This window comes from Aquarana catesbeiana, linkage group LG02, assembly GCF_042186555.1.
Source record: "Aquarana catesbeiana isolate 2022-GZ linkage group LG02, ASM4218655v1, whole genome shotgun sequence".
Taxonomy (NCBI): Eukaryota; Metazoa; Chordata; class Amphibia; order Anura; family Ranidae; genus Aquarana; species Aquarana catesbeiana.
Window position 1 is genome coordinate 181,259,109 of NC_133325.1, and position 144,179 is coordinate 181,403,287.

At 43.2% G+C, this 144,179-nt stretch overlaps 3 protein-coding genes across 10 annotated transcripts; 2 read left to right on the plus strand and 1 right to left on the minus strand.

Moving 5' to 3' along the window:
* The first annotated feature begins 36,525 nt into the window (after positions 1 to 36,525).
* On the plus strand, positions 36,526 to 97,226 carry IKZF4 (IKAROS family zinc finger 4). 8 transcript variants are annotated; one of them, XM_073613966.1, is made up of 8 exons: positions 36,526 to 36,899; positions 59,836 to 59,890; positions 69,587 to 69,688; positions 77,919 to 78,179; positions 86,394 to 86,561; positions 89,003 to 89,152; positions 91,506 to 91,634; positions 95,469 to 97,226. In XM_073613966.1, exons 1-8 carry the CDS (start codon positions 36,867 to 36,869, stop codon positions 96,170 to 96,172), a joined length of 1,602 nt encoding a protein of 533 aa, XP_073470067.1. In that variant the 5' UTR covers positions 36,526 to 36,866; the 3' UTR covers positions 96,173 to 97,226. The 8 variants fall into 8 exon arrangements, with proteins under 8 accessions (XP_073470067.1, XP_073470065.1, XP_073470068.1 ...); XM_073613964.1 differs by having other exon boundaries at positions 36,584 to 36,899; positions 86,358 to 86,561; XM_073613967.1 differs by having other exon boundaries at positions 36,595 to 36,899; positions 89,018 to 89,152.
* LOC141127473 (non-selective voltage-gated ion channel VDAC2-like) lies at positions 59,951 to 61,415 on the minus strand. The gene has a single exon (XM_073613972.1). The coding sequence runs from the start codon at positions 61,296 to 61,298 to the stop codon at positions 60,312 to 60,314; it is 987 nt and encodes a 328-aa protein (XP_073470073.1). The 5' UTR covers positions 61,299 to 61,415; the 3' UTR covers positions 59,951 to 60,311.
* Positions 97,227 to 127,929: 30,703 nt separating the features above from the next.
* Positions 127,930 to 133,778, plus strand: RPS26 (ribosomal protein S26). Its single transcript, XM_073613973.1, has 4 exons — positions 127,930 to 128,094; positions 131,308 to 131,485; positions 131,589 to 131,719; positions 133,700 to 133,778. Exons 1-4 carry the CDS (start codon positions 128,092 to 128,094, stop codon positions 133,733 to 133,735), a joined length of 348 nt encoding a protein of 115 aa, XP_073470074.1. The 5' UTR covers positions 127,930 to 128,091; the 3' UTR covers positions 133,736 to 133,778.
* Positions 133,779 to 144,179: the final 10,401 nt, after the last annotated feature.

A 144,179-nucleotide genomic window follows, 5' to 3' on the forward strand; every position in this document is an offset into this window, starting at 1 on the left:
GTATGGCAGAGTATTGTGGGGCATTGCACAGCATTGCAGGGCATTGCAGAGTAGTGAGGGATGGCTGAGCATGGATGGATGGATGGCAGTTGTCACTGTGCAGCGCTGTGGGCACTACAGATGCAGCCCACAGCGCTGCTACCATCCATCCATCCCCCTCTTCGCTCACAGTGTACCGATCAGTACACAGGAGGGGAGGAGAGGAACCGGCGTCATGAAATGACGCCGGTTTGTTTACATGTGATCGCTCCGTCATTTGACGGAGCGATCACATGGTAAACGGCCGCGATTAGCGGCCATTTACCGAGATCCATGATGCGCCGGGTCCTCTGGACCCGGCGGTCACGGATGCTCTCGAGTGCACGCGAGAGCGGAATTCTGGGAGGATGTCCCTGGATGCCCTCCCAGAGTTAAGCAACCGCCCTCTAGCCTTCATTTGGCTATGGGCCGGTTGTTAAGTGGTTAAATATATGTAAAACATTTGTTGAACATTGTTAATATTATGCTACTACTTTTCTGTTTTAAGTTCAAATGTAATCAGCTTTGTTTTTTTGTATATGGCTTCGTCATTCTATATGTTGCCTAATTTTGCTCAATAAAAACTTTTATTGTTAAAACAAAATATTTACACAAAACAGTGCTCTAGGGACACTTGGAATAAAGGGAGAATTATACTTTTGTTTCTAGCAAGTAATATCTTTGTCCATGTACATGTGTTGAGTAAGCTGTTAAAGAGAAATAGAGCTGTACTTCTGCTAATTCCAAGAAGTCTGTCCTTTATTCACAGAATGAGCTCATTTACACCTTGACGCAGGCTCCACCACTGGTGCATTTTTAATGTAACTGGGCTTAGTTGTAGTCCTCTATGTCTAGCCTTTTTGTTTTTACTAAAAGCTTGTAAAACACACCCTGATAAAGTCCAGAAAAATACAAGATTAGGCTCTCACAGATGTCAATGGGGTTTGGGCGCTATATTTGGGGTTCGCTGATGTCTGTTTGGTTTGGTGAATGTGCAGTGAGCTGAACTCTGCTCATCTCTTGTTGCTATAGTATAAACATTTTTTGCAAATCAAATCTGACAGGACACACCAATGACGTCTTGATCCAGCTATGTTTATTGGCTAAAAATTTAGAGAAAAGTGTCAGGCAGCGCTGTGCTACAAAGTGCTAAACCAAATCTTATATAATGTAAATGGTATACATAAAGTGCCAGTGTAAATATGGCTCTAAGTGCTAATACAATAATTGTGATATAATAATTTGGAAGTACACACTAATTCAACATGTATTTTATTTATTTCAGGTACATATAGCGCAGTCGATTTATGCAGCTTTTACATATATATTGTAGGTTCACATCAGTCCCTGCTTACAATCTAAGGTCCCTATCTCACATTCATACATACATACATACAATAAGGCTTACCTGTAGGTACTGTGAGTAGCTCCTAAACTTGCACAGCTTACAGTGCCGGACCTTCAGAGCCTGTGCCGTAAAAGGCGGCTCCCCCGTGCATGGGCGGAAGTGAAGTCATTGTGCCCCCAGCCACTCATGTAGCCAGAGGCCACAAACCCGGAAGGAAGACCGGGGGAAGATGTCAGCCTTCTCAGTGGTGACATTGCGGTGCTGGAGGGCTTTGTTCTAAAGTAAGTCTATCATAATGTGCTAGTACAGTGTCTTGAAAAAGTATTCGTACCCCTTGAAATTTCCCACATTTTGTCATGTTACAACCAAAAACGTAAATGTATTTTATTGGGATTTTATGTGATAGAACAACACAAAGTGGCACATAATTATGAAGTGGAAGAAAAAAATGATTAAAGGGTTTCAAAATTTTTTACAAATAAAAATGTGAAAAATTGATTTTTAAAACAGTTTACCTGTAAAATCCTTTTCTTGGAGAACATCACGGGACACAGAGCACCACAATAATGACTATGTGGGTTATACGCTTACCTTTAGGTGATTGGACACTGGCAACCAATAGTAAGATGGTTCCACTCATATAACCCCTCCTACACAGGAAGTGCCTCAGTTTTGTAGAAAGCAATGACGATCCCAGAAAAAGAGGGGAGGGACCTCTGTGTCTCGTGATGTACTCCAAGAAAAGGATTTTACAGGTAAGCTGTTTTAAAAATCCATTTTTCTTTATCGTACATCACGGGCCACAGAGCACCATAATAATGACTACGTGGGATGTCCTAAAGCAATGCATCTGAGGGGGGGAAACACATCATCCCTAGACCCAATGGATCTGAGATTATAAATCAGCCTGCAACACGCTGTGGCCAAAAACAGTCTCATTGTGAGATCTCACATCCACCTGGGAAAACCTGGTGAACGTATGAACTGAAGACCAAACGGCTGCTTTGCAAACCTGAGCCATAGACACCTGCTGGCGTACTGCCCATGATGCACTAACTCCTTTAGTGGAGTGTGCTTTTAAATCCCGGGGTGGAACCCTGCGCTTTAATCCATACGCCTGGACAATAGTCTGGCGAATCCACCTGGATATAGATGAACTTGTTGCCGGCTGTCCTCTTTTAGGAACCTCAGGCAAGACAAAAAGACAGTCAGTTTTCCGAAAGGGAGCTGACATTTCCAAGTAAACCTTTATCGCTCTCACTGTGAGTGAAGCGACCTTTCCTCCCTAGTTTTAGGGTTTGGAAAAAAGGAAGGTAAAATGATATCCTGATTCAAATGAAATTTGGAAACTACCTTTGGTAGAAAATCCGGATGAGGACGCATGACCACTCTGTCCTGATGAAGAACCATAAAAGGTTCTTTGCACGAAAGGGCGGACAATTCTGACACCCTTCTAGCTGATGTTATAGCCATTAGGAAAACTAATTTCCTGGTCAATGGGACAAAAGGGATATGCCTAATAGGTTCAAAGGGCTGACAGTACCAAATTTAGGTCCCAAGGACATAAAGGTGGTTTAAGCGGTGGCCTCAGGTGTGTTACTCCCTTGACAAAGGTTCACACCAAAGAATGGGATGCAATTGGTCTTTGGAAATAAACCGATAAGGCCGAAATCTGTCCCTTGATTGTCCCTAAAGCAAGCTGCAAGTCTACTCCTGTTTGGAGAAAGGCGAGCACCCTTGCAATCGTATACCTACGAGGGTTCCATTTCCTTTTCTCACACCAAGAAATGTATGACTTCCAGACTCTATAATAGATAGCTCTAGAAACTGACTTTCTAGCGTTTATCAAAGTGGACAAGACTGAACCCATAATACCACGGTCTTTCAATAGTCTGGTCTCAATAGCCAGGCCATCAAATTCAGCAACCGTAAAGAAGGATGGAATATGGGCCCTTGAGACAACAGGTCTGGGCGGCAAGGAAGAACCAATGGATCTCCTACTGCCAACTTCACAATCTCTGAGTACCATGATCTTCTGGGCCACGCTGGGGCCACTAAGATCACCGGCTTCCGTTCCTCCCGTATTCTGCGTAGTAAATGCGGCAGAATTTGGATCGGAGGGAAGGCATATATCAGAGAATACTGATCCCAAGGAACCACTAATGCATCTATCCCGACAGCAAGCGGATCCTTGGTCCCGGACACAAACCTCTCCAGTTTGGCATTGAATTTGGATGCCAGCAGATCCACATCTGGGGTCCCCCAGTATTGGCAGATCTGTAGAAAAACCTCGGGATGCAGGGACCATTCCCCTGGTAACAATTTCTGGTGACTCAGGAGATCCGCCTGCCAATTGTCCACCCCCGGGATAAACACTGCTGACAGAAACGGCACATGTTTTTCTGCCCAAGTTAGTATATGATTTACTTCTCTTTGGGCTGGCCGACTCCTAGTACCTCCCTCGTGGTTGATATACGCCACTACTATGGAGTTGTCGGACTGAACTCTGACCGGAAAACCCCGCAATCTGGACGTCCAGAATCGCAGGGCCAGACGGGCTGCCCGAATCTCCAGTAGATTGATGGGCAGAGTCTTTTCTGTCTGGGGCCATACTCTCTGGACAGACGCTTCCTCTGGGACTGCTCCCCAGCCGAGAAGACTGGCGTCCGTGGTCACCACTCTCCAGGCTACTGGTGGGAAAGACTTCCCTCTTTTAAGTTGCTGGTTTTTAACCACCAAGAGAGGGTTCCATAGAACCTGTGGAGATAGAACCATTGGTTGATCCAAGGTTCGAGCAGACTTGTCCCAGGCTTTCAGGATACTGTTCTGGAACACTGGAGTTGAACTGTGCATATGGCACTGCGCTGAAAGATGACACCATCTTGCCCAATAACCTCATGCACAGCCGAACAGAAGGTGTTGGTTCTTTTTTCACCTTCTGTACAAGTTCCACTATGGAGGCGACCTTTAAGGGTGGAAGAAATACTTTTTCTTGGGCAGTGTCCAAGACCAGACCCAGATACACCAAGGTTTGGGTCGGACAAAGAGCTGACTTGTCCAAATTTAGTACCCAACCTAGGCGTTGTAAGACCCGCACTGTACTTGACACGTTTAGAACTAGTGTAGGGCGAGAGCATTCACTTAGAAGTAGATCGTCCAGGTATCCTATTATGGAGACTCCTTGAGATCTTAAGGAAGCCAAAACTGGGGCCAGAACCTTTGTGAAGACCCTGGGGGCCGTGGCTAGACCGAAAGGCAGTGCCACAAACTGGAAATGACTGCCCTCTACAGCGAAACGTAAGAACCTTTGGTGTGGACCGAAGATCGGCACATGAAGGTACGCATCCTTGATATCTATGGATGCCAAATAGTCTCCCTTTCTCAGGGACCTTATTACTGAACGAACCGACTCCATGCGGAAAGATCGGACGTCTACAAAGAAGTTGAGAGCCTAGAGGTCCAAAATGGGCCTTACTTCTCCATTTGGTTTCGGCACAGTGAATAGGTTTGAGTAAAACCCCTTGAATCTTTCCTCGTGCGGGACCTTTACAATTACTCCCTGCATCAGCAGATGGTGTAAAGCTAGGAGTAGGCAACTTCTTTTCTCTGGATCCGCCATGACTATTGAGTGTAGAAAGTGGTTTGGGGGAACCTCCCGGAACTCTATTCTGTAAGCGTTCTTTACAGTGGAAATGACCCATCTGTCTTGAATCAGTTCTTCCCAGGCCTCCCCAAACAGCTGAAGCCTGCCCCCCACCCATGAGAGCGGGGGCGCTCCTTCAAGCTTCAACAGCCATGACCATCACCTTCAAGACACTGGCGTAAAAACTGAGGCACTTCCTGTGTAGGAGGGGTTATATGGGAGGAACCGTCTTACTATTGGTTGCCAGTGTCAAATCACCTAAAGGTAAGCGTATAACCCACATAGTCATTATTATGGTGCTCTGTGTCCCGTGATGTACGATAAAGAAAAGTGTTGCATGCATTTGTATTCAGCCCCCTTTACTCCAATACCCCTAACTAAAATCTAGTAGAACCAACTGCCTTCAAAAGTCACCTAATTAGTAAATAGAGTCCACCTGTGTGTAATTTTAATCTCAGTATAAATACAGCTGTTCTGTGAAGCCCTCAGAGGTTTGTTAGAGAACCTTAGTGAATAAACATCATCATGAAGGCCAAATAACACAACAGACAGGTCAGGTATAATGTTGTGGAGAGATTTAAAGCAGGGTTAGGTTATAAAAATATCACAAGTTTTGAACATCTCACAGAGCACTGTTCAATACATCATCCGAAAATGGAAAGATTATGGCAAAACTGCAAACCTACCAAGACATGGCCGTACACCTAACCTGACAGGCCAGACAAGGAAAGTGTTAATCAGAGAAGCAGCCAAGAGGCCCATAGTAACTCTGGAGGAGCTGCAGATCCACAGCTCAGGGGGGAGAATCTGTCAACAGGACAACTATTATATGTGCACTCCACAAATCTGGCCTTTATGGAAGAGTGGCAAAAAGAAAGCCATTTTTGAAAGAAAGCCATAAGAAGTCCCGTTTGCAGTTTGCGAGAAGCCATGTGGGGGATACAGCAAATGTGTAAGAAGATGCTCTGGTCAAATGAGACCAAAATTCATCTTTTTGGCCTAAAAGCAAAATGCTATGTGTGGCGGAAAACTAACACTGCACATCACCCTGAACACACCATCCCCACTGTGAAACATGGTGGTGGTAGAATCATGTTGTGGGGATGCTTTTCTTCAGCAGGGACAGGAAAGCTGGTCAGAGTTGTTGGGAAGATGGATGGAGCCATATACAGGGCAATCTTAGAAAAAATACCTGTTAGAGTCTGCAAAAGACTTGAGACTGGGACGGAGGTTCACCTTCCAGCAGGACAATGACCCTAAATATAAAAAAAAAAAAATATACAGCCAGAGCTACAATGGAATGGTTTAGATCAAAGCATATTCATGTGTTAGAATGGCCCTGTCAAAGTCCATACCTAAATCCAATTGAGAATCTGTGACAAGACTTGAAAAATTGCTGTTCACAGACACTCCCCATCCAATCTGACAGAGCTTGAGCTATTTTGCAAAGAAGAATGGGCAAAGCTGGTAGAGACATCCCCTAAAAGACTTACAGTGGTAATTTCAGCGAAAGGTGGTTCTACAAAGTATTGACTCGGGGGCTGAATACAAATGCACGCACCACTTTTCACATATTTATTTGTAAAAAATGTTAAAAACCATTTTCCTTCCACCTCAAAATTATGTGCCACTTTGTGTTGGTCTATCACATAAAATCCCAATAAAATATATTTTACGTTTTTGATTGTAACATGACAAAATGTAGAAAAGGGTTATGAATACTTTTTCAAGGCACTGTACTAGGGCCAATTTAGACAAGATCCAATTAACCTACCAGCATGTTTTTGGATTGTGGGAGGAAACCAGAATACCCAGAGGAAACCCACGCAGACACAGGGAGAACATGCAAACTCCAGGCAGGTAGTGTGCAACATATAACAATTAAAGTGCAATAATGACACAATCAATTCATATATCATGAGTTCACAAACATCTATGTGCAACAACAAGCAAACTCCAATAAAGTGTCCGTATGACTGTTAAATCATGTAAAAAAAACTGTGCAACAAAAGAAACTCCAATAAAGTGTCCATGTACTGTATAGAGTACAGCACCAACTCTTCACCACCTCTGATAACTGAATACATGTGATCTGGAGTGCCCCTTTAATTCACCAGATTATGTTGACCTTTAATAAAAATAAGAAATCTATATGCACTTGAGATACAGTCTCTAAGGCCCTTTTCACATGACATGCCCGCTCGGATCTGCCTGTCCGTTTTTCAGGCAGATCCCAACGGGCCATCCATTGACTTCTATTGGGAGACGGATGTCAGCGGAGATGTGTCCGCTGACGCCCGTCTGCCATCCGATCCCCTAAAAACAGACATATGGTGATACGTTCGCCATCCGATCCACTAAAAACAGACATATGGCGATATGTTCGCCGTCTGTCTTATCGGATCTGATGAGATCTGATGAAAACGGACATGCTGTCCGTTTTTGTCCGATCTCTCCATAGGAATCAGCGGCGCTGTGACAGGTCCCTCCCCGCTCAGTTGGCCCTTTCATTCGCCGGCTTAGTGGAGATCAACGGAGCAATCTCCTGCTGAGCTGGCGGACTCCGCTACACGGATCCGCCTCATGTGAATGAGGCCTAACTCTCTTTCCACCTCTGGAAAGGCCATCTCTTTGGGTTCACCACACCATTTTCTCCAATAAAGCACCACAGGAGTGAACATCCATGACCGCAAACCATCCTCATGTATAATCAAGCATGGAAGACACAGACCAAGGACACGTTATCGTTTACCACTTTATTAAAAATTACTCACACATAAATAACCACACCTGGAATGACCAGCTGACTAAGTAATACAGGAAGACGCCGCTGCTCTGCTAACCCTAGAGCCAGCGTGTGTTCCACTGAGCAGAAGTGACATCACAAGCCAGAGGTCCCATCCTTATGCATTTCATCACATCAAGGCATCTTCAGGAAGTTGGACTTGACAGCACACACTACAGCCTCCATCCTAAAATCACACATGAACATGTTTTACCCATAGCAGGGCTTAAAGTGGATGTAAACTCTCACATATACCCAGTGAAGTGACCAGCCTCATAAGATACACAGGGATAAAACAAATCTCCCTACATAAGTTTTACATGTATATCTGCTGTCTTCAGCTTTATATATTCTTTAGAATGTGCGTATACTGTTAGGAGATTTTCTCTTCCTGTTCAACACTTCAGTGAAGTCTGGGCATACAGCCAAGACAGCTGATTGGAGGAAAGGCACACACCCCCTGTCCTCATAGGTAGAGACTTTCAGAGCTGATCGTTGAATAGTTCAGGGCTCTGCTAATCTATTTATAGCATCCACCCCAACACAAAATTTAGACTGCTTTCAATCATATGTGACTGAGAACTTGTCAGGAATTATCAGGCTGGTAACAGAAGGAAGAAGCAGGAGGAAGCTACGGGACATAGTACAGACTATAATTGGATAACAGGAGGCACACACATCACACAGTACGGCTTGAACCTTGAGGTACCAGCCCCTTTTGAGCTTTAAGCCTGCCTTTCTCTACTTTGTTTGGACAGCCTTGTTACCTTGATAGACACATGCTGGTTTACATCACCAGCATATGTGTCTTTTCAGCTGTGTGTTGGCCATTTTTCCCTGGGTATATTTATATATCCTTTTGCTTACCAGCAAACTACAACGTTAAACCTCTGCGGTTGATGATTATATGATCTATGTGCCCCCGAAGAAGCGTATTCTTACGCACAACATGTAGAGCGAATATTTTGTATTTGGATTCACACTCTGACTCAAACTATTCCATGTTTACATCCTCACTTGGTTACCATCAATGGAACTTCAACCACTGTACCATTGGGTGTATCAATATAAGTGTATACTTTGGAAGTGTTGTCAGAATTTGTTTTTGGGTCATTTAATAACAGTTTCATAAATTTTATATATATCTATGTATAAATAATTATTTTTTAATATTCTTCTACAAATAAAAAAACCTTAATTACTTTTATATGGTCTACCCATGTGCCTTTAAAGTCCACTCTCCTAGTCTTCAGTCTCTATACATCCATTATTGGGATGTTGGCAAACTTATTTGTGTATCCACAGTGTCACCCTGTGAGGATGCACGTTAAATCCATAATCTTTCTCAAAAGCTTTACTGCTCCTACCAAGTCCCTACTCGTGTCACCTGACTGCTCCTACCAAGTCCTTACATGAGTCACCTGACTGCTCCTACCAAGTCCCTACTCGTGTCACTTGACTGCTCCTACCAAGTCCCTACACGAGTCACCGGACTGCTCCTACCAAGTCCCTACTCGTGTCACCTGACTGCTCATACCAAATCCCTACACGAATCTCCTGACTGCTCCCACCAAGTCCCTACTCTTATTACTTGACTGTTCCCCCAAGTCCCTACACGAGTCACCTGACTGCTCCCACCAAGTCCCTACACAAGTCACCTGACTGCTCATACCAAGTCCCTACACGAGCAACCTGACTGCTCCCACCTAGTCCCTACACGTGTCACCTGACTGCTCCCACCAAGTCCCTACTTGTGTCACCTGACTGCTCCTACCAAGTCCCTACATGAGTCACCTGACTGCTCCTACTAAGTCCCTACACGAGTCACCTGACTGCTCCTACTAAGTCTCTACTCGTGTCACCTGTTGGGAAATGGCCCAAAACAGTTGATTCTTCCCAGGGTGGCCAGCAGCCTTGGGAGAATGGTAAGTCTGGAGCACGGCAGTACGGAGACTCTCTGGGACAAAGCAGCGGTCACAAAGTTTCTCAAGAGGAGCATGGAGCTGAGCAGCAAGAATTTTGTCACCCAAAGGAGAAGTGAGACTGGTGCGAACCGTAGCCAGAATACGATCAGGAGGAATCGCAGGAACCGGAACCAACTCCAAATTGGAAGTGGAGGAAAATTGTTGTGACAAGGAATCAGCCCTTACATTCTTAGTACCGGGTAAGAATGAGACAATGTAATTGAAACTTGACAAGAAAAGAGCCCATCGCGCCCTTCTAGGAGAGAGGCACTTAGCCTCAGACAAGAATGTCAGATTTTAATGGTCAGTAAGAATGAGAACTGGCACAGTGGTACCTTCGAGGAGATGTCTCTATTCTTTCAGGGCTAAAATGATCGCCAACAGCTCTCTGTCACCAATCTCGTAATTGCACTCCGCAGGTGACAATTTCTTGGAAAAGTAGCAATAAGGATGCAAAGCGCTCTGATGTAGGACATTGAGACAGAAGGGCGCCAACACCAGTCTCAGAAGCATCAACTTCAAGGATAAAAGGTAACGTAGGATCAGGATGTGCCAACACAGGAGCAGAAACAAAGGCAGCCTTGAGACTCAAAGGCCTTAACGGACTCCAGAGACCAACTCTGTGGGTTACCGTCCTTTCTGGTCATATCAGTCAGGGGCTTGACCAGAGATGAGAAGTTACGAATAAACTTTCGATAATAGTTGGCAAAGCCTAGTAAATGCTGCAGAGAACATAAACCCATGGGTCGGGGCCACTGTAGACCTGCTGAAAGTTTCTCTGGGTCCATCGAAAAATCAGCAGTGGAAATGACATAATCCAGGAATTTAACCTGTTCACGATGGAACTCGCACTTCTCCAATTTACAATAGAGATTGTTCTCTCTTAGTTTCTGAAGTACACGACAGACATCTCTGTGGTGGCTCTCCAGGGACTTGGAAAATATGAGGATATCATCGAGATAAACAACCACACATAACTGCAACAAATCTCGGAGGACATCATTAATGAATTCCTGGAAAACTGCCAGGGCGTTACAAAGGCCAAAAGGCATTACGAGGTACTCATAATGGCCTGTTCTGGTATTAAACACAGTTTTCCACTCGTCGCCCTCCTTAATCCTCACGAGATTGTAAACTATTGAGACCCCTATAATCAATACAAGGTCTCAGTTCACCAATCTTCTTCTTCAGAAAGAAGAAACCAGCAGAGAAGGAAGGGCTGAGCCCAGCCCTGACACACGGGTAGGGACTTGGTGGGAGCAGTCAGGTGACATGAGTAGGGACTTGGTGGGAGCAGTCAGGTGACATGAGTAGGGACTTGGTAGGAGCAGTCAGGTGACTTGTGTAGGGACTTGGTGGGAGCAGTCAGGTGACACGGGTAGGGGCTTCGGTAGGAGCAGTCAGGTGACACATGTAGGGACTTGGTGGGAGCAGTCAGGTGACACGAGTATGGATTTGGTAGGAGCAGTAGGTGACATGAGTAGGGACTTGGTAAGAGCAGTCAGGTGACACGAGTAGGGACTTGGTAGGAGCAGTCAGGTGACTCGTGTAAGGGCTTGGTGGGAGCAGTCAGGTGACACATGTAGGGACTTGGTGGGAGCAGTCAGGTGACATGAGTAGGGACTTGGTGGGATCAGTCATGTGACATGAGCAGGGACTTGGTGGGAGCAGTCAGGTGACTCGTGTAGGAGCTTGGTGGGAACAGTCAGGTGACACAAGTAGGGACTTGGTGGGAGCAGTCAGGTGACACAAGTAGGGACTTGGTGGGAGCAGTCAGGTGACACGAGTAGGGATTTGGTAGGAGCAGTCAGGTGACATAAGTAGGGACTTGGTGGGATCAGTCATGTGACATGAGTATGGACTTGGTAGGAGCAGTCAGGTGACACGAGTAGGGACTTGGTAGGAGCAGTCAGGTGACTCGTGTAGAAAATATTTTACAGCGCACACATACAAGAATGACATTTCCTGCAGGGCTAGTTAAAAACACCTGAACATATTCAAAAAATACGGGGGTTTGGTCACACTATATGGTCATATAGTGCTAAGCCCACTTACTGCGACAAAGTACCCCAACTTAGTGGGTCCTACACTAGTAATAGAATGGAAGATCCTTTGTCTCAACCATGGGAGCTAAACTCCTCTATGTGGGAGAACTGAAGGGGATACATCCTAAACACTGGTGGCCACTAATAAGAGGTAATGAGCAGGGGGAGGGGTGCTCCAGCCAAAAAACCTGGTCAGGGCCTATTACAATATACAAGAACATATTTGGGGGGCACACCATACAATGCCTCACATGACTGGGATCAGTCATGTGACACAAGCAGGGACTTGGTAGGAGCAGTCAGGTGACTCGTGTAGGGGCTTGGTGGGAGCAGTCAGGTGACACGTGTAGTGACTTGGTGGGAGCAGTCAGGTGACACGAGTAGGGATTTGGTAGGAGCAGTAGGTGACATGGGTAGGGCCTTGGTGGGATCAGTCATGTGACATGAGCGGGGACTTGGTAGGAGCAGTCAGGTGACTCGTGTAGGGGCTTGGTGGGAGCAGTCAGGTGACGTGTGTAGGGACTTGGTGGGAGCAGTCAGGTGACACGAGTAGGGATTTGGTAGGAGCAGTAGGTGACATGAGTAGGGACTTGGTGGGATCAGTCATGTGACACGAGTACGGACTTGGTAGGAGCAGTCAGGTGACATGAGTAGGGACTTCGTGGGAGCAGTCAGGTGACATGAATAGGGACTTGGTAGGAGCAGTCAGGTGACTCGTGTAGAGACTTGGTGGGTGCAGTCAGGTGACATGAATAGGGACTTGGTGGGAGCAGTCAGGTGACACGTGTAGGGACTTGGTAGGAGCAGTCAGGTGACTCGTGTAGAGACTTGGTGGGAGCAGTCAGGTGACATGAGTAGGGACTTGGTGGGAGCAGTCAGGTAACATGAGTTGGGACTTGGTGGGAGCAGTCAGGTGACACGAGTAGGGACTTGGTAGGAGCAGTCAGGTGACTCATGTAGGGACTTGGTAGGAGCAGTCAGGTGACATGAGTAGGGACTTCATGGGAGCAGTCAGGTGACACGAGTAGGGACTTGGTAGGAGCAGTCAGGTGACACGAGTATGGATTTGGTAGGAGCAGTAGGTGACATGAGTGGGGACTTGGTAGGAGCAGTCAGGTGACACAAGTAGGGACTTGGTGGGATCGGTCATGTGACACAAGCAGGGACTTGGTAGGAGCAGTCAGGTGACTCGCGTAGGGGCTTGGTGGGAACAGTCAGGTGACACGTTCTTAGTTTCTGAAGCACACGACAGACATCTCTGTGGTGGCTCTCCAGGGACTTGGAAAATATGAGGATATCATCGAGATAAACCACCACACATAACTGCAACAAATCTCGGAGGACATCGTTAATGAATTCCTGGAAAACTGCCGGGGTGTTACATAGGCCAAAAGGCATTACGAGGTACTCATAATGGCCTGTTCTGGTATTAAACACAGTTTTCCACTCGTCACCCTCCTTAATCCTCACGAGATTGCATGCCCCTCTCAAATCAAGCTTTGTGAAAACCGTTGCTCCCTTGAGGCGGTCAAATAAATCCGTAATCAATGGAATCGGATAGGCATTCTTAATCGAGAAACGATTGAGACCCCTATAATCAATACAAGGTCTCAGTTTACCAATCTTCTTCTTCAGAAAGAATAAACCAGCAGAGAAGGAAGGGCTGAGCCCAGCCCTGACACACGGGTAGGGACTTGGTGGGAGCAGTCAGGTGACATGAGTAGGGACTTGGTTGGAGCAGTCAGGTGACATGAGTAGGGACTTGGTTGAAGCAGTCAGGTGACTCAAGTAGGGACTTGGTGGGAGCAGTCAGGTGACACGGGTAGGGACTTGGTAGGAGCAGTCAGGTGACACGGGTAGGGACTTGGTGGGAGCAGTCAGGTGACACGAGTGGGGACTTGGTAGGAGCAGTCAGGTGACACAAGTAGGGACTTGGTGGGATCAGTCATGTGACACAAGCAGGGACTTGGTAGGAGCAGTCAGGTGACTCGCGTAGGGGCTTGGTGGGAGCAGTCAGGTGACACGTTCTTAGTTTCTGAAGCACACGACAGACATCTCTGTGGTGGCTCTCCAGGGACTTGGAAAATATGAGGATATCATCGAGATAAACCACCACACATAACTGCAACAAATCTCGGAGGACATCGTTAATGAATTCCTGGAAAACTGCCGGGGCGTTACATAGGCCAAAAGGCATTACGAGGTACTCATAATGGCCTGTTCTGGTATTAAACACAGTTTTCCACTCGTCACCCTCCTTAATCCTCACGAGATTGCATGCCCCTCAAATCAAGCTTTGTGAAAACCGTTGCTCCCTTGAGGCGGTCAAATAAATCCGTAATCAATGGAATCGGATAGGCATTCTTAATCGTGAAACGATTGAGACCCCTATAATCAATACAAGGTCTCAGTTTACCAATCTTCTTCTTCAGAAAGAATAAACCAGCAGAGAAGGAAGGGCTGAGCCCAGCCCTGACACACGGGTAGGGACTTGGTGTGAGCAGTCAGGTGACATGAGTAGGGACTTGGTTGGAGCAGTCAGGTGACATGAGTAGGGACTTGGTTGAAGCAGTCAGGTGACACGGGTAGGGACTTGGTAGGAGCAGTCAGGTGACACGGGTAGGGACTTGGTGGGAGCAGTCAGGTGACACGAGTTGGGACTTGGTGGGAGCAGTCAGGTGACACGAGTTGGGACTTGGTGGGAGCAGTCAGGTGACACGAGTAGGGACTTGGTAGGATCAGTCAGTTGACACGAGTAGGGACTTGGTAGGAGCAGTCAGTTGACACGAGTAGGGACTTGGTAGGAGCAGTCAGGTGACACGAGTAGGGACTTGGTAGGAGCAGTCAGGTGACACGAGTAGGGACTTGGTAGGAGCAGTCAGGTGACACGAGTAGGGACTTCGTGGGAGCAGTCAGGTGACAGGAGTAGGGACTTGGTAGGAGCAGTCAGGTGACTCGTGTAGAGACTTGGTGGGAGCAGTTAGGTGAAATGAGTAGGGACTTGGTTGGAGCAGTCAGGTAACTCATGTAGGGACTTGGTAGGAGCAGTTAGGTGACTCATGTAGGGACTTGGTAGGAGCAGTCAGGTGACTCGTGTAGGGACATGGTAGGAGCAGTCAGGTGACACGAGTAGGGACTTCGTGGGAGCAGTCAGGTGACAGGAGTAGGGACTTGGTAGGAGCAGTCAGGTGACTCGTGTAGAGACTTGGTGGGAGCAGTCAGGTGAAATGAGTAGGGACTTGGTTTTAGCAGTCAGGTAACTCATGTAGGGACTTGGTAGGAGCAGTTATGTGACTCATGTAGGGACTTGGTAGGAGCAGTCAGGTGACTCGTGTAGGGACATGGTAGGAGCAGTCAGGTGACACGTGTAGGGACTTGGTGCGAGCAGTCAGGTGACTCATGTAGGGACTTGGTAGGAGCAGTCAGGTGACACGAGTAGGGACTTGGTGGGAGCAGTCAGGTGACTCGTGTAGGGACTTGGTGGGAGCAGTCAGGTGACTTGTGTAGGGACTTGGTAGAAGCAGTCAGGTGACCCGTGTAGGGACTTGGTGGGAGCAGTCAGGTGACTCGTGTAGGGACTTGGTAGGAGCAGTCAGGTGACACGAGTAGGGACTTGGTGGGAGCAGTCAGGTGACTAGTGTAGGGACTTGGTGGGAGCAGTCAGGTGGCACGGAGGGGGGGGGGAATGAAACATTGATCTAATTAAAGAACTAACCCACCCAATAGATGGCATCCTTTTAAAGAGCCTCAGGAGAAACCTTTTGGACAATTTCATGTTCCCAACTTTGTGGGAACAGTTTGGGGATGGCCCCTTCCTGTTCAACATGACTGCGCACCAGTGCACAAAGCAAGGTCCATAAAGACACAGGTGATCGAGTTTGAGGTGGAGGAACCTGACTGGCCTGCACTGAGTCCTGACCTAAACCTGATAGAACACCTTTGGGATGAATTGGAGCAGAGACTATGAGCCATGCCTTCTCGTCCAACATTAGTGCCTGACCTTCACAAATTTGCTTGTTTCAAACTTTCCCATAGACACACTCCTAAACCTTGTGGACAGCCTTCCCAGAAGAGCTGAAGCTGTTATAGCTGCAAAGGGTGGGCCAACTCAATATTGAACCCTATGGACCAAGACTGGGATGTCATTAAAGGTCATGTAAAGGCAGGCGTCCCAATACTTTTGACAATATAGTGTATGTGCAAAACGCTTAGGACTTTTTTGCTTCTTTTTATTCATTTGGAAAGGTAAGACATACAAAACAGAGCCTCTGTAAATTCCCCGACTCAAAAGTACAAAACTACCAGTAACAGTGCAGTTAGAAAAGAGAGAACAGTCAACCTAGAAAATCGTCTGCTCGGGACCACCAAAAAGGAGTTAGACAGCAACTGAAATGGCAAAGTAATAGTCAGTCTAGGTTCACACTAGTGTGAGCCGTGCGTCCCTCATTTACTTGGGCACAGCAGCCCATTTATTCGAATGGGCTGCTGTGCCATGTGAACCACACACAAAAAAGTGCATGCACCTTTTTAAAAATGCGGCCACAGGGAAACCGCATGGTCTTTTTGACCATGCAATTTCCCTGCAGTTCCCGCACCCGTGATCGCGCTGTGGGCTGAGATGTGTGGGGGTGCCATTCAGAATAAATGGCAGCCCCACGCTTCTCCCAAGAGCAGTGCAATTTGGCTGTGGGTGGTTGCAGGTGTCAATGTGATTCCCACAACCAGAACATACAGTGCGGGCTACTGTGCACCCAGCCTTATAATCCTCTAGGTCAGTGGTTCTCAACCTGGGGGTCGGGACCCCCTCGGGGGTCGAATCACTTTTTTCCAGGGGTCACCGAATCCTGGGCTGTTCCTGAAGCTTGCACCACTCTCCCCGACTCTTCACGGCCGCCCAGCTGGGCTGTTCCTGGAGCCCGTGGTCGCCCACCCAGCCTCTTGGCAGCCACCCATGCAGTTCACGGCATGGCTGGGGGCCAGAGACTAGAAGTCAGCTGACTGGTGAAGAATGTGAAGTAAGAGGGGCTGGAGGAGACCCTATCTTCTGATTTCGGCATAGGTGTCACTGCTGCGAGACACCACAAAGTCGGAGACACAGTGAGTAACACTACCTGTGATTATAGTTGCCATTAAAAGTCCCCACTACAGTTCTCAGATCAGCAGATGACCTTGATCAAGAGCACCTAAGTTGGATGATCAGAACTCCCCCGAGCACTGCCACTCATCCCACCCCCCACCAGCACTGCCACTCATCCCAATTCCCCACCAGCAATGCCACTCATCCCAACTCCACACCAGCATTGCCACTCATCCCAACTCCCCACCAGCACTGCCACTCATCCCAACTCCCCACCAGCACTGCCACTCATCCCAACTCCCCACCAGCACTGCCACTCATCCCAACTCCACACCAGCAATGCCACTCATCCCAACTCCACACCAGCACTGCCACTCATCCCAACTCCACACCAGCACTGCCACTCATCCCAACTCCACACCAGCACTGCCACTCATCCCAACTCCCCACCAGCACTGCCACTCATCCCAACTCTCCACCAGCACTGCCACTCATCCCAACTCCACACCAGCAATGCCACTCATCCCAACTCCACACCAGCATTGCCACTCATCCTAACTCCTCACCAGCACTGCCACTCATCCCAACTCCCCACCAGCACTGCCACTCATCCCAACTCCACACCAGCAATGCCACTCATCCCAACTCCACACCAGCATTGCCACTCATCCTAACTCCCCACCAGCACTGCCACTTATCCCAACTCCCCACCAGCACTGCCACTCATCCCAACTCTCCACCAGCACTGCCACTCATCCCAACTGCCCACCAGCACTGCTACTCATCCCAACTCCCCCCACCACGGAGTATGAGAAGGAATAAAAATAGAGAATACATGGAAGGGAGCGGAAAAGAGGGTGAGGAACAAAGAAAAAGGGAGAGAAAGAATCAGATAAAGAACAAGAAAGATGGCTAGAGTGAGAGATGGGGGGAGGGAGGAATTAGGATAGTGACAGATAAAACGGAAAGAAAGAGAACAAAGAGAGAGTGGTACATCCTAAAATGTATCATAAGGGGTTTTAATACTGTACGAGTGGTAGGGAATCAGGGAGCTCTAAATATCCGTGGGTTAGGGGCGCAAATTACTTGTCTTGCCTTGGGTGCTGACAATCCATGCTACGAAAATAATTTTACTGTTAGGGGTCCCCACAACTTGGGAAATTTTATCCAGGGGTCATGGCACTAGTAAGGTTGAGAACCACTGCTCTAGGTTTTTGACATTTTTTTAAAGCGGTAGAAAACCGCTGGGCAGTGGCGGCTGCTCATGCAGAGCACACAGGCGCCACCCCCCCCCCCCATACAAGCGTCCAGCCCCCTAATCTACATGTGGGGCACCAGATGCATGGATTTCAATGGGGTTTGTTTGTTTTTTTAATCACATAATTAGAGCCTGAGGCTCTAATTGGCTTCAAAAATAGGGTGGGCTCGAGGCGCAGGGCACTGCACCATGAGCCCACCTACTTGTGTGACAATTAGGGTTGCCACCTCATCCCTTTAAACCTGAACACATATTAATTACACAGGTTCTGTGGCTGAATAAGGTGGTAATTAAACTCACTTGGTGCCTTATCTGCATTTAATTAGCCTCAGAAACTGTGTAATTCAAAGGTGTTCGGCTTTAAAGGGATGAGGTGGCAACCCTAGTGACAATAGCGATTAATATTCACTATTGTCTTCCTGATTCTCCTCCCGGCCAGTCAGAAACCAGTTCCTGAGACCCGATTGGCCAGGGAGTCTTAGAACTTCTGGCCAATCGGGTCTCATTCAGGACCCACTTCCCGTTTGGCCTGAAGGAGAAGCGATGGCCCCGGAGCTACAGCCTGGATCCATGTCCGCCTCCCTCCTAAGACTATGGTGAAAACAACCTGCGCTAATGAGCAATGTGTGATAAAAGAATATATATATAAAAAAGTGCAGCTGCAAAAAAAACTCCAAATATCTATGAAGTGACAAACATATAAATTAAAACTAAATTGCGCTAGCAAAAGAAAAACAACAAACTTATTCTATAGTGAATTAGGAGTGCTTAAAAAACACAATATATATAAACAATAAGTGCATAAAGTGTTTATACAAAAGTGGAGAAATTATGTTAAAAAATCAGTGATCATAAATAAAAAAAAAGCCACTCATAATCCGTCCATAATAATATGAATCATTTTGACCAGAAAGTCCACTTCATGTATTTCGTCCCCATACACTAAGGATACTTCAAATCAGATGTGCATTGATAGCGATGGAGGAAATAATAGATGTACGCTTACCCCAAAAGATGGACCTCCCCTGTGGCAAGGTCTTATTAGCTTGCAGATTTCGCCCTCTGCAGGGACCAGCTGTTAGTCTCCTGGTCTTGGCAGCATGTACCGCCGACTTCCGTATGGTCGGGATGGTCCAACTGTCCCAATCTCGAAGGGGGAACTCAGAAATGGAAAAATCCACATACAGGAAAAAACGGCATAAGGAGAAAAACTCCAATAGTGTGATAACGTTTGAAATGTTTATTGGTTAAAACAAACCACAAGTGAACATAAAAATCCAGATTTAAAATTCTATTAAAAAAGCCGGCATAATCAAAGGCAGAACGCCCGTGCAAATAGACTTTCCAGAACACGTGATGGCTAGCACTGCGAGGCCACGCCCTACATGTTTCGTCATACGTGACGTCTACGGGGGCACGGGCGACGCAATGAACCATCACCATATATATCTCTAAGCAATTGTAACCACGCCCTCGTCTCCGCCCATGTCTATCATTCGACAGGGCATATGTAGAGATTCGACGGGGCACCATTCGAAACCGCCCACAGGGCGGGACATACATGAATGGTGAAAGAGCAAAACAGGAAGTCTTAACCACACCTCGTTTTGGCGCCCGCCCGGCATATTCATAGGCATGCGCGAGGATAAGCCAAGCCTCGATCTGGCTAACAGTGGAAAGCATTCCTATAGAGGTAGACTAATTAGAAACCGGAAGGGATGCCGCGTGTACCCCAGATGAATTCTACGGGTAGACGCCCGTGATATACATGAAACTTCCGGTCCTAAATTATAAAAATCGTTAATGTTACACATAAAATTAAGAATTAAAAATTAAAAATTAAAAAAGCCGCTACAACAGTATATGACATATATGTAGCAGCTATTCCAAAAGTTTTTTTCCTTATTTTTAAAAAACCCCTTAAGTTTTGACTTGTTTAGATATTTATCCCAATATACTGTATATTTTAAAGGAAAACAGTACTCTATGAATATTGAAAAAGGGTGCAAATCTTAATTAATTATATGAGGGCAAAAACACTCAAAGATAAGTGGAAATGGAGCCACTATATATCCTGTCCTCTACCCATACAAACATGATTCAAAGGTAGATTTTTTAAAAAAAACTAGTAGCCAGAACAAGACTGGGCCCATCCCTTTACAATTTCCAAGGTACAAAGACAAAAAATTTTTTTTTAAAAAACAAATTCTTTTAAAAAAAGGCAAAAAGATAAACAATAAATCCTGAAAATATACAATAAAATAATTCCAATGTCTATGAATCCATCCTGGAGGGGGGAGGGGAGGGGGGGGGGTTTAGGGGTTTCCGATTTAACTTCTAGGAATAACAGCTAGGACCAGGGGACTATGTGACTTTGTGTAAACCATTATGTTATGCGTTATCTATAAACGCATTGATCTCAATGTCAACATTGAGCCCTCTTGGTTTAAGACACCCCATCTTAAATATCCACCCCATTTCTAACTTGGATATAGCTCTTCTCTTAGGCCCCCCCCTCCAAGGGACATTCAACCTGTCAATACCCACAAATTGTGTACCTCCAGGGTCTTTATCATGTACATTCAGGTAATGTTTGGATACTGGATGTCCTATGAATCCTCTCCTGATGTTGCTAATGTGTTCGTTTAACCTGACCTGAAGGGGACGGACAGTGCGTCCCACGTACTGAAACCCGCATGGACAGGTCAAAAGATACACTACGTGGGTAGTGGAACACGTGATAAAAGATTTTATTGAGAAGATTTGTGAGGTGCTAGTCGCATGGAAATGTGTTACCTTCCGGTCTTTGATAGCATTAACCGTACAAACCGCACATTTCCTGCATCTATAATATCCCACAAGATTTTGGAAAAACAATGGTCTTTTTATTGGAGGATCACATACACTAGGAGCTACTGATGCTCTGATTGACGGTAATCCTTTAAAGACCACCTGGGGTCTCTCCGGAAGTAGGGGGCCCAATATGTTATCATTTTTGACTATATGCCAATATTTGTGTATCAATTTCCTTATAATGAAGTGTTGATGGGAATAGTTAGTTACAAAAGGGCAAGTAAAATCCTTCTTTGGGGTATTCCTTATCCCCATATGATCTTTCAATAGGGATTCCCTGTCTAGTCTTTCAACCTCCTCTACTCGCTCTTTTAAAAAAGACGCATCATAGCCCTTTTCTAGAAAACGCTCCGTAAGGACTTGGGACTGAGTCCTAAAGTCATCAATAGAGGAACAGTTCCGTCTAATTCTTACATACTGGCTTTTCGGGACTGAGTCAAGCCAAGCCTTATGATGACAACTGTCTCGCGATATAAAAGCATTGCGATCTGTAGATTTAAAATATGTGGAAGTCACTATTACATCTCCTTCACCTCTTATTTCAAGGTCCAAAAAATTAATCGAACTTTGACTAGATTCGTAGTTAAAATGGATCCCTCTATCGTTCTCATTTAGACTTCCCATGAATTGACATAGGGAATCATGGGTACCATTCCATAGGAGGAGGACGTCATCGATGTATCTTGCCCACATGACCAACTCTGGTCTACGTGGGGCATAGATGACGTCCTCCTCCCATTTACCCATGAATAAATTAGCCAAACTGGGGGCAAATTTTGCCCCCATGGCTACTCCCCTTTTCTGTAGAAAGAAAGTATTCCTATGCCAAAAAAAATTATGGGTTGTAGTATACTCCAACAGATCCATAATAAATTTCTTTTGTTTTCTTGGTAATGTCACGTCTTTGTACAAATAATATTTGACTGAGGATATACCCCAAGCATGGGGGATCGCCGTATACAAAGACGTGACATCCGCCGTGACAAACCAATAACCACTTTTATATCCGCAATCCTTTAGTAGGTTAATGGCATGCCTACTGTCCTTGATATAAGCGGGCAAAGAACGAACCAAGGGCTGTAAGAAGTTGTCAATATATTTACCAGCCCTTGAGGTGATCGAATCAATACCGCTGATAATTGGGCGGCCAGGTGGATGAACAGGGTCCTTGTGGACCTTTGGGAGATAATATATGATAGGTATCCGTGAAGATACAGGAACCAAAAAGGATTTTTCTTTTTTGTTTATAACGCCCAATCTAAAGCCATTCTCAACAATACTTTCAAGTTCCCTCTTATATTTATTCCTAGGGTCTGATCTTAAGGGGACATAAGTGGTGGTATCTCCTACAATTCTATCCAGCTCCTGGAGGTAGTCATTCTTACTCAGGACAACTATACCCCCCCCCTTGTCCGCTGGTCTCACCACTAGGTCCTTTCTTTTACAAAGTTGGTCTAAACCTGATTCCAAATTCTTGCTCATTTTAATATTTTTGCTTTTTATGCCCTCCAAATCCTTTATGAGGAGATCCCTAAAAACCTTGATAGAGGCTGGTAGGCCGCCTGGCGGATTAAATAATGAGGCATTTGCCAAGCCTGAATGTTTGACATTTGTAGGATTATAATTCAAAGTGTTAATGGGATTGGTCAACAGGTATCGCTTAATATTCAGTCTCCTAGTATACTTATGTATATCCATATATGTCTGGAATTTATTAAGCGGTTTCGGGGGTGCAAATTTAAGTCCCTTGTCTAAAATGGCAGTTTCGTCGGGGGTCAAGGGGATGCCACTAAGATTAAAGATGCCTTGTCCGGTTATACCCGTTTTCTTTTTGCTCCTAATCTTCCTCCCCCCTCTGACTCCTCTCTTTCTTCTATTGGTCGTTGGAAGTTTTGTTCTCCCCTGGGAAAACCCCAATGTTGAGGTTGTGAGTACTCCTCCCGATGAGCCCGTCGGGGGGTATACTCATCCCTTTGTGTATCCCTTTGTGAATGGGAAGGAAGCTGATGCCAGGGTGGTCGGTCATATCCCCTATCCCTCCTTGGAGTATAATATCCTTGATTAGACCCTCTCTGGTCATCATTGTCCCCACCATAATACTCATCCAATGGTTGGAAACGATTATGTGTGGGTATAGGATATCTTGGGGACCGACTATCTATATGAGGCCTATTATGATGGTCGTATTGATTATCGTACCGAGCATCATAGTATCCTCCTGTTTGTACCTGGTGATATTGGTTCCCTTCCTTATATTGTCTCCTAAATTTTTGATTTTTTATTTTCTTTCTGGGGGCCTGGGTGGGAACTCTCGCATTCCGAGCTGGAGATTGTACATAAGGACCAGGGTTAGGTCTATCTGGAGAGCGGTAGGACACCCTCCTAGGTGGTTTAGGGTATTGTTTTTGTGATGGTAAGGGTCTACCCGATTCCCTCGTCTGCCTATCTTGACCAGAAGCTTCGGGAGCTGAGACTTCCATATGACTGTTAGTCTCAGTTTCCTCTGCAGCGATTTTTATCTGCCATTGGAAAACAGAACCATTCTGATAATCAGAAAAATCCCTATTAAATTTTTTTCTTTTTTTGTTCTTCTGTTCTATTTCCTCCTTCTCCAAAATTTTTCTTAAGTTAGAGGATCGTTCTTTATACTCTTCACTTGAAACAAAAGGGGATAATTTCTCTTTAATAAGTTTGATCTCAGCATCTAGTCTATTCAACTTAGCTCTCTTCCTAGGAATTAAGAATTCTAAGAATTTTCCTCCTGCTTCATTGAAATATCTGTACCAATCCTGAAGGTCCAATTCTCCCTTCTGGGGGCTGACCTCCCATCTCAAACTCCTTGGGACCATTGATACAGAAACATAATGCTCTAGGAAAAATATGTCCCATTGAGTGTGTACCTCGGAGATCATGAGATTCTTGAGTCTCATGAATAATCCACCGAGGTCACTCTCAGGTTCACAATTTCCTTCAAACACACCCTCCCTCACAATGGTGTGCTTGGAGCGATAATCAAATACATCCATATTAATCAGATGAAATAAAATCTACTTATGATTATTATGAATACCAAAGAAAAGCTCAGCTGCAGGTGGGTAGATATTAATTATAACTAAGACTATGGTGAAAACAACCTGCGCTAATGAGCAATGTGTGATAAAAGAATATATATATAAAAAAGTGCAGCTGCAAAAAAAACTCCAAATATCTATGAAGTGACAAACATATAAATTAAAACTAAATTGCGCTAGCAAAAGAAAAACAACAAACTTATTCTATAGTGAATTAGGAGTGCTTAAAAAACACAATATATATAAACAATAAGTGCATAAAGTGTTTATACAAAAGTGGAGAAATTATGTTAAAAAATCAGTGATCATAAATAAAAAAAAAAGCCACTCATAATCCGTCCATAATAATATGAATCATTTTGACCAGAAAGTCCACTTCATGTATTTCGTCCCCATACACTAAGGATACTTCAAATCAGATGTGCATTGATAGCGATGGAGGAAATAATAGATGTACGCTTACCCCAAAAGATGGACCTCCCCTGTGGCAAGGTCTTATTAGCTTGCAGATTTCGCCCTCTGCAGGGACCAGCTGTTAGTCTCCTGGTCTTGGCAGCATGTACCGCCGACTTCCGTATGGTCGGGATGGTCCAACTGTCCCAATCTCGAAGGGGGAACTCAGAAATGGAAAAATCCACATACAGGAAAAAACGGCATAAGGAGAAAAACTCCAATAGTGTGATAACGTTTGAAATGTTTATTGGTTAAAACAAACCACAAGTGAACATAAAAATCCAGATTTAAAATTCTATTAAAAAAGCCGGCATAATCAAAGGCAGAACGCCCGTGCAAATAGACTTTCCAGAACACGTGATGGCTAGCACTGCGAGGCCACGCCCTACATGTTTCGTCATACGTGACGTCTACGGGGGCACGGGCGACGCAATGAACCATCACCATATATATCTCTAAGCAATTGTAACCACGCCCTCGTCTCCGCCCATGTCTATCATTCGACAGGGCATATGTAGAGATTCGACGGGGCACCATTCGAAACCGCCCACAGGGCGGGACATACATGAATGGTGAAAGAGCAAAACAGGAAGTCTTAACCACACCTCGTTTTGGCGCCCGCCCGGCATATTCATAGGCATGCGCGAGGATAAGCCAAGCCTCGATCTGGCTAACAGTGGAAAGCATTCCTATAGAGGTAGACTAATTAGAAACCGGAAGGGATGCCGCGTGTACCCCAGATGAATTCTACGGGTAGACGCCCGTGATATACATGAAACTTCCGGTCCTAAATTATAAAAATCGTTAATGTTACACATAAAATTAAGAATTAAAAATTAAAAATTAAAAAAGCCGCTACAACAGTATATGACATATATGTAGCAGCTATTCCAAAAGTTTTTTTCCTTATTTTTAAAAAACCCCTTAAGTTTTGACTTGTTTAGATATTTATCCCAATATACTGTATATTTTAAAGGAAAACAGTACTCTATGAATATTGAAAAAGGGTGCAAATCTTAATTAATTATATGAGGGCAAAAACACTCAAAGATAAGTGGAAATGGAGCCACTATATATCCTGTCCTCTACCCATACAAACATGATTCAAAGGTAGATTTTTTAAAAAAAACTAGTAGCCAGAACAAGACTGGGCCCATCCCTTTACAATTTCCAAGGTACAAAGACAAAAAATTTTTTTTTAAAAAACAAATTCTTTTAAAAAAAGGCAAAAAGATAAACAATAAATCCTGAAAATATACAATAAAATAATTCCAATGTCTATGAATCCATCCTGGAGGGGGGAGGGGAGGGGGGGGGGTTTAGGGGTTTCCGATTTAACTTCTAGGAATAACAGCTAGGACCAGGGGACTATGTGACTTTGTGTAAACCATTATGTTATGCGTTATCTATAAACGCATTGATCTCAATGTCAACATTGAGCCCTCTTGGTTTAAGACACCCCATCTTAAATATCCACCCCATTTCTAACTTGGATATAGCTCTTCTCTTAGGCCCCCCCCTCCAAGGGACATTCAACCTGTCAATACCCACAAATTGTGTACCTCCAGGGTCTTTATCATGTACATTCAGGTAATGTTTGGATACTGGATGTCCTATGAATCCTCTCCTGATGTTGCTAATGTGTTCGTTTAACCTGACCTGAAGGGGACGGACAGTGCGTCCCACGTACTGAAACCCGCATGGACAGGTCAAAAGATACACTACGTGGGTAGTGGAACACGTGATAAAAGATTTTATTGAGAAGATTTGTGAGGTGCTAGTCGCATGGAAATGTGTTACCTTCCGGTCTTTGATAGCATTAACCGTACAAACCGCACATTTCCTGCATCTATAATATCCCACAAGATTTTGGAAAAACAATGGTCTTTTTATTGGAGGATCACATACACTAGGAGCTACTGATGCTCTGATTGACGGTAATCCTTTAAAGACCACCTGGGGTCTCTCCGGAAGTAGGGGGCCCAATATGTTATCATTTTTGACTATATGCCAATATTTGTGTATCAATTTCCTTATAATGAAGTGTTGATGGGAATAGTTAGTTACAAAAGGGCAAGTAAAATCCTTCTTTGGGGTATTCCTTATCCCCATATGATCTTTCAATAGGGATTCCCTGTCTAGTCTTTCAACCTCCTCTACTCGCTCTTTTAAAAAAGACGCATCATAGCCCTTTTCTAGAAAACGCTCCGTAAGGACTTGGGACTGAGTCCTAAAGTCATCAATAGAGGAACAGTTCCGTCTAATTCTTACATACTGGCTTTTCGGGACTGAGTCAAGCCAAGCCTTATGATGACAACTGTCTCGCGATATAAAAGCATTGCGATCTGTAGATTTAAAATATGTGGAAGTCACTATTACATCTCCTTCACCTCTTATTTCAAGGTCCAAAAAATTAATCGAACTTTGACTAGATTCGTAGTTAAAATGGATCCCTCTATCGTTCTCATTTAGACTTCCCATGAATTGACATAGGGAATCATGGGTACCATTCCATAGGAGGAGGACGTCATCGATGTATCTTGCCCACATGACCAACTCTGGTCTACGTGGGGCATAGATGACGTCCTCCTCCCATTTACCCATGAATAAATTAGCCAAACTGGGGGCAAATTTTGCCCCCATGGCTACTCCCCTTTTCTGTAGAAAGAAAGTATTCCTATGCCAAAAAAAATTATGGGTTGTAGTATACTCCAACAGATCCATAATAAATTTCTTTTGTTTTCTTGGTAATGTCACGTCTTTGTACAAATAATATTTGACTGAGGATATACCCCAAGCATGGGGGATCGCCGTATACAAAGACGTGACATCCGCCGTGACAAACCAATAACCACTTTTATATCCGCAATCCTTTAGTAGGTTAATGGCATGCCTACTGTCCTTGATATAAGCGGGCAAAGAACGAACCAAGGGCTGTAAGAAGTTGTCAATATATTTACCAGCCCTTGAGGTGATCGAATCAATACCGCTGATAATTGGGCGGCCAGGTGGATGAACAGGGTCCTTGTGGACCTTTGGGAGATAATATATGATAGGTATCCGTGAAGATACAGGAACCAAAAAGGATTTTTCTTTTTTGTTTATAACGCCCAATCTAAAGCCATTCTCAACAATACTTTCAAGTTCCCTCTTATATTTATTCCTAGGGTCTGATCTTAAGGGGACATAAGTGGTGGTCCCCTTCAGGTCAGGTTAAACGAACACATTAGCAACATCAGGAGAGGATTCATAGGACATCCAGTATCCAAACATTACCTGAATGTACATGATAAAGACCCTGGAGGTACACAATTTGTGGGTATTGACAGGTTGAATGTCCCTTGGAGGGGGGGGCCTAAGAGAAGAGCTATATCCAAGTTAGAAATGGGGTGGATATTTAAGATGGGGTGTCTTAAACCAAGAGGGCTCAATGTTGACATTGAGATCAATGCGTTTATAGATAACGCATAACATAATGGTTTACACAAAGTCACATAGTCCCCTGGTCCTAGCTGTTATTCCTAGAAGTTAAATCGGAAACCCCTAAACCCCCCCCCCTCCCCTCCCCCCTCCAGGATGGATTCATAGACATTGGAATTATTTTATTGTATATTTTCAGGATTTATTGTTTATCTTTTTGCCTTTTTTTAAAAGAATTTGTTTTTTAAAAAAAAATTTTTTGTCTTTGTACCTTGGAAATTGTAAAGGGATGGGCCCAGTCTTGTTCTGGCTACTAGTTTTTTTTAAAAAATCTACCTTTGAATCATGTTTGTATGGGTAGAGGACAGGATATATAGTGGCTCCATTTCCACTTATCTTTGAGTGTTTTTGCCCTCATATAATTAATTAAGATTTGCACCCTTTTTCAATATTCATAGAGTACTGTTTTCCTTTAAAATATACAGTATATTGGGATAAATATCTAAACAAGTCAAAACTTAAGGGGTTTTTTAAAAATAAGGAAAAAAACTTTTGGAATAGCTGCTACATATATGTCATATACTGTTGTAGCGGCTTTTTTAATTTTTAATTTTTAATTCTTAATTTTATGTGTAACATTAACGATTTTTATAATTTAGGACCGGAAGTTTCATGTATATCACGGGCGTCTACCCGTAGAATTCATCTGGGGTACACGCGGCATCCCTTCCGGTTTCTAATTAGTCTACCTCTATAGGAATGCTTTCCACTGTTAGCCAGATCGAGGCTTGGCTTATCCTCGCGCATGCCTATGAATATGCCGGGCGGGCGCCAAAACGAGGTGTGGTTAAGACTTCCTGTTTTGCTCTTTCACCATTCATGTATGTCCCGCCCTGTGGGCGGTTTCGAATGGTGCCCCGTCGAATCTCTACATATGCCCTGTCGAATGATAGACATGGGCGGAGACGAGGGCGTGGTTACAATTGCTTAGAGATATATATGGTGATGGTTCATTGCGTCGCCCGTGCCCCCGTAGACGTCACGTATGACGAAACATGTAGGGCGTGGCCTCGCAGTGCTAGCCATCACGTGTTCTGGAAAGTCTATTTGCACGGGCGTTCTGCCTTTGATTATGCCGGCTTTTTTAATAGAATTTTAAATCTGGATTTTTATGTTCACTTGTGGTTTGTTTTAACCAATAAACATTTCAAACGTTATCACACTATTGGAGTTTTTCTCCTTATGCCGTTTTTTCCTGTATGTGGATTTTTCCATTTCTGAGTTCCCCCTTCGAGATTGGGACAGTTGGACCATCCCGACCATACGGAAGTCGGCGGTACATGCTGCCAAGACCAGGAGACTAACAGCTGGTCCCTGCAGAGGGCGAAATCTGCAAGCTAATAAGACCTTGCCACAGGGGAGGTCCATCTTTTGGGGTAAGCGTACATCTATTATTTCCTCCATCGCTATCAATGCACATCTGATTTGAAGTATCCTTAGTGTATGGGGACGAAATACATGAAGTGGACTTTCTGGTCAAAATGATTCATATTATTATGGACGGATTATGAGTGGCTTTTTTTTTTATTTATGATCACTGATTTTTTAACATAATTTCTCCACTTTTGTATAAACACTTTATGCACTTATTGTTTATATATATTGTGTTTTTTAAGCACTCCTAATTCACTATAGAATAAGTTTGTTGTTTTTCTTTTGCTAGCGCAATTTAGTTTTAATTTATATGTTTGTCACTTCATAGATATTTGGAGTTTTTTTTGCAGCTGCACTTTTTTATATATATATTCTTTTATCACACATTGCTCATTAGCGCAGGTTGTTTTCACCATAGTCTTAGTTATAATTAATATCTACCCACCTGCAGCTGAGCTTTTCTTTGGTATTCATAATAATCATAAGTAGATTTTATTTCATCTGATTAATATGGATGTATTTGATTATCGCTCCAAGCACACCATTGTGAGGGAGGGTGTGTTTGAAGGAAATTGTGAACCTGAGAGTGACCTCGGTGGATTATTCATGAGACTCAAGAATCTCATGATCTCCGAGGTACACACTCAATGGGACATATTTTTCCTAGAGCATTATGTTTCTGTATCAATGGTCCCAAGGAGTTTGAGATGGGAGGTCAGCCCCCAGAAGGGAGAATTGGACCTTCAGGATTGGTACAGATATTTCAATGAAGCAGGAGGAAAATTCTTAGAATTCTTAATTCCTAGGAAGAGAGCTAAGTTGAATAGACTAGATGCTGAGATCAAACTTATTAAAGAGAAATTATCCCCTTTTGTTTCAAGTGAAGAGTATAAAGAACGATCCTCTAACTTAAGAAAAATTTTGGAGAAGGAGGAAATAGAACAGAAGAACAAAAAAAGAAAAAAATTTAATAGGGATTTTTCTGATTATCAGAATGGTTCTGTTTTCCAATGGCAGATAAAAATCGCTGCAGAGGAAACTGAGACTAACAGTCATATGGAAGTCTCAGCTCCCGAAGCTTCTGGTCAAGATAGGCAGACGAGGGAATCGGGTAGACCCTTACCATCACAAAAACAATACCCTAAACCACCTAGGAGGGTGTCCTACCGCTCTCCAGATAGACCTAACCCTGGTCCTTATGTACAATCTCCAGCTCGGAATGCGAGAGTTCCCACCCAGGCCCCCAGAAAGAAAATAAAAAATCAAAAATTTAGGAGACAATATAAGGAAGGGAACCAATATCACCAGGTACAAACAGGAGGATACTATGATGCTCGGTACGATAATCAATACGACCATCATAATAGGCCTCATATAGATAGTCGGTCCCCAAGATATCCTATACCCACACATAATCGTTTCCAACCATTGGATGAGTATTATGGTGGGGACAATGATGACCAGAGAGGGTCTAATCAAGGATATTATACTCCAAGGAGGGATAGGGGATATGACCGACCACCCTGGCATCAGCTTCCTTCCCATTCACAAAGGGATACACAAAGGGATGAGTATACCCCCCGACGGGCTCATCGGGAGGAGTACTCACAACCTCAACATTGGGGTTTTCCCAGGGGAGAACAAAACTTCCAACGACCAATAGAAGAAAGAGAGGAGTCAGAGGGGGGAGGAAGATTAGGAGCAAAAAGAAAACGGGTATAACCGGACAAGGCATCTTTAATCTTAGTGGCATCCCCTTGACCCCCGACGAAACTGCCATTTTAGACAAGGGACTTAAATTTGCACCCCCGAAACCGCTTAATAAATTCCAGACATATATGGATATACATAAGTATACTAGGAGACTGAATATTAAGCGATACCTGTTGACCAATCCCATTAACACTTTGAATTATAATCCTACAAATGTCAAACATTCAGGCTTGGCAAATGCCTCATTATTTAATCCGCCAGGCGGCCTACCAGCCTCTATCAAGGTTTTTAGGGATCTCCTCATAAAGGATTTGGAGGGCATAAAAAGCAAAAATATTAAAATGAGCAAGAATTTGGAATCAGGTTTAGACCAACTTTGTAAAAGAAAGGACCTAGTGGTGAGACCAGCGGACAAGGGGGGGGGTATAGTTGTCCTGAGTAAGAATGACTACCTCCAGGAGCTGGATAGAATTGTAGGAGATACCACCACTTATGTCCCCTTAAGATCAGACCCTAGGAATAAATATAAGAGGGAACTTGAAAGTATTGTTGAGAATGGCTTTAGATTGGGCGTTATAAACAAAAAAGAAAAATCCTTTTTGGTTCCTGTATCTTCACGGATACCTATCATATATTATCTCCCAAAGGTCCACAAGGACCCTGTTCATCCACCTGGCCGCCCAATTATCAGCGGTATTGATTCGATCACCTCAAGGGCTGGTAAATATATTGACAACTTCTTACAGCCCTTGGTTCGTTCTTTGCCCGCTTATATCAAGGACAGTAGGCATGCCATTAACCTACTAAAGGATTGCGGATATAAAAGTGGTTATTGGTTTGTCACGGCGGATGTCACGTCTTTGTATACGGCGATCCCCCATGCTTGGGGTATATCCTCAGTCAAATATTATTTGTACAAAGACGTGACATTACCAAGAAAACAAAAGAAATTTATTATGGATCTGTTGGAGTATACTACAACCCATAATTTTTTTTGGCATAGGAATACTTTCTTTCTACAGAAAAGGGGAGTAGCCATGGGGGCAAAATTTGCCCCCAGTTTGGCTAATTTATTCATGGGTAAATGGGAGGAGGACGTCATCTATGCCCCACGTAGACCAGAGTTGGTCATGTGGGCAAGATACATCGATGACGTCCTCCTCCTATGGAATGGTACCCATGATTCCCTATGTCAATTCATGGGAAGTCTAAATGAGAACGATAGAGGGATCCATTTTAACTACGAATCTAGTCAAAGTTCGATTAATTTTTTGGACCTTGAAATAAGAGGTGAAGGAGATGTAATAGTGACTTCCACATATTTTAAATCTACAGATCGCAATGCTTTTATATCGCGAGACAGTTGTCATCATAAGGCTTGGCTTGACTCAGTCCCGAAAAGCCAGTATGTAAGAATTAGACGGAACTGTTCCTCTATTGATGACTTTAGGACTCAGTCCCAAGTCCTTACGGAGCGTTTTCTAGAAAAGGGCTATGATGCGTCTTTTTTAAAAGAGCGAGTAGAGGAGGTTGAAAGACTAGACAGGGAATCCCTATTGAAAGATCATATGGGGATAAGGAATACCCCAAAGAAGGATTTTACTTGCCCTTTTGTAACTAACTATTCCCATCAACACTTCATTATAAGGAAATTGATACACAAATATTGGCATATAGTCAAAAATGATAACATATTGGGCCCCCTACTTCCGGAGAGACCCCAGGTGGTCTTTAAAGGATTACCGTCAATCAGAGCATCAGTAGCTCCTAGTGTATGTGATCCTCCAATAAAAAGACCATTGTTTTTCCAAAATCTTGTGGGATATTATAGATGCAGGAAATGTGCGGTTTGTACGGTTAATGCTATCAAAGACCGGAAGGTAACACATTTCCATGCGACTAGCACCTCACAAATCTTCTCAATAAAATCTTTTATCACGTGTTCCACTACCCACGTAGTGTATCTTTTGACCTGTCCATGCGGGTTTCAGTACGTGGGACGCACTGTCCGTCCCCTTCAGGTCAGGTTAAACGAACACATTAGCAACATCAGGAGAGGATTCATAGGACATCCAGTATCCAAACATTACCTGAATGTACATGATAAAGACCCTGGAGGTACACAATTTGTGGGTATTGACAGGTTGAATGTCCCTTGGAGGGGGGGGCCTAAGAGAAGAGCTATATCCAAGTTAGAAATGGGGTGGATATTTAAGATGGGGTGTCTTAAACCAAGAGGGCTCAATGTTGACATTGAGATCAATGCGTTTATAGATAACGCATAACATAATGGTTTACACAAAGTCACATAGTCCCCTGGTCCTAGCTGTTATTCCTAGAAGTTAAATCGGAAACCCCTAAACCCCCCCCCCTCCCCTCCCCCCTCCAGGATGGATTCATAGACATTGGAATTATTTTATTGTATATTTTCAGGATTTATTGTTTATCTTTTTGCCTTTTTTTAAAAGAATTTGTTTTTTAAAAAAAAATTTTTTGTCTTTGTACCTTGGAAATTGTAAAGGGATGGGCCCAGTCTTGTTCTGGCTACTAGTTTTTTTTAAAAAATCTACCTTTGAATCATGTTTGTATGGGTAGAGGACAGGATATATAGTGGCTCCATTTCCACTTATCTTTGAGTGTTTTTGCCCTCATATAATTAATTAAGATTTGCACCCTTTTTCAATATTCATAGAGTACTGTTTTCCTTTAAAATATACAGTATATTGGGATAAATATCTAAACAAGTCAAAACTTAAGGGGTTTTTTAAAAATAAGGAAAAAAACTTTTGGAATAGCTGCTACATATATGTCATATACTGTTGTAGCGGCTTTTTTAATTTTTAATTTTTAATTCTTAATTTTATGTGTAACATTAACGATTTTTATAATTTAGGACCGGAAGTTTCATGTATATCACGGGCGTCTACCCGTAGAATTCATCTGGGGTACACGCGGCATCCCTTCCGGTTTCTAATTAGTCTACCTCTATAGGAATGCTTTCCACTGTTAGCCAGATCGAGGCTTGGCTTATCCTCGCGCATGCCTATGAATATGCCGGGCGGGCGCCAAAACGAGGTGTGGTTAAGACTTCCTGTTTTGCTCTTTCACCATTCATGTATGTCCCGCCCTGTGGGCGGTTTCGAATGGTGCCCCGTCGAATCTCTACATATGCCCTGTCGAATGATAGACATGGGCGGAGACGAGGGCGTGGTTACAATTGCTTAGAGATATATATGGTGATGGTTCATTGCGTCGCCCGTGCCCCCGTAGACGTCACGTATGACGAAACATGTAGGGCGTGGCCTCGCAGTGCTAGCCATCACGTGTTCTGGAAAGTCTATTTGCACGGGCGTTCTGCCTTTGATTATGCCGGCTTTTTTAATAGAATTTTAAATCTGGATTTTTATGTTCACTTGTGGTTTGTTTTAACCAATAAACATTTCAAACGTTATCACACTATTGGAGTTTTTCTCCTTATGCCGTTTTTTCCTGTATGTGGATTTTTCCATTTCTGAGTTCCCCCTTCGAGATTGGGACAGTTGGACCATCCCGACCATACGGAAGTCGGCGGTACATGCTGCCAAGACCAGGAGACTAACAGCTGGTCCCTGCAGAGGGCGAAATCTGCAAGCTAATAAGACCTTGCCACAGGGGAGGTCCATCTTTTGGGGTAAGCGTACATCTATTATTTCCTCCATCGCTATCAATGCACATCTGATTTGAAGTATCCTTAGTGTATGGGGACGAAATACATGAAGTGGACTTTCTGGTCAAAATGATTCATATTATTATGGACGGATTATGAGTGGCTTTTTTTTTATTTATGATCACTGATTTTTTAACATAATTTCTCCACTTTTGTATAAACGCCTCCCTCCTAAGGATGAGCTCAGGTGTGTTCGCCCGCCAGGAAGCTGACACTCCGCAGCGTGACATTTCTCAATCTGTACAGCCGTGGATCAGGAAATGTCTCACAGCCTGTGATTAGCGCTGTGCAGTGTACGCTTCCTGGGGCACGTGGAGTTGCGAACACGCCTGAGCTCATCCTTACTCCTAAGGTAAGGAGGCCTCTGATCGCTGCCTCATTCCAGTCCATCTCCCGTAGAGGAGGGAGGGGGTTGGCCGTTCCTTCAGAGTGCATGCGCCGATGATGTCACTGGCTGCATGTACAGTAACATCTCCTAAATGGCACACGTTTAGGAAATATATTGTGTACCTATAGGTAAGCCTTATGATGTTTACCTATATGTACAAGTCGAAGATTGAAGTTTACAACCACTTTAACCACTTCTGGACCGCCCACCGTCGTTATACGTCTGTAATTTTAAGGAGGAAAATCATTGTTTTGGCAGCAGCTAGCTATCATAACCCCGGTATCTTCTTCTTCAGTGGGCGGTCTGCTTCAAGATAAAAGTGGTGTCTGTGGCGGATTCGCTGCGAAATCACTTTTGCGGTGGTGGTGGTGGGGGGGGGCGCATCGGCAGCGATGGGTTCCGTTCCCTAGCCTGACATGGAGACGAGTGAGGGGAAGATGGCCCCCACCTGTCTCCATATCATTGCAGGGTGGAAGCGACGTCAAAAGGGCCATTTTTTGGGGATTTTTTTAAAATGACAATTTATTTATTTTTCTTATAGCATTTTAGTGTAAATATGAGATCTGAGGTCTTTTTGACACCAGATTTCATATTTAAGAGGACCTGTCATGCTTTTTTTCTATTACATGGGATGTTTACATCCCTTGTAATAGGAATAAAAGTGGCACAATTTTTTTTTAAAGACCAGGGTAAAAATAAAAAACAAAATAATGAAGAAAAAAATGTAAAATGTTTAAACGTGTCCCATCCCAACGAGCTTGTATGCAGAAGCGAACGCATACTTGACTAGCGCCCGCATATGAAAGTGGTGGTCAAGCCACACATGTGAGGTATCGCCGCGATCGGTAGAGTGAGAGCAATAATTCTAGCCCTAGACCTCCTCTGTAATGCAAAACATGCAAGCTGTAGAATTTTTTAAACATCCTATGGAGATTTTTAAGGGTAAAAGTTTGTCGCCATTCCACGAGCGGGCGCAATTTTGAAGTGTGACGTGTTGGGTATCAATTTACTCAGCGTAACATTATCTTTCACAATATAACAAAAATTGGGCTAGCTTTACTGTTGTATTATTTTTTAATTCAAAAAGTGTATTTTTTTTTCAAAAAAAGTGCGCTTGTAAGACCGCCGTGCAAATACGGTGTGACAGAAAGTATTGCAACGACCGCCATTTTATTCTCTAGGGGGTTTGAAAAAAAATGTATAATGTTTGGGGGTTCTAAGTCATTTTCTAGTAGAAGAAACCTGTTTTTAACACCAAATCTCAGAAAGAGGCTTGGTCCTCAAGTGGTTAAGCTGCCTTTTCCCCTCCCCTGAAGCAAAGGTGTCCCTATGAGGGGGGGGGAACCACACACCCCATTTGCATGAGATCTTAGAACTCTTACACAAAAGCAAAGGCGTATTTTACGGTGTCTATCGTCCACCAGAAGCGGAGATAACCGAGAGTAGACGGCTATGTACAAAGCAGCGCAGTCCACGATTGAAAAGACTGTTCTCTTCTCAGCGGCTCATTCGATCAGTTCTGCCTTCGGCTACACTTGTCTGGGAAGGCTTCTGCTAGGACCTGCGCTCGGCACTCCTCTATCCGTACTGTCGCCTGGCAGCTGCCCCGGAAGTTGTCGCCGGGGCCGGTTCAGCTCCGGTAAAGTCTCCGCCGGACAGAGTCGGCTGGCGGGAGAGTAGCCCGGGGTGGATGAGGCTCCGGGCGAGGGAGCTGCAGCAGCAGGTGAGAGCCGTTAGTACCGGACATCCCTTCTCCCCGGGGGGGGTGACACGTTCTGTGACCGCCCCCTGCCTGTCATCTGTGTACCTGGCTGGAGGGGAGCCGTCCTATCCCCGGTGTGCTGTGATATCCCGGCCGGGGGAGGAGGAAGGAGCTGTGCTCTGTGTATTATGTGTCCTCATATGACTCCTCCACTGTCTGCACACACACACACGTGACCAGCACCATCCGCAATGTGTACACTGCTCTGTCACCTATGTACATCCGGGCTCTGCTCTCATACTGCTCCTCTATAGTCTCACTTTTCCTGCTGCATTTTACATCATTTACATAAATCTAGCAGGATCAATAACCCTAATTCAGATACCTGTCAGAGGGTGTAAAGCTGGAGACCCCGAAAGAGTTACTGCTGACCAGGCCTTTTCTGGAACTTTTTGTTAACCACTTCAGCCCCCGGAAGGATTTGCCCCTTTCCTGACCAGGCCACTGTTTGCAGTACGGCACTGCGTCACTTTGACAATTGCGCGGTCGTGAGGCGCTGTACTTAAACAAAACTGATGTCCTTTTTTAGCCCCACAAATAGAGCTTTCTTTTGGTGGTATTTGATCACCTCTGCGTTTTTTATTTTTTGCGCTATAAACAAAAAAAAAAGAACGACTATTTCGAAAAAAAGAAAACAATTTTTTTTTTACTTTTTTCTATAATAAATATCCCCCCAAAATTTTTTTTTCATCAGTTTGGGCCAACATGTATTCTGCTAAATATTTTTGGTAAAAAAAAAAAAAAAATCTCAATAAGCGTATATTGATTGGTTTGCACAAAAGTTATAGCGTCTACAAAATAAGGGATAAATTTATGGCATTTTTAGCGTTATTTTTTTTTCTTTTACTAGTAATGGCAGCGATCAGCAATTTTTTTTTAGCGGAACTGTAACATTGCGGCGGACACATCGGACACTTTTTTTGGGACCATTGACATTATTACAGTGATCAGAGCTAAAAATAACCACTGATTACTGTATAAATGTCACTGGCAGGGAAGGGGTTAACACTAGGCGGTGATCAAGGGGTTAAGTGTTTCTAACTGTGGGGGGATGGGACTGACTGGGAGTAGAGAGAGATCGCTGTTCCTGATCGCAAGGAACAGACAAACTCTCTGTACTCCCCTGTCAGAACTGGGATCTGCTTGGTTTAGGTTGGCAGATCCTTGTTCTGACTCTGTGTGGAGCGATCGCGGGTGGCCGGCGGACAGAGCGGGCCATACACTGTGGCTGTGCGCGCTTGCTATAGCTATTACACGGAGCAACGTACCAGTACGGCGATTCACGCAATATACTGCGACAGTGCGGCTCTATCTGCGGCGGCTGGTCAGCAAGTGGTTAATGAATTTTAATGTGAAAAAACGGCATAGATAACCCAATTTTTTTGTAAAATATAAAAGATGACGTTATGCCGAGTAAATAGATACCTAACATGTCATGCTTTAAAATTGTGCATGCTCATGGAATGGTGACAAACTACGGTACTTAAAAAATCTCCATAGGCAACACTTTAAAGCGGAGTTCCAGAATTTTTTTCGTTTATTAAAAGTCAGCACAAAAAGTGTAGCTGCTGACTTAATAAACAGATATTCACCTGTCCCACGGTCCAACGATGCGGCCGCACAGAGCCTCGCTCCTCTCCCCCCTCCTCTCTGTGGCGCCTCCATTGAAACTGTGGGAACCTGGCCGCGACAGCTTGCGGCTTCACAGCCAAGGCATGCACTGTGCATGCGTGAGCCGTGCTGCGCTCTGCAAATAGAAGGCAATCTTCTGGGACCTGTGACGTGTCCCAGAAGATTGGCGAGAGGGAGGGGCTGCCTAGGGGGAGAGGAGGAGTCGCCTAGTTGACCTGTAGTCAAAAGTGGGACAAGTCACTACTAGTCACCCCCCCCCCCCCCCCCCCAAAAAAAAAATGACATGCCAAATGTGGCATGTAAGGGGGCAAGGAGTCCTTAAAGTGGAAGTTCCACTTTTGGGTGGAACTCCGCTTTAAACATTTTTACAGGTTACCTGTTTAGAGTTACAGAGGAGATCTAGTGCTAGAATTATTTCTCTCACGATCACGGCGATAATTCACATCTGTGGTTTGAACACCGTTTACATATGTGTGCATGACTTATGTATGCGTTCGCTTCTGCGCACAAGTGAAGAGGGATGGGGTGCTTTAATTTTTATTTGTTGTAATAGAAATAAGGGATGACAAGTCCTCTTTACCGCTCGTGGGACCACTTTTATCTGAAAGAGAATCGCCTATAGTTAAAAAAAAAAAAATACTGGAGGTTATGGAAGCTAGCTAGATGAAACAAATCCTCTTTCATAAGTTGTACCTGTTTATCTGAATCTTCTTTACATTTGTTCAAAGTCCAGAATTTTATAAAGCTTGTCTGAGCCATCAGAAAAAATGGGGCAGGGAGCTGAAGTTACTCTGCTGAGCTCAGTGAGGAGAGCTTTGACAGCTGATTGGAGGGAAAAGCGCCCCCCCCCCCCCCCCCCCCTTCACACAGCACACAGGAATAAAGCTGATGCTGTCAATCAGCTGGAGCTCCCTCCCCTGTCACTATTTTTCTCTTGGTGTCAGGAAAACTTGTCAGAAGTGATTTCAAAGGGAATTTGGAGGAGGTTGAGAGCGATACATACCTGAATAGATTTTCATTTTTAACCCGGAGTTTAGTGTCACTTTAAGTCCCAGTTCACACTGGTGCGCTGTGCGATATCGCATTTGACTTGCACCACACTGCAGTGCAAATCACATGCGATGTCCGTGCAATGCGATTTCAGCCATACAGATAGTATGGCTGAATTCACATTGCATTCGGACCAAACTCGCACGGGACCCTTTTTTTTTGGTCTGCACCAGAATCGAATTGCATGAGTGTTCCCACCTATGCGATCCGATTCATGTCCAAACTGATAGTTCGCACTGCGATATGCAAACTGATTTGTGGGTGTCATTAATTTTTCTATTTTTTTTATAAATTCTTTATTTTTACACATGAAATCCGTATTACAATTATATCATAGGATAATAAACATGTTTTACTGTTTCACATAATTATTGTCATTATCTTGGAAAATAATTCAGCAATCCTCATATATAAACTATACCAGAATAACACCGCTTTCTCCTTTTTTCTTTCCAAGAAAAAAAAAAAATTCTCTCCCATCATAGTCCAAAATCCACCCCTCTCCGTTATCCGGCATACACCCCACTACCACATATCAGTAGGTCCTCTATAATTGGTCACCTGTGAAGGTCCGTTCGCTATATTGTAAATAGGGAGTCCGGATCTTCTGCTCTTTCAGTGTCATAGTCAAATCTTCCATTTGTTGGATTTCTGTTATCCTTGCCATCCAGTGAGACCTGGTTGGTGGGAAACTATTTTTCCACAGCGCTGGAATACACGCTTTTGCTGCAATAAGCAGATGTTTTAACAGTGAGTTTTTGTATTTTTCATTTGACAGTGGGGTGTCATGTAACAAAAAAGCCGCCGGATTTTCCCTAAGAGACACACCTGTAATCGTTTTCACCGTTTCCTCGACCATCTTCCAAAATTCCTTCAACCTTGGGCACTCCCAAAAAATATGTATCAGGGTGCCCTCATATTCCTGACACCTCCAGCATACATTCGATATTTGAGGGTATATCCGATGTAATGCTGCCGGGGTTCTATAACATCTTGTGAGGATTTTTTAACCCCCTCTTGATACCTATTCGCCAGAGAGGCCTTATGGGCAAATAGTAGGATCCTATCCTTTTGAGCCTGTGAGAACAAAATCCACAGGTCTCTTTCCCATAATTGTAGGAAATGCAATTCCTGTGGGGCCTCCAATTCAATCATCAAGGCATAAAAATGAGACAATGAATGCCTCAAAGGTTCCCCTTTCAAACATAGTTGTTCCAACACAGAGGGCTCACGTATTGTGGTGACATTTCTACATTGAGATCTAATGTACACACTGAGCTGTATCTGATGAAAAAACTCTAGATCTGCTGAGAAATTGCATTCAATCTCTCTTTTAGTCATCACCCGACTCTCCACTGAGAAATGTATAAGCCTACTACATCCTCATCGTAATAGGGCATTGAAATAGGGGTCTGTCAGTCCTGGCTGAAAATTCAGGGAACCCAAGACTGGAATCCTGGGGCTCAGATCTAACAAAATGGTTATGGCTTTGAATTTTTTTTTTTTTAATAATTCGTAGGGTGGTGCCCATCATTGGGTGTCTCTTCACAGACCCTGGAATATCCATCTCTGGAAGCCATGCCAGCCCCTCCAGGGGTAGAGGGGTTGTTGCTTGTTCCATATGGATCCATGGTTTCCTTAAGGGCATACACCACTCGTGCCAGATGCGAAGCCTCATGATATTTAACTGGATCCAGAACTCCTGCCCCACATCTCTTCTTGGGGAGCTATAAATTACGTAATCTCTCTGGCTTTCCGGTCCAAATAAATCTCAAAAACTCTGATCTAAGATCTCTCAGGAAGCTTGTGGGAATTTTAATGGGTAGTGTCTGAAGTAAGTACAGAAGTCTTGGTATAACATAATTTTTTATAATATTGATCCTACCGAACCATGTGAAGAACTCCCTGTTCCACCTTTGAAAGTCCAATTTAAACTGCAGCGCCATTGGAGCAAAATTAAGTTTGAATACCCTATTTAGTTTTATTCGGTATCTTTGTGCCTAGGTAACATATATAGGAATCTGTCCATTTTAAATGCATACTGAGAGGCTATCTGGTGCTGGAGGGCTGTACCCATTTCCACCCCCATTGCTTCCGATTTATCGTAATTCACCTTGAAATTTGATAGTGCACCAAATGCCTGCATCCCATGCATCAAGGATGGAAGCGATATTAATGGAGAGGTAATGAAAAATATCAAATCATCCGCATACGCAGCAAGTTTGTGTTCCCCTCTTTTAGTTGGCATCCCTCTAATATCCCTGTTGGCATGGATAGCTCTTAGAAGAGGTTCCAGCGTAAGGATAAAGATGATGGGCGATAACGGACAGCCCTGACGTGTCCCATTTCCTATGGGAAAAGAATCTGACATTCTATCATTAATCTTAACACGAGCCGTCAGAGCCGAGTATAGGTTTGCAAGCCAACTTTGCATCCCTGCCCCAGTCCTAAATGTTGCAACATGGCTTTCAAGAATGTCCAGTCAACCCTATCAAATGCTATCTCTGCATCTGCGAATATCAGCACTAGGGGTATATGATGGGTTTGAGAAAGATGTATAGCACTCAACACCCGTTGAGTATTTTCTCTGCCCTCTCTAGCAGGTGTAAAACCCACTTGGTCTGGATCTATCAACATGGAGATGTGGCTGAGTAACCTAGTGGCAAGAATTTTCGTAAAGATTTTCAAATCTACATTTACCAGAGATATTGGACGATAGCTGGAGCATAGGGATGCGTCTTTCCCCTCTTTGGGGGTGACTGTTACATGAGCCAACAGTGTCTCCGCTGGTATTATTAGTCCCTCCCGTAGTGAGGTAAAGGCAGCGACAAATCTCTGTGATAATTTGTCTGAAAATGTCTTTTAATAAGACAAAGTGTAGCCATCCGGCCCAGAAGCCCTGCCCGGTTTTAATGATTTGATCGCCGCCCAAAACTCTTCCACTGTAAGTGGGAGATCCAGTTCTTTAATTATATCTTCCGATAGTTTCGGCATTCCTGAGGCTTGGAAATATCCCCTAGCCCCCTCCAGTCTACTCTCTGTTGGCTCAAAGAGATGTTGCCCCTTCAATTGGTATAGATTCGTGTAATAATCCCTTAAGGCCTGTGCTATCTTTTGTGATGAACCGACTAGCGTATCACCTTGCGTTTTAATATTGGAAATATAATTTCGTGCTCTGGTCTCTCTCTAAGAGCATCGGCTAACATTCTACTTGGTTTGTTTCCAAACTCGTAAAATGTTCGCCTACATCTAGTTAATTTGGCCTTAGCTTTATCCATGAGCAATGAGTTCAACTCCTCACGTAGTCGCGAAAGTTTCTCCTCCGTCTGTTGTACTTAGGATTTCCTATGCGCAGTCTCCCAAACCCGGATGTCTCTGAGTAGCAAATCTATTTGAGCTGTCCGAACCTGTTTCCTATGCGCCCCCAGTGATATTAGGGTGCCTCTAATGACACATTTATGTGTTTATTAACTTTCTATTGACACTCCCAGCAGTTCGCATAGTGCGGTCGATATGCAGGGTTTCCGCATCGCACTAGCAGAGGTTCGATTTGTAAACCCCCCACCCCCCCCCCCCTTTTTTTTTTTTTTTTTTTTTTTTTTTTTTTTTTTTTTCTGTTTACGTAGAATCAGAAATTCATTTACAAATAAACTTTTATTAGGCTCCGTTCACATCTAGGCGTTTTTGCTCGTTTTTATGTTGTAAGCCTCAGCTCTAAAAACACCCAACAAGACAAATCCCATTCATTTTAATGGCCCCTGTTCACATCTGAGCATTCTGTCGCCTAAAGCAAAACACCCGTCACTCAAAAGTACATACGTTTCTTTTTATGGCAGATTACAGGAATTCTACTGCTTTTACATTGGTGTCCTTTAAAATTCAAAACGCCTGTGAAAAAACACCTGTTAGGCTGCATTTACGCCTGAGCGTATCGTTTTCAGGCAGAAAGTCACACGATTTTTGCCGCGATTTTGTACAGGTCAAAAGGTCACCAATGTAAACAGCAGAAAAAAACGCCTGTAATCTGCTAAAAAAGAAGCCATAAATAGCAACGCCTAGATATGAACGGAGCCTTATAGGGGCCTACTCATGTCAGAAATGGCCCGTTTGGTATTCTAAGGCTCGGTTCACATTATGAATCGGACAGCATGTTCCTGTTCAATTCACATGCAATTTGAACCCATTAATGAATGGGCTCAAATTGCATCGCACCAAAAGTAGTACATGCACTACTTTTGAAAACCCACTACTATCGGATCACATAGTACATTTATATCATACAATCCAGTGCAGGCAAACAGACTGCGTTTGGACCTGTATTTGTAGTGTCATTAACTTAACTTAACCTTGACACCCGTCGCAGATTGCAACTGCAGTGCATTTTGAACGCATTGCGGGAAACACACACAGATCGTGAGTTTTTTGCACCACATTGTGTGGACCTAGCCTAAATAGTTTGCTTTCAGACTCTGTGTTGGGGCCCAATCACACTTGCTGTTCGTGTGTGTGTATGTGTGTTACATTAATGTTTGTTACGTCATGTGTGAACATGCATTGCATTAAGACATTTTGAATGAGCAGTTGGATATTAAAGTAATAGTACCGCGCCAATCTTTGGAAGCAGCTAACACTACAATCAGACAAATTGTGCAAAAAAACATAAGAAAATAAAGTGTAGCGCTACAATAAATGAAAAAAAGCAAACAGGGAATGATGCCCCTGAAAAAACTACAGGAACGTGGTTAAAATGTGACAGAATCGCACTATGCGATAAAGTAAAAACTGAAATCACATTTACCTGGTGAGGAATGTGACCTCATACACCACTGTGGGAGTGCAATAATAATGATGATCAACCATGTATGCGAACACTGAATTGACAAACTATAAAATAGTAAATGCCTGAGAAGACATATCCCCAAAAAAATAATTCACTATTGATGTGGCAAAAACACTTATTCACTTAAAAAGGACAACAAATGTGCACATAGGTATTAGTAGCCTCAACGGCAACAATTCAACATAAAAGGAAGACGGTATTCATGGTGCCAAAAAGAAAGTTCATGAAATGTAGGTAGTGACAGTCCCAAAATCTTATCATGAATTCCTTAAACTGCCCAATAGAGTGAGGAGATGATCCAAGTGATATTCTTCCCAATGGTGATTATAAACAATGTAAAGAATGGGGTACTCTTACCAGCACTGGTGGACTCACAGGCCATGAGCGGTGAGTCAAAACAGCTTAAACTGTCATGCGATGGGTGACAGTATGGACCTGGTCTGCAGAGCTGAGGTAGTTCTCATAGGGTGGAACCCAGATATCCGTCCAGACCTAGGGTGGATTCCAGATGTCCTTCTAGATCGATAGTTCAATCTTCCGACTCAGCAGTGTAAACAAGCCATAACCATAAAAAGGAGAAAAAAAAGGAAGCCTCCACATAGTGTATGTAAATCTAAAGTTTGATTGGAATTTATTGAAAAATAGGCTCATCCAAAAATCAATAAAAACATGGCACAAATAGAATCGATTCCAAAAATATTAAAAATAGCGTGGTATACAAATGACTGGGTACAGCAAAGAGAATCGATTCTATTTGTGCCATGTTTTTATTGATTTTTGGATGAGCCTATTTTTCAATAAATTCCAATCAAACTTTAGATTTACATACACTATGTGGAGGCTTCCTTTTTTTTCTCCTTTTTTATGGTTATGGCTTGTTTACACTGCTGAGTCGGAAGATTGAACTATCGATCTAGAAGGACATCTGGAATCCACCCTAGGTCTGGACGGATATCTGGGTTCCACCCTATGAGAACTACCTCAGCTCTGCAGACCAGGTCCATACTGTCACCCATCGCATGACAGTTTAAGCTGTTTTGACTCACCGCTCATGGCCTGTGAGTCCACCAGTGCTGGTAAGAGTACCCCATTCTTTACATTGTTTATAATCACCATTGGGAAGAATATCACTTGGATAATCTCCTCACTCTATAGGGCAGTTTAAGGAATTCATGATAAGATTTTGGGACTGTCACTACCTACATTTCATGAACTTTCTTTTTGGCACCATGAATACCGTCTTCCTTTTATGTTGAATTGTTGCCGTTGAGGCTATTAATACCTATGTGCACATTTGTTGTCCTTTTTAGGTGAATAAGTGTTTTTGCCACATCAATAGTGAATTATTTTTTGGGGGATATGTCTTCTCAGGCATTTACTATTTTATAGTTTGTCAATTCAGTGTTCGCATACATGGTTGATCATCATTATTATTGCACTCTCACAGTGGTGTATGAGGTCACATTCCTCACCTGGTAAATGTGATTTCAGTTTTTACTTTATCGCATAGTGCGATTCTGTCACATTTTAACCACGTTCCTGTAGTTTTTTCAGGGGCATCATTCCCTGTTTGCTTTTTTTTTCATTTATTGTAGCGCTACACTTTATTTTCTTATATTTTGAATGAGCAGCCAATGTGCAAGAACTGACAAAAAAAAAAAAGTAAATGCAATATTGTTTTTCTCCACGCAGCTCTTCAAGCTGCATGGTAACGGCATTACTGTAGCTCAAAAGTGTGATTTGGCCTAATTTACGGTCTGTTACAGAGGAGGGGTTGGGAGGTGCCATGTGTCACTCTTCTGATTACTCACTGTGCATTAAATCTTAGCGTTAGCTATTGAGCACTGTAAACAAAGTTAGGCCTCATGCACACAGAGCTTTAAAAATGCTGCTTTTACAGGTTTTGAGCCTTTTTTTTTTTTTTTCCAGCCTGTCACCCTACGCTCACACCTATGCGTTTTTTAGTGCGTTTTACAGTTTGCAGAAACACACTACAGTCCATTTAACATGGTTTGCTACGGTACTAGATCAGATCTATGTGTTTTGTAGCCGGTGCGTTTTTGGAAAGGGTCAGGGACTGTTTTTTTTTCCCGCAATTTGCGGCTAATAGATTTTAATGGAGCTGCACCAGAAACACAAGTGGTGGGTTTGTGATGCGATTTTTTTTTTTTTTTTTTTTTACCACTGTATATAGGTGGTTGTTAAGCAGGGGGCCGGGAAGCCGGCCTCCACATCCTGAGCAACCGATGAGTCATCAGCTGGTAGACTAAGGCCTCGTACACACAATACGAAAATCAGAATGGAAAATTCGTAAGATGAGCTGTCTGCTGATTTTCGGATCGTTTGTACGGTGCTTTCGACAGCCGATTTTACTTTTTCTTCAGACAAAAGCTGGATGTGCAAGACTATAAAAGTTTTTGTCTGATGTGAACACAACGTCTGATTTTCGGATGGTCAGTACAGAAATCCGTCACACAAAAGTCAAAAGTAGAAGTAGTAGTTGAAATGTAGAATTAACATTCGTGACGCGCCAATTGATGAAATGTCGAAATGCAGCGCACATTGTCATCTTCTTTAACCACTTCAGCCCCGGACCATTATGCTGCCTAAGGACCAGATGACTTTTTCCAATTTGGCACTGCGTCGCTTTAACTGCTAATTGCGCGGTCATGCAATGCTGTACCCAAACGAAATTTGCGTCCTTTTCTTCCCACAAATAGAGCTTTCTTTTGATGGTATTTGATCACCTCTGCCATTTTTATTGTTTGCGCTATAAACGGAAAAAGACCGAAAATTTGGGGGAAAAAATGATATTTTCTACTGTTTGTTATAAAAAAAAATCCAATAAACTCAATTTTAGTCATACATTTAGGCCAAAATGTATTCGGCCACATGTCTTTGGCCACATGTCTTTGGTAAAAAAAAAACTCAATAAGCGTATATTGGTTTGCGCAAAAGTTATAGCGTCTACAAACTAGGGTACATTTTCTGGAATTTACACAGCTTTTAGTTTATGACTGCCTATGTAATTTCTTGAGGTGCTAAAATGGCAGGGCAGTACAACCCCCCCCCCCCCAAATGACCCCATTTTGGAAAGTAGACACCCCAAGGAAATTGCTGAGAGGCATGTTGAACCCATTGAATATTTTTTTTTTTTTTTTATGTCCCAAGTGATTGAATAATGACAAAAAAAAAAAAATATTTACAAAAAGTTGTCACTAAATGATATATTGCTCACACAGGCCATGGGCCTATGTGGAATTGCACCCCAAAATACATTCAGCTGCTTCTCCTGAGTACAGGGATACCACATGTGTGGGACTTTTTGGGAGCCTAGCCATGTACGGGGCCCCGAAAACCAATCACCGCCTTGAGGATTTCTAAGGGCGTAAATTTTTGATTTCACTCCTCACTACCTATCACAGTTTTGAAGGCCATAAAATGCCCAGATGGCACAAACCCCCCCCAAATGACCCCATTTTGGAAAGTAGACACCCCAAGCTATTTGCTGAGAGGCATGTCGAGTCCATGGAATATTTTATATTTTGACACAAGTTGCGGGAAAGTGACAAATTTTTTTTTTTTTTTTTTTTGCACAAAGTTGTCACTAAATGATATATTGCTCACACAGGCCATGGGCATATGTGGAATTGCACCCCAAAATACATTTAGCTGCTTCTCCTGAGTATGGGGATACCACATGTGTGGGACTTTTTGGGAGCCTAGCTGCGTACGGGGCCCTGAAATCCAATCACCGCTTTGAGGATTTCTAAGGGTGTAAATTTTTGATTTCACTCTTCACTGCCTATCACAGTTTTGGAGGCCATGGAATGCCCAGGTGGCACAAACCCCCCCCCCAAATGACCCAATTTTGGAAAGTAGACACCCCAAGCTATTTGCTGAGAGGCATGGTGAGTATTTTGCAGCTCTCATTTGTTTTTGAAAATGAAGAAAGACAAGAAAAAACATTTTTTTTTTTTTTTTTTTTTTTTCTTTTTCAATTTTCAAAACTTTTTGTGACAAAAAGTGAGGTCTGCAAAATACTCACTATACCTCTCAGCAAATAGCTTGGGGTGTCTACTTTCCAAAATAGGGTCATTTGGGGGGGTTTTGTGCCACCTGGGCATTCCACGGCCTCCGAAACTGTGATAGGCAGTGAAGAGTGAAATCAAAAATTTACGCCCTTAGAAAGCCTGAAGGCGGTGATTGGTTTTCGGGGTCCCGTACGCGGATAGGCTCCCAAAAAGTCTCACACGTGGTATCCCCGTACTCAGGAGAAGCAACAGAATGTATTTTGGGGTGTAATTTCACATATTCCCATGGCATGTTTGAGCAATATATCATTTAGTGACAACTTTGTGCAAAAAAAAAAAAAATTGTCTCTTTCCCGCAACTTGTGTCACAATATAAAATATTCCATGGACTCGACATGACTCTCAGCAAATAGCTTGGGGTGTCTACTTTCCAAAATGGGGTCATTTGGGGGGGTTTTGAACTGTCCTGGCATTTTATGCACAACATTTAGAAGCTTATGTCACACATCACCCACTCTTCTAACTACTTGAAGACAAAGCCCTTTCTGACACTTTTTTTGTTTACATGAAAAAATTATTTTTTTTGCAAGAAAATTACTTTAAACTCCCAAACATTATATATTTTTTTTAAAGCAAATGCCCTACAGAATAAAATGGTGGGTGTTTCATTTTTTTTTTTTTTTTCCACACAGTATTTGCGCAGCGATTTTTCAAACGTATTTTTTGGGGAAAAAACACACTTTTTTAAATTTTAATGCACTAAAACACACTATATTGCCCAAATGTTTGATAAAATAAAAAAAGATGATCTTAGGCCGAATACATGGATACCAAACATGACATGCTTTAAAATTGCGCACAAACGTGCAGTGGCGACAAACTAAATACATTTTTAAAAGCCTTTAAAAGCCTTTACTGGTTACCACTTTAAATTTACAGAGGAGGTCTACTGCTAAAATTTCTGCCCTCGATCTGATGTTCGCGGTGACACCTCACATGCATGGTGCAATTGCTGTTTACATTTGACGCCAGACCGACGCTTGCGTTCGCCTTTGCGCGAGAGCAGGGGGGGACAGGGGTGCTTTTTTTTTTTTTTTTCTTTATTATTTTTTTGCTTTTTTATCTTATTTTTAAACTGTTTCTTTCATTTTTTTTTTTTTTTTTTTTTTAATCGTTTTTATTGTTATGTCAGGGAATGTAACTATCCCCTATGATAGCAATAGGTAGTGACAGGTACTCTTTTTTGAAAAAATTGGGGTCTATTAGACCCTAGATCTCTCCTCTGCCCTCAAAGCATCTGACCACACCAAGATCGGTGTGATAAAATGCTTTCCCAGTTTCCCAATGGCGCTGTTTACATCCGGCGAAATCTAAGTCATGAAATGCTCGTAGCTTGCGGTTTCTTAGGCCATAGAGATGTTTGGAGCCACTCTGGTCTCTGGTCAGCTCTATGGTCAGCTGGCTGAATCACCGGCTGCATTCTCAGGTTCCCTGTTGAGACAGGAGAGCCAGAGAAAAACATGGAAGACGGTGGGGGGGGGGCATTCCCTCCCACTGCTTGTAAAAGCAGTCTAGAGACTAATTAGCCACTAGGATTGCTTTTACATGAAAGCTGACCGCTGGCTGAAAAGAATGATACCAAGATGATACCTAAACCTGCAGGCATCATTCTGATATAACCACTCAAAGTCGTGAATGGCGTACCTGAAGACAAAAAAATGGTTAACAATGAAACACAGTAAACGGTAAAGTATAAAAAATTGCATACCTGAAAAGCAAACATGATAAAACATAATAACAATAAAACATTGCAGAATAGAGTACAGTAAAAAAGAGCAGAACAATAGAGAGAGAATAGAGAGAGAGAGAACAATAAAACGACAACTTTATATATATATATATATATATATATATATATATATATATATATATATATATATATATATATATATAATTTATTTATTTTTTTTTTTTTTTTGTAACTAACTTTTATAACTGTAACCGGTTCCAGGTTCGGGTCTCTCAAAATGCGATGGCATCTTGGGAGACCCTGTGAAAGTGTGCCTAGTCTGTGCAATGCTGTACGCTATGCTAATACTCAACTAGTGAATGGTAGCGTTCAAAACATTCACCAATGCAAAGACCAGGATTGTCAGGACAGGAGGGACAATAATAGAGGGTGTCACGCCTATATCTGCGCTTTCTACAGACACAACATCTTTTTTGGGGGGGTTCGCTGGGTAGGGGTACTCGGGAGGACATAAAGAAAATGCCTCTCATGCAGCCGACTGCATTTGGTTGGGGATGTGAATGGGGGAAGTACGGGTGCTGCAGAAGTGGTGGGTTCCCAATTAGGATTGGCAAATGCAGCAGGAAGGGCACTATGGGCACAACGGGCCTGTGTTTGTCTTCTTCTTGGTGGCAGCGGGACACTACTTGTGCTTGCCACCTCACCAGCTTGAACTGCACTTACGGGACTCGCCAGGTCACCAAGTGTTACTGCAGTGCTGGTTTGACTATGACCGGGCTGTACTAGGCCGCTGGTGCTTGCCAGTTCACCAAAACGCTACCAAAAAAACTGTTAGCGATCGCAGGGATCAGGCCTGACTCTGCGAACGCTGCAGTTATGCGTTTATTGTTTTGTAAGTGATAGTGATCGATCGATACTGCACTTGGGTGGGCTGGGCTGGGCCGGGTGGAGGGGCAAAACGCAGGTGCTAGCAGGTATCTGGGCTGATCCCGCTAACACTGCGTTTTTGGGAACCCTAAACTGCTGGGGACGCTAGTATAGATCTGATCGGATCAGATATTGATCCGTTCAGATACTATACCACTAAAGGAGGCGTATGCTGCGTGCGTGGGTGTTAGCGGTACTGGCGCTAACCTGACGCTGCCTTGGGATGGTGCTTGCCAGTTCACCAAAATACTACCAAAAAAACTGTTAGCAATCGCAGGGATCAGGCCTGACTCTGCGAACGCTGCAGTTATGCGTTTATTGTTTTGTAAGTGATAGTGATCGATCGATACTGCACTTGGGTGGGCTGGGCTGGGCCGGGTGGAGGGGCAAAACGCAGGTGCTAGCAGGTATCTGGGCTGATCCCGCTAACACTGCGTTTTTGGGAACCCTAAACTGCTGGGGACGCTAGTATAGATCTGATCGGATCAGATATTGATGCGTTCAGATACTATACCACTAAGGGAGGTGTATGCTGCGTGCGTGGGTGTTAGCAGTACTGGCGCTAATCTGACGCTGCCTGGGGCGACGCATATCACCGCCGGGCGATCAGGGGGCTAAACCTTTATTCGGTAATAAACGGCGGGTGCCCTGACACTATAAAAAATAAACGAACTAACCAGCGTCACCCGTAACGGTTATACGGTGATCAGTGGTGAAAGGGTTAACTAGGGGGCAATCAAGGGGTTAAAACATTTATTAGGTAGTATATGGGGGTCCCTGTCGCTATATAACGCTGACAGCGAACCTAAATATTTACCTCCCTAACTAGCGTCACCAGTGACACTAATACAGCGATCAGAAAAATGATCGCTTAGCGACACTGGTGACGGGGGGTGATCAAGGGGTTAAAACTTTATTAGGGGGGGTTAGTGGGGTACCCTAGACCTAAAGGGGGCTAACAGTAACTGTCCTACCACACTAACTGTCACAAACTGACACCATGCAGTAATCAGAAAAAAAAAAAAATGCTTGGTGTCACTGTGACGGGGGGGAGGGGTGATCGGGGGGTAAAGGGGGGTGTTTTGTGTGCCTGGCATGTTCTACTGTGTGTGTAGTGTGTTTTCACTCACATTACAGTCTTCTCTCCTCGGCGCCGGAACGGAAAATACCGAGCCGAGGAGAGATGACATAATTTCCTTTGCTGCTGTTTAGCATACAGCAGCATAGGAATGATCTGATTGGCCGGCGGCGATCGCGAGGGGGGGGCCACGAACGGATGGTCTCCCCCCTCATCTCCGATCGCCGCTGGACAAAAGGGGACCGCCTCGGGCACCGGGCGTCCGATCGGACCCCCCCGCCCGCGGGAGGCAGATCACGTACATATACGTGATTCTGCCTGCCCGTGCCACCTTGCCGACGTACATCGGCGTGAGGCGATCCTTAAGTGGTTAATGGGATAATAATGAAGCTGCTTTGCATGTAGTTATGCCAGATGTATTTTAAAAGGCATTTGTTTTGTACGATCTGAAAATTACGAATCAATGCTCATCAAACTTCTACTAACATGAAATTAGCAGAAGGGGCCCAAAGGGTGGCACTTGAGAAATGAACTTCCTCTTTATACTCTCATAGTACGTCATAACATTCGTGTTTGTCAAATGACAGTTTGTGGTTAGTTAGTATGTTAGACAACATCCTGCACATGCCCTTTTGACAAAAATCAGACACTCAGTCGTCCAACAATCAGACCGTGTGAGGCCTAAGACCCCATACACACTATCAGATTTTCTTCAGATTTACCAAAACCATGTGCAAGGGCCTGCCTGATTGCATACAAATTGAAACTCTTAGGCTGGGTTCACACCTTTGCAAATTGGATGCGGCTTACACCGCATCCAATTTGCATGACATTTTAAAATACGTTCATTTGAATGAGGCTGTTTCACATATGTGCGTTGCACTCCGAATTGCTCAAAAAAGTGTGCGTTTTCTGGGCATTGTGATGCGAATTGCAGGCACATTATCTCCTATGGGAATGCATCTGATTCGCAGATGCATTCCATTGTAAACAGGATAGAATCCTGACCTGATCCTGATCAAAAACTGATGTGAAACACTGAACAACTACTTTGTCAATTAGCTGTGAAAACAGAGCTTCAATTTGCACCGCACATGTGTGAACCCAGCCTCAAGCCTTGTACACATGGTCAGATTATTGGACAAATTTTCGTCAGTTTTTTTGTTGGATGCTCGTCTCAAATCAAAAGTGAAGAGGGGACTAACCATCAGAAAATTTTCGTACGACAGAATTCAACATCAGAAGTGACGTAAGGTGTTGAATTGTTTTTTATGTGTTCTTTCATTTCTGAGCATGCGTAGTTTTGCTCTTCAGATTTTTTTTTTTCTTTTTTTGGCAGAAAACCGTACTAATGAAAAGAAAATCGGACATTGTGGTCAAATCAGACAAAAATTTTGGAGCCTGCACATCCAGTTTTTGTCTGCCGAAAATTCGTAATCGGCTGTCAAAAGCAGCATACTAACGATCAAAAAATTGGCAGAACGTTCATCAGACGAAATTTTAACTACAACGTTTCTGACCGTGTGTACGGGCCTTTTAAGGTTTGACTTCATATTATATGGTTTTGGTAAATCTGAAGACAAAAATCTGCAGAAAATCTAATGGTGTGTAGGGGGCTTTGGCACTTCTCCTTAACCGCTTGCCGACCACCGCACACAAATATACGTCAGCTGAATGGCACAGGCAGGCAAATGGGCATACAGGTACGTCCCTTTAAATTTGCCGCCTATCGGGCGTGCTCGTGCTCGCGGGTCCCGGTAACTCAATGCTCGCCGGCTGCCCATGATTGCGGTGTGGAGAGGTAGGATGGGGAAATATAAACAAGGCATTTCCCCATGTTGCCTAGTGACATGACAGGGATCTACTGCTCCCTGTCATTGGGAGCAGTGATCGCTATCATGTCAGTCGTAGCCCATCCCCCCCCACAGTTAGAACACCTCCCTAGGACACACTTAACCCCTTGATTGGCCCCTAGTGTTTTACCCCTTCCCTGTCAGTGTCATTTACACAGTAATCGGTGCATTTTTATAGCCCTGATCGCTGTATAAATGGCAATGGTCCCAAAATAGTGTCAAAAGTGTCCGATCTGTCCGCCATAATGTCGCAGTCACGATAAAAATCGCAGATTGCCGCTATTACTAATAATAAAAAAAAAAAAAAAATTATAATAAAAATGCCATAAAACTATCCCCTATTTTGTAGACCCTATAACTTTTGCGAAAACCAATCAATATACGCTTATTGCAAATTTTTTTTTTTTTTTTACCAAAAATAATAAGAATACATATCGGCCTAAACTGAGGGAAAAAATAGTTTTTTTAGATTTTTTTTTTTTTTTTTTTGGGGGGGGGGGGGGGGTATTTATTATAGCTAAAAGTAAAAAATATTGCTTTATTTTCAAAATTGTCGCTCCTTCTTTTTTTTTTTTTTTTTTTTTTTTTTTGTTTATAGGGCAAAAAATAAAAACCGCAGAGGTGATCAAATACCACCAAAAGAAAGCTCTATTTGTGGGAAAAAAAGGACGTCAATTTTGTTTGGGTACAGCGTCGCACGACTGTGCAATTGTCAGCTAAAGCGACGCAGTGCCGTATAGCACAAAATGCTCTGGTCAGGAAGGGGGTAAAATCTTCTGTGGCTGAAGTGGTTAAACAATGTCCTATCAAATGTGTCAACTGAAGTGAAATTAGGTGAACGTGTGCACACTTCACTTGAGTGAAGCTTAAAGTGGTTGTAAACCCTTTTGTTTGTCTTTTATCTATAGGTAAGCTTAGAATAAGGCTTATCTATAGGTAGTGGAAATATCTCCCAAATGTGCGCCGTTTAGGAGATATTTCACTTGTAGTGCGCCGATGTCATCATCAGCACATGCGCTAGGAAGAAACGGACCACCCTGCCGTTTCTTCCCCCAGCGTGTGCCGTGACTAATGGCTCCCACGCACATGCGCGGGAGGGACGTCACGCAACTTCGGCCAGTCACAGAGCCGGAGTCCGCGGCCCCGGAAGGATGAGGGGCGAAGATGGACGTTGGCTGCACAGGGGCCAGTGCGGGCTTCATTTGCAGGTAAGTGTCATATAATGGGCTAGTATGCGATGCTTACTAGCCCAATGTGCTTTAATTTGCAGGCCTTGCGGGGAGCAAAAGAGGAAGTAATACCCATCGCGGTTTACTTCCTCTTTAAGCTGGCCATACACCATACATTTTTTTTCTTATTCAATTTTCTTTAGATTTACTTTTTAACTATGTAGTAGAAAGGGCCTGCCTGATTGCATACAAATTGAAAGTGTTCAGGTTTGACCTCCTATTATATAGTTTTGGTAAATCTACAGGAAATTTGTACAAGAGAATTGTATAATCCAGCTTTGTACAGGGAAATGTAACGCGCTAGGTTCACACATATGCAAATTGGATGCGTTTTGAACCACATCCAATTTGCATGACATGCGAAAGAACATTGCTTTCTATTGTGCCTGTTCACATATGTGCGGTGCAGCCGGAGTGCGGATTCAGTGTGACTTGAAAAAGAGTCCTGTCAGTTTTCTTAGCAGTGCAGTCCGGCTCCGGTGTGAATTCAGTCTTGTTGCCTTCTATGGTACCTCTTCCAAACCATACATGGCATTCAGTTGTGAACAGGATAAAATCCTGACCTGATCCTGATCAAAAACTGGCCTAAAACGCTGAACAACTACGTTGTCAGTTAGCTGTGAAAATGGAGCTTCAGTGCACACCGCGCATGTGAACCCAGCCTAAAAGCAAACAGCTTCAGAAGGTTTTCAGGTGATCACAGGTGCTTTTGCTAAAATGGGTCCCATGGGTTTCTAGCGAACAATAATGAGCGCTGTAGATAAAAGGAATATAAACAGATCCTGAAATCTCTAGGTATTTGTAGCCTGCTGAAATATCGGTTTCGTATCGGCACCAAAAAAACAATATTGGTTGATCCCTAGTTTTCAATGTAAAGGTGTGAATAAAGCTTTGAAAACGACAGACCTGCCTTTCAGTGTGTAAATATGCCTTTAAAGTGGATGTAAACCCAATGTCATCCTTTCTAAACTACTGCCATAGGGGTTATCTATAAGGATATACATGCCTCCTGCATGTATCTTTACCTGTCAAATATCTCCCCTCTGTCTGTTATTAGACCCGAAAAACTGCATATTCTGTGGGTGGGTCTGTTGTCTGGAGCTCGGTGGGTGGAGTCGTGATGTCAGTAGACTCCCCGCCCACCTCTACACTCCCCTTGTCAATATGCATTTTCTCCTGTGTATTTCTAACACTGAACTTCTGCTATGATCTCTAACATCCAGTGAAAAGACAAGAAAGTAACCACATGACTTCAGCATGCCAAATCATGCTGAGGTGTGAAACAGCCAATCCTTGCAGAGCTGCTGAAGAAAGGAGTGGGGGAGGGAATTAAAAAATCATGCCTGTGTCTTAGCCTCGGTTCACACTGGGACGACTTGTCAGGCGACCTAGGTAGGAAGTAGCGTCCCGTTCAGTACAATGGAACCGTTCTAATCGGAGCGACGCAAGTCGCTCCGACTTAGAAAAAGGTTCCTGTACGACTTTGGGGGTGACTTGCATAGACTTCTATACAGAAGTCATTTTGCAAGTCGCCCTGGCAGTCATGTGCAGGTCGCCTTGGTGAGGCGACCTGCAAGTCGTGCCGCCTCTGGTGTGAACCGAGGCTTAGGCTAATGCATGAGATATGTAAATCGCCTGTCACTCACAGCAAGGGGGAGGATTTGACAAAGTTTTTCTCTGTTTGTCAAGATTTATCTCACTGAACAATAAAAGAGAATTGCTCAGAGATGGATTAACTCTGTGTGGCAAGACTGGGCTCAAATGATAGGAAATCTTATACTCTACAGTCTGATATAAAAAAAAAAAAAAAAGAAATTTTCGGGTTTACATCCACTTTAAAGGCTCATTCACACATTAAAATGTGTGCTGGTGTACATTATGTAGGGTTAGGTGATGAGCGGTGTAGTGCTCTGTAATAACTGTTTACTTTTTTCTTCTAACCTTATTGAAGTATAAGGCCTCTTTCACACGGACGATCCGTATGTCCATTTTTCATCCTTCCGTTTTCGGATGAAAAACGGACATACATTCATCCCTATGGAGCGTCGGATGTCAGCGGTGACATGTCCGCTGACATCCGACCCGCTCCGATCCGAAAAGTGTAACGGAGGAAAAACCTACTTTTCCATCCGTTATCGGATCAGGTGACGGCGGACACTACGGTCCGTCATCATCCGATCCCCCCATAGGGGAGAGTGGCGCTCTGACAGGTCCGCCGCTGCACAGCGTGCAGCGATGAACCTGTCATCTTCCTGCTCAGCGGGGATCGGCGGAGCGATCCCCGCTGAGCAAGCGGGTGTTCACGGGGCGGATCATGACTGATCTGCCCCGTGTGAAAGAGCCCTAACAGAATAAAACTTCATTCAACATTATGCACCACAGGATGTTGTGGTAACCTTGTATGTTTTATGCAACGCACCTCAACACAGCCTTATGATGTGTGCAGGGCACTTGAAAAACATTCATTTTCTATGTGACCAGGTGTTCAGCCTGTATTGATCTGCATAGCTCAACTGATATGGTGTTACTGAGCCCTTACAAGTACATTCCAGGGTTTATGTTTACACGTCTTGGTAAATGACGGGATAATGGGATCGATCATGTGATATGTCCCAATTTCAGGCTGCCTCTGACAGTGATAATTTTCATAACAAAGCACATTTCTATCAGGTTTCATTTGGTTTTCCTCTAAACTTGAGGTTGTTGGTAAGCGCAACCTTGGTATTGGCCTCTACCCAAGGCAAATATTGTTCTAACCTATGTTGCATTATCCTGTTTTTATGGTTTAAGACTGAATGTTCTTACAGAGCGAATACATAAGCTTTTGTTTGAAAAGGCAAAGAGCACAGTACCCCTTGCAGTAGTAAATAGCAACCAGGCAGAAAACCTCCTTCAGCCATTTGCCCTAAAGTACTGAAAGTTTTAAAGTGAACCTGTGGTCAGGCTATGAACATTCAAAGTTCACAGTAAAAGTTCTCTGTAAGGCTCGGTTCACGCTGGTGCGATGCGGGAACCCTTCAAATCCACTGCAGGTTCCTGCATCACACCCGACTCGCACAGCAGTTCATACTGCCATATGCAAACTGCCGGGAGTGTCAATTCATTGTTAATGACACCCCCATTTCAGCTCGCATATCGCACTGCAAACTGACAGTTTGGACATGAATCGGATCGCATAGGTGTGAACACACATATGATATGATATGATTCTGGTGTGGACCAAAAAAAGGGTCCTGTGCAAGTTTGGTTCGAATGTGATGCAAATTCAGCCATACTATCTGTATGGCTGAAATCGCATTGCACGAACATCGCATGCGATTTGCAGTGCGGTGCGAATCTCATGCAATCTCACACCACGCACTGATGTGAACCGGCACTATATTTATATGTCATATTGAGGTTTGTGTATTAACCGTTTGCTAGCTGCCTGTTCCCACTAGCACTGTTGATTTGTTGCAATTCTAAGTACCGTATTTATCGGCGTATAACATGCACAGGCATATAACACGCACCCTAATTTTAAGAGGAATGTTTCAGGAAAAAAACTTAAATTTTAAATAATGGACTTCGAAGCAAAATAAGGGTCAGTGCCCATTAATACAGCCTGATCAGTGCCCATCTGCAGCCTCACCATTGCCCATCAATGAAGCCTGATCAGTGCCCATTTGCAGCCCCACCATTGCTCATCTGCAGCCTTGCCATTGCCCATTTGCAGCCTCACCAATGCCTGTTAATGTAGCCAGCGTGGATGTAGACAGAGCCAGATCTCCTGTGTATTTGGCTCAGCTCGGCACTCTGCTCACAATCCGGGACATGTGACATGGTGGGAGCTGTCTACGTGGCGGGACTGGGCGTGACTGCGAGCCGAGTACAGAGGAGACCCTGGCTCTGTCTAATCTGGCGTAGCTCATTCCCTCCTTCCCCTCCGAGACAGCACTATGTCGGCGTATAACACGCTGCCACGATTTTCCGGGGGGAAAAAGTATGTGTTATACGCCGATTTAAATACGGTATATGTAAATACTTGCAAGGCCATAGCCTGATCACGTTTTAAAGAAAAACTCCTGAAAAGGTTAAACAAAATAACAAAAAATTTCAGATTTGTAAGAGCGGAGGGGCAAAGAACTAGAATTATAGAAAGTAGGTGGGAAGGGTGAAGGTCCACTTTAAACTTTTAAAGCTGAAGTATATTAAAGAAAAAAAATAATAATTCTACAACTTTAATCACATCAATTACTTGTTATGATGTACGTCCCACATTGTGCAAGCATCTGGAGTGAAATACATGGACTGCCATTCCTAATCTTCCTCGTATGCTAGTTGCTAGGCTGTTATGCTGATCCAGTGACTTTATTACTTTGTAAAGTGTCTGTAAAAGTTTTGAATTCACTGGCTGCATACTTGTTCTGGGTTACTGACTAAGTTATATTCTTTTTTTTCTGCCAACTCTATTAAGTAAACTTGATTTATTTTGACTTTAAACATCTTCCTGATCACATTTCAGAGAACCCAGTCTAATATGGAAATTGAGGACTACAATGGCCGCTCTTATATGTCTGGTATGTATATTTTCAGTGTCATAATACATTTTTCTTTAGGCCTGGTTCACATTAGTGCAATTTCTTTTTTTTTTCACATGTAAGTTTTTTTATTCATGATTCTTACAGTATGGGATATCAAAAATCCTCACAAAATAAAGGTGATTTACTGAAAACTGCTGTCCCTCTGGGTGATCTTATCTACGGCTCCGATACTGCTGAGAACTTTGCTTTATCAAATGTTAAAAAGGAGCATAAAAACAAAACATGCATACACATGTACAATTTTGTGTTTCCCTTAAATCAGAGGTCACCATGATGGGAAGCACTACAAAAATAGTTAAATACACATTTGAAAAACGTGTAAGGGGGAGTGCTTCTTGATCTGTAGGATCCCATAGAGGAGGGTTACCAGGGAAATGTAACTAGGCTCATCCAGATATCAACTGCTACCTTGAAATAGCTCCTGTCCTATGTCAGAAATGGATTGGGGACAAACAGAGGGAGGCAAAATATAAGAGTTGCTGGTTATGGTACTGAAAACAAAGATGTAGGTAAGGCCGATTTCCTGGATATCCCTTGGCATTGCTTGCAGGCAGTAGAAAGAAGGTGCCCAAGCCTCTAGATCCAGACCCAAGCCAAGTTTGTGGCCACCAGCATTAATGTTCTCTGGCCTGAGGGTCTGGGTGTAGCCTACACCAATAAGACTGGCATTGTTCACCTTTGCAGAGATGGATGCATTAGAATCCAGCTGATATTTGGTAGCAACGCCAAAGCGGGTGCTATTGTTGCCAGCTGTCCAGGCCAGGTTAACTGCTGTCTCCAGTTTGTCACTGACTTTCTGGTAGATAGAACTAGCAAATTCTGATCCATCATTGACATTAGTATGGAGCTGGAAGTCCCCGGTCTTGTAACCAACTGCAAAGTTATTCTTGGTCAGCTTGGATTTGGCACTGTCAAAGGTCATCTGATAACCGGCTAGCCAACCTTCATAACCTACCACCCCTGAGTCATGAATGGCAGGACCAGCAAAATCGAAGTCCACATCACAACCCAGGTTTACAAACTCGCATTTGTAAGCAGCCTTAACCTTCCTACTCTTCTTCCCTGTGTTTGGTGAAAAGGTTGTGTCAAATGTTAGCTTAAGGCCTTTTGCAATCTGGTCTTCAATGGTAATTTCAGTCCCCAAGGTGTTGTCAGTGTTCCATTTCTCTGTGAAAGTCAGGCCATATTCTCCCCATTTGTATTTGGTCTCTAAGCTGCCGTTTACTTTACCAGAATCTGTGTTTGAGGAGCCTGATGTAGTGAATTTCACTCCACTTTCAGACTTAGTCTTGATATCAAGTTTTACCAGCCCAAAACCATATCCTTTGTTGAAAATATCTCTAGCAGATTTGCCAAGGTCAGCATAAGAAGGAGGAACGGCCATCTTGACTGTGCAGAGCTGTGTGCGGCCTTGCCGGTGCGTGCAGCTGGAGGGCGAAGTGAAGGAGACCCAGAGACTGTCACTACCCAGCTCCGCCCACACGACCCACCCAGACCCGCCTCCTGCTGCCTGTACAGTGCCTGTACGGAGGAGAGCGGCTTCCAGACACCACACTATGTTGTATGACACTCATATCACATGTGTGTCCCGCTCAGAGCTGGTTGGGACCGACGGTGACATTTTAGAGAAGTTTTTCAATAGCCGCTGCTATATTTTCAAGCTGGCAGAATTTGACGCGGTCTCTCTCCGGGCTGAGGGTCCTTCATAGGGCGGGAGAGCGGCTGGCGCAAGCGCTTGTAATAGTGCACATTAGTGCAATTTCAAATTCAACTTGAGTAGCACAGAATCGCATGACAATGGTAATGCCATTGTTTTCAAGGGTGCCCAGTTCACATCAATGCTGCACTGTGCGGCATGGTTTTGGAAAAGGGTCATGTTACACTTTAGTGTGATTCCAGTGTCATTTTGGCCCCATAGAATATGCAACCTAAATCCAAAACGCAACACAGTTGGATCAAATCGCAGCTGCAGTAGTGTGAACTTAGTCTAAGTAAATTCTAATAATAAAGTAGGACTAGGTCACTCCTCCTTTTAATTTGAGATTGATATGACTGAGTTCTGATTGGGACTCTAAAACAAAGTTAATACTGCAGCTGCAGGAACAGATTCACAGGACTCAATCACTGTGTTTTAAAATGTCCGTTCAGTGAAAATTTATTATTACATGTTATTTTATACATAGATAAGAAAGGGGTGGTGTGAGATGTTATTAAAAACTAACAAATAGAAATATGTTATTAAAAGCTAACAAATAGAAATATATTATTAAAAACTAGTGAATAGAACAATTGCAAAAGTAAAACCTTGAGAAGGGAGGGGGGAGTAGAGAGCGTTTAGTAGGAGAAGTGTCTGTGTGTTAGGTGAAGGTTACAGAACACATTTCAACAGTGAAAACAAAATGTGCTTAAATGAACAGTACAGTGAATGTCCATGTCATTTCCCCCCTTTTGTTTATTTGACACCATTCTTCTTCGCGTTACATTCAGCCGATTGCTGGTAACGCCTGTTACATTGGCGCAGAGAGACGGCGTCCTGTTCAGCTCTCTCCTAGCTTTCTCACAATAATGGGTTCATCAGGGCTGGTGGTACATTTGTTGGTACAGCGGGTAGTCACACAGAGGCATAGCCTGATGAGGAAGTAAATAACAAATATGAGAAATAGAAACATCACAATGTAAGCGCCTAGTTTCTGTAACCATGTTGCTATGCCATATAAAAAATTACCAAAACCTCCTAAACCCTGAAAGGGGTTCCATCCATCTTTAGCAATATCAGAGCAGAATCTAGTACAAGCTCCGTTACTTTGTCTAGCAGCAAAATGCAGGCTGCTATGGCTTGCATACAACTGGGGGAGCCTTTGATGACAGGGTCTAATGAGGCTGATACATACCTCACAGGCCTCTGTTTGTCTCCATGTAGCTGGGTGAGTACACCTGCAGCAAATCCATTGACTTAATGACAGAACAACGAGAAGGTTTTAGTATAGTCAGGAAGTCCAATGGCGGGAGCTTCAGACAAAATTTTTTCATCTGCAATTCATTGTCCCATGTGAGTTTGAAAGGGTTTCTAGTGGTAGCCTCATATAGAGGAGCCATAAGTTCTGCTGCATTTGGAATCCAGTCCCTACAATATCCCACTAACCCCAGGAAGGGACGTAGTTGCCGTACATTTCTTGGCTTTTCAAAGTTTTGTAGAGTTTTAACTCGATCTGGGGTTAGGTGATGGATTCCATGTGAAATGCAGTGACCCAGGAAGATCACGTTCTCTTGGCAGTATTGTAGCTTATCTTTGCTAACTTTGTTGTTACTGTTATAGAGAAACATGAGAAGACTTACTGTTTCTCTGCTACAAAATGTCCTTTGTATCAGAACAAATAAGCAAATCGTCTATGTACTGAAGCAAAACTGTGTTTGGGTGTGAGGGGGACCATTGGTCCAATACTTGCTTTAACGCAGTATTATATTCAGAGGGGCTACTCACACAGCCTTGGGGCAATCTTGTCCATGCTAACTTTTGGGCATCATGGGTAAATGAAAAAAGGTGCCAGCAATCTGGGTGCAGGTGCACCGAAAAGAAAGCATTTGCAAGATCAGTCACTGTAAAGCAGGTGCTGGAGGCAGGTATTCCACTTAGTAAAGTGCGGGGGTTGGGCACGATCGGGGTATCTGCCTCTATTATATTGTTAATGGCTCTCAAATCATGCACCATGCGGTATGTCACCTGCCCACTCTTCTTGTCTGCCTTCTTTGCAATTGGGAACAGGGGTGTATTGACTTGGGACTTAATTGGTACAACAACCCGTGCTGCTTTCAGTTGAGTGATTTGATCCTTTATCCCCTCAGTCTGAGCAATACTCAGTGAGAGATGGGAGATGGGCTCCTGGTTTAATTTTTATCATGACTGGGGTGCAATCCAGCAGACCTACATCATATTTTCTGGTGGCCCATAATTCAGTGGGAATCACTTTCAATTCTGGTGGAAATGGCAGAGTGGAGTCCTGGATTAAAAATACTCCAGACAGAATTTAAAACTTCTCCTGACAGACTACTGACCACTTGGACTCCTGTGGGAGTGTAGTCTATGTTTGCTAAAATTTGGTTCAAACTGTGAGCTCCCAAAAGATTGGTAGGAACTGTGTCTGAAACTAAAACTTTAGTGACAATTTCTGTTTGCTGTCCTAGCCTGAGTTTAAGTGGCTTGGACTCAACCAAATCAGTAGAGGTCCCGGTTAGGCCAACACCAGAGATAACATTTGTAGATAATAATCCTGGAGGTAAGTTCTCTATATTAAAAACACTTCGGCTTGCACCAGTATCGATTAAACAGGTTAATTCTGTTTCTCCTCCAGGATAGGGGAGTTCTTGTAAAAATACTTTTACTCTGGCCTCGGGACCATTGTCTCCCCTATTTAACATGATTGATACTGGCATGCCATTTTCCTGATCCACTGCTTTTTGCAGAGAACTGGGATCAGCATGAGGTGCCTCTAAGCTCTTTTCCAGTCTACGGTCAGGAAGCTGGCAGAATTTGGCTATGTGTCCTTCCCCATCACAATTGTAGCATATAATTGGTCCCCGATTGCCATGATTTCTGAAATTGCCTTTGCCTCTTCCTCTTCCTCTCTGCTTCCCCATGTACATAACCTTGGGTTTGCTGTCTTTTTGGTTAATCCTGTTTTCTATGGATAACAGGATAGGCAGGACGTCTCAAATAGACATATTGCCTGCCTCAGGCCTTGCTGTGAACAACTTTTCTTTCAAGCGGGGTACTAAACTATCAAGAAACCTTTGTTTCACCAGTTGTGTAGATGGACTTGCAGTTTCTCCCGCCTTCTCTTCCTCTATTTTAATGCCTGCTTCCTCAGCCATATCGCTTAACCGCCTCCAATAAGCCCCTGCTGCTTCCTCCTTTCCCTTGCTTAGCATTCATAAATTCAGCATGTCTGGTTTGTCCATATATTTGGGACAATTTTTCCTTCAATTTCTCACAAACCTCCCGTCCACTAACCATCTTACCTAGATTTTTGACTTCTACACCACATTCTTTAAGTATATAGCCAGACATGTTGCTTCCCACTGCTTTAATAAGAAGCTGATGAATGTCAGTAGCAGAAGCCTCATATGCTTCCCGTGCAGCGCTAAGTTTGTTTGCAAACCCAATTGGATTCTTTCTAGGATCTCCCAATCCCTCTAATATGGCTCTCATATCTTGGGGACTAAAAGATACATGCCATTTAATTTGAGACTTGCTGTCAACAGCATTACCTTCAAAAACGAATTGGGTTCTGACAGGATAAACTGCAACAGATTGCTCTGTGCCAGGGGCAGAAGGGCTGGCATCTCCCTTCCTTCTCTCTTCATCTTGCTGCCACAATTTGGAAATTATGGTTTGCTTTGGAAGTTCAGACTCTATCTCTCTTTCTCTGGCCAAAGCCTTAATTTCAGAGAGAGATCTAGTTTGCATATGTGCCTTTTGATTTATGCCAATCATCTGTTTCTAGGATACGAGCCAAAATCCTCTTTGTAGGTTGATATGGGGCTGTTAAACCTCTGCTCTCTACTATATTGCATAGCTCATCTTTTGTGTGTTCCATGTTATCTAATTCTTTTGCTTTTATGCATGGACCCCTTAAAGCCAAACTGACAGCCACATAAGGTGGGGGGTCCTCCTCTACAGAGTCTTCTGGCCAAACGTAGTAAATTTGGGCAGTACTTTTATTAAACATCTCAGTCAAGCCAGTTTGATTTGCTACTTTAGCTTCTGTCTCCCATGTGCAAGCTATTCTCCACGTTCCTTCACTGCACAGTAGTGGGCCATAATCGTGCAGAAAAGTTTGCCATACTTTTAAATCAAAAGTCCCTTCAGATTGTAAAAGTTTAGCCGTTCCCTTTGTCCATTCTGCCCATTTATCTAGGGGCTCAGTATAGGCAGAACCGTACCTTCGGTTCATATATTCTCTAGCGCTCATCTTGCGCTGGGCATTTTCTGAAGGCCTCTCTCCCTTCATTACCTTAATTAATTTAATGCCCATAATGACTGTCCAGTCCTCTCTACTTGTGCCTATACCCTCTTGCCTCTAAAACAAATAGTACAGCAAATCTGCAGATTTACAAGAATAGTCTCCACTTATCTGTGTGGATAGAAGGGGTTTATGACAATAGACAAAACACTCATTAAGAGACCCTCCTCGTCTCTTCTCTTCTCTGAGTTTTATCTGACCCTACCATGCGCCTCTGACCCAGGTCGCCCACAAGGAGTCAACGCAGGGAACTGCAGAGGATTTTCCCTATCCACACACAGTCCAACCCGTGAAGGGGGACACAAACACATTCACACACACACACGTTACCCAACCAGAATGGTCCGAGAGTGGTCTGGTTTCCTTGAGAACCGACAGATAGGATACATAGGAAAAGGCAGAATTATAGCAAGCTTAAGGGAAGCTTACCTAGCCGGCATTTGAGGTCTGCGTTTCCCATTGATCCCGATCGAAGCGCGGTTCCTTCTGGAGACTCTGCCAACCTCCTGGCTGGCTCGCCAAGCTGATATGACTGATTTCTGATTGAGACTCTAAAACAAAGTTAATATTGCAGCTGCAGGAACATATTTACAGGTTTCAATCACTGTTTAAAATGTCTGTTCAGTGAAAATGTATTATTACATGTTATTTTATACATAGATAAGAAAGGGGTGGTGTGAGATGTTATTAAAAACTAACAAATAGAAATATGTTATTAAAAGCTAACAAATAGAAATATATTATTAAAAACTAGCGAATAGAACAATTGCAAAAGTAAAACCTTGAGAAGGGAGGGGGGAGTAGAGAGCATTTAGTAGGAGAAGTGTCTGTGTGTTAGGTGAAGGTTACAGAACACATTTCAATGTGAGAACAAAATGGAGTCTCTTGTGCTTAAATGAACAGTACAGTGAATGCCCATGTCAAGATATATATTATTAACCCTTTATTATATTTCAGACGAATGGAAAAAATGCAGAAACCTTTTGGGCGTGTAATTGTTTAGTGTGTTATGGTGTCAATCAAAATGAATAACACTGTAGTGCACTGTTCTTTTTACACACACAGATCCGGTTCTCGGTGTGTCATGAGTGATCGCATCGCATTGGCTCGGGGCGCGAGCAGCGGGCACGCGCATGCCCCTAGTGGCCACAGGGTGAAGAGACGTAACATAACGTTGTTTCGCCCAGCCGTGCCAACCAAGGAAGCTGCCATCTTAGTCTGTTTTTGATTTGCAACTGCCATGGTGCTGCACATGTGATCAGTTATGACACCAGCTATTAGATGGCTTGACAGCACAAGCAAATGTAGCAATCCCAGCATGCCGGGGAAAGTACCTGTTTTTTGAAACTGGAAAATTGATGGGCTTAGTTCCGCTTTAAAGAGAACCTGTCACCTGAACTTTATTATAGGAGGATTGTCTACCCTGTTGTGATAGCAACAAAGTTAATTTTAGAAAGTAAAAAGTAAAAAAAAACTAAACATTTAATGAGTAAAAAATACATTTGTATAGAAAAAACTATTGTGGTACACGTATGGGATATCGTTGCACACACCGGAGTAAGATCAAAAAGTCTATGACCCACATTCACTGTTGACCCTAAATGAATGCCATGTAAAGGCTTTTAAAGCATCTTCTATAACGGGGCTCGACAAATCCCAGATGCCAGGTCACCATGGCAACTAGAAATTGTGTCCTGGTGCCTGGGCTTTTGTCAGCCCATTCACTGTTGCTGAGATGCACAATTCGTGTCACCCGACGCCCAGGACATGCAGTTCTGGGCACCAGGCAGGTATTTTTTTTCTTCTATATTAAGCCCTGCATGCTCCCCTCACATAATATTGCTGGCTCTGGTTGCCCATCTGCGGGCCTGGGACCGGCATAGCAGACGCCGCAGGGTATAGGAGAGGGAGTTCGCTCTCTTCCCCATCTTGTTCCTGACCCTGAAGCAATATGTATGACATCACTTTTGGGTCCCCATTGACAGTTTCCTGGCAATCTACATTCCATTCAGTGGTGCATAGGGAAGACATGCGTGTTCTTTTAGACCCTGCAAGTCTCATTAAAGAGAACCTGTCACCAAATAATCATCACATAGGGAACTTTTTTTTGTAAAGAAAACAAAAGTGAAGTAAAAAAAAAAAAGTTTAAATTTTTTTTTTTTTTTTTTTTTTGAGGCCCCTCACCTCCCCATATACACACGTACAAATGTAAATACATGTGTTGGGGAGCCTATGCATGAAAATGTTGATTGCGATAAACATGTTGCGTATCGACGTGCACAAGCTGGCTCCTAGATTCAAAGCAAATTTGTTGAGCCCTGTTATTTAGACAGTTTTGAATACCGTTGTTTTTCACTGTTTTAGCCTAGGTTCACACTGACAGCGGGAATGAAATTGTGCGAGTTCAGCTGAACTCACATGATTTCATTCCCACATGTTAGTTCCGATTTCAGGAGCGATTTCAGAGATATCTGCAGTTTTCTGCACAGATGTCAATAGAAATCGCCAAAAGCAGTACAGAAACTACTTGTGGAAACCAATGCGGCACCGCACCAATTAGGATGGTGCCATTGCCGGCAATTAGCAAACATGTCAAATCGCATGCCAAATTGCACCAATGTGAACCAGGGCTTACATGGCGTAGATCACCGCGGAGCCTGCGGTGATCTATGCCCAGCAGTGGGAGCAAATACCTGGATTATACAGGTATATGCCCCCCTCCCCCCCCCTCCCGCGAAAGGTGCCAAATGTGACACCGGAGGGGGGGAGGAATCCGATCAGCGGAAGTTCAATTTTTGGGTGAAACTCCGCTTTAAGTGCAAAAAAAAAAATTCCCACAAATTCTGAGCTGATAACTTACTGACATTACTGCCAGTGCTGCACTCCTATGAGTGCTGTTTCCATTTTTCTCTGTGAATTACAGAATACCTCCCCCTCATATGTTGAGGAGAGGGAGAAGTCTTCTATAATCCTAACACACATTCTGTCCAAGGGTGACAACGCTGCTCCTTAATAGATGAAGTATAGTGGGGGAGCGTTGTTGCCCTCGGACAGGTTTTATAATACTAGCAGGATCGTCAGGTGAAAATGAGGAAAAAATAAATCTGGGGGGAAAAAAAGCAAAACAAATGCAACCACCAAAGCCCCTTTCACACGGGCGGACCGTATGTCCGTTTTTCATCCATCTGTTTTTGGATGAAAAACGGACATACATGTATCCCTATGGGATAGCGGATGTCAGCTGCTGACGTCCCATGATATCCGATGACATCAGTCTCCGCTATGCTCCGTTTCTGATGACGGAGGAAAACCCTACTTTTCCATCCGTTTGCAGTTCGGATGAAAATGGACTCTACAGTCCGTCATCATCCGATCCCCCATAGAGGTGAGCAGCGCTCTGACAGGTCGGTCCCTGTACAGTGTGCAGAGACAGACCTGTCATCTGCCTGCTCAGCCGGGATCCACAGAGCGATCTCCCACTGAGCAATGCGGAGCCCGTACACGGACACATCCGTGTGAAAGGGCCCTAAATCTAATGACTGTAAACTGCGATATATTACATTTTTATGCTTGAGTTTAGGTACATTTCAAGCCAGCAACTAGTTTTTTCCCATTTACCCATCTTAATGCAACATTTTCCTTAAAACTGCAGCTGGAGATTCATCTCTGGAAAAGGATTTCTCAGAAGCATTGATTGGACCCAATGTGAGCACACCAAACAGCCGACACTCATCCCCAAGTCGTTCACTAAGTGGTAAGTGTACTATTGTACCAGGTAAATTGCTGTTCTAGCTTTGGACCCAGGTGTCAAAAAAAGAAAATTTGCTGTTTAAAAGTCCTTATTCTGCCTGTCCTCTGAACTGAAAGGACAAATAGAAGGATATCCTTCCAATAGTTGACATCTGTCTCCTGGCTTATATGAAGTCATCACCTTGGACTTTCTTTTTTTTTTTTTTTTGTATAATATACCAAGCACAGTCATAAAGATGAGTATCTCTTGGGCTCTTGGATTCCAAAAGGTGGTGAGAATCCATCATTAACAAATGGCCAAGTTACAAATTGAAAAACAAAAAACTTGTATGCATAGCCCAGTTAAAGCAAAGTTTTGCAAAGCAAAGAGACCGTTTTGAATTGCTTGAGAGTAATATGACTTGTGTTACTGACCAGCTCACAAGGAGAAAAAATAAGAAAAGAAAGCTAATTCAGCCTCCACATCTAATGATTGGTAAGCTGCAATATATTACATTTTTGGTTTTGGTTTACTACCGCTTTAAACCTATTTTGGAAGCGCTGAATTTAATTTTGAAATGCAGGAAGCAGAGAGATGGATAAAGTTACATTGGACAGGTTTCTAGAAGTGCACTTTTAACTGCCTTTCTACTAATCTATGGGATGTGTTTACACAGACCTCGCGCTAAAGTGTTTCTAATACAAAGGACAAACATTTTATATTTTGCAGCTCACCAGTCCTCAGAGGTGGTGGCTGCATTAGTTTACTTTTTTTTTTCTTCACCTAGTGATTCTGCCAGTAACACACTATATAACCTTTCTCTAGGACTGAATGTTTTTGGATTACAGACCACTTCCCCCTCTCCTAATCTTCATAAAATGTGCTGGATTTGTGGCACGAAATGTTTTTGCACTTATGGAACAGACATAACAAAACGCTTTCAATGGTATATATTTACCAGACCAATAGGAAGGAAATAAGATATTGTATGGGTTTACATACACTGTAAGGTAAAACTTCCTAATATGAGCACAGTTTTATAAAACTCCTCCGACCTTACCTGGCCAACTACTTTCATCAACCTAATGGTCAGCAATAGTGGAACTATTCTAGTTCAGCCAGCAAGGGACTAATGCAGTAGGAGCAGCTGCTTTGTTAATAATCCTGATGCTGGCGACTTGCCACCAGCAAAAGAATCACTAGGGTCACATGGTGCTAATTCATTCTCTCCATGAAGAAAACATGTAAAATAAAAGATTGGTTGTGTTTTTTGGTGGGGGAGGTGTTTAAAGCGGGGTTCCACTCAAATTTTTAACTTCATCTTACCCCCTTCAGTTAATTGCATAGATGTTCAAATGCTGCACGAGAATTTTTTTTATCGCTGTAATTACCTTTATATTGTACTTTATTGTGGCACTTCCTGTCTCTCCTCCCATGGGAGTAGGCGTGTTTATTGCCTTTCCCTGGTGCCGCACTGTCTCCTGGGAGCTTAGTGTCAGGCTTCCCAAGATTCAGTGCGGAAACAATGATCATGTGCGTGAACAAGCTGTGAATGAACAGCATTCACTGCATCCAGGAAATCAATGCTTGTGGGCTTCACATGCCCACAAGCAAGATGGAAACAGCCAGCATCACATTTTTTTAAGTTATTCTTTAGTACGAAAACAGACAGAGGCGGAAATATTACACCCAAACTGTGAGTATTATTTTGGGATTAGCAAAGTGTCTCGATGACCTAAAAAAAAAAAAAAAAAAAAAAAAAAAAAAAAAGATTGGTCTCCGGACTCCCGCTTTAAAGAGATTTAGGTACAATTGGTCTTCCAATCGACCTTCCTATCCCTGACCCTGCCTCTCCCCCACCTATTGTTCTCATCCCCCCGACCTCTCTTCTTTCTGCTGCTTAAAGCAGAACTCTGGGATCTGCAAAAAATCCCCTATTAGTACACCCCCCACACAAAACACTAAACAGTTATTACATTTGTGAAATTCCTTACCATTGAAGAGAAAAGTCAAATTGAATTTTCAGGAAGTTCTCTCTGTAGTTCAAAAAATGCAGCCTGTATTCTGCCAAGGAGGAGCTGTTAGAACAGTGATTGCATCATATCCTCTCCACCCTCTTTACGCTATCATCAAACTACATTTCCCTTCATGCTTTCCAAATTGCAATGAATGTGGGAGGGTAGACTAGGCCTGTACATGTGAACAAGCCCACTTCAACATAAATCGCACCCCTCATTCTGCAGCCAGCCCCACCATTCAGTAACACACAGCAGGATAAATAGGTTACAGCCTTATAAATGCAAAGCATGTTTGTGCTCTCCCTCTCCAGCCACAGCAGGAGATAAACATATTGCCCTACTTGCTTTATGTAATCATTACTGAACTGTAGACACATCCTATAATTATATATTATACACACTGTACTCTGCTGTAATTCAGTATTAGAAATATTGCTTCTCATGTGCTGTAGCTTTGAAATTTTTCTAACCACAATTAGTGCTTGTATGGTGTATGAGAACATCCCTAGCCTCAATACAGAAAGAAAGAGCCGGGCCATGCTGCTTTACATCAGCATGTGTCACATGTAAATTGAGGAAAAAACAAAAAGGTGCAAGCGCTAACTTACTAATCAGTAACACAATAAAAGCAGAACCCTCTAATGTATGGAAATCTCAAACGTCAATATTACCACAATACCAGTCTCTGTGATATGTAACGTCATATATACAGTATCTCACAAAAGTGAGTACACATCTCACATTTTTGTAACTAGTTTATTATATCTTTTCATGTGACAACACTGAAGAAATGACACTTTGCTACAATGTAAAGTAGTGAGTGTTCAGCTTGTATAACAGTGTACATTTGCTGCCCCCTCAAATTGACTCCGCACACAGCCATTAATGTCTAAACCGCTGGCAACAAAAGTTGGTACACCCTAAGTTTCAATATTTTGTGTGGCCACCATTATTTTCCAGCACTGTCTTTAACCACTTTAATGCCCGCCTATAGTCAAATGACGGCCGCAGATGGGATCTCCCATCCTGGGCGGCCTTCATATGACGTCCTGGGCCGCTGCGTTGCTCGGGACCCAGTGCGTGTGCCCGGCGGACGCGATGTCCGCCTGGCACCCGCAATTGCCCGTTAACCGAGCAGGACCGTGGATCTGTGTGTGTAAACACACAGATCCACATCCTGTCAGGTGAGAGGAGACCAATCTGTGTCCCAGTACAGAGGAACACCGATCATTCTCCTCCCCTTGTGAGTCCCCTCCCCCTACAGTTAGAATCACTCCCCTAGGAAACACATTTAACCCCTTGTGTCCCCCTAGTGGTTAACCCCTTCCCTGCCTGTCACATTTATACAGTAATCAATGCAATTTCCCAAAAATGTGTCAAAAGTGTCCGATGTGTCCGCCATAATGTCGCAGTCACGAAAAAAATCGTAGATCGCCGCTATTGCTAGTAAAAAAAATAAATAAATAAAAAAATTTTTAAATGCCATAAATCTATCCCGTATTTTGTAGACGCTATAACTTTTGCTCAAACCAATCAATATACGCTTATTGCGTTTTTTTGTTTTTTTTTTTTTTTTACCAAAAATATGTAGAAGAATACGTATTGGCCTAAACTGAAGAAAAAATTTGTTTTTAAAAAAAAAATTGGGATATTTATTATAGCAAAAAGTAAAAAATATTGTGGGTTTTTTTTTTTTTTTTTTTTTTTTTCAAAATTGTCGCTCTTCTTTTGTTTATAGAGCAAAAAATAAAAACCGCATAGATGATCAAATACCACCAAAATAAAGCTCTATTTGTGGGGAAAAAAGGACGTCAATTTTGTTTTGGGTACAACGTCACATGACCGCGCAATTGTCGTTTAAAATGCGACAGCGCTGAAAACTAAACATTGGTCTGGGAAGGTAGGGGGTGAAAATGCCCTGTATTGAAGTGTTTGTTAACCCAAAAAAAAATAAAAAATATGGATCCTGCTCCATTAATGCATTTTATGCAGCACAGTGCTTGTGCTGTGTAATTTGGACCCCTGTAACACTTAAAAAAAACCTGGCTGATCCTGCCAGATTCTTTCCTTCCCTCTGAAAACAGACCACGATAATCATGGCTGCTGAGCCCCTGACATTGTGGTCTGTTTGTGTACCTCCGTCATCCGCAGCCCTGCTCTCCTGTGTCTGTCTCCTCTGTCCCCCCTCCTCCCCCCTCCCCTCTTTGCGTGCAGTGCCGCCCCATCCCCCTCCTTCTGCAGGAATATACATTATATTTTAATACTATCCGGTTTGTTTACAAATACTGTGCCCCGCTGTCTGTGTTTTATTAAAAAAAAAAAAATCCTCCTTTTACTGTATCTCACGGCGGCTCCCTTTGGTCACGTGACCAGCCATGTCTCCTCTCTCCTCCTCTCATCCTGCTGACATCAGCGGGTAAACCTCGGGCCCGCCCCCTACTTCTGCAAGACGGCCAGAGAGAAGACATGGCTGGTGACATGAGAGCCACCGTGAAATACGGTAAAGGAGGATTTTTTAAAATTAAATACAGAGACAGGGGGGCACAGTATTAGGAAACAAAATGGATAGTATTAAAATGTGAAAGTGGGTTAACAACCACTTTAACCCTCTTGGGCACGGAGATCACCAGAGCTTCACAGGTCACCACTGGAGTCCCCTTCCACTCCTCCATGATGACATCACAGAGCTGGTGGATGTTAGAGACCTTGCGCTCCTCCACCTTCCGTTTTTGAGGATGCCCCACAGATGCTCAATAGGGTTTAGGTCTGGAGACATGCTTGGCCAGTCCATCACCTTTACCCTCAGCTTCTTTAGCAAGGCAGTGGTCATCTTGGAAGTGTGTTTGGGATCAATATGTTGGCATACTGCCCTGCGGCCCAATCTCCGAAAGGATGGGATCATGCTCTGCTTCAGTATGTCACAGTACATGTTGGCATTCATGGTTCCCTCAATGAACTGTAGCTCCCCAGTGCCGACAACACTCATGCAGCCCCAGACTATAACACTCCCATCACCGTGCTTGACTGTACTCCTCACCTGGTTGCTGCCACACATACACTTGACACCATCTCAGCCAAATACGTTTATCTTGGTCTCATCAGACTACAGGACATGGTTCCAGTAATCCATGTCCTTAGTCTGCTTGCCCTTAGTCTGCTTGTCTTCAGCAAACTGTTTGTGGGCCTTCTTGTACATCATCTTTAGAAGAGTCTTCCTTCTGAGACGACAGCCATGCAGACCAATTTGATGCTGTGTGCGGCGTATGGTCTGAACACTGACAGGCTGACCCCCCACCTCCCCTTCAACCTCTGCAGCAATGCTGGCAGCTCTCATACATCTATTTCCCAAAGACAACCTCTGGATATGACGCTGAGTACGTGCACTCAACTACTTTGGTCGCTCATGGCGAGGCCTGTTCTGAGTGGAACCTGTCCTGGTAAACCGCTGTATGGTCTTGGCCACGTGCTGCAACTCTGTTTTAGGGTCTTGGCAATCTTCTTATAGCCTAGGCCATCTTTATTTTTTTTTTTTTTTTTCAGATCCTCAGAGAGTTTTTTGCCATGAGGTGCCATGTTGAACTTCCAGTGACCAGTATGAGAGAGTGTGAGCAATCACACCAAATTTAACACACCAGCTCCCCATTCACACCTGAAACCTTGTAACACTAACGAATCACATGACACCGGGGAGGGAAAATGGCTAATTGGGCCCAATTTGGACATTTTCACTTAGGGGTGTACTCACTTTTGTTGCCAGCGATTTTAGACATTATTGGCTGTGTGTTGAGTTATTTTGAGGGGACAGCAAATTTACACTGTTATACAAGCTGTACACTCACTACTTTACATTGTAGCAAAGTAATTTCTTCAGTGTTGTCACATGAAAAGATATAATAAAATATTTACAAAAATGTAAGGGGTGTACTCACTTTTGTGAGATAATGTAAGGTTGCGAGCACTGAACTTATTCTCTCTGGAGAAGAGACGCTTGAGAGGGGATATGATTTAATTTACAAATACCGGACTGGTGACCCCACAATAGGGATAAAACTTTTTCGCAGAAGAGAGTTTACCAAGACTCGTGGCCACTCATTAAAATTAGAAGAAAAGAGGTTTAACCTTAAACTACTTAGAGGGTTCTTTACTGTAAGAGCGGCAAGGATGTGGAATTCCCTTCCACAGGCGGTGGTCTCAGCGGGGAGCATTGATAGCTTCAAGAAACTATTAGATAAGCACCTGAATGACCACAACATACAGGTATATACAATGCAATACTGACACATAATCACACACATAGGTTGGACTTGATGGACTTGTGTCTTTTTTCAACCTCACCTACTATGTAACTATGTAACATCACACTGAAAATAAGACAAAAAATGACTGCAAACTTTGCAGGGAAGGTGGAAACTCCTCCTACAGATATTAGGCAGTGGAGAGTGTCAGTAAAGCAGTGGACGGTGTCCGCTGCTTATCAGTGCAGCCTATCAGTGTCCATATGTGTAGCCTCATCAGTGCTGCCTTATCAGTGCGGTCTTATCAGTGCCCATTAGTGCGGTCTCACCAGTGCAGCTTATCAGTGCCCATTAGTGCGATCTCGCCAGTGCAGCTTATTAGTGCGGTCTCACCAGTGCAGCTTATCAGTGCCTATTAGTGCGGCCTCACCAGTGCTGCGTATCAGTGCCCATCAGTGCGGCCTCGCCAGTGCAGCTTATCGGTGCGGCCTCGCCAGTGCAGCTTATCGGTGCGGCCTCGCCAGTGCAGCTTATCGGTGCCCATCAGTGCGGTCTCACCAGTGCAGCTTATCGGTGCCCATCAGTGCGGTCTCACCAGTGCCAACCAGTGCAGCTTATCAGTGCATATTAGTGCGGTCTCACCAGTGCAGCTTATCAGTGCAGAGCAGGGATAGTTACCAGAGATCATTCGCATGACAGAGCGGAGATCTCAGGCTGCGACAGGTGTTGTATGTGAAAACACCTCTCGCCGTAACGTTTTGCTTCCCGGACCAGCATTGTGATAGACAGCGCACTGTTCCAATGCCAGTACGGGAGGCGGGACATTACGGTGATCGGCATCTCGCATACAACAAATGTCAGCCTGAGATCTCCTCTCTGTCATGCTGATGATCTCTGGTAACTATTCCTCCTCTGCACTGGAGAGAGATGGGGGGGAGGGACACGGAATGGGGGCAATGTTAGCAGGGAGAAGGAGGAGGGAGCGGAGTACCCCACCTCTATGGGCAGGACAGACTGGGGGCTGTGAGGCCCACTACAGTGAGCAGGGCGGAAATAGAAATCCCTGCTCAGCTTGAGAAAACTACTGGTTAGCAGTGACAGGACTGCTGGCTGAGGGTACAGGAGGAATAGCAGCTAGCGGTCTTAAAAACAGGAAGTCACCAGGCAATAACTGTTTTTCAGCAAAATCAGCAGGCTATTGCAGAGGAACTACAGAACTACTGTTCGGTACCAAGACGCATGCTCTGGCTCACTCTGTGCCTTACGCTCGCAGCGTGTGAGTTTTCTTTGTTCAGGTCTTCAACCGCTTGGTTTACGAACCGCTTGGTTGTGATGAGTGTGACCGGTAGTGACACACTAGATTATTCCTGATAGCGTTAAACTTCAAAGGCATTAAACACGTGATTGTGATTTTGATTTTCTCGTTTTTGTATAATTCTTATTGGTATTGCATCACAGAGACTGGAATTTGATAATATGTACGAGACATCTATTAGTCTTCTCCACCATCTATGTAACTTATAAATGGCTCTTCCTGTCATTTTACATGACCTTGTTCAGTGACCGTCTTACAATGAAGCTATGTTACGTGAGAAGCTGAACCTCAATGAAAAATTTAAGAAAAAAAACAAAAAAATAAAGAGATTAGGATCATGGGACCTAAATTGTTAAGATATGGTTAAAGAAAGGCATCAAAAGGCACTTGTTTTTTTTTTTGTTGTTTTTTTTTCACCAGCATCTCCAAGTTTGCAATTTTCCTTTTTCCTCTGTAGGTTTGCAGATTTGTTTAATTTTTTTCTCCTTTCACTTAAGTTGCTGCACACATCTCTATAATCTTCAGACGCTCAGCATTTCTGTATGAGCACCAGGATTTATTGGTTGTACTGTACATACACTATTTAAAGACAAAGAATTATTGCATTTTGAAAAGTTTCAAATTAATAGGTTTTGTTTGCTGTCTCTATTATTATTTAGTGATATTCTGACTGATTTACCCTCCAGCAAATTCCATTAAAGTGGAAATGTATAGTGATGAAGAATCTGGTCGTCTTCTAAATCACGAAGACCGCTTGAGTGAGAAGGAAGACGGTGTTATGCCCGATGACTCGCTGGTCGAGCCGTTGGGGTATTGCGATGGTCCAGGACAAGACCCTCATTCGCCAGGAGGCATTCGCCTCCCCAATGGCAAACTGAAGTGTGACATATGCGGCATGGTCTGCATTGGTCCTAATGTACTGATGGTGCACAAGAGGAGTCATACAGGTAAGTCAAAAAACACAGAGGTACAGCAGCTTGACGCTTTCCTTCTACCTTTCATAGATAATCTATGCCACGTTCACAATTGTATGTCCGACATGAGCTAAACTTTTGCCAGCAATTGTTAATTTAGTAGATTTTGAAATTTGTAAGTAAGATAAGATTAATAAAGTAAAAAAAGAAAATGTTGTCCCCAGCACGCTTACCAGCCAGTCAGCATAAAAACCCCCAAAAATTACACTAAGGTCCGGTTCACACCAGAACGCGGTGTGGGAAAGTCTTGTTCCAGGAGCAATTCCCTCACCACAGGTGAACGTGCTGCCATTGCGATCTGCATGCGGATGCCAATGTATTGGTAACCCCAAAGGCAGATCATGAATGCAGTACATTTGCGGGCACCAAACCCTTGGTACTGCAGTACCATACAGTTTGGTGCAGTGCGTTTTGAAAAAGTAGTGCTTGCACTACTTTTTTCAACAGTCCAGTGTGTCTTGCAGCTCATTCAAATAAATGGGCAATCAAAACGTCCCACATGTGCCCACAACACTTGCAAATAAATATCTACGCTGCACTGCCACATCAAGGTCCCTCTGTATATTTTCTAGTTTGTATTCAAATGCAGTTTTATAGCTTATGAAGGAAAGAACAACGTCTTATGTTCATGTTCAAATGCCTTTTTATAAAGCTCACTATGAGCTCCTGTGTACATTTCATCATTCTTAGATCAGTTACCATTAAAAACTAGTCTATTTGCTCTGTATAATTTGCCATATCATGCAGTCCTGATCCTTGTCCAATGGTCCACACAGAGTTTTAGCTGGAGTTTTTGTAGCGTCCCTGCTGCTAACTCTGGCAAGGAACATTATCCTAAATAAATAGTATTAGGTCACATTAAATAGTAAGGTCACATCATGTACATATAATGTATATCAAGTACATCAATTAGTGTGGTCATATCCATCTACATAATTTAAAGTGCATGTATAGCTTTTTTTTTTTTTTTTTTTTTTTGGAAAGAGTAAGGGTTTAAACATGTTTGAGGTTATTTTTGATGCCTGGATCCTATTAGAGAGATTTCCCTTTTATTTCCTGTCCTGTAGACCCAGTAGGAAGTGAGGGTAAATCTCCACCCACTGAGGGAAATTCCTCAATTGTCACCAAAAAAGGTGTATTGGAAGCTGATTGGTTTCTATGCAGAAGTGAGCCTGATTTTGCACACTCAAGCTTTAGTAAATAGACCCTTTAGTAAAAACTGTACTTTTTGTCTTGGTAAATCTCCCCAGTAGGGATAAAAAAAAAATTATATTCTTTTCCTACACTATTTAAGAAAAAAAAATGTTTTTGCTACACATACACTTGAAATTATCCTTCAATGCAGTATTTCTTTGTGACAAAGCTTTAAAGCAGAACTAAACCCATCAATTTAACAGTTTCCCAAAATAATTAAATTCAAGGCATGCTGTGAATGATAACTGTCACATTTGCCTATGCTCTTAATTGAACTGCCAAGCCATCAAATTGCTGGTGCCCTAACTGATGACATTTGCAACAGCGGATCAAACGCGGACTAAGATGGCTGTAAAGAATATAGGGAGGGCTTAATTCTGCTTTAGGTCTGCAAATGTCATAGAACTTAGAAATTTGCATCTGTAGATAGAATATGCAAATTTAATTTTGATAGCATCTAATCTAAAATGCCTTTTTGTGTAGCAAAGCGAAATTTACAGTTAACCTTTTGCTAAACAATTAGGGCAGGCATGTCAAACTGGGGTTCCTTTTTTTGGTTTTTTGGTTTTGTTTTTTTGGGCTGTGTACAGCCCATCAGATAGTTTAGGAGTTTAAATTTAATCAGACCCAAGCCTTCTTCAGTTGATAAAAAAATATATACTGCTTTACATAACTAACATCAGGACATTTTTATAGCCACTTTCCCTAGGATAAATTGTAATAAAGTTATGTACAGTGGACATTAAAAAGTCAGCACACACCTGTTAAAATGTCAGGTTCCTGTGATGTTAAAAAAAAAAGAGACAAAGATAAGTCATTTCACAACTTTTTCCACCTTTTTATTGTTACCTATAAACTGTACAACTCAGTTAAACAAAAAATGTAAGTCTTTTAGGTGGAGGGAAGTTGAAATAAAATAATATGTTTGCATAAGTTTGTACACCCTTTAAACCAATACGTTGTTGAAGCACCTTTTGATTTTATTGCAGCACTCAGTCTATCAGCATGGCACATCTTAACTTGGCAACATTTGCCCACTCTTCTTTGCAAAACAACTCCAAATCTATGAGATTGCGAGGGCATCTCCTGTGCACAGCCCTCTTCAGATCACCCCACAGATTTTCAGTCGGATTCAGGTCTGGGCTCTGGCTGGCCCATTTGAAAACTTTAATCTTCTGGTGAAGCCATTCCTTTGTTGATTCGTATGTATGCTATGGGTCTTGTCTTGCTGAAAGATGAAGTTCTTTTTCATGTTCAGCTTTCTAGCAGAAGCCTGAAGGTTTTGTGCCAATATTGACTGGTGTAGCGCTGGTAGATTTTCAATCTACCGCATTTAGGTAAATTTAGTAGACTGTGTGTTAGCAAGGTTAAAAGTTTGCCTTTGTTCCAGCTTGGCTGACGTTGTGTGTACTTCCATGCTGACCGGTGGGTGTCGCTGTTACCATTAGTCAGTGTTGGAAGGGCAACGTGTCAAAGTGAATAGATGCTCCTCTGTCTCGGAGATAAGCTCGGTAGAGGTGGTCCTCCGAGTTGCATTCTGGGAAGAGGGTATTTATGGGACAGACGCCATGTTCTAGGGTCGTTTTACAGCCACCTGCTGGCCCTCCTGGCCGACAGGTATGCGTTAAGGAGCTACCTCGTGGTCCTCCGATCGGGAGGCCCACGATGCTACGGCGCAGGGGTGGGTCCAGAGGCTTGTCTGGGGCCTACCACCGCGGCCGAGGAATGGTCCTGAGCTGTCGGTCCTGTGTGACGAAGCTGGACAGCCGAGGAGATCCCAGGGGAGGACCCATCTTGGAGAGATCACGCAGCGTTCTGGTCTGAAGAGGGGCCTGGTGGTCAGGGGGCCTGGTGGTCAGGACGTATCCGAAAGAAGTAATTATACAGCATAGTGTCGCCGGTTCGGCTTAAAGGTTCAGGCACTGTGACTGACTGACTGTTCACTGCAAAAGTTTTGATACATCCTGTGGCAGAGGATTGTGCAAATTTACCCCCCCTAATTAAGTCTGTGGCAGAGACTTTAGATTCGAGCTGCGTACTGGCTGCTAGACCGGTGAGAGAGGCCTATCCAGACGAGCAAAGAGTGTGTCCCATGAGGGGAACGCATTCCACATAATTATCTTAATTCTACCGGGACATTTGTTGCTGAGATTTTGTAAGAAGATATTTGAGTTTCTCCTGAGCGTTTCCTTTTCCGCTTCTTTCCTGCTACTTCCTTAAGTTTGACTGTTTAATAAAGCATTGAAAACGTACTCCAGTGTTGGTGCGTGTGTCGTCCAGCAGTAAGCTCAACGGAACCCCTAGACCCGGTGCCAGTGAAACACAAGGAAGCAAAGTGAAGGTAACAGACCCGCTTAAACCAGCAGCTCCACCGAGAGTTAGTGCTACACTGGTATTTGGAACTGTTCATAATTCCCTCTACCTTGACTAAGGCCCCTGTTCCAGCTGAAGAAAAACAGCCCCAAAGCATGATGCTACCACCACCATGCTTCATGGTGGGTATGGTGTTCTTTTGGTGATGTGCAGCGTTGTTTTTGCACCATACATATATCTTTTGAAATTATGGCCGAAAAGGTGAGGTGAGTCCTGGTCCAATTGAAGGCTTCCCGGCAGGGTGAGAATGTGGGGGTGATGCAGGATCTGAGCTCTCCCCCCCATGCTCTGATTGACGGACGTTTGTATTCATCGTCCGCCGACGTGAGCTTCACTCTGCCGGCGGCATCCCTTGATCACCTCCGGATGAGCCGCGGCGAGGTGCGCATGTGCGAGTTACTTTGGCGTGTGCACGGCGCCGCGACATCTCGCGGTTTGCGGCGGAGTTGACGGCAGCTGCCGGGGTTTTTTTTTTTTTTTTTTTTTTTTTCTCGCCTACAGGGATGCCGGGGGAGCCACATGTGGGCTGCTTACTCTGGTGGGGGAGGAGATCAGCACCTGTGCCTACTCAATTAATTGCCTACTTTAGGCATATATCCATGATCGGCTGCCTGTGAGTCTTATTATGACTCCACGCAGACCGTAATGGATGGCACTGCACAAATCCTTTTTTTTTTGGCTCCAGCCTTTTACCTTTTTTGCTCCATTGCAATTTGGTTCATACAAGTCAAACTCTACTACATCAGCCACACTGTGGCACAAGGTAAATTATTATACTATACATATACCCTTACCACTCTAATATTACAACACTACACTCATACTCCTATTCCTATAATCAGTTTAGATCTTCCACACATGTTTTTGATTGTTTCATTTGGTTTTATTCATTCACACACTCTCCTTTTGATTTGTTTTTCACTTTTATTCCACCATGTGTTGGCTGACACTACACACTCATTTCATTCACCTGGACATGGCACTGTAGTCAGCATTGTGCTGGCCATCCATTTAATTTTACTTTATCACTCAAAGGGTTTTTCATATTCCTTGTACCACATATCACTTCCCACTCACCTGTGTTTACACACCACACCACTCAAACAACCCTATAACTATACAACCATTTCTTTTATGGTTGTGCCACTTTCTATATAATTAATTATAATCATGAAACCTTAGGACACCAGATCAATATATATTGATCACTAGGATTGCAGTTAGCCCATACACTTCATACTTTTGCCAATGTGCTGAGAATCATTTTGACTGATTGGGTATTTGTCGCAGGTGCTGACTTCTCCTTCCCCTGGAGGGCGTCTATGTGGCTCCTTGTAAGCCCCTTGGGCTGGACTCATGCGCTCTGGGGAGACAGGGGCGAATATGGGGGCCCCCCGGATCCATTTACGGCTTTTACTGGCCAAAGGATTATTCCCTCTACTTTTCAGCGGTAAATATACTACCACTTTTAACCTTACAATGAGATTTATGATGACATGTTCTTAAATTTTGAAGATATTCAATGTATTTTATAGAACCAACTATCCCCCTGATGATGACCGTACACAGGTCGAAACGCGTCGGGGATTTATACCGTCAACAGCCCGGAAATGTATGACTGTATATAATTTTGTGTAAAGATGTGTCGACTTTATATTGTGGAATATGTATTGTACTACTTGGCCAGTGCTCTATGTTGTAATGCCAATTGAATTATAGCATTACAATTGTTCATGGTTCAATAAAAGCACTTACTGGTTATACATTTTTTTATTATTTCTGAATATCAAGATTTTGCTGTCTAAAGCCCCACCGGGGAAACTGTCCATTTTTTACTATGGCCGAAAAGTTCAACCTTGGTTTCATCAGACCAGAACACATTTTCCCACATGCTTTTGGGAGGCTTCAGATGTGTTTTTGCAAAATTTAGCCAGACTTGGATGTTTTTCTTCGTAATTAAAGGCTTTCGTCTTGCCACTCTACCCCATAGCCCAGTCATATGAAGAATACGGAAGATTGTTGTCACATGTACCACACAGCCAGTACTTGCCAGATATTCCTGCAGCTTCTTTAATGTTGCTGTAGGCCTCTTGGTGGCCTCCCTGACCAGTTTTCTGTTTCTCCTTTCATCAATTTTGGAGGGACATCCAGTTCTTGATAATGTCACTGTTGTGCCATATTTTCTCCACTTGATGATGACTGTCTTCACTGTGTTCCATGGTATATTTAATGCCTTGGAAATTCTTTTGTACCCTTCTCCTTACTAAACTTTTAACAATGAGATCTCCCTGATGCTTTGGAAGCTCTCTGCAGACCATTGCTTTTGCTGTAGGATGCGATTAAGAAAATGTCAGGAAAGACCTACTAGAACAGCTGAACTTTATTTGGAGTTAATCAGAGGCACTTTAACCACTTGCCGACCACCCGCTGCAGATGTACTGCGGCAATGTGCCTGGGCTGCTCAAACCACTGTACCGGTACAGCAATTCATGCACCAGCTTTTGAACTCAATGTCCGCAGGCCACCTGCAATCGTTCCCTGCAGAGACAGAACGGGGATCTGCCAACGATAACAAGTTCTGTTAGGGGATGACACTTCTGTCAGGGGATGCTAAGCAGGAAGACTGATCTGTGTGTTCCCAAGTCACACAGTCCCCCATACAGTTAGAAAACACAAACTGGGAACACATTTAACCCCTTGATCGCCCCTGATGTTAACCCCTTCCCTGCCAGTGTCATTAGTACAATAACGGTGCATATTTTTAGCACTGATAACTGTAATAATGTCACTGGTTCCCAAAAAAGTGTCAAATGTCAGTTAGGTAATGTCGCAGTCCTACAAAAAAAAAAAATCACTGATTTCCGACATTACTAGTAAAAAAGAAAGAAATAAAAATGCCATAAATCTATCCCCTATTTTGTAGATGCTATAACTTTTGCGCAGACCAATCAATATACGCTTATTGGGAATTTTTTAATACCAAAAATATGTAGAAGTATACATATTGGCCTAAACTGATGAAAAAATAAAAACTGCAGAAGAAATTTTGTTTGGGTACAGCGTCGCACGACCGCACATCTGTCAGTTAAAGTAACGCAGTGCTGTATCGCAAAAAATGGCCTGGTCATTAAGGGGGTAAATCCTTCTGGAGCTGAAGTGATTAAATGATTTTCCGGTGTGTACTGACTCCTATTTAACATGAGTTTGAATGTGATTGCCTCATTTTGAACACCGCTACATCCCCAGTTATGAGGGTGTGCACACTTATGCAACCACATTATTTTTTTTTACCCCCCCCCCCCCCAAAAAAGATTTCAGTTTGTTTTTCAACTGAGTTATACAGTTTATTGGTCACATTAAGCCCAGGTTCACACTGACAGCAGGAATGAAATTCAGCTGAACTCGCACAATTTCATTCCTGCATGTCAGTCCCGACTTTAGGGGCGATTTCAGAGACATCTGTGCGGATTTCTGCACAGATGTCTATTGAAATCGCACCCCGAAGTCGCCAAAAGTAGTACAGAAACTACTTTTGGGAATCGGTGCCAATTTGCCATGCGATTTTGACATGTCAAATAACATGCCAAATCGCTGCAGTGTGAACCAGGGATAAAGGTGAAAAAAGTTCTGAAATTATTTATTTTTGTCTCATTCTTTTTTTTACATTACAGTAACCTGACATTTTAACAGGGGTGTGTAGACTTTTTATATCCACTGTATGTTACTATAATATTAAAGCATTATTAAGCCCAAAAGCAAACGTGAATTATATTGCATCTTACCAGATCCTATATGTGATGGCTGCATTCTTTTTATTTTTTAGGCTTTATTTCTTCTTTTCATCTGGTGATCTGGCCAGTACGCCTCTTGTTTTTCAAAAGAACAAGCTCTTCTGCAGGGATCTCTTAGTTACAGGGATGAGACAAACCATTTACCTCTGACAGGGATGCTTACAATGATCAACTTTTATTTATTTGTGTAAAACCTTTATCCCAAAATGAACAAAACTGTTGCTGTAACTGTTTGTGTAACTGCAGTGTGAGCTGGAGTTTGGTTTAAATGTTTTAGTCTATTTCAATCTACTAGTACATCTAACAGTACCCTCCCCCCAGACTGACAATGAGGCTGTCCAAATGTGCCTGCTGTGCTCCTTTTTATCCAGAGTGGGAGCATTATAATACAGGTGTGTTACTGACCAGATCACCTGGGGGAAAAAAACTTAAAGGGAAAAAAAAAAAAAACTAATGTGGCCACCACATCCAATGATTGGTGCCCTGCAAAATATTAAATAAGTGTAGGCATACAGAGGGTCCTTGAATAATTCCACTCAGTTCATTCTTGCTGTTTTGAGCTTGACATGGCAGCTTTAGGGAGTTATTTTCCCATAAAAAACAAGCAGAGCTGTTGGTAGGCACTACCATGGCTCTGTAATAAATAATTATTTCCCAAATAGTTGGATGCTATTTATGGTTCATTTTGTAGGCTAAGATTTCCAATAGATAAGAGGAAATAAGAACTTGTTACTTATCTCCATTATAAATAGCATAAGTCTGAGATTCTAACCAGCTTGCTGTTGTGTTGCAGCACTCAGCGAGGACTTTATGTTTGATGCTGTTTCAGGTGAGCGGCCTTTCCACTGTAACCAGTGTGGTGCCTCATTCACCCAGAAGGGGAACCTCTTAAGGCACATTAAGCTGCACTCGGGTGAGAAGCCTTTCAAGTGCCCATTCTGTAACTACGCTTGCCGTCGGCGAGATGCTTTAACGGGGCACCTGCGCACCCACGCTGGTGAGTGTCTGACATGAATGTTCTTTTTTTTTTTTTTTTTTCCATTCTTACAGTTGTTTTTGTTGGCGTTTACTGGTATTTCACTGTGATGGCTTAATATCTGAAAAACCTACCTGCTAACCTCAGATCATGTCATACATTTATAAGTTATATGTTAAGGGTGTATGACAAAACCTTAAAGGGGTTGTAAACCTTCGTGTTTTTTTCACCTTTAATGCATCCTATGCATTAAGGTAAAAAAACACCTGGCAGTGACCGGCCCCCCAACCCCCCGTTTTACTTACCTGAGCCCTGGAACTTGACCCGGCGGGGATGCGCTGTCTCTTTGCTCGGGCTCTTGATTGTTATCAGCGCAGCCATTGGCTCCCGCTGCTGTCAATCAAATCAAATGACGCAGGGGGCGGGGCCGAGTCATAGCCGCCGAATGCTGGACTCGGGAGTGTGCCCGCAAGGTAACCCCCTCAGGAGAGCGCTTCTCCTAGGGGGTTATGCAATGTGGGGAGGAGCCGCGAGAGCCACCGGGGGACCCCAGAAGATGAGGTTCGGGGCCACTCTGTGCAAAACGAGCTGCACAGTGGGAAAAAAAAATAACCCTTACAATCACTTTAAATGGTAAGCATATTCTGGCAGGAGACGACCAATAACACAGAAATGTTCTTTGTTTGTAGGTATGCATGATGAATTTTATCTAGGTTTAGGCATGTATATTGTAGTCATTTTATTTCAAAGGTTAATTTCATTTATTCACAGGAATGTATTACTAGTTTGCAGATGGTCCGTCACAGCTGCTGTAATTGAATGTGTAAATGATAAAATGCCCAATGCCAAAGTATATTTCGGAAAACATTCACCAACGGCAGGAGAGCTTCTTACTAACCTCTATCTTCACTACCACAATTACAAAGACCCACTCAACCTATATACCAGATCACCCAATATTTTGCCAGTGAGCGCTCTGCTTTTCAGTTTTAGATTTTTTTCTTCCCCTTTTGAGATGATCAAATACTATATCAATCCATAGTTATCCTTCTCTCATGCTCTCTCGTGCGTTCTTTTAAAGTGATTCTAAAGGAAAGAATTATAAATAAAAAAATTAGTAACATTTAATGTTGTACTTTCCTGCTCTGTGTAGTGGTTTTGAACAGGGCAGCCCCAATCCTCTTCTTTTTGGGTCCCCTGCCTGTGGTTCTGGCTCCTCCCTCCTGCCAAGTGCCCCCAATAGCAAGCGTCTGCACTCAAGCAGGCTCGCTCCCAAGCAGTGATGTGTGTGTGCATTGACAAACAGCACGCGGCTCGGCCCCGCCTCCTCTTTGGCTTACTGGCTGTGATTGACAATAGTAGGAGCCAATGGCTTCTGCAGCTATGTTGGCCAATGAGGAAAAAGACCCAGGAGAGCCGCTGCTCTCGTGTACATCGCTGGATCAAGATGGGGCTCAGATAAGTATAAGAGGGGGGTGCTGCAACCAGAATTTTTTATTTATTTAATATTTTTTTCCCTAATGCATCGAATGCATTAAAGTGATATTAAAGTCTTGTTTTTTGTGTTTAAAAATAACAAATATGTCATACCTGCTCTGTGCAATGGTACAGAGCAGCCCAGATCGTCCTCTGCTTGGGTGCCTTGCCGGCACTCCTGGCCCCTCCCTCCTGCCAAGTTCCTCCACCCCCACAGCAAGCAGCTTGCTTTGAGAGCACCCGAGACAGGCCACTGCTCTGTGTCCATTCAGACATGGGGCCATGGCTCACACCCACCCCCTCTCTCTATCATTTGCTCACTGCCCAATGGCGCCCGCTGCTGTCTCAGCGAATGAGGAGGGAGAGTCCCAGACAGCGAAGACTCTCGTGCAACATTGCTGGATCGAGATGGGGCTCAGGTAAGTATGAAGGGGGCTGCTGCACACAGAAGGTTTTCTATCTTAATACATAGAATGCATTAAGATAAAAAAAACTTTCTGCCTTTAGAACCACTGTAAGGTAAAAACCTTGAGCCTTTAGAACCACTTTAATACAGACTAAGCTAATCAGTTTACAAAGGCCAAGTCTAACTGAAGGTAATGTTTTAGGTAGATTCTGGTTTGTGGAGCCATTCTTGTTCTGCACACCGCCCAGATTACTGCCAAGCCTAAAAATATATTGTACATTCATGTACTACATTCTTTTTGGTGTAGAAAAGCAATATATTTTCATCAGCTAGAAATGGCAAAGCAGGTAAGTGAAAGTTACAACATAAGAAATGAGTCAAAGTTTGCTATTTGCCTCATTTTGTCTGGGTTTTTCATAAAGCTAGCATCACTGAATAATAAGCTTTCATGTTTTGATCCAATTAGGCACAGAATTAATGACCGTATTCTATTTTCCCGGTGTATTGTGATCTCCCCGTATCTATGTGAAGTCTTTAGGACACATATCTATGGGCAGGCCCTGTTTTTCATTTTTTCCAGTCTCCTCCCCCACAGTCGGCAAGCCTTACAAGTGCAACTACTGCGGTCGCAGCTATAAACAGCAGAACACACTGGAGGAACACAAGGAGCGCTGTCATAACTACTTGCAGAGTCTCAGCAATGAAGGCCAACACCTCTCTTCACATACAGGTGAATAGAACCCTCTGTAGAAGGGGACTGACTGAGGCTCCTGTGAATCCCCTTCTTCTATAGTGGTTGTTGTGTGTTTGGTATTTTTAACTTCCTAAAAATTACAAATGTTTGCAAAGTTATATTTTTAAAGTGCCTCTACAGGACCAATCACCAGAAGAAGGTTATTTTAGAACTTTTCTGCTTATATTTATTTGTGTGTGGTCCTGTTATGAAGGCCAAAAGGTTTATTTGTTCAGACATTAAAGTAGGCATAGAAGATACAGTCATACAAGCGATGTTACAGTTCCAGACTATTATTTCCTTGAAGCAGAGTTCCACCCAAAAATGGAACTTCCGCTTATCTCTGCCATTGTCAGGCTGACTTTGACAGCAGCGGCAGCCAATCAGGAGATGGTGTGTGTGTTTTTTTTTTTTTTTGGATGTAACAGACCATTAGCTCTCGGTACACTTAGTGGAAATGTGAGTTCAAATGCCAATTGGAGTAATTCTCTTTATGATCACTATTTTATTGAATATGCAGGGATTAGGAACCATACTAAAAGTGGGGGCTGATGTTAAGTGCTGTTGTAACACACAAGCTCTTGTGATCCTATATGTTAACCCACCAACAGTCTGGTTATTGCTAAAAGCGCTATGGCTATAGAACATAATGCATAACCAGCTATATAATGTTTCATTTTCAGGCAGCAGGTGGTGAAACAGTGGCAGGTGTTGGATATAGATGGCTGTAATCTTTACTCAACTGTGATTTGGTGCCATTGTGGACATTGCCAGTTCTTTCATAGAAATGTAGGAAGAGGAAGTGAGATATGTAAACACACCAGACTGACATACCTACCATAGAAAAATATTTGAGAGTTGTGAACTAAGGCAGGCCATAGATAATGCGATTTTTCTTTCCTGCAACCTGTGGTTGCAAGAAAGAAAATCGCATTAACAGAGCTATTGTGTTCTCGGGGGGCTGTCCCTTCTGGGAGAACACAGTGATTATTGCTAGCGGCTATAATAACATGTAAAAATCCGACATGCTGCTTGTACCCAAGTCAATCCAATCAGTTTGCCCATAGATGGTTCGAATCTCGGCCGGTCCCTACTGAACCGGTCTAGATTCGAGCCATCTATGGCTTGCTCAAGTGAGGAAATGTGATTAGTGTGTAAGTCTACACTAGTGGCACAAATATCCTAGGCCACGTATGTCCTGTTTGAATGACTACATTTATGTTTTCCGGCAGCACAGTTTGTCTTTCCACCTATTACCATGGAGGAGGGAAAAGAAATTTCTCAGCAATAGGGACCCGGTTAGCTTATAAAATGGATAAGGGATTATCTTCCCCCTACCCCACCAGGAACTTTCTTTAATCTTCTCTTTCCAAGACAAATGCAAATAAATAAAAATACCAGCACTTGGGTATTCTTAGTAATTTTTTTTTTTTTTTTAATGTTTTTTTTATTTGTTCCACAAATAGTAGAAATACGTCACACACGTCAGTTAAGAATATGTGATTGTATAATGCCATGTTACGGGCAGGCAGCTATCCTAAGAGTGTGCAGTAGCCTGGCATTGCACCTGCGATCTGCTGATCGTAGATGTGATGCTCTGCGGGCTCCCTAGGACAAAAAAATAAACAACTGCACATTTTTTTTTTTTTTTTTTTACCTGCAACAAAATGTGCATTTTTTTTTTTCCGAAAGGTGAACTTGACCTTTAAATACAAGGGATTATTTGGAAAATGTATACATGTACACATGCAAAGGAATGCATGTGCATGCAAACACCTTTTATAAAGCGTTTTTTAAAAAGTGTTAAGTATTTCAATAAAATTAAGAAACCCTGGTCTCTACTTCTGGTAGCTGTTTTTGAAAAGGGTTGCACCTTTCATCAGGTTAGAGTAGTCAAAACACTGGTGAAAAAAGATGACTGGTTGCTGTAGGTAGTGGATTTTTTTTTTTTGCAGCGAATCTAAGGCTGGGTTCACACTGAAGCACGGAGCGGCTCACAGCAGGGGTATCGTGTCCGATTTCAGTCCAAATTTTTGGCTGAATTGAGACCTGAAATGGACCGCAAGACGCAAAGGACTCCTGTGCAATTCGCACTGTTGTTGCTCCAGAGATGTGCGAACCGGCTCCATAGAGAGCCGGTCACAATCTCCTGACATGCGAATTAGATTCGGTAAAAACGCATCCAATTTGCAATAGTGTAAACCCAGCCTAAATGTGCTAAATTTAGAGCACTGTTTTACAAATGTTAGATTGAGTTTACAGAAACTATCTAATAAATAAAGCTGGGTTTAGACACAACCTATCACATAGCACCAATATTTGGCCCAATCTCTTCTCTCCTTTGCTTCAGGTGAGGAGACACGAGACCTGGATCTGGGACCAGATGCCCTGATGCATCCCTCTGACCCGCCGTCTTTTATGGACCGGCTGGCAAGCGGCCTTACAAAGCGCAAGCGTTCCACACCTCAGAAATTTATGGGTAAGAGCACATGCTCCTGTGTGCTGGAGGTGGATGGTGCTTGTGATGTTGATCGTGTCTGACTCAGTGATGCCATTAGTGGCATTTATTATGCATTAGACCAGCATACCAGAATGAACACTTGTTCTCTGTTCCATGGGTATGCCGTTATTTGAAGGGTTTTTTTTAATTAATTTAGGGAAATTCACTTCTTTTTCATTATCTTGAATGTGTACCGAATTTTTCCACTTTGACTTGGTAAAACATTTCCTCATTCTTTATAAAGCTAAACTTATGAAGCAATTATTTGTTTTTGATTGAAGTTAGTATGACAGTTTCCAGTTGAACAACATGTAAATGGTATACAAATCTTTAAACAAGTGAACACATACTGTAGGTTTTTATCTAGTTTAAGTGCACTTTTTTTTTTCCATTTATACCAGACAGGCCCAGTTGTTATCGGCACCAATATTTTTGCTTTGCAATACATTTGAAAAAAGGCTATTTGGTCTGTTTTGTGGATTGGTTGTACCTTAGCAATACAAGTCCCCATCAAGGGACTATAAGGATATGTATAGCACTGCTAGGAACAAAGAAGGAGGAATTTCCCCGGGGTGGGGTTTTTAGGCAGCACAGTAATGAATTGAATCAATAATGTATGAAAAATTGGACATATTTATTTGTACAAAAGTGACATGACATGGAAGTTAAAACAATGAGCTCCAGTGGGAAGTACTTTAAAATTGTGATTCAGCTAAACATATATTTGCAGACATATATTCATAACAAAAAAATTGATATCATGAACATTAAACCTGACGCGTTTCAACCCATACACTAAGGGTCTTCTTCAGAGGGTCAGTCTGCTGGAAAATATATATAAGATTGGTATACAAATAAGAATCCCATTATATATAATAAAATTAAAATTAACATACAATACACGGATATAGTATAATTACCCAACAATGTATGTCCAGCAGGAAAAGAAAGAAGCCTCCCACATGGAGATCCCTTAAAGTTATCTTTTCCTCTTCCCCAGAGAGGAGTCCCAGGCACCTCTACCGCCGCAGCAACCCAGACCGGGGCAGCAAACCAGTGATGTAACTTACGAGAGGTCACACTCTCACGCACCGCCTGCCAGGCCAAAAATCCGGCTGAATAGTAAACCACACCTGTGATGAAGTTAAAGAGACAAACTAAATAAACGCCCATTATGTATGAAACAAATTAATTAATAAGTGGACAAAACGGCCACTAGGGGACTAAAGTCTCCAAATGTGTCATATGTGTAAGTAAAAAAAGGCCTCAAAGCTGTATTTATATACCAAATTGTAAAGACCAATTAAAGGGAATAATTCATAAAAAATATAGGTAGTATTGCCACTCAATTTATATCATGTGTCAAAATAATGGTGAGATAATGAGGGAAAAGAGGGGGGGTGAGAAGGACTGGAAAAATGATGAGTGTAGCATGAATATTGTAAAAGTGAGAGAAGTCATGCAGTGAATATGTGTTGGGTGAAAGAGTTGGTGACATGCGTGAAAGGATGTGTAGAGAGAACCACAGGTGAACAAAAAAGGTTGAAGACTGCCAAAAATAGAACCAAGAGTGAAAAGAAAAAGAAAAACTGTGAGTTCAAACATTACCTTAGGACAGGGATCCTCAAACTACGGCCCTCCAGCTGTTACGGAACTACACATCCCATGAGGCATTGTAAAACACTGACATGACTAGGCATGATGGGAATTGTAGTTCCTGAACAACTGGAGGGCTGTAGTTTGAAGACCTCTGCCTTAGGAGGTATTAGGTAGCGCATGTGACTGCACCATATTGCCCCATATGAATAGACTATTACTTGTAACCCAACCCGGAATTGGTCGCAAGCTATGTCAGACTCAGCGGATCAATATCCAATCCGAGTCGACCAGTCTGAAATAAAATAGATATAAGAAAAATAATAAAGATATCACTGTAGGTAGATAAATAAAGATCAATGTAAAAGTAATTAATTTCAACATAGACCATAGCTATACTGGGCAAAAATGGTGCAAAGACACATCACTAAGAAATATACTTACAGTGTAAAGACTGCATGTGCTTCTAATCCACCAAACCGGGAAAGACTGAGAGTGTGTGGTTACTACTACCCATATATATATCACTTACTGGGGGGCGTGTGTGCCTCATCATATATCCCTCTAGAGGAACCGCCATACAACTTAAAATTAAATTCCACCTTGTTCCCAGGATTAAATGAGGCTATTTTGTTCGCCCCATTCCTAAAGGGCTTTGTCTCTGGAAAAACCCAGTAACACACGCCCCCAGTAAGTGATATATATATGGGTAGTAGTAACCACACACTCTGTCTTTCCCTGTTTGGTGGATTAGAAGCACATGCAGTCTTTACACTGTAAGTATATTTCTTAGCGATGTGTTTTTGCACCATTTTTGCCCAGTATAGCTATGGTCTATGTTGAAATTAATTACTTTTACATTGATCTTTATTTATCTACCTACAGTGATATCTTTATTATTTTTCTTTATATCTATTTTATTTCAGACTGGTCGACTCGGATTGGGTATTGATCCGCTGAGTCTGACATAGCTTGCGGCCAATTCCGGGTTGGGTTCCAAGTAATAGTCTATTCATATGGGGCAATATGGTGCAGTCACATGCGCTACTTAATACCTCCTAAGGTAATGTTTGGACTCACAGTTTTTCTTTTTCTTTTCGCTCTTGGTTCTATTTTTGGCACTCTTCAACCTTTTTTGTTCACCTGTGGTTCTCTCTACACATCCTTTCACGCATGTCACCAACTCTTTCACTCAACACATATTCACTGCATGACTTCTCTCACTTTTACAATATTCATGCTACGCTCATCATTTTTCCACTCCTTCTCACCCCCCCTCTTTTCCCTTATTATCTCACCATTATTTTGACACATGGTATAAATTGAGTGGCAATACTACCTATATTTTTTATGAATTATTCCCTTTAATTAGTCTTTACAATTTGGTATATAAATACAGCTTTGAGGCCTTTTTTTACTTACACATATGACACATTTGGAGACTTTAGTCCCTAGTGGCTGTTTTGTCCACTTATTAATTTGTTTCATACATAATGGGCGTTTATTTAGTTTGTCTCTTTAACTTCATCACAGGTGTGGTTTGCTTTTCGGCCGCCTTTTTGGCCTGGCAGGCGGTGCGTGAGAGTGTGACCTCTCGTAAGTTACATCACTGGTTTGCTGCCCCGATCTGGGTTGCTGTGGCGGTAGAGGTGCCTGGGACTCCTCTCTGGGGAAGAGGAAAAGATAAGTTTTTTAAGGGATCTCCATGTGGGAAGCTTCTTTCTTTTCCTGCTGGACATACATTGTTGGGTAATTATACTATATCTGTGTATTGTATGTTAATTTTAATTTTATTATATATAATGGGATTCTTATTTGTATACCAATCTTGTATATATTTTCCAGCAGACTGACCCTCTGAAGAAGACCCTTAGTGTATGGGTTGAAACGCGTCAGGTTTAATGTTCATGATATCAATTTTTTGTTATGAATATATGTCTGCAAATGTATGTTTAGCTGAATCACAATTTTAAAGTACTTCCCACTGGAGCCCATTGTTTTAACTTCCATGTCATGTCACTTTTGTACAAATAAGTATGTCCAATTTTTCATACATTATTGACTCAATTCGTTACTGTGCTGCCTAAAAACCCCACCCCGGGGAAATTCCTCCTTCTTTGTTCCTATTTCACAGGGGTGAGTAGCAATTTTTTTCTTCTCTCTTAGTGTATAGCACTGCTGGGTACATTTTACTTAAAGTTTTGCCATCTGTTTTAGGGGAGAAACCAATGCGGCTTAGCCTGGCTGATCTTCCTTATGAAATGAACTCCAGTTTTGAGAAGGATATGGAAATGGTCCCACATCATCCTCTTGACCCCACTTACGGGAATGCTTTAGCCTTTGTTGGAGGTCCTATGCGCTTACCTCCCACAAACTGCATCTCAGAGATCACCCCAGTTATTAGTTCAGTTTACACCCAGCTCCAGCCTATGTCAGGGAGGCCAGAGATGCCTGGAAATCGGGAAGCAGCAGAAGGCCATGAAGACATACCGGATGGAACACAAAGTCATTATAGAGGAAGGACTGAGCAAGGAGCTTCACCTACCAATGGATGCCAGGACTCTGCAACAGACACAGAAAGCAACCATGAGGAGAGGGGCTCTCAGGCCACCAGTAGCAGGCAAAGTCCTGCTTATGCCAAAGAGGACCAGAAACTCCCTGAATCAGGAGTGATAAATCCATCACGCTCTGGACCTGGCACAGCCAAAGAAACCCTGCGAGTTCTGGGAGAGGATGGCGAGCCTGTTAAGGTATTCAAGTGTGAACACTGTCGGGTGCTCTTCCTAGATCATGTCATGTTCACTATACACATGGGTTGTCATGGCTTCAGAGACCCTTTTGAGTGCAATATTTGTGGCTATCACAGCCAGGACCGGTACGAATTCTCATCGCACATTGTGAGAGGGGAGCATAAAGTTTAACAGTGGGGACAGGGGTGCTGTGAGGCAGCTGCCCTCACCCCTGCAAAAAATAAAAGCAACGAGGCTCAGTTACAGCGGGTGGTCAACTCCGTTTTTGACCAGGTGCCCTCAAAATACAGTTCCCTTGAAATGGTTTTTATCTTTGATTTTATAATCTGCGGACTAGTGAAACACGGACCCTGTAAGCACTTTTTATTTTTGTTTTTCTTTGCATCATATACTTTGGCTCTACTGTATTTTTTGTCGTGTTTGTTTTTGTTTTGTTTTTTTTACTACAAAGGAAAGCATATGTGATTTGCATTGAGATTAATATGCTGACCACATGGTAGGTATTGTGGTTTAAAACATTAAATGTGTAGATTAAAGGCTAGTACAAAAGGTAGCAAGGCGCTAGGTCCAAAGCAGTGTCAGATTATCACATCCATTACTTTCTTCAGCATAAAAAAAGCATATTGTCTGTCACAGCTAGTAGATTACTTGTGTGGTGAGTTACTAATTCTCACCTTTGCCAAAGAACATCTAGCTCCATCATTCTCTTATCCAGGCACCATAGCCAGGTCCATGATATCACTTTTATCCACTGTGATTAAAAGGCACAGCTTGATTACTGAACCACCCAGCCTCCAAGGTAGACAATTAAAGGGTTAGTTCACCTTTTTTAATGGTCATTTAAAAAAAATCCCTATGCATTCCCAACATATTACACACCACTCCTCTTCTGTTCATATAGTTGCTCCTGCATGTGGGCTGTATGCAGCCTGAATGAAAAAAATCCTAGTAGCTGGTGAACTAACACTTTAAGGAACTGCACCACACTGGATAACTTTCTGCTCATTTGTCTTTATCCTCCTGTCAGCAAGTTCCCAATATTGGACTGTACAAAGCAGTAGAGCTTGATTGGCTCTTCATCTCTGAGTCCTCTCTGACAAGGTTTTACAGAAGTATAATATAAAGATGAAAATAAGGCTATTTATACTAGCTGTGTTTTTAAGAATATATATAATGGTATTTAATGAAGACTTAATTCAATTAAAAAGTACGGTAATTGTTAATATATGCTGGGAACTCTGAAGGTTTTATAAGGTTTTAAGTGGCATAGCAGGAAAATAATTACATATGGCCTTATAAATAACAAACACATCAGGAATAATTTTTTGAGTTCCTTTTGTGTTTTTTATTTTATTTTTTTAAGTGGATCTGTATGTTCAGAATCCAATACCTGTTGTTAGTTTGGTTTACATATCTGTAAAGTCTTGTTTGATTTATGCACTTATAGCACCTTGCTACCCTTTGAGTTGTATTTGTACTACAACACAACATTGAATGTTATGCTGTTATGGCTCTGCCACCAGTATGTAACTTGCGGAAGGGTACAGTTTGACAAAAATATAAAAACTGAAATGAAAGGCTTTATTTCTGGCCAGACAAATTTCAGTTGTCCTTTTTTTTTAGCACTAGCTGTAGGCTTTACATCAGTTTTTATACTTTTAACATTATCAACTTTTTGGGGTTAGCAACATTTAGCCCAGTAGATCCAACACATATATTGTACATCTATTGCTAGACATTAGATGATAGGAGATGTATTTCTGTAGATATGATTGCCTTTCTTTGCTCAAATTGTTTATTTTGTATGTTATGGTCTACTAATTTCAATGTCCAGTGGCCTCCTGACTGCCAGTAAGGACTAGTGTTGCTGCACTATTTTCAGACTAACTACTCTGGATACTAACGGAACAAGAGTAGCACCTTAAAAAGACTGTTTTGGTAGTTTGGGAATAATAGTTTACCCTTAAGCCTCAATATGGAATAGAATACTTCTGTCCATTCTGATCTGTTTACTGTTTGCACTGACGGAAAAACTATTTGAAAATAGTTTCTAACTCGATAAACAGAAGTATGCTACCAAATGTAAATTTTTTGAACCTTTTTTTATTGAATGATACATTTTTATTAGTCTTGCTTACTTTTCCAGGTATATTTATTTCCTTTCATTTTGTCGGGCATAATGAAAGGTGAGCATTTGTCCTTGGGCATCCCTTTTTTGTTTTTTTGTTTTTTTCCCTATCATGTGTAAATATGTTGGTCATATAGGTCCCTATGTATTGACATGCGGTTACTAAAAACCAGATGTTCTACTCAGCCACCTAACAGTTTGAATCTGATTGGTGGTTGTGGAAAAATAACACCTGTTCTTGGAACAAATTGATATATAAGCCCCTGAGAGCTAAGTGTACCCAACAACCTTCTTTTTTGTGTTTAATAAAAGAGAATTATTTTTGTAAGTCGATGAACAGTGTGAAGTATTCTACAGCAACTTATTCAAGCTTATATTTCACTGATTGGCTTTCAGTAAAGTGCAATCTGTTTGCGATGGTAATGCACTATGTGGAAGACGGGAATTTTTGTGCCGTCTTATGGAATCAGACCAATATTGCATTACAGAGATGTAGTTGGATCAGCAAACTGTATTTGTCAGCTAAAACTTTTTTTTTTTTTTTTTTAACATGGTGCTTCTACTTTTGTTTCTTTTTATCTGACTTCATTTTGTGATTTAAATGAGTATATGCACTTTCTTTCTTGTGAAAAAATCCAAATGCACCTGAATGTCTACCCCGGCTAACTTAGTAGCGACATTCTAACGATCATAATCATCCCAGGCCCTCATAACATTTCACCCCACCCCCCACCCCCCCATTGTGCTGTTTGTGGTTGGGACTAAACATACAGGTTTTAAATGGCAGTATGGACAAATTGCATTTACCACTGAAAGAAGAGAAATGCACAAGGGCTGTTTCATACCTCTCACTGTTAAAGTAACTGGTGAAAAGCGAGTACAAAAAAAATCTGCTATTGCATAGTGCTGTTACCTCTTCTGTGTTCCACTGGAGCCACCAATATTCCCACTTGTAAAGGCTTGACTAAAAAAGTAAAAATTTGCAAAGAGCCAAACTAAGCTCCCCGACCAATTGTGTTGGCCTGATGATTGGCCCCAATCACTGTATTGTGGGAGAACGAAGCCTTGCTGTGTTCTATATATCTAAAAGTAGTGGATATTTACAAGACTTTGTCAGCAGATTCTAGCAGAGGAGGTAGTTGTAAGAGCAGGCTTTTTTTCCCTACAGGATTCCAGTTCAAAGCTGTCAAGTCAGAACTTGAAATTCAGCCGGATCAGCAAGGACCTGACAAATTTTTGATATACTTCTGTAGAAAGGACATGCAGCCGCTGATCAGTTTATTGTGACAGCGGTGGGTGCCACTGTCTGAATAGAATGTCCTGGTAGGGTGGGGGGCTTTACTTCATCCACCATTTGTTGTGCACTAAAAGTGTGTGGCCAGCTTGAGTCATAGATTTGCAGGCACATGCAGTTTAGTTCCCTTTTGATGTTTCTTCAGGCTGAAGAAAGGTACAAACAGGTGCTGGATGGGGACAGGCACCTAACTCCCATGAAGTATTCTATTGATATAAAATGGGCAGCTTAATAAAGGTAGTGACTTTGCAGCATCAGTGAGGTGATCATCTAATTTCACATACCTTGTGTCCCAAAGGGAACCTGTGAAATAAGTGAAGGAAAAAAATGCTACAAGAATAATTGTAAAATATCCTCATCAGTTCTCATTTGCCAAATGCAGCCAGACATGCTGCAGCTCAGTGGTCCTACAGAAGGCAGTGACAGTCATGCAACAGTTTGTGCTGCAATACAGTAGTCGAGTGCTCTCAAAAGGTTTCCTTTAATAAATATATTTTCTTTGACGGTTCATAATAAAGTAAGGTTCAGTGTACATTTGTGGCATGTCAGATCTTGATGTGCCATGACCAAGAAACACTACAAAGGGGTGTGGGGTACTTTTTTAATATATTTTTTCACATACCTTATTAGTTTTAAATATATTTTATTTTTCTAGCTATAGTTTATTTCCATTATTGCTGGTAATTCATTGTTCATTTGTTCCTTGAGTTTATCTTTTTGGGGGTGGCAGAAGTTTGAGAAAGTTTACTCCATTATTTCTTTTCACACTTTATAATAATTTTAAAGAGCCAAAACTTTTATTTTCTTTAGTTTTGGATATATTAGGAACATGTGAGATGATGCTCTATCCTTTTTTTTTTTTTCTTTTCACACTAGTGGCTTGTCATTCGACCTTGAACACATCAAGTCGCAGCTCATTGATTTCAGTGGCACCCGTTCCAATCTATGTGACTTAAAAAAGGCTCCTGTACTGCTTTGCTGCAACTTTTTTGCAGCTTGAGTGTCAGAGTGTAAAGTCGCTTGAAAATATTACTTTCTTCACTAGTGTGAACTAAGCCTTAAACTCCAGTTCTTTTTTGGAGGATTTCCTCTCTCCTCCCATCCTGTTGACCGCTAAATCAATGTTGTAACCTAAACTTTTGAGCTTTTTCTCTCTATTTATGTATTTCTTTAGAGAATCCACTAGGTGTTAAAGCTACTTTGAGAGGGGAATGGGGAATTTTTAGCTGGCAACAGCATCCTGGTGGCCACTGGGACAGGAACTGAGGAGCAAAAGCGATACAAACCCAACTAAAAAAAATCGATCCAGGGTTTGGTTTATCATTGATGCCTCTAAAGATGACCTTAATATATTAGACTTATTTTATCTACAATTTGCACTAGACTAATTCAGAAACAAGGTTTCTAGAAAAAAAAAAATTATTTTTAGGACTCAAGTTAAATCCATCATTTCAAATATAAAAAAATTAGCACTTGTTGCTAAGTAAACTGTGCTACATTCCTTAATTGTGGCTTTATGCTTCTAAAGATTCACTATAATGTTAAGAGTTTTTTTTTTTTTTTATCACCACAAATATCGAAGGGTGCCTAAAACATTTGTATACTGAACCGGAACTACTAGTAACACTGAGGTATAAGACACATGGGGGCCCAATTTAATGAAGTGATGTTTTTGGAATATTAATACACTAGTGCAATTATCATTTTCTGGACCCCTCAAGCAGCATTTTTAGAAATATTCTATACTTACCTGAAACACAGTTCCCTGGGAATCTTCACTTCATCAAACAATCTTCAAATGTTTCACAATCCTGCATCATGTCAGAGCAAAACATTAAATATAACATTACAGAAATGTATACATTTTAAAACACAGTGAACAAAAAGCCCTATGTCATCTGTTAAATCCAGCAAGTATTTTATAAAAAGTTTTCACTACTTGATTATGTGTTTTTTTGTTTTTTTTTTGTTTTTTTTTAAGTCTCCAGCAGCGAAGTCATTTTTAGGAAATGGTGCATACAACCTATCCGTCCAAAGTAAGGCTTTAGCCTTTTACCAGCTTGATTTCCAGGCTTTAAACCAAAGGCTTTCTAATAAACCTAAAGCTTTCACATTCCACGCATTTTAATTAACTTATTTGTAAGGGTATTTTTTTTTTAAATAAAGATTTCTGAACTAAAGTGTGAAGAGAAGCCGTACAAAATGACCATGAGGTTGGTTTACTAAAGGCAAATAGACTGTGTACTTTGCGAATGCAGTTGCACCAGAGGTTAGTAAATGAGGTAAAGCTGCACTTTACAAAGAATACTCATGCAAGGAAAAAAAAAAAAAAAAACTGCATGTTTGCTTTCATGTGATTTGGTTGAAGTGATTGTAAAGTCTCGTTTTAAAAAAAATTAAATAAATGACAAACATGTTACACTTACCTCCCCTATGCAGTGGATTTGCACAGAGCAGCCTGGATCCTCCTGTTCTCAGCTCCCTCTTTGCTGCTCCTGGCCTCTCCCTCCTATTGAGTGCCCCCTCAGCCAGCAGATTTCTATGGGGGCACCCTAGCCAAGTCAGAGCTTCGTGTATCCATTCAGACACGGAGCCCTGACCTGGCCCTGCCCCTTTCTCCCCTGATTGGCTGGCTGACTGACTTTGACAGCCACTGGAGCCAATGAGGAGGAGTGTCCTGGACAGCTTAGACACTGATGGACATTGCTGGAGAGAGAAGGGGCTCAGGTAAGTAATTAGGGGGTGCTGGGGAGGCTGCTGCACAGAAAAGCTTTTTTATCTTATGCATAGAATGCATTAAGATAAAAAAAAAAACCTTCTGCCTTTACAACTCCTTTTAATGGAAGTCAGCAGAGCTTCCCTTCATTCATGAAGCTCTGGAACAACGGCACTTTCAGAGTGCCACTGCACTTGCAAAGTCTTCAGTCTATTCACCTTTAGTAAATCAATCCACATGTTCTAGTTGAGACAGATTTACTAGCAGATTGCAGCTTGATGGCTTTTCCTACCACTGGTCTGAAATAGGACTGTGTCAATATAAAACACTCTCCTCTATGTTTGTCTTGGCCTCTTTATAAGACCCCCAGACTGCATCTTTAAGCTCTTCTCTAATGTAGCTAAAATGTTCAAAAAATGCTGTGCTTGTAAAAAAGAAAGCAAATAATTTGCCGCAGCCAAACATTACTCACCTTAAAATAATTCTCTGGCTAAAGTTTTATTTTGAAACCAACATATCTGAGGATGTCAGTTTCCTTGGTCCTTTGCTGTGCCTGCTGGTTCCTCCTGCCATTCCCCACATTTGTACAGGGTACAGTAATGACATGAAGTTCAGTTTGTTGAACCACTTGCTGCAGGAGACACAGTGGATCAATATTCCTGGAAGTGTCAGTTTCAGAAGAAACTTTGGCTGGGATTACTCCAGCAGTGGTGCAGGCAGCAGAGGTATATGTTTAACGGTTGGGTTGCTTTAACGATTAAAATATCACTTTTTTTGAAAATTTGATTTGAAGCCTCATTTGCTAGGGACCTAATTAGCTATTAGCATTGTTTGTTTGTTAAAATTTCCCTCTGTTCACTCTCTCACTTTAATGTAGACCCCTGCAGCTGCTTCTCTTCACTGCCTCGCCACTGTGTTTTTCAAGAGAAACAAAGTGTCATACCTGGTACTGTACTTCCATATATAGAGAACCATGTGGCTCACTCTTGTGTAACTGCACTAGAGCATTGTGATTGGCTTCTCAGGCATCCAGCATTGCCACATGGGAGTGGGGAGAGAGTCCTCAGTCCTTTTGTAAGCACCAAGTCTCAACTTTGAGCTTATACAGGGATTCTTCACAATGTTCCTTTGGGAGAGCAAAGACAAGTGTACACTGCTGCAGATGCTGGCAATAAAGTGAGCTGGTCACTTTTCCTTTCACACATTCAATGAAGCTAAACTAAATTTGTTGTGGTGTTTTTTTTATCTTTTATTTTTTTTTAAAGAAATGCCTTGTCTCTCTGAAAGTAACTGCAACTGTATATCCTGTTTGCTGCACTAAAGCTTAGTTGTATAAAAGGTGCTGTAGCGGTCTCTAGTTAGTGAATACAGAAGTTGTGCTATGTTGATTAGATAATGGAGCTCCAGGGGTGGATCCATTTCTGATTTTACTAGAATGAGGAATGTGGAAATCTATTTAAAGGGATTTTCACTCAATTGCAAAATTCTGTTTGTTCAAGATTGTTTCCTTTCCTTTATATTGATACATCACTTTCAGTCTTCTGTAGTCGCCTTATTCTTTTCATTGCCTTTTTCTCTCCACCTAACTGAAGCAGGAAATTGCAAAACATTTATGTAAAGAAGAACTTTCTTCCTGCACCATTGAGATTATTATTGCGGAACTAACAGGTGTATAACAGTTTAGTTGGCTAGATTATTAATGTGTGATGTTTTTATCTGATCACTTTAAAAAAATGTTCACATCATATAGGTTGTGTATTACTGTTTTATAATGTGTACTGTTCATACATCCCAGTGGGTTTAAGGTGTACAGCTATTTTCAGAATTGGTAAGCATTCCAAGTTCTGTGTGTTGTAAAAATACACAGGACATGCTATGGTTACATTTTGAGAACGTCTCATTCACCTCTTTTGTTGTGGCAGTTTCAGAAAATCTCTGGTGTAAAATCTGCCACAAGGACTGCAGAATAATCTTGCTACTCCAGGAAATGCAATGTCTGTGAAGCATATGAATCTCTTAAGTTATTGTGGTCCTGCAACAAGTATTTTTGGCGAGACCCCTTCTGGCAAGGTTGCAGGATTTTAGCTGATGATCTATTGGCCTGCTGTGATAAAAGCAGCAGGCCAATGTCCCATACAGTCAGGCTAAGATTAATTTGGGTATGTTTATGCATGGGAGGGTTGTCCAGGTTTAATGGTTTACTTACTAACGTCTTAATGTGGTAAATTGGTGAAAATTGCCTATTCTGATGTTGCCAATTGAGAAAAATGTATTTCACCAAGCCTATTTGTATGATATAACTGGAGATGTTGGGACTTGATATGTCCAAAACTGAAATCTAACTGATGGTGGCTATTCCCTGAAACGCAACCAATGCCAGCTTTTCCCTATAGTATACAAAGGTCTGAGAATCAAGTAGTGTATGCTTATAATGTAATGAGCACTATTAAGTGACAAAATCTGGAGCTTGACCATAGACTTCTTCTGGCATTGTACTAAATTACTATGTAAAAAAAAAAAAAAGTGTTAAGAAGAACTGTCTCATTTTGAGGGCCAGAAAATGTCCTTCGTGATCATTTTAGAAATAGAAAGTTTTCAGATCTTTGAAAAAATATGCTATTTTATGACAGCTAACCTCAATGTGTCCTTCATATTTTAATAGCACTTGTAGGGCCTGCAAGAACATTAAGTGCACTTTTCTAATCTGCATTAACGTAGTTCTTTTAAAGGGTGTTTGCTCCTTCATAATAATGTTCCAGTCCTTGTGTCAACAAAATTCTTATACAGCACTATAAAAATGGGCTTTAGTAAGGTACTGTGTGCTCCCGCTTTACACTGTGAGCCAATTACCGTACTTTCATCAAGCAGGAGCTAACGGTTAGAGTCGAAGGGGTACTTGCACATAGGCTCATATCCCAGTTCATCAGCTGTGAGCATTTTTAAAAAATATTTCAATTGAGAACTATAGGAATTCAGTTGGATTTGCTAAAAAAGGGCCATTAAACCATCCTGATAGTCACACAGAAGGGCTTCAAGTAGCTGATTAAACCCTCGACCTCGCAGATTAATGTTGAATGGCTTGCACAGTTAAGTCAGATTTTACTGACTGATGAATTTTGTAGAATGGCCACATACGTATGATTGTGTACCCTAAAACTGGATTATGCCCAAAAATATGGTTTTCTTAAGGTATACCTTTGCACAATGTATATAATTTAACAGTCACCATGATTGCCACAAAACAAGTATAATGCTGTATCATTAGCGGCTCTCTTTTGTGATTTAGGGTTATTCTACTAGCGCATGCAACATCTATTCTGATTACTGACAATTTTTTTTCTTTTAAATAGATTTGTATAAAGGGCCTGGTGCTCATTACTGAAACTTTGTTATAAAGCTACTTTTTTTTTTTTTAAAGAAGGCTTAATATATGTGCTTGTTGTATAAGGGCTTTAAAACAAACCAGAGAGAATCTACATTGCTGTGCTTAAGTTCATTGTTGCATAACGTTTTACTTTATAACTTAATATGATCGAAAAAGTTAATGTTCCTACCATTTAGCACATGTGCAATATTTCCAATGTTTTTAGATTTTTTTTTTTTTCCCTGACAATTTGTTGAAGTTTTGATTTTTTTTTTTTTTTTTTTTTTTTTCACCCTTTTTTTTTTTTTTTTTTTTTTTTTGTTTGTGAGGTTAAACTTGCTTAAAAGAAAAAAGTTGCTGCAAAGCGGTTTTTGTAACTGTAACATAGTGTAAGTAAACATTTGTGTAATGGAGATACTGTATGTTTTGTATTGTTCTGGCTGAAAATCTGTTCTAAATAAAACCTGAGTAATTTATCATGTGCCATTTCTTTCCATTATCGTACTACTTATACATAATACATCAGTAGGTAGGTTGTGGGCAGCAGTCTGAGCTCCAGGTTGTTTAGACTTTTTTTACCTTCCATGATTTTTCCAGCTCTGGAAAAGCTAAAAGTCAGAGTTTAAAAACTACAAACGATTCTGGGAAAAAAATGCTAAAAATGATTGTTTAATTTTGTTAGTTTTTATTTCTGCCTTTTCAGGGTGTACTTTTAAATTCGATTTTCAGTGCCTAAAACCTACAATTTGAGCTTTTCAACTAAAAGGACTTACTATAACAGGATCTGAAGTTATTGCTCATTTTCTTTGAAGGTCTGATGTTGAGGCAGATCCAAATATGTCCATTGCATTTTGGTGTATTTTTTTCCTTTTTTGTTTTTTTTGCCTGATTAATTAAAATCAAAACGCATATCCATGCATGTTGATGTATGTTTGAATATGGTTTACCTTTTCCTAACACTTGTTGACTATTTGGGGGAGATTTATTAAAACTGGAGCACTCAATCTGGGCAGCTGTGCATGGTAGCCAATCGCCTTCCTTCTTCAGCTTGTTCAATTAAGCATTGGCAATAAAACCTGGAAGCTGATTGGTTTCAATGCAGAGCTGCACCAGATTCAGATGCTCCAGTTTTAGCAAATCAACTTGCGTGTCATGTTGCCGATTGATGTGCATTGACACACATTTCTGTCTACTTAATATGAAAACGCATCAGGCAAAGATGTAAAGGTATCAAACGTGAAAATACACTTACAGGTGATACTCGAAAAATTAGAATATCATGCAAAAGGTCATTTATTTCACTAATGCAACTTAAAAGGTGAAACTAATATATGAGATAGACTCTTTACATGCAAAGCAAGATTGTTCAAGCCATGATTTGTCATAATTGTGATGATCCACAATCTCATAAAATTAGAATATTGTGAAAAGGTGCAATATTCTAGGCTCAAAGTGCCCCACTCTAATCAGCTAATTAAGCCATAACACCTGCAAAGGGTTCCTGAGCCTTTAAATGGTCTCTCAGTCTGGTTCAGTAGTAATCACAATCATAGGAAAGACTGCCGACCTGACAGTTGTGCAGAAAACCATCATTGACACCCTCCATAAGGAGGGAAAGCCTGAAAGGGTAATTGCATAAGAAGTTGTATGTTCCCAAAGTGCTGTATCAAAGCACATTAATAGAAAGTTATGTGGAAGGGAAAGGTGTGGAAGAAAAAAGTGCACAAGCAGCAGGGATGACCGCAGCCTGGAGAGGATTGTCAGGAAAAGGCCATTCAAAAGTGTTGGACTTTCACAAGGAGTGGACTGAGGCTGGAGTGCATCAAGAGCCACCACACACAGACGGATCCTGGACATGGGCTTCAAATGTCGTATTCCTCTTGTCAAGCCACTCCTGAACAACAAATAACGTCAGAAGCGTCTTACCTGAGCTAAAGAAAAACAGACCTGGTCTGTTGCTCAGTGGTCCAAAGTTCTGCTTTCTGATGAGAGCAAATTTTGCATCTCATTTGGAAACCAAGGACCCAGAGTATGGAGCAAGAATGGAGAGGCACATACTGCAAGATGCTTGAAGTCCAATGTGAAGTTTCCACAGTCTGTGTTGATTTGGGGAGCCATGTCATCTGCTGGTGTTGGTCCACTGTGCTTCATTAAGTCCAGGGTCAATGCAGCTGTCTACCAGGAGATTTTGGAGCATTTCATGCTTCCTTCCGCAGACGAGCTCTATGGGGATGCTGACTTCATTTTCCAGCAGGACTTGGCACCTGCCCACACTGCCGAAAGCACCAAAACTTGGTTAAATGACCGTGGGATTACTGTGCTTGATTGGCCAGCAAACTCGCCTGACTCAGGCTGAACCCCATAGAGAATCTATGGGGCATTGCCAAGAGAAAGATGAGACCGAACAATGCAGAAGAGCTGAAGGCCGCTATTGAAGCATCCTGGTCTTCCATAACACCTCAGCAGTACCACAGGATGATGGCTTCCATGCCACACCACATTGAGGCAGTAATTGCTGCAAAAGGGGCCCAACCAAGTACTGAGTACATATGCATGCTTATACTTTTCAGAGGTCCAATATGTTCTATGTACAATCCTTGTTTTATTGATTGCATGTAATATTCTAATTTTCTGAGATGATGGTTTACAGCTCGTGAAAACCCCAAATCCACAATCACAATTATGACAAATCACGGCTTGAATTATTCTTGCTTTGCATGTAATGAGTCTATTTCATATTAGTTTCACCTTTTAAGTTGCATTAGTGAAATAAATGAATTTTTGCATGATATTCAAATTTTTCGAGTATCGCCTGTATATGTTGTTCATAAATTTTGTAAGTTCACAACAATGCAAAATCTTCATTACTTTCTTGATAAATTTTTTTGATTGATCAAAAAAATTAATAACAACAAAGTCCAATAAGTCCTCACAAAGAAATTCCATGCAAAGGTAAAACCACCATCTCCTATTGAAAACGAGTCACAAAGAATTCCACCACCGCTGTGTGCCAAATCCGACTCTCTCACACCCAGAGGATAGCAATCTACCAGATCCTATTGCGCCCCCCCCCCCCCCCATTCTCATGAGTGGGCAAATACGCTTAATAATCAGTGTTGTTGTTCTCAGCCACTCCACTTCTCCACCCCTCTTGCAGTATAGATTCTCATCAATGGGTATATATAAAAACAGAAAGGAAGGGCTCCACTAGTGTAATATTGTCAACACTCAATCATTTTATTAAAAACTGTTTACAGTTCACTCACATGTTTCGCATCAGGCATTGTACAGTATGTTCATATATTAATGAGATAAGGTGGTCCCTACTTCCCTCACCAAATCCATGCCGGCTACCGACTGGTACAGGGAGATGCCACACATTCTCACGATGTCGGTGCATCACTTCCGCTTACCGTACAGTCATTCCCCCAACGCGTTTTATCACTTCCGACTTCGTCACAGGGGGTGACTGCACAGCAACCTGGCTTATAAATCCTCCTCCTCCAAAATGTTAACCCTTTCCAAGTTCTCTGGCTTCTATGCATGGCTGTGCTATTAGCATAGCTGCCTACTAATTGAATGTCTCAGTTTGGACAAATATGCATTTAACCTCCCATAGAGGTCACAAAGAAAGCAGCAACATTCCGTCTGTGCATTTAACCACTCATATTCCTGATAGGAAATCTACCTATATTTGTAGATACAGGGGGAGATTTATTGAAAACAAGTACATCTCAAGATATTTAATAGAGTATATACTTAAGGAAATTATGCATTATGGCCTTGGCAAGGGGTGCAAGACAAGGTGATTTTGCATGTTGGCTAACAACTCAATTATATATAAAATTCAAAATATATACACATACACATATTTCTATTAAATCTCATAATAAAAATTAAAATATTCATAAATGGATCACGTAAACACCTAGGACAGTGATGGCGAACCTTTTTGAGCCCGAGTGCCCAAACTGCAACACAAAAACTGACTTATTTTTTTCAAAGTGCCAACACTGCAATTAAACCTGAATACCGAGGTTTTAGTTTAGAAAAAAACAACTCGTACAGTTGTCAAAACTAACTAACAGCTTTTGTTTAAAAAGAAAAACATAATAACAGAGCTTTCCATTAAACATTTTTTTTTTTATTGAAAAAAAAAAACAGTACACGTGCATGTATTTTGAAAATGCCCAGCAAAGGCATCCTTACCAATGCCCAGCAAAGGCATCCTTACCAATGCCCAGCCAAGCCATCTTTACCAATGCCCAGCCAAGCCATCTTTACAAATGCTCAGCAAAGGCATCTTTACAAATGCTCAGCCAAGGCATCTTTGAAAATGCCCAGCAAAGGCATCTTTGAAAATGCCCAGCAAAGGCATCTTTGAAAATGCCCAGCAAAGGCATCTTTGAAAATGCCCAGCAAAGGCATCTTTGAAAATGCCCAGCAAAGGCATCTTTGAAAATGCCCAGCAAAATGCATCTTTACAAATGCCCAGCAGAGTATGGGCAGAGAACTGCAGAGTACTGCAGTGTATGGACATTTGACAAAAAAAGGTACATAATAAACAAAGATTTGTAGAAGAGCAACTCACGATTTTGTCCAATGTCCTGTGAAACCGCTGACACCGCTCTGCTGGGTCCGCTGTAGATACAAAGGCCTGGAATAAAAAACATTATTTGTCATTGTTGTCCATAGGCCAGGACACAGGTTCAAAGTACTGCAGAGTACGGGCAGAGTACTGCAGAGTATGGGCAGAGTATTGCAGAGTATGGGTACCGAGCAGCGCTGTGGGCCGGATCTGTAGTGCCCACATCGCTGCTCAGTAACCATACTCTGCAAACGATCTCTCTCCCTCCCCCTCTCCCCTCACACTGTAGGGCGCGCAGGTGCAAGATTCTGGGAGGACGTCCATGGACGCCCTCCCAGAATAAGCCGACCACGCTGTAGCCGTCTTTCGGCTATGGCGGGTCGGAAAGTGGATAATAACTCACTGGGCTGCAGTGTGGGGTCAGTTCCCGGGCGCTCCGGTGTGTCCGATGAAGAGGTGTGTCGGCAGGGAACGTCAGATGAAGAGACGTCAGATAAAAAGAACGGGCGGGGCGTGGCTTCAGCGCTCTCGTTTGGCGCGCGTGCGTCACGCCCACTCGGACACATCACCGCTAGCCCCAGAGAACTATGGGAGATGTAGTTCTCGGGCGTGGTGTAGAGTTGTAGACGATTTGACAGTGTAATTCTGAATTGTCACGGCGTGCCCACAGAGACGGCTCGACGTGCCGGCAGCGGCACGCGTGCCACGTGTTCGCCATCACTGACCTAGGATATATCCTCATTTAAATCGTATCAACACTAAAAATACAGTACCAAAAATCAGTAATCACTATTAAAGCAGTTTAGGTCTAGTTCAATGTTCAAGCCTTCAGGCACTAGAGTTTGTAATCAATTTTGTTTCACAATTTTGAGGTCTCTGACCCAATTGGAACCTCTCCATGCTGGAGACACTCAACACTCCAAAATTGGAGGCCACTAGGGTCCCTTTGGTGGTGTCTAAAGTGTTCTGATACACTGATATTTGTATCTCTTTATAATAATCTGTATATGCTTGCCTACTCTCTTATTCAAATTTAGAAGCTAAACCTATATACATTAGACCTATATACATTAGACCATAAGGGCAGGTCAATGCATGTATGTGTGGGATGATGCTACAATCTCAGTACTTTTCACCACATTAGAATGCCCTCTAGGGGCCTGAAAAGCTGTTGTATTGCCCCTATTAGTAATCCCAGGTGTCATAGGATAATTCACAGTTACCCTATTTGGAATGGGGCCCCTAGGGGTGTCCCTATTAGGGGTCATACATTCTTTACTCATATCAGTTTCTCCCCCTTCTTGTACTCTATACAGGGGATCCGATTGCCAAATGTATACTTTGTTACTTCTAAATTCCCCTAAGTCCCAATTATACTTTTTAACCTGCTTTTTCTGAGTATCTTTATCTAGTTTCCTTTTTAGGGTTTCATTAAATTCCTTAATTTCTGGTTGATTCTGAATTGGTTCTAATTTCTTTTGTGTAGCCTTCATTTTATTACTTAATAAATCCATTTTCCTTTTTCTTCTTTACCGACAAAATTGGCATATTTTATTAATGGACATGACCTTGGGTAGTGCGTTGCCTAGTGCCCCTTTTATATTTCAAAAAGCCCCAAGTTTTGGAGAGAATGGTTAAAAAAATATTGGACCCCCCAATAAGATCCTTCTTCATAGAGAGAAAAGGGTTTTTTGGCGTGGGGCAAATGCAAAGCTTGCCATCATGCCAAAAACAATGCTAAAAGATGTGTAACATTTCAGGGACCATCTACAGGTCATGAATATTAAATCATCTTATAACATGTGACACCGCATATGTTGTCTATGCATTGACCTGCCCTTGTGGCCTAATGTATATAGGATGGACTAAACGTACTTTGAAAAAGAGAGTAGGTGAGCAATATACACTGATATTTGTATCCCTTTATAATCTCAATCGGAACACTTTAGACACCACCCTCAAAGGGACCCTAGTGGCCTCTTTGGAGTGGAGTTTGGAGTGTTGAGAGAGTGTCTCCAACATGGAGAGGTTCCAATTGGGTCAGGGACCTTTCCAAATGTGAAACAAAATTAATTTATTTATTACACACTCTAGTGCCTGAAGGCTTGAACATCAAACTAGACCTGAACTGCTTTATTAGTGATTACTGATTTTTGGTACTGTACTTTTAGAGTTGATACGATTTAAATCAGGATATTTCCTAGGTATTTATGTGATACATTTATGGATATTTCAATTTTTATTATGAGATTTAGTTATATATATTTTCCGCTTATTTCATCATTTTTTTTATTGTGTACATTTTTTTCTGTCGATATTTTAGTATTAAAGTGGATGTAAACCCCCATATTTTTTTTTTTTTAATTAAGACTCATATCTGTTACAGCAGAGGATGTCATTCCATCTGTGCCCAGTCTTGCTACGAATAGTTAATCCAACTTTGAGCAGTCCTCTTATGTGTTTTCAGTGAGATAAAAACGATCAGACAGAGAAATGGAGGTTTCTCCCCCTTGCTGTGAGTGAAAGGTGATTTACAAATCTCATGCACAATTGTGAGAGAGACATTCTCTGTACTTCAGATCCCCCCTCCTTTCTTCGCCAGCTCTCCCAGGATTGGCTGCTCCACACCTCAGCATGATTGGACATGCTGAAGTCATGTGGTGACTTTCCTGGGTTTTGACTGGATGTTAGTAATCATGGGGCATAATCCACAAGACCAACAGAAGTTCTGTGTAAGAAATATCGATGCCTTGCCAAGGGGAGTGTGTGTGTGTGTGTGTGTGTGTGTGTGTGTGTATGTATATGTATATGTGTGTGTGTGTATATATATATATATATATACACACACACAGTATCTCACAAAAGTGAGTACATGCCTCACACATTTTTGTAAATATTTTATTATATCTTTTCATATGACAACACTGAAGAAATGACACTTTGCTACAATGTAAAGTATTGAGTGTACAGCTTGTATAACAGTGTAAATTTGCTTTCCCCTCAAAATACACAGCCATTAATGTCTAAACCACAACAGAAGTGAGTGCACCTTAAGTGAAAATGTCCAAATTGGGCCCAAAGTGTCAATATTTTCTGTGGCCACCATTAGTTTCCAGCACTGTCTTAACCATCTTGGGCGTGGAGTTCACCAGAGCTTCACAGGTTGCCACTGGAGACTCTTCCACTCCTCCATGACGCTATCACGGAGCTGGTGGATATTAGAGACCTCGGGCTCCTACACCTTCCGTTTGAGGATGCCCTACAGATGCTTAATAAGGTTTAGGTCTGGAGACATGCTTGACCAGTCTATCACCTTTACCCTCAGCTTCTTTAGCAAGGCAGTGGTCATCTTGGAGGTGTGTTTGGGGTCATTATTACGCTGGAAAACTGCCCTGCGGCCCAGTCTCCGAAGGGAGGGGCTCATGCTCTGCTTCAGTATGTCATAGTACATATTGGCATTCATGGTTCCCTCAATGAACTGTAGCTCCTCATTGCCGGCAGCACTCATGTAGCCCCAGACCATGAGACTTCCAGCACCATGCTTGACTGTAGGCAAGACACACTTGTCTTTGTACTCCTCATCTGGTTGCCGCCACACACGCTTGACACAATCTGAACCAAATAAGTTTATCTTGGTCTCATCAGACCACAGGACATGGTTCCAGTAATACATGTCCTTAGTCTGCTTGTCTTCAGCAAACTGCAGGCTTTCTTGTTCACCATATTTAGAAGAGGCTTCCTTCTGGGACAACAGCCATGCAGATCAATTGGATGCAGTGTGTGGCGTATGGTCTGAGCACTGACAGGCTGACCCCCCCCCCCCACCCATTCAACCTCTGCAGCAATGCTGGTAGCACTCATACGTCTATTTCCCAAAGACAACCTCTGGATAGGATGCTGAGCATGTGCACTCAACTCCTTTGGTCGACCATAACGAGGCCTGTTCTGAGTGGAACCTGTCCTGTTAAACCGCTGTAAGGTCTTGGCCACCGTGCTGCAGTTTCAGGGTCTTGGCAATCTTCTTATAGGCTAGGCCAGTGATGGTGAACCTTGGCGCCCCAGATGTTTTGGAACTACATTTACCATGATGCTCATACACTCTGCAGTATAGTTTGAGCATCATGGTAAATGTAGTTCCAAAACATCTGGGGTGCCAAGGTTTGCCATTACTGACCTAGGCCATCTTTATGTAGAGCAACAATTTTTTTTTTTTCAGATCCTCAGAGTTTTTTTGCCATGAGGTGCCATGTTGAACTTCCAGTGACCACTATGAGAGAGTGAGAGCTATTAACACCAAATTTAATACACCTGCTCCCCATTCACACCTGAGACCTTGTAACACTAACGAGTCGCATGACATCGGGGAGGAAAAAATCGGCTAATTGGGCCCAATTTGGACATTTTAACTTAGGGCCCTTTCACACGGACGTGTCCGTGTACAGGCTCCGCTTTGCTCAGCAGGGATCGCTCCGTCCATCCCCGCTGAGCAGGCAGATGACAGGTCTGTCTCTGCCCACTGTGCAAGGGCTGACCTGTCAGAGCGCCACTCTCCTCTATGGGGGATCAGATGAAGATGGACCGTAGAGTCAGTTTTCATCTGATCCGCCAGTCGGATGAAAAAACAAGGTTTCCATCCGTCACACTTTAGTGGATTGGAGCAGGTCGGATGTCAGCGGACATGTCACCGTTGACATCCGTCGCTCCATAGACCTGTATGGAGCGTCCGTTCAGGTCTGCCTAAAAAAATGATAGGCGGACCAAAACGGTCCGCCCGTGTGAAAGAGGCCTCAGGGGTGTACTCACTTTTGTTGCCAGCAGTTTAGACATTAATGGCTGTGTGAGTTATTTTGAGGGGACAGCAAATTTACACTATTTTATACAAGCTGTACACTCACTACTATGTATGTATGTATGTGTGTGTATATATATGAAGTATGGTGGCCTGAAATTATGGGAGGAGGCCGGGGGGGGGGGGTGTATTTAAGCAGACCGCCCACACTGGTCTTTGTCGGTTCCAGTGCGCGGTACTACACGTCACTAGGCTGAATCTTCCAGCGCACCTTATGTTTGTGAGTCTGTGCATTCGAACCCAAGTGCATCGCGGCTTCTCTGTTCTCTTTTCTGCTCGTGGTCTTTGCCTGCGGTTCCCGCTCACTGTTGCAGGTAGGAGTCAAACCTTTTCGTAACATGTGCAATCTTGACATTCGTTATGCTTCCTATCCCGCATCCCTTTCGAAAAAAAACCTGCCACCAAGTTGTTGTCGCTCATGTCCCAACATCATTTGGCACAGCCGTCTGCCTTGTTTGTTATCCCATCTGCAAACATTAGATTCGTTTGTAGATCCAAGCCGCTGTCGGTTGTTGTCCCATATCACTCGACATAGGCTTCACTGCTTATAGTATTCACTGTCCATGGGGTTGCCTTCTCATCCATTTGGAGATGAGCATGTATTGTTTGTACGGGTCCTGTGGCTGATTGAGGTGGTAATTAGACCCACATCTGGTGCCTTGCCTGCACCTTCTTGATTAGCCTACGGGGTTGGGTGATTGGTTGTGTACAGTTTAAGAGCTAGGGGTGGCATACAATCTACAACCAATTTCCATCAAATCCATTCAATACTACTTACTACCGATTCGTTTCGGATTAGTTTCATACATTTATAACCAGTTCGTATCGGAGTCAGATATTATTGCATAGGTGCGAACCATTGTCTATCATGTTCCCCATTCGTAAAACTGTCGTTACCGCATGTCATAAGTTCCTTGCCTTATCCTCACTGTCTTCTTTTAACTTACCGTATCATTCGCATGTATTCGTACCTAGTCAGTTTCTCAAAAATCACTACCACCCAGTCGTAAAATAATCTACACCCCATGCGAGTCCAGTCGCACCGGCGACATAATGACTCGTGTCAGCCCACTGCTCAGTCCAATTCTTATCAAGTCGCGTCGGCGGCACAAACAATTCGAATCCACGCCACTCACTCACTCACACTTCAGTCAGTTCCGAATCCGTTCCGAATCTAGTCACACCAGCGACATAACGACCCAAATCCTTGGCTCTACATACCACGCCATTTCAGCCCGATCCGAATCTAGTCGCATCAGCGTGACATCGCGGCGGCACAACGATTCGGATTCTCGACTCTACACTCAACACCATTTACTCACGCTTCAGCCTGATCCAAGTCTAGTCGCATCAGCGGCACAATGATTTGGATCCTCGGCACTACAAACCCCACCTTTACATCCAGATGGGGCTGTTGGCGTGAGTAAAGGTGGGATTTGTAGTGCCGAGGATCCGAATTGTTGTGCCGCTGATGTGACTAGACTCAGATCGGGCAGTTGGTGTGAGTAGTCGCATCATCGGCACAACGATTCAGATCCTTGGCGCTACAAACCCCACTGTTACTCACACCAACAGCCCGATCCGAGTCTAGTCACATCACTGGCACAACGATTGGGATCCTCGGCACTACAAACTTCACCATTACTCACACTCCAGCCCGATCCGAATCTAGTCGCATCGGCGGTACAAACAACACACCACACCCCTCACACTCTCTTCAGCCTGATCCAAATCTAGTCTTATCGGCGTGACAGCACGGCAGCACAATGATTCGGATCCTCGGCTTTACATTATTCTTATCAAGCACAAACATACACATCTCACTCCATCTATTTGAACGTTGTTGCGGTCGGCTATTCCTACACGCTCAAATTCCGCTATCTTTTGTTTTTGCCTTCCTGATAAGGCTGCTTACTTGCAATCGTTGCAAGCATCTCTGTAAGTGGCTCAAATCGACCACTCTTCATCTCCAGTGGCAAATCAGCCCTCACCTATTCACTGTCGCTTCCCCCTTTAGGTCAGGAGAGTGCGAGTTGGTCCATCCTTCATCAGGTTTGGACGGTATTCCCTAAAAAAAAAAAAAAAACAACACAAACTGATGCCAGGGCTCTTATCTTCACCAGGGGGCCAGCCATGCCCCAAACAGCTCTTTGCAACCCCACCCTTTTTTAATCAATTTCCTATGTCACCTTACTACAGGTTCCCGGTCGACCTAGTTCTCGACCCCAACCAGGACTTTACAGCTAGGGAATTGAGTCAGGTGCATAGTACAAGGGATTCTCCCTTGCATTTCCCTTAAGCACTCTTTAGGCCCGTACACACGATCGGACTTTCCAGCGGGAAATGTTCGATGTCAGGCTGTTGGCGGTGAGTCTGACCGTGTGTATGCTCCATTGGACAATTGTTGTCGGATTTTCCGCCAGCAAATGTTGGCTAGCAGGTCCTCAAATTTTCTGTCAACAAATGTGTGTTGTCGGATTTTCTGATCGTGTGTACACAAGTCCATCGCACAAAAGTCCAAAGTACAAACACGCATGCGCGGAAGCAGAAGCGGTCGGTCTTGTACACTAGCTTTCGTAATGATGGAGAAGTAACATTCCTCACGTGGCAAATTATGAAATCTCCAAATGCAGCGCACAATTCTCTTCTTCTTTAATGGGATAATAATGAAGCTGCTTTGCTGGTGATACTGATGGAGTTATTGCAAACAAAGGATTTTTTTTCTAGTGATATCAAGAATAATATTATTATGCTTTTTTTAATTTTTTTATTTAGGCAAGTTACCACAACACCATTATCCCGTAGTTTTTAAAGCGGGGGTTCACCCACACCGCCAAAAAAAAAAAAAAATATTAAAAGCCAGCAGCTACAAATACTGCAGCTGCTGACTTTTAATACATGGCCACTTACCTTTCCCAGGGTCCAGCGATATCGGCAGGGGACGCCGAGAACCCGCTTATGTCAAAGGGACATCGGTCCCGAAGAGGAAGGAGGCACAGATGCCTCATCTGTGCCTCCAAGTGCCATCAGTCATTGCCACCTGCCAGTGCCCACAGTGCCACATATCAATGCCCACAAGTGCCACCTATTAATGCCCACCAGTGGTGCCAATCAGTGCCACCTAGCAGTGCTGCCATCAATCAGTGCCCAACACTGCCACCCATCAGTTCCCATCACCGCCACCCATCACTGCCACCTATCGGTGCCCATCAGTGCCGCCTTATCAGCGTACATCAACGAAGGAGAAAAATTACCTGTTTGCAAAATTTTATAACAAAATATAAAAAAAAATGTTTTTTTTTTTTTAAATTCTATCTTTTTCAATTTTTTTAACAAAAACTAAAAACTGCAGAGGTGATCAAATACCATCAAAAGAAAGCTCTATTTGTGGGAAAAAAATGATAAAAATTTCATTTGGGTACCGTGTTGTATGACCGTGCAATTGTCATTCAAAGTGCGACAGCGCTAAAAGCTGAAAATTGGTCTGGACAGGAGGGGGGTTTAAGTGCCCAGCCTCCCATAGCTTGGACCATCCCCAACTTACAGCAGAGCTGTGGCGCAGGGGTATTTCCTACCCTGCCACAGCCACGAAAGCCGAGCTTTTAGGCTGCTATCACAACCGCCAGCGGCAGCCCAACCTGGCACCCAGACTTCTCCACAGTCTATATCCTCGACTATCGCTTAGCTCTAAAAAAATAAAAATAAAATAAAAAGGATCGGGACTTTCAACTACACTTTCTGTAAGCTCCTTCATGTTTGCCTCAGATACCATAAAGCACATCCCAAAGTCACGGGCGGCATTAAGTGGCTAAATACATCATGACTAGGTCGCATGCATGTCGGGTGGCTCGAGTTCTACTTATCCTCCCACCGCACTCCCTCCCTGGCTGCCTTCCTTGTGCAGGGATGCACCTCAGGATTCCACACCGGCCTCATCACGCTGCCCCACACAACTACAAGAACCTACTCTCAGCTGCCACTGACAGGTCAGCCATCGGCATATTTTTACAAACCAAACTGGACTGGGGGGTACATGATCGCCCCTTTTCCAAGTCACCTTTCACCGTCTGGAGAATCAGCCCTATTGGACTTACTGAGGGCATGTATTCTAATAAACTTCGTTAGTGTATGATTTGTCCGCGCCTCATTGTATTCACATCCCAAGTTTGAACTCCCTAATACCCTCAGAAGAATTTTCCCTTAAGAATTCGTCAGTCAACCTAGCCATTCAAGCCATCGTTAGTGTAGGAGTAGGCGCTTGGTGGTCCAAAGCGGACATCTCAGACGCTTTCAAATTACTGCCCATCCAGCTATCCCTCTAGCAATGGCATAGGGATCAAGTGGAAAGGCTTATATTATTTCGCCACCAAATTGTCATTTGATACTAGAAAAAAACACAGCCCGTGGCTGTTTGATACTTTTGCCCCATCCCTTTCCTGGACCCTGTCGCATCAGGCATGTTGCCAGAAAGTCATCCACTATCTCGATGACTTCCTGAGCATCAAAATACCCGGTGAGCCCCCAGTAGACGTTGAAGGCTTAAGAGGGGTATTTGGTGATTTAATGTGCCCATAGCAAAGAATAAAGTGGAACGCCCGGTACAGTCCATCACCTTCTTGAGTGTCACGCTCGATGCACGGTCCGTGCAGGCCAGCCTGCCTCCCGATAAGTCGACCTGCATCAGGTCGGTCGTTCACACCTTTACCCTTACTCGAGGGTGTACCAAGAGACAGCTACAATCCTTGCTGGGCATGCTCGATTTCACCATGAGGATCATCCCTCAGGGACGGTCCTTCATCTCAAGCCTCTTCGTTTACTCTCGCAGGCGCAAGATCCCGACCAAATTCCTAGGCTAGACACAGCAGCAATAGCGGATTTGTCAATTTGGGATGAATTTCTCATGAACTGGAATGGCATATCAATGTTCATTCCGTCGGCATCCTCTTCGTCACCTCGGGTAGCCACGGACGCTGCAGCCTCTACAGGCTTTGCGGCAATTTTTGCCCATCATTGCTTGCAGGGCCATGGCAACCAGAAATCCCCCTGATCCTTGGGTTCAGTCAGTCCTTCTCACTATTCGAACTCCACCCCGTTGTTGCTGCAGCTCAAAGCTGGATCAGCACCTGGGCAGGGCAAATAGTGATGTTTGCCACAGACAATCAGGCCACAGCTAATATCATAAATATAGGCAGGTCCAAATTGCTAGCCATCATGTCCTTCCAGCGCAGGCTGGTGCATCTATCCCTGCAGCATCAATTCAAAGTGCACTGCATCTTTATCCCGGGCAAGTGCAAAGACTCGGCTAATGCACTCTTCCGCTTTAACTTTGCGTCATTCTTCTCGTAGGAACCTGGAACTGACCCGACCACATCTCTTATCCCACCTTGGTCACAGCTGACACTGGACTAAAGCAACACCTATGCGATGTGACCCGCCTTGTAAATCAGTCACTATTCCGCAACACCCTGTAGGCCTATTGTACAGCCTGGAATTCCTACGGCAGGTTCCTAGCCCCAAACCCTGGGGCAGTGTCGGGAGATCTTAAAGGCTTTCATATCATACTGCCATCCGCAGCTGGCTCTATCACATAATACCATCAGACTCTACTTAGCTGGCATCCAGCATTTCATCTCCTTACAGGACCCTACCAAGCCATCCTTGTTCTCTGCCCACACAGTCAAAACCATCCTATGCGGTATCCACAGGCAGCAACCCCAAAACTAGTAGCAAGCGCCTCCCCAGTACTAGCGCCATCTTCAGAGACATGCCTACCATTCTGTCACATTCCACCTTTGGGTTACTGCCCAGCCTGGTCCTCCAAGCAGCCATCTACCTGCGCTTTTATGGCTTCTTACGTCCGAGCGAGTTCACTGTCACCAGCCCCGGCTGTCAGGTAGTATGCAGGCGCCATCTGACACGCCATCAGAATCAAGTCATCCTGCACCTCGTAATGTCCAAAAACGCAACAGTCTGGTCCCAGGCTAGATATCAAGCTATTCCAGACTCACAACGCCTAGTGCCCAGTGGCCATTCTAGACCAGTCGTCTCATCTGCCCAACCTGTCGGAATCTAGCCCATTGCTACCTTTCCTTACCAACCCTCTGAGTGGTAGCCAGTTTACCAGACACATTAGGATCCTCTCGCTTAACTTAGGCCTTGACCCCAGCCGATAATCTGGATATTCCTTCCGGATCAGAGCAGCGTCAGCAGCATCATAACACAGGCTACTGGACCATGTCATCAAGAGAATGGGCAGGTGGAAATTCCGCTTGCTTTGCCCGATACATTCCGAATCCGCAAGCAGAAATGTTATAAGCCTTCAGCGCAGCTTGCCCAGTAGTATGTTATCAGCTCAAATAATTACTGTACCTCCCTAACCAAGTGTTTTGCCCCCTTCTCTTGGCATACCGTTCAGCAGACCAGGGCACACTTCAGTTCTACTTTATGTTGTTAGTCTTGTGACGCGTTTATGTGGTTCACATCTCTCCCAGACATGGGGCTCCAACCATAAATAGGAAGGCCAGTATTGTAGCCTGAAATTATGGGAAGAGCCTGGGGGGTATTAGGCAGACCACCCACAAAGGTCTTTGTTGGTTCCAGTGCGCGATACCCACCCATTCCCCTCCTTAGGGCACTTCTCTTAAAATACTTACTCTACAAAACCATCCACTCACTTATCTTGGGTATGCTCCCTTCTCTTGGCATACCGTCCAGCAGACCAGGGCACACTTCAGGTCTGTCTACTTTATATTGCCAGCTTTGCAGCTACTAATGTAAATACCAAGCAGGTGCACAGAATGGGGGGAGACAGAAAAGTGTTGATACCTAACTTCATTGCCAGTCTGCTCTTCACACCATTCAGGAGCGGTGATGAGGTCTGTCAGGGTGGCTTGGCTGGTGGAGGTAGTCACCTTTTTTTTTCTCCGTCCCAAATTCAAATTCCCAGACAAGCCCACATTTGTAGTACTACCCCCAGAGGAGCTGCTGAATTATTTTGTGATTTCTCTGCATACCTGAATGCAGCATGGAGGACTTTTCAAAATGCACCGCAACTGTAACACAGTGGTGTGGAGAGTCCCATAGGATTTAAAGGGAAACCTTTTTCTTGCGTTTTTCTTACAAGGTAAGGAAAAACTTATGGGTGTGAAAGGGCCCTAAAAGAAGAGAGGATTAACAAGTGTACTTAGACAAACAATCAAGACAATAACAGAACTCTGACTGATATGGTTAAACACCTGCAGTATTCTGAATAAGAGAACTGAACTGCATTTAACTAAAAACAGTATAGAAAGATAGTCCTTACTTGCTGTCCCTGTTTTGTCACACTGGTCAGTGATTGATGGAAAAAAAAAGTCCCAAAAAGTTGGAGTCCTTGTAGAAAGCACAACAATTCCCTGCAGACAATAGGTTAACTTGTATGATGTTAGTCTCCTACCAGTCCCAGGACACCCTCTTTTTCGGTTCTTCAGACACATGCTCAGATATAGTAAAAGTCCAGTTCAAGTCCCACAGGGATAGAAATTGCTGATAATCTCTCTCTTTCAATCATGCTGAGTACATTTTGCAGGTCTGCCCAGGATCCCGGGCACCTTCATTCCGGGACAATACAGTGTCCCGGAATTAAACTGACAAAGCCACCCTGCACAGTGCATTCTGCTCCCCGACTGGGCAAAGCTTGCCCAATCAGGGCACAGTAAAAGCTGGTTATTAAGGAGCGGGGCCGGGCAGCCGGCCCCGGAGTCCTTAACAACCGATGAATCAACTGCCGTCAATGGGCTTGCCAGCTGAATAATTAAAAAAAAAAATTGCCAAGATTAAAAAAGAAAACTGCATAGGGTCCCCCCCCCCCCCATAATCCATACCAGACCCTTATCTGAGCATGCAGCCTGGCAGGTCAGGAAAGGGGGGGTGAGCGAGCCTGATCCATACCAGGCTACATGCCTCAACATGAGGGGGTGGGTGCTTTGGGGTGGGAGGGGCTCTACCCCCCACCCCAAAGCACCTTGCCCCCATGTTGATGGGGACAAGGGCCTCATCCCCACAAACCTGGGCTGTGGTTGTGGGGTATGCAGCAAGGAGGCTTATCTGAATCTGGAAGCCCCCTTTAACAAGAAGGCCCACCAGATCCCGCCCCCCCATATGAATGAGTGAGTATGGGGTACATAGTCCCCCTACCCATTCACCAAAAAGTAATAAAAACACAGAGACCGTTTTATGACAATTAAACAGTGTCCCCCCGATGTAAATCGTCAATCACACCGCTCCGCCAACCCCCCCAAAAAAATGCTCCCACCATCCATGAAGGCTAGCCACCTACTGCAGGCTCCGCTGTTTGACAGTTCTCATATAGGTAAGGGCAGGGCCACCTGGGGATCTCACATGGTGGCCCACCCCCCTCTTATGCTGTAACGGACTGGTGCATGCTGGGTCAGTGATGGCACAAGGGGGCAGTGCCACCTGGTGACCCCTCCCCTTACCTGTATAAGAACTGTCAAGCGGTGGAGCCTGCAGTAGGCAGCCAGACTTCTGCGACAGCGGGGGAGCTTTTTTGTTTTTCGGGTTCAACGGCGTGATTGAGGATGGATTTACATCAGGGGCACTGTTTTTATTTTTCAATAAAAGAATTGTCAAAAAAACTCTATTTTTATTACTTTTTCATACTTTTTTGGTGAATGGGTAGGGGTACTATCGAAAAGTAATAAAAACACAGTCCAGGGTTGTGGGGAAGAAACCCTTGTCCCCATCAACCTGGCCCCAAAGCACCCATCCACCCTATGTTGAGGGCATTTGGCCTGGTATGGTTTGGGGGAGGGGGGGCACAAACGATTCCCCCCCCCCTTTCCTGACCTGCCAGGCTACTTGCTCGGATAAGGGTCTGGTATGGATTTTGAAGGGGACACCACGCTGTTTTTTTTTTTTTTTTTACATTTTGGCGTGGGGTTCCCCTTAGATTCCATACCATGCATTGCATTTTTATTTCTTTTGTAATGGACCTGTAAAGCATTGCACCCACGATTGGCAGATTGTGGGTGTAATGCCACGGTACTGCAGACGGTCTGTGTATATGTCTGGCCGTAACTCCAATACAGGCAGGCAGTTATACTCTGACAAGAAGCATGAATGAACTACCACATCGCTCAACAGCGCCATGGTAGTTCATCAAAAACTACAAGCCGACAGCCACAAAGGTTGTCGGACCTTGTAGTTTTCCCATTCACAAAACACTGTAAATGGATGATGCGGGCGGATCCCCACATGGCCATGTTTGTTGCAGACATATTGGGATACAGTGGCTGTGTCCGTGCAACGGGACTGCTTGCACAGGGATGCAAAGAACACCTGTGCATTCCTGTGTGGGTAAACGCTGTACATTATTGTACACCCTGTGTGAATGAGACCTATGATATACCAAAGGCATACAGGTGTACATGAGACATTTGCTTTACATTTAATTTTCAGGCGGAATGGAGCAATGTTTCAATGACTTGTAAGAGTACCAAAAAAAAGTGTTAGCTGTATGTGTAGTGTGTGCCATCATTAACCACTTCCCAGACGTAGGATGTCATATGACGTCCTGCACAGTCAGTGGTGATATCGGGGATGATGCCTGCAGCCACAGGAAGCATGCCAGTATCTTTGTTTTTTGCCAGCCTTTCTCTTTAATGTAAAAATGTAAAAGCAATCACAGCAGCTAAATAGCCGCTGGATTGCTTTTACATGCGGCGGGAGGGGGGCCCCCCCTCTCCCTCAGTCTTTGCAGGCTCTCCAGTCCCACTGCGGAGCCGAGAACTGAAGCCAGCAGTTCCATTAGCTTACCATAGAGATAACTGAGGCCCAGAATGTAATCTCTATGGTGTAAGAATTCCAGTTTTGCCAGGATGTAAACAAGCCATTACTGGCTTGTGAAAGCATCTGATCGAACTGATCTTGGTTTGATGAGATGTTTTTAATGGCAGAGGGGAAATCTGGATCCAATAGACCCCAGATGTCTCAGTAAAGAGTACCTGTCATTTCCAATGCTATCACTGAGTTGTTCATCCCTTGTAATAGCAATAAAAATGCAGTGTACAGTGTAAATATAAAAATTTTTCAATAATAAAAAAAAAAATTTAAAGCGCTCCTGTCCCCCTGTGCTCATGCACAAGGGTGAATGCATACGTAGGTTGCGCACGCATATGTAAACGGTGTCCGTGCCACACGTGAAGTATCGCTGCGCAAATTATAGTGAGAACAATAATTCTAATCCCAGACCTCCTATGTAACTCTAAACTGGTAACCTGTAAAGGCTTATAGAGCGTTGCCTATGGAGACATTAAAGTAACATAGTTTGGGGCCTTCCACGAGCATGCACAATTTTAAAGTGTGACATGTTAGGTATTTATTTACACTGCGTCACATCATCTTATATATTTTACCAGAAAAATGGGTATTATATTTAGTTCGTGTGAACTAAGATTCATTAAAGTGTATTTTTTAGACGTGCAATTCGTTACAGACGGAAAACAAATTTGGACGAATTTTAGCTTATTCGGAGATTCGGAATAAGCATCCAATTTGCAATGGTGTGTACTGAGCCTTACAATGACCTATAACAATTTAACTTGCATAACTGAGTGTTAGCGCATGTCAACATGTTAAAACACATGTCAACGCACATTAAAATGCACATTCATTTAATGCATGTGTACGTGTGAACAAGTCCTAATAGCAAACAACTGTACACAGAGTTAGATGGAATACAATGCCCATTCACACTATATGAAGTTACCTAGTGCAATGACACACAGAAAACAATAGTTTTCCACATGTCATATTCACACCAGAATGCAGTTTCTCTGTGTTCCAAAGCTGTGTGATTCGATACAACGTGTTTGCAGAATATTGCACCGTAATGTGAAGAATCATGTACTGCATGTAAATGTAAATGTACTGCAATGCACCTCTCACCCACAATGATTAGGGCCTGTTCACACATAAATGTGCATTAAAATGCTTGAAAAATAATTGTACATTGCCCTCCATTGGTATACATATTTATGGTGTTGACATGTGTTTTAATGTATAAAAAAAAAAAAAACACATGTTAAATTGTAATGGGTTCTTGTAAAGGACAAGATATTGTTTTGTTTTTTTTGTCAATACATTTGTGTTGATGTGCATTTACATGCATTGCATTAAAATGCATACATGTAGCATTTTAACGCAACGCACCACACGTCACCAGTGTTATGGTGTGAACAAGACACAGAAAACAATTGTTTTCGGTGTCCTTGCAGTGACCTGTGTTCCTCCAGTGCAGTAAAAAACAGGTCACTGAAGTATGTGTGAACAGGGCCTAAGGTCAGAGGAGACATAACTTTCAAGAAAACAAATCTTCAGCAAAAGCACATAAAAACGCATGGAAATGTACATAGAAAATATGGAAGTGCAATTGACCGCAGGCACATTTTTAAAGTAGTTGTAAACCCAAAAAAAAAAAAAAAAAAACCCGTAAGACAAAAGCATAAAGAGCTAGTATGCATTGCATACTAGTTCATTATAAAATACCTTAGATCGAAGCTTTTGCAGCAGTTCCCGCACACCCCTGTGACCGGTGACATGTCTCCTGGGCGCCGGTGCTGCGATTGGCTGGAGCCATAATGACGACACTCCTGCGCGGGAGCCGCCGCGTCATGGCATGGCTGCTAAAGAAACGGCACAAGCGGACCGTTTCTTCAGTGCGAATGCACCGATGACGTCAGCACAAGGGTATATGGTAAATATATCCTAAACTGTGCAGGTTTAGGAGATATTTACAGTACCTACAGGTAAGCCTTACTATAGGCTTACCTGTAGGTACAAGTGGTGTAACAGAGTTTACAACCACTTTAATGTGCTTTGTAGTGTGAATGAAACTTTAGGGCCCTTTCACACCGATGTGTCCGTGTACGGACTCCGCTTTGCTCAGCGGGAGATCGCTCCATTGATCCCCACTAAGCAGGCAGATGACAGGTCTGTCTTTGCACACTGTGCAGGGACCGACCTGTCAAAGCGCCGCTCTCCTCTATGGGGGATCGGATGAAGACGGACCGTAGAGTCCGTTTTTATCTGATCCGATGGGTGGAAAAGTAGGGTTTTCTTCCGTCACACTTTAGCGGGTCGGATGTCAGTGAACATGTCACATCAACGCAATGCAAATCTGTTGAGAAAAACATGTCACTGCTGACATCCGTCGCTCCATAGACCTGTATGGAGCGTCCATTCAGTTCCGCCTAAAAAACAGACAGGCGGACCTAAACGGTCCGCTCGTGTGAAAGGGCCTTAGACTTGAGAATGCGTTAAAAAACGCACATCACGCCACCGATTGTTAATGACACCCTAAATGCGGTATAACGTGTACTAACCGGATTGCAGCAAAAAGCTCCATGAGCACTTGGCCGCGCATAGAGCAGTCCTCTGAAATCCATGGGCTGTCCTATGGGTGTCCATAACCAATACACTAGGTGTGAATGGGACCTTATAGCTATAGCTGGAACTATACTCACCTAGAATACGCAACTCAGCGCTTTGGGTGATCGGCTTCTGGATCGCAGGCATGGGAGTTCCTTAAGATTGAGCGTTGCCAAATTTGTACAGTGAGCTGAGCACTTTACTGTACAAGGGCGGACAGGCAGGTCACTGGATTTATTGCAGAAGAGGCAAAGCATGTCTCTTCTGCATTACAAATCCTGCCTGTCCGTCCATTTGCATTGTGGAGCCTAAAGTTCCCCTTTAAGACAAAATTTCAACTTTTTTACTTACTGACGCTATATATATATATATATATATATATATATATATATATATATATATATATATATATATAAACAAATTATCCTGTCTGTAGAGATCCATTTCCTTCCTACGTTCCCCTGACAACATGCCCGGGGATGCGCATGCGCATTACCAACAACGCTATGCACTAACTGAAAGCTTTGATCCTTCCGCAACGCTACTCAAATAGTCCCTTTGTAGATGAACGTCTTTCTGAGGGCGGGGTTATTACAACCCAAGGCCAATCCGCAGTAGGCGCCATACATTGCACTGCGCTGCGTCATGTCCGTCGCGGAGGGATCGGCTTTATAAGGATTGAGCTGCGGCTTCCGGTCCTCTTTGCAGCCTTCGAGTCCAAGATGGTGAGGAAGCGAGGCGGCGGTTGTAGAGCCGTGTGTGTGTCTGTGTGAATGAGAGAGCCCGCCGCTGTCCTGATAACGGTGACAGGCTGATGGTGTCACCTTCCGTTACGGAGCTGTAATAATGCCGGGGGTGTTCCCTTGTGTAGGGAGACCTCGTGTGGTTGGATACAGCAGAGGCCGCGGCCGGCGTGCTTATTACAGCGCCCTATGTAGGAGCACTGCTGGGCCCAGGAGGCCCCATTTATTGTTATGGGGGACGTGGCTGCTGTGTATAGATCAGGAGGGGGAGGCCAGGATCCTATAGTAGGAGGGGATGGGGACCGCTGTCTATAGGATCAGGAAATGAATGGTTTAAGTAGATCTTTTACCATTTTGGAGCGTTACACCCTATTGATATTTACAGTTGGGGTGGTAAAAATGTGTGCTTGAGCTGTGTTTTTACTGAACCCCCTCCACAAAGCTGCAATAAATAAGTGTGGTGTCCTGATGCTTCGTACCTGTGGGAAAAATGACCTGATGTGATCTGTGCAACCTATTTTGGGTGAATAGAGAAGCACCACAATTGTGCCTGTCAGTCACCTCTGAAGAGTTTTCTGAAAGTGGGACTGCTCTTCAGAGGACCTGTCAATTTAGATGCATGTTTGATTGTGCTTCATACAGCAGTAGACTGGCGATAGGGAGGGGCTTTTCACCACCTCTTTTTTTTTTTTTTTTTTTTTTTTTTTTTTTTTTTTTCATCCCCCCCCCCCCCATTACTAGCCAACCACACATGTTGTGCACAATTGCAGTGTGGCACCATTTGCTTGAATAGTTTGTGCTCAGCGGGCAGTACTAGCTGGGGAGTATAATACCAAAGCGTTGTGGCATGTGTGCGCCCCCCCAGACGGTGTCTTGGCAGTAACTGGGGAAAGGGTGGTAAAAACAAGGCTCAGCCATGGGGGGGTCTACATCATCCCCCCCCAATCGTAACTGTAAACAAGCCCTAAAGGTGGCGGAGGTTTGTATAAAAACACTGGGCATCTTCATAAAATGCAGGGAAATTTTCACTATTAAGTTTTTTAAATAGAACTGTAAGACTACTTTCACACTTCTCCATAAAGAGTACCTGTCACTGCCTATTGCTGTCACAAGGTATGTTTATACTCCTTGTGACAGCAGTAAAGGTAAAAAAAAGTACCTTTTTTTTTTTTTTCCCCTATAAAGTGGCCCTGTGCTCGCTCACAAACTCATGTGTTGGTACTGCTCGTATAAACAGCAATCGCACCGCATGTGAGGTATTGCCGCAAACCTTAGAGCAAGAGCAATAATAGTACCAGACTTCCCCTGTAACTCTAAACTGTGGCCTATATTCATAAATGGGGTATCTGTATAGATATCAGAATGAACTTGTTTGTTCATTTCTGCAGATGTAAACTTCCTGGGTTTCTTGTTAGTTACTATCATGAGGCTAAATACCCCTTTTGGACAAATCATGGCTACATGCATGTTTGGTGGCTACACTTGCCGTAAAGAGAAGTAGGTGTACACATGACCTTGTTTTCAACCCGGTGGTCAGAAAATTCTGCCATTTAACTGGTTTGCTTCCTTAAAGTAGAACTATAGGCAAAAAAAACTTAATTTTGGTTAGAGTAAGGAAGGAGTTTAACCACTTCCCGCCCGGCCCATAGCAGATGACGGGCAGGCGGTGGTTCCGTTATCCTGACTGGGCGTCATGACGTCCAGCAGGATAACATGGGGGCGCGCATCGCGGCGATCGGTGGAGTGGTGTGTCAGTCTGACTCACCGATCTTGGTAAAGAGCCTCCGGTGGAGGCTCTTTACCATGTGATTAGCCGTGCCCAATCACGGCTGATCACGATGTCAATAGGAAGAGCTGTTGATCGGCTTTTCCTCACTCGCGTCTAAAAGACGTGAGTAGAGGAGAGCTGATCGGCAGCTCTCCTGACGGGGGGGTCTGCGCTGATTATCAGCGCAGCCGCCCCCCCCTCAGATCACCACACTGGGCCACCAGGGAAGGGGCTACATGTGGATGGCCAGGTATGTACCCCATGGCCATCCACATGTGCCCACAAATGGGCACTGATTGGCACCATTATGTTTCAGTTCTGCCCAGCAATGCCACCTATCAGTGCCACCCATAAGTGTCCGTCAGTGCAGCCATATCAGTGCCCGTCATTGAAGAAAAAAAACGTACTTATTTACAAAAAATTTTAACAGAAACAAAGAAAAACTTGTTTTTTTTTTTCAAAATTTTCGGTCTTTTTTTATTTGTGGTGCAAAAAATAAAAACTGCAGAGGTGATCAAATACCACCAAAATAAATAACGCTTTATTTGTGGGAGCAAAATGATAAAAAATTTGTTTGGGTACAGTGTTGTATGACCGCGCAATTATTCAAATTGCAACAGCGCTGTAAGCTGAAAATTGGCCTGGGTGGGAAGGTGTCTAAGTGCCTGGTATTGAAGTGGTTAACCAGATTTTTTTTTTTTCCCTGCCGTGTGTCCCATTGCAAAGATTTCCCTTCACATCCTGTACCACAGCAAAAATCCCTGCAAATTAAGAGAATTCCTTGGGGACCTGCAGGGCACCAGAACTAGTGTCCTTATTAGATTATTTCCACTCTATTACTTTTCTGGGGACAACCCAAAACTTAGGATTTTCTCTTCCTTTCAATTTCACTGATGATGGTAAACGGGACAAATAAAGAGTGAATCTCCCTCAGCACAGGCAACAAAAAACTGATAGGGGTTCTAATACCTCTCCACCCAAAACTAAAAAAAAAGTTTTCCCTTTAGTTATACTTTAAAGTGAACCTGTCACCACAGGGTTGCTTGTATGCAATGGAAATATACTTTTCCAGCAGCCTGTGTTAAAATGCTGAGTCTTTGTTTCTCTTGCTACTGCAGGTATTTGACCCTTATGGGTGGGTTGAATACTTGCTCCTCCTGCTGTGTGCTGTGGTTCCTCCAACTGGCTGGTACGTCATAAAAGCCATTCTGTAAACTGAAAGGGTTGAATGCCTGCAGTGGCTAGGGTAAGCAAAGAGACAGAGTTTCCACGCATTGACTTCCAGAAAGGTGAGTATATAATCTGTCTTATAGATAGTTTCCAGTTGTGTGTGAGACAATATGGTGATAACAGATGTCTAAATAGTTGACTTTAAGAAATCCTTTTAATTGGAGCAACTTTTTTTTTTTTTTTTTTTTTTTTTTTAGACCAAGAAAAGAAGGAATAACGGACGTGCCAAGAAGGGACGTGGGCATGTCCAGCCTATTCGGTGCACCAACTGCGCCCGCTGTGTCCCAAAGGACAAAGCTATCAAAAAGTTTGTGATCCGAAACATTGTTGAGGCTGCAGCTGTCAGGGATATCTCTGATGCTAGTGTCTTTGATTGTAAGTTTGTTAATGTTTAGTTTTGCCATATGATCTTGTCCCACTTGAGTTAAATGATTTGTAAAAATGTAGCCATTTAATAAGATCTTTCATTGTCTTTTAGCATATGCACTGCCTAAGCTTTATGTGAAGCTGCACTACTGTGTTAGCTGCGCCATTCACAGCAAGGTGGTCAGAAACCGCTCTCGTGAGGCACGTAAGGATCGCACACCACCACCAAGGTTCAGGCCTGCGGTATGTTCTCTTTGTAATTTTGTTACAGATTTTTTTATGACTAAAAATAAAGTGTTACTTCATAAAAGTATCAATCACATCATCCTACTGTTTTTTTTTTTTTTTTTTTTTTTTTTTTTTTTTTTTTTACACTTAAAGCTCAACTCCAATGGAAACAATCACCCATGCAGTGGGGTTCCCTTCATTGCAAGGGTAGAATGCTCTTTATGCTTAAGAGTTAATGTACAAGGCTTTATTTGCCTTGCTCCCCCCCCCCCCCCCCCATGTAAACATTTGGCTTTAGCTACTTTGACCACTTGACCGGTATGTTGCTGGACTTCAAGCCGTTATACCAGGATGGATTGGTATTTTCTAGTGCCAAGATCCGGCTGTCTTGAAAAAGCAAGGCCTACTGGTCACTGAATTGCCTTTACGGGGTGGGGGGACGTCCTCCCTCCACGGCTTTCTCTGGCTCTTTTGTCCTACAGGGAGACCTGACCGCCCGGTGCTTCTGCCTGCTGATTATAGAGGCAAACAGAGACCGAAATGGCTCTGATCGCCTCTGATGTAGGAAACCAGAAGCAATGGGCATACATCACTTCCAGTTTCCCCGAATGTAAACGGTGCCATTTTTAAAAATCAAAAGCATCTGATCACACAGATCTTTGTGTAATAAAATGCTTATAAGAGTCTAATAGACCCCAGATCTCTGCGTAGACTGTCCCTGTCACTGCCTATTGCTATCAGAGGATATTTATATTCACTAAGATAACATTAAAAGTGATTTAAATTATTATATATTTTTTTAAAGCAACAGTGTAAAAAAAAAAAACAATTTTTTAAACGCCCCTGTGCTCACACAAAATCCAACACGTGTTGATCCTGCATGCACGCAAACGGCGATCGTTCCACGCGTGTGAGGTATTACTGCGAATGTCAGATCATGGTCAGTAATTCTAGCACTAGACTTCTGTAAATCTAAAGTGGTAACCTGTAAAGGCTTTTAAAGCATTACATATGGATAGTAAAATGTACATAGTTTTACATCGTTGCATGGGTGTGTGCAGTTTTAAAGCATGACATGTTTGGTATCTATTTACATTTTACCAAACAATTGGGTATTATGTTGTTTTTGTGCATTAAATTCAAAGAGTATTTTTTCCAAAATTACGTTTGGAAAAACTTTCGCGCACATACTTCATGACATAAATTGCAACACCCACCATCTTATCCTCTGCGTGAAAAAAAAATAACTTTTGGTGGTTTGAAGTTATTTTCAAGCTAAAAATACTGATCTTTTACATGTGAACTAAGTGCCAGAAAAGGCCTGGTCTTCAGGTGGTTATAGCCTTTTTTAACTTGATTTGAACAAAATTCATGAAAGCGAGAGGAAATCTTGTATGGGCAAGAACTTCCAGTTATCTGACATTTCTAGCTGTGCCCCTCATTCCTATTTATGGAGCTGGGTAAGAATATAGACTTCTTCTGTTCTGATATGTAGTTAGTCTAGTATGACAAGCAATTAGGATGGAGTTAGAAATGTTCGGATTTTGATATTGCTAGGTTTCCTTCAAAGTGGTTTATCTTTCATCAGTGCCAAATGTAATAGCTTCTTTCCTGCTATAAGTGATTTTGGTGGCTGGAAAATAACCCGCTCTCCCAAAAATAAAATGTTATGGTGTAACTATTAAAATCGAATCAATTGTTTGAGCGAGAAGGTACATCTTGCCTGCTATGAATGAGGAAAATGCTGCTTCAAGGCTTGGCAACATTCAGTCTCGAGAAAATGACAAAGTATGTAACAGCTTGAAAATATTAAATGTGAAGGTCCTGTCAAGAATCACTATAGCTAGTAAAAAATAGGATGTTAGGCTCACACTGTATACCATAGTTGCCCTCTCCTAATGATTTATGACAAGGTTCGTTGATTTCTTATAGTGGAATTGTTTGCCATTTTAGCTACTTTCTGTGAATGGTAATTGCATTTTTTTTTTCCCCTAGGGCGCACCTCCAAGAGCACCTCCCAAACCAATGTAAAGAAATCTGCTCAGATGTCTTGTCAATAAACTGTTAAAAATTACCTGCCTTTCGTTGTCTTTTTGGGATATGGGAATATGTTCTATCCTACAAATGAATATTCACTGATGTCCTTTTAACATACTCTATCTGCTTGTTTGCCTTTCCTTGGGTGCTCAGTTTCCCTGAGGAAATCCTCTTCAGTGCAGGCATGGCCAGTGCTGAAGAGCATTTCTTTGCACTGGAGATAGTGATGTTGGCTCTCACTGTAAGCATCTGGGTGGTAGTGCTGTTTGACTTTATTTTAATGGCTTGCTTATACTGTGGTGACGTGTTTTTCTACAATGGGGGGAAAATGCAGATCACCGCTGGGGGCACACTGGATGTGCGATGCTGAAAAATTCAGCCTGTCTGAATTTTTCCACACTAAACTAGATGGCACCACATGTCAAAGCAGCGAAATGTGCTCAAAGTTGCAGAGTAAATGATGTGGTGAACATGCATTGCACTAGTCTGCTTAGTAAAATATTGCTTTTTTACTGTGCAGGCTAGTGTGAACAAAGCCTAAATGCCAAAACATTACTTGCCCCCTTCTAGAGCTAAACTCCCAGCATATATTGGATACATATTCATTAAAGAGGAACTGCAGTCTGCTTACATCTGTAATAGACATCTTTTGCCTTTCTGAAGCTTCCCTCAAGCCACTTTATATATTTTATATATACTGCTATTCTGTACTTGCCATATATGCTGCAAAAATCTCCCTCCACTGTCTGGCTGCAACCATTTTAACTGGGCAGCTGAAGCTGCTGCCTGTTCACTTCCTGGTTTTACATAGTGGCACATCTCCAGCTCTGAAGCTTTTATTAACCCTCTTATAACTCATCCCCCCCCCCCCCGGCAAACTCACGAGAGAGCTGTGCATGATGTTGTAAGCCTAGGCTTTTTACCTGACAAACAGGAAGTGGGCTGTATAAGGTATACTGGGCAGAACATTTTTTTACTATCACGTTAAAACAAAGGCAGAAGATTTATTAGATGAAGAAATGACGTTCCACAATTTTATTATAACATTCCTCCCCTTTTCTTCAGCTTATCCTGCATACCCTGTATGAAAAGATCTGTTCTTGCCTTTTTTTTTTTTTTGTTTGTAAACTGGTCACGTGATCCTGCTACTCCAGCGCCTGTGTCAGTAAACAGCTGCTGGATGGTAGAAAAAGGAGCACTGACAATGGAGGGGCAATGGGAGCTTATGGGTGATTACAAGAAAGCACAGATCCTACATAACCTGTACAAAAAGGCGAGAGGGATGATTTTAAGCATAGGTTCTCTTTACCATCTCCATCGCTCTAATTTTTCTTTGTAAATAAAACTAATACCTGAATCTATAGCTTCATGCAATATACATTTCTAGAAGATGGAGGGCCATTTCTTCTGCAGTGTTTACCTTTGCATGTTTTTTCCTTTACGTATTTACTGCATTGGGGTAGAAGCTGAATATAGCAATGGTTTTTGGCTGGTGAACATTTATCCTGAAGTACAGGTTATCAACCAGGGACACTTTTTTTTTTTTTTTTTTTTCCTTTTTAAAGAGAATGAATCGTGAATTTTGTTACTATATAAACCAGATCCGAGTAAGCAGGGATAAAAGCATAAGGGGTTTGAAGAACATGATTAAATCCCCACTCTGAGTTAAATATTTATCACAGGTATTTGTGTAGCATTAATACAGCACTCTACATTCGCATTAGTTCCTGCCATTTGTTTATAAGCCATGGACCCAATCTCTTGCATAACCATTTGCCCACTGGGCACTTAAACCCCTTTCCTAACCAGAAAAATTTTTAGCTTTCAGTGTTCACATTTTGCACGATAGTCATGGAACACTGTACCCATGCTTTCTTTTGGTGATATTTGATCACCACTGGGTTTTATTTTTTGTGGTATAAACGAGAAAAGACTGAATTTCTCAAGTCATCTTCCAGGATGGCACACCTGAGAGATGAGAGGCTCCTCCCCACAGGAAACACAATCAACAGCTGTTTTAAGTCCACACCCTTCCCCCTGATCCTCAGTTTTTGATTGTGTTTCTCCCTACACGGCGAAACTGTTTGTTTTTTTCCAAATGACTGAAGCCTGGGGCTGGTGGTCTCCCCCTGGGAGCCGGACCAAATGCCTGGGAAGCTCTGGGTCTGGCGGGATATTTTTATCCTTCCCGGGGGGGTTCCCCTATCCTTTCCGTGGGGGGGGGGGGCAGCAGAAACTGGGAAAGCCCCCCTGAGAGCTGAAGGCCCCTGGGTACAGTGGTGTCCCCAGAACTTCAGGGGCCTTTATCCTGTCTCTTCCCCCTTACCTGTCCGGACGTCCGTTCAGACGGGGGTGCTGGCCGTCAGTTCTTTCCAGGGGGATCGTATCCCCTGACTCCTGGGTCCCTGGTAGCTTGCGTGGGCTGCTGGGGAGGGCACCGCCTGAACGACCCGCGTTCTTACCCAGAAGGGAAGGCTGAGAGTCAGCAGGAGCAGGCGCCCACATCCTCCTCTTGAGGAGGCACCAGTTTACTATGGTGAATGTCTGCCTAAACCACCTCAGATGGGAATGAAGAACGTATGGCATTGCCCCCCCCCCATATGTCTATATACTGACTGGACAGTGCAGGACACAGCCTAACCTTGCAGCTCCCTAAAGGGACAGCAGTTGTGGGGGGGGGGGGGGCACTTTGGCGGCTATCCTCCTTGCGTGTGGACCATAAGGATGGAAAAGCAAGCCCGGTGGCTGTGGCAAAAGGGGAAGACGACAACGGTGAGTCAAAAATCCCCAATCCCAGCCAGATGGTTTCTGGGCATTTGAGATAATCTCCCCTGGGGTCTGGATTCAAATAGCCCAGAAGCTTTTGCTAAAGACACCAGCCACAGCTCCCTCCTACATCAGAGATGCTGTATGGTGGACAAGTGGTGCAGAGGAGCGAGTGTGCCTAAACCACCTCAGATGGGAAAGAGGTAGGTAAGGCATTTTTTCCCCTTCCACCTGTATTTACTGAGTGGTGCAGTGCAGGACCTGGGGTCTCCATAACAAAATAGCCCAGAAGCTACTGCTAAAAACCACCAGCCACAGCTTCCTCTTATAGCAGAGACACTGTGGTTATCACAACAGTAGGTTGCGAGCCTCTCCCTACATACCCGGTTGTGGTACATTAGTAGGGGTGAATACAGCAAAGAGGGAGACCTGGTAGAACAAAGAGTTCCTTACTGGCCAGGTATACCACTGAACAAGTTATTAATGGTGCAATGGTTGAAGGATTCAGGAGTAAGCTCCCTTGCTCAGCAGGTGCACTAGGTTATCTGGCCCTATTAGCCCAGCTGCTAGGAATCTGCTTAAAGTTGCTCCAAGATGCTTAAAAGCTGACCTAACTTTCAACAATGTGGCAGGGACCAAGCTTCTGTGTGGCACAGTAGGGGTTCCCTTGTGACAGATCCTCCTTTTGGGGGTTGCTTGCTATGGGTAACTTTTCATAAGCTCCAACCTCCCACTCCACTCTTACATTGTGGTTATATTTTAATGCAGGGGTTTTTTAAATTGTTGGTTTGGGCTACAGTCCACTCAGTGACAGATCTAAAAGCGATTTACCATAAATTGTTTTTCCTATATCCTTTGATTAAGGATTTTCTGTGCAAACATATGCAAGAGCTAGATGGCTATATGATTGCTTCTTTAAAGGCTGCAGGTGGCTATTTACCTCCAGGCTAAATTGGTAACCACCCCTTTTAGAGGTCTTATATTGGGCTCTAGGGCTGGACTCATTGAGACTTTAGTTACTGATCAGCCCCACCTGTGTATGAGCTGGCTAGTGTTTGCTCAATCTACAGAGGTAAGGTAGGACAACAGCTACTATAGTAAGGTGTCCAATCATTTTAGGATTGGTTCCTTCACTGGTGGTAAAGGATTAGTATCTACAGCCCAGGCTATGCCTATGAAATAATTTGCCCCTGTTCGGTTATTTCATAAAGGGATACACCATGACTCCTTCTTGGCTGCTCACCAGTAGACCTCAGTAGTGAAGGTTTGTCCTTGCTGGGGTGTTTGGTGGCACAACTAAAGTACACATTGAGATTTGTGACTTCTCTGCTGAAGCTTGTTGGGTGTCCTTTATATCCTAAAGGTACTGCTTTGTTTGGCTACAGATCAGAAAATACAACAGGGAAGGTGGTCTGTACTTTCTGGTTTTGTGCCGCACGCCAGAAACGCACATCATTGATGACATTTCTGCTCATAATTGTTATATTGCTGCACATCAGACCTACACAAGATTGGGGTCTGTCTGTGGGGTTTTTGTGTCCTGTATTACTGCCTTATTGGTTGCTTATCAGAAAGGCAGCAGGAAAGATTGATGGCAGGGGTAGTACATATACTGCCTTTGGTAATCGGTACAGCACCACAAGGTGACGTCGTGCTGATTCACGGCAATAGCTGCTGATTTTAGGCATGCGATTTGACATGTGGGTCGCATGCCAAATCGCTTCAATATGGATGTGATATCTCTATTCAGAATTGTTAGATTGTTGCACATTAGAGATATACACGATTGAGGTTTGTCTGTGGGTCCTGTATTACTGCCTTATTGGTTGCTTATCAGAAAGGTAGCAGTGAAGATGGATGGTCCTGATTTTTTTGGAAAATACAAATTGAACCTGTGCCAGGGGTAGTACACATACTGCCATTGGTAATCGGTGCAGCACCACAAGGGGACGTCGTGCTGATTCAGACAGCGCTATTAACGGCAATGGCTGCCGATTTTAGGCATACGATTTTGACATGTTGAGTCACATGCCAAATCACTTGAATATGGATGTGCTATCTCTATTCAGAACTGTTATATTATTGCACATCAGAGATATACAAGATTGAGGTCTGTCTGTGGGTCCTGTATTACTGCCTTATTGGTTGCTTATCGGAAAGGCAGCAGTGATGATGGATGGTCCTGATTTTGTTGGAAAATACAAAATTGAACCTGTGCCAGGGGTAGTACACATACTGCCATTGGTAATCAGTGCAGCACCACAAAGTGGCCAGTGCTGATTCAGACAGTGCTATTAACGGCAATGGCTGCCAATTTTAGGCATGCGATTTGACATGTTGAGTCACATGCCAAATCACTTGAATATGGATGTGCTATCTCTATTCAAGATTGTTGTTGCACATCAGACACACAAGATTGAAGGTTGTCTGTCCTTTATGTCTTTCATTTACTGCCTTATTGGCTGCATATCAGAAAGGACACAACAGTGAAGGTTGTTTGTCTTTCTGATTTGTTTTTGCTGCTCAGCAGGGAGACACATTGAGGGTGATGACATCTCTGCTCAGTATTGGTATATGCTACACATCAGACATACACAAAGATTGAACATTGTTTGTGTCCTGTATGTCCTATATTTACTGCCTTATCGTCCGTATATCAGAAAGGCACAGCAGTAAGTGGTGTTTCTCATTGATCTTCCTTGCTGTTTCTTAGGTATACACAGTAGGGGGTTGTTGGCTGCACTCCTCCCAGGGAGCCACAGCATGTGGACCCCTTGTTTGTTCGACCCGAAAACTGCTTTTCCTGCGACCTGTGTAATCTTGAGGTCTGTGGTTCCGTAAGCAGGGACTGCTGGAGACGCTGCGACCTGGAGTCGCACAGTCACGAATGGTACACTTTGGAAGCCATAGTATATGACTTCTCATGCGTCTTGCAGTCCCAAGTGGCAGGTTGGGTCGCACGGGTGTGGGAACCCTAAGCTTATCTGTCCCTTCTGGTTCAGGTTTTGCAACGCAGCAGGAATACTCATTGTGGAGTTATTGCCTCATCTTGCAGTAGACCAGAAAGATCGCAGCTGTAAAGGCTGTCTGTTGTTTCTTTGTTTTTATGTTGCTGCACAGCAGAAGTACTCAACATTGAAGCTTGTTGGTGCTTTCTGTTTCATATTGCCTTACCTTATGGCACTTCAGAAAAACACAATGCTGTAGGTTGCTTGTGTTCTTTCTCTGTTGGTTCTATGTAACTGCACTACAGAACTGCATAACAGGAAGGATTGTCTTATAACTGTACTTGGTGGTTCGTCATAAATACGCAACATAGAAGTTTGGGTCTTTCTGTCTTCTCTTTATAGCCTTGTTTTGCTGTACATCAGTAAAACACCACTGTAAAAGGGGGTTCCAGTCCTTTCTGTATTTACCAGTTATGACCTAGCTAGCTGCACTTCAGAAGTGCGCAGCATTTAGGGTGTGTTTGTGTCTTAATGCTTACATATTGGCTGCACATCAGAAAACCAGACTGTGAGGTTCAGATTTGGGTCTCTTCCCATATTTGATATTTTGGTTTAGCTAGTCACTCAGATACACAACATTGTTGTCTATGCTTGTGTCCTTTGTCTAAATCTATTGTGCTATGTCCACAATCTATGATTTTTTTATTTGTGATATTAATAATACATGTATCACCTTTTTGTATTTCAGCCTTCTCTTCCGTGGAAGGGCCAGGAGTTCTGGCTGCAGATGTCACATGTCAGAAAGCCTCGACCCCTTACATTCAGGGATGACAGAGCCATTTCCTAGGGTTGAAGCCCAGTAGAGTTATGGGTCACTGGAGGAAGGCGATAATGAATCGCCCTGTTTAATAAGAACTTAGGAAGTTCAGTTCAGAGGAGTTTTATGGCCTGAAGATGAAGTATAAACATGTATACCCGACCAAATAGGTTACAGCTCGGTGCATGGCCTTCATTTTGCCCTTCTAGCAAAACTAGATGTAGCAATATGAGTGTTCTTCTCCTGCTATAGATGTTAGTCTCCTGAGTAGGCTTTCAGGCGTAAGTAAAACTATAGATTGGGCATGCCTTAAACCCAGGGATTAAGTTTTTGTTAATCTATTTCCCTTAAGTAGGTTTCCCTTCAGTCTTTGCTGACGTAAAGATAAAAATGAATAAAAAGGGGTTGTCTGTCAGGGGCCTCCCTTTTTTGGCAGTTTTATTTCCCTGGACAGGGTTGTGTTAAGACAGGCACCCTTATGGATCAATGTAGTGTCCTTGTCTTAAAACACAGGTCTCCGATTAATCTTTTTAGTGGTTCTAAACAGCACCTATAGGCAGAATAGGCCATTGTTGGTAGATGTGTGACAGGCAACATTGATAACCTACAAGTTTAACATGTTTTCTGATTCCATCTTTAAGAGCCCACTCCACCTAGATCCTGCATCCGAAACAGAGAAGGCAGGGACATCAGTGGAGTAGACCGGCAGATCAGCCGCATGATCCAGCTAAGATACCTTCATCAAGCATATGGAGTAAAGGTAAAGCTTACTGCAGAACCGAGGTTCGCCAAGAGGGTCTTGCAGTGGTCCCACCCTAAGGTAGGCCTGAGGTACTTGATTATCCTCTCAGGTGTGCCGCCCTGGAAGATGACTTGAGAAAAGTACTAGTTACTTACCGGTAACTGTCTTTCTGGGAAATCTTCCAGGACGGCAGGCCTACTTCCCACCCGTTGGAGGAGGGAAAATTTTAGAACACTAGAAGGCGAGTGCCTATGAGGAATGATTTCCCTTGTGAACCAGGTTCAGGAGTTAATTCTCTACAAACTGAGCATCAGGGGGAAGGGTGTGGACTTAAAACAGCTGTTGATTGATTGTGTTTCCTGTGGGGAGGAGCCTCTCATCTCTCAGGTGTGCTGTCCTGGAAGATTTCCCAGAAAGACAGTTACCGGTAAGTAGCTAGTACTTTTTGCAAAGAAATGCATTTTTCTTTTCAGTTATAAAAGTTAGCAAATTGGTACTTTTTTCTTCATAAATTTTGGTAAATTTATACTGCTACATATCTTTGGTAAAAAATAACCAAAATAAGTACCATGTTTATCGGCGTATAACACGCACCTTAACTTTATTTAAATTGTAAGTGTTTTTTTTTTCCCTTTCCGTCATTTCAGGACAGCCACAATAGAGAGATAGTCTCCTCCCCTTCCTCTGGAAACACTGCGCCAGCCCATAAAATCTCTCCTCCCCTGCCAGACCTCAGTTATTAGTGTTTCCTCCGGTGGGGAGACACTGTGCAGAGGAACCAGGCCGGGTGCAGTCAGGGAGACTGTGGCCTCTTTCTAAGAAAATCATCCCTAGGGAAGCAGGGGCTTCCAGGATGAAGAGTGGCGGTACATACCGCAGCTGAAAGCCACCCCTTCCTTGCCGAGCGCGGCATCAGGTCGTGGGGGACCCCTATCGCGTCCACAGGGCCGCAGCAGGGAGACAGTCCGCTCTCCCCTGTATCCATACAGGCCGCAAAATTTGGAACCAGCGGGCCGGACGACGGGTGACGTCATTTCCGGCGGGGGGGCGGACGCTTTCCCTTTGAACCGCGACTTCCGGTTCCGGGTCGCGGGGCTGATAGGGGGCCGGGCTCAGGCTGGAGTGAGTCGCTTCACATGTACACAGTGTGAGACTCTACACAGGCAACCACCTGCAGTCATGTCTGAGGCAGATGCTGCAGCTCATTCGGACGCTGTCTCCAGCCTTCCAAAGGTAAGAGTTCCCTGGGGAGGGGTCCTCTCTATATAAGGTTTGCTCTCCCTCTTGTATGGTTCCTTACTTAGAGGGAGGGCAGTCCCCCTGGGTGGTCAGGGGGTGGGGGGGTGAGCGCAGTTCCCTTAAGATGGATCTGGTACTCCCCCAGGGTTGTTTCCACTTAAACTTGCTGGAAGTAATATGGTTTTTTTGTATGTATTTTCAGAAATCTACAGAAAAAACAAAGTCCACTCATGTCTCTAAAAGGAAGTGTGCCTCTTGTAGAGACAGTTTAGGGGAAGCATGGACTAAAGTTTTGTGTAAAGAGTGCATAGACTCCCTGGTTAAGGAAAGGGAATCTGAACAGCAGTCTGGGTTGGCAGCTTCTGTGAAAGAGCTGTCATCCACCTTTTCATCTTTTAAAACCTTTTTTGAGACGTTCAAGCTTCCCTCTAAACCCATTCAGCAGGACACAACCCCGCCTCATGCTCAGGGCTCTGCACCTGCCAGATCTACCAAATTAGTTATGGCAGAGGAGATGTCAGGCCCTTCCGGGGTGGAGCAGAGGCAACCGGACAGTGGCACGTCTGATTCCCATGAGGAATCAGAAGGGGAGGACCAGGACGGGGAGTCCAGGAAAATCTCCAGGTATAAATTGTCCCTGGATGAGGTGGAAGATCTCTTGGGGGCAATATATACAACCCTCGGGATACACGAGGATAAAAAGCCCCTATCTCTCCACGACCTTATGTATAAGGGCTTGGGAGATCAAAAAAGAAAAGTTTTTCCAGTACATGAAGTGCTGGTGGAAACGATTAAGAAGGAGTGGCAGGATCCTGAGAGGAAACCCTTCTTTTCTAGCTCCCTTAAGAGAAGGTTTCCATTTTCAGAGGATCCAGCGTCCATTTGGAATAAAAATCCCAAGTTGGATGCCGCCTTCTCTCAGGTCTCTAGACACACAGACCTGGCATTCGAGGATATGGGGGCTTTGTCGGATGTCATGGACAAAAGGATAGACTCACTTCTAAAAAAGACGTGGGACTCAACTGTGGGTAACTTAAAGCCAGAAATGGCTGTTACGGTCGTAGCCCGCAATTTAGAGCACTGGCTTTTCCAGATTCAGGAGCACATTGAAGCTGGCACAGCCAAGGAGACTATCCTAGCCTCGTTCCCCACGATTCTGCGAGGAATCGCATACATTGCAGACGCCTCAGCAGAGTCAGTCCGTATGTCGGCCAGATCAGCGGCGCTGGCGAATTCGGCCAGAAGAGCGCTCTGGCTGAAAACTTGGCCGGGGGACACCGCCTCCAAGGTCAAATTGTGCGGGATACCCCTGACAGGTGATCTACTCTTTGGCCCTGGTTTAGAGACGGTCTTAGACCGTACAGCGGACAAAAAGAAGTCCTTTCCGCCTAAGAGGAAAGCCCCAGCTCAGACGAGAAAGGGGTTTCGTCCGAAAAAAGGCAAGGAATCTCCCAAGCAAGGGAAGAAAACTTGGGGCCAAAGAGGAAAGGGCAGAGGAGGGGCGATTTTTCGCCCTCCTGAGAAGGCCCGTAAAGATCAATGACTCTCTAGGGACGGTGGGAGGAAGACTGGGGGCCTTCCTTCCACAGTGGGAGACCCTCTCACCCAATCGATTCATCCTGGGGGTCATAAGAAGGGGGTATCTCTTGGAATTCTCAAGACCACCCCCGCAAAGGTTCCTTGTTACGAAGCTTCCCAGCTGCACAGCAAGGGCCGAAGCTTTGGTGGACGCCCTGAAGGAACTGGAGATTCAGAACGTAGTTCACAGAGTACCAAGGGGGCAGGAAGGAGAGGGGTTCTATTCCCACGTATTTGTGGTGAAAAAGCCCTCGGGGAAATTCAGACTGATTCTGAATTTAAAACCCTTAAACAGGTCAATTTGCTACAAAAGGTTCCGCATGGAGTTAATCTTTACGGTCAGGGCCC

What these genes read in the sequence shown, in the direction of transcription:
- IKZF4 (XM_073613964.1), top strand. Translation starts at nt 36,867, where the DNA reads ATGAGGCTCCGGGCGAGGGAGCTGCAGCAGCAG. An exon ending in CCCAAGTCGTTCACTAAGTG is followed by an intron (nt 69,689 to 77,918) that starts GTAAGTGTACTA and finishes TTTACCCTCCAG; the next exon opens with CAAATTCCATTAAAGTGGAA. An exon ending in GCACCTGCGCACCCACGCTG is followed by an intron (nt 86,562 to 89,002) that starts GTGAGTGTCTGA and finishes CATTTTTTCCAG; the next exon opens with TCTCCTCCCCCACAGTCGGC.
- LOC141127473 (XM_073613972.1), bottom strand. Translation starts at nt 61,298, where the DNA reads ATGGCCGTTCCTCCTTCTTATGCTGACCTTGGCAAATCTGCTAGAGAT.
- RPS26 (XM_073613973.1), top strand. An exon ending in TGATGCTAGTGTCTTTGATT is followed by an intron (nt 131,486 to 131,588) that starts GTAAGTTTGTTA and finishes ATTGTCTTTTAG; the next exon opens with CATATGCACTGCCTAAGCTT. An exon ending in CACCAAGGTTCAGGCCTGCG is followed by an intron (nt 131,720 to 133,699) that starts GTATGTTCTCTT and finishes TTTTTCCCCTAG; the next exon opens with GGCGCACCTCCAAGAGCACC.